The 121,896-nt window shown below is 44.2% G+C and overlaps 8 protein-coding genes and 1 long non-coding RNA gene across 15 annotated transcripts in view; 4 read left to right on the top strand and 5 right to left on the bottom strand.

Annotated features, from left to right (window-relative positions):
• Positions 1 to 7,247: 7,247 nt before the first annotated feature.
• LOC120831515 (nodal homolog 2-A-like) lies at positions 7,248 to 8,896 on the top strand. Its single transcript, XM_040197004.2, has 3 exons — positions 7,248 to 7,570; positions 7,840 to 8,627; positions 8,744 to 8,896. The coding sequence occupies exons 1-3, from the start codon at positions 7,264 to 7,266 to the stop codon at positions 8,894 to 8,896; spliced, it is 1,248 nt and encodes a 415-aa protein (XP_040052938.2). The 5' UTR covers positions 7,248 to 7,263.
• Positions 8,897 to 9,287: 391 nt separating this feature from the next.
• Positions 9,288 to 12,622, bottom strand: eif4ebp1 (eukaryotic translation initiation factor 4E binding protein 1). Its single transcript, XM_040197005.2, has 3 exons — positions 12,188 to 12,622; positions 10,269 to 10,463; positions 9,288 to 10,144 (listed from the first exon to the last, which is right to left on the bottom strand). Exons 1-3 carry the CDS (start codon positions 12,321 to 12,323, stop codon positions 10,119 to 10,121), a joined length of 357 nt encoding a protein of 118 aa, XP_040052939.1. The 5' UTR covers positions 12,324 to 12,622; the 3' UTR covers positions 9,288 to 10,118.
• A 350-nt stretch (positions 12,623 to 12,972) lies between these two features.
• ank1b (ankyrin 1, erythrocytic b) lies at positions 12,973 to 72,886 on the bottom strand. Of its 7 annotated transcripts, XM_078088439.1 has the most exons (44): positions 72,363 to 72,886; positions 48,670 to 48,771; positions 44,154 to 44,252; positions 43,549 to 43,647; positions 43,169 to 43,267; positions 42,806 to 42,991; positions 42,427 to 42,525; positions 42,123 to 42,221; positions 41,842 to 41,940; positions 40,989 to 41,186; positions 40,436 to 40,534; positions 40,211 to 40,309; positions 39,911 to 40,009; positions 39,566 to 39,763; positions 39,208 to 39,306; positions 38,904 to 39,002; positions 38,428 to 38,625; positions 38,221 to 38,319; positions 37,762 to 37,860; positions 37,464 to 37,562; positions 36,137 to 36,229; positions 35,825 to 35,897; positions 35,631 to 35,651; positions 34,227 to 34,350; positions 32,537 to 32,600; positions 32,060 to 32,172; positions 31,114 to 31,338; positions 30,535 to 30,689; positions 30,189 to 30,400; positions 28,927 to 29,131; positions 28,733 to 28,829; positions 28,416 to 28,644; positions 27,733 to 27,861; positions 26,274 to 26,393; positions 25,708 to 25,792; positions 24,510 to 24,584; positions 23,983 to 24,114; positions 23,736 to 23,894; positions 23,047 to 23,118; positions 17,906 to 18,593; positions 17,669 to 17,795; positions 17,276 to 17,347; positions 16,839 to 16,933; positions 16,421 to 16,592 (listed from the first exon to the last, which is right to left on the bottom strand). In XM_078088439.1, the coding sequence occupies exons 1-43, from the start codon at positions 72,486 to 72,488 to the stop codon at positions 16,865 to 16,867; spliced, it is 5,733 nt and encodes a 1,910-aa protein (XP_077944565.1). In that variant the 5' UTR covers positions 72,489 to 72,886; the 3' UTR covers positions 16,421 to 16,592; positions 16,839 to 16,864. The 7 variants fall into 7 exon arrangements, with proteins under 7 accessions (XP_077944570.1, XP_077944571.1, XP_077944565.1 ...); XM_078088444.1 differs by lacking the exon at positions 23,047 to 23,118 and having other exon boundaries at positions 12,973 to 16,592; positions 17,906 to 17,978; XM_078088440.1 differs by lacking the exon at positions 16,839 to 16,933.
• A 21,900-nt stretch (positions 72,887 to 94,786) lies between these two features.
• Positions 94,787 to 99,516, top strand: LOC120831977 (uncharacterized). The gene is made up of 3 exons (XM_040197964.2): positions 94,787 to 96,049; positions 96,702 to 96,826; positions 96,938 to 99,516. Exons 1-3 carry the CDS (start codon positions 94,991 to 94,993, stop codon positions 98,691 to 98,693), a joined length of 2,940 nt encoding a protein of 979 aa, XP_040053898.2. The 5' UTR covers positions 94,787 to 94,990; the 3' UTR covers positions 98,694 to 99,516.
• Positions 99,517 to 101,310: 1,794 nt separating this feature from the next.
• On the bottom strand, positions 101,311 to 102,057 carry LOC144388258 (uncharacterized). Its single transcript, XR_013452578.1, has 2 exons — positions 101,719 to 102,057; positions 101,311 to 101,619 (listed from the first exon to the last, which is right to left on the bottom strand). It is a non-coding gene; the product is annotated as an uncharacterized LOC144388258 (long non-coding RNA).
• Positions 102,058 to 104,271: 2,214 nt separating this feature from the next.
• On the top strand, positions 104,272 to 109,718 carry LOC120832162 (uncharacterized). The gene is made up of 3 exons (XM_040198231.2): positions 104,272 to 105,379; positions 106,168 to 106,292; positions 106,400 to 109,718. Exons 1-3 carry the CDS (start codon positions 104,321 to 104,323, stop codon positions 109,311 to 109,313), a joined length of 4,098 nt encoding a protein of 1,365 aa, XP_040054165.2. The 5' UTR covers positions 104,272 to 104,320; the 3' UTR covers positions 109,314 to 109,718.
• Positions 109,719 to 112,305: 2,587 nt separating this feature from the next.
• nefla (neurofilament light chain a) lies at positions 112,306 to 115,122 on the bottom strand. The gene is made up of 4 exons (XM_040198122.2): positions 113,910 to 115,122; positions 113,653 to 113,777; positions 113,015 to 113,448; positions 112,306 to 112,915 (listed from the first exon to the last, which is right to left on the bottom strand). Exons 1-4 carry the CDS (start codon positions 114,957 to 114,959, stop codon positions 112,563 to 112,565), a joined length of 1,962 nt encoding a protein of 653 aa, XP_040054056.2. The 5' UTR covers positions 114,960 to 115,122; the 3' UTR covers positions 112,306 to 112,562.
• Positions 115,123 to 118,624: 3,502 nt separating this feature from the next.
• pgam2 (phosphoglycerate mutase 2 (muscle)) lies at positions 118,625 to 120,606 on the top strand. Its single transcript, XM_040198109.2, has 3 exons — positions 118,625 to 119,247; positions 119,394 to 119,574; positions 120,121 to 120,606. The coding sequence occupies exons 1-3, from the start codon at positions 118,831 to 118,833 to the stop codon at positions 120,288 to 120,290; spliced, it is 768 nt and encodes a 255-aa protein (XP_040054043.1). The 5' UTR covers positions 118,625 to 118,830; the 3' UTR covers positions 120,291 to 120,606.
• Positions 120,607 to 121,410: 804 nt separating this feature from the next.
• LOC120832077 (syntaxin-2) overlaps positions 121,411 to 121,896 on the bottom strand; it is a 3,595-nt gene continuing 3,109 nt past the window's right edge. The window contains exon 9 of the mRNA XM_040198108.2: positions 121,411 to 121,896. This exon is cut by the window's right edge and continues 238 nt beyond it. The gene's annotated coding sequence lies outside the window, so the exon portion shown is untranslated.

The following is a 121,896-nucleotide window of genomic DNA, read 5'->3' as shown; positions in this document are numbered from 1 at the left end:
GGCACACCGATGTGTGCCGGCACATCACAGAGGGTTCACTACAGAAGGTGGTATTGGGCACTGGAGAGGAAATGCACAAGTGAGTGAGCAAACATTCTCTGAATTAACGCTTCTTGTCACTTATCTATTATTACGAAAATAGAAAAGCCTCATGAAGTCCATTGCCGTTAGCAGTGAATCGATGCACTGCTAAATAATTAAAGGCTGTACGGAAAAATAAATTTCCTGCAAATTGGCTCTGGTGGACAGCTGTAGCACAGACATGAGCCATGATGGCCCCCCCCAACAGTGACAAGACCAAGCACCAAAAAAAAATGTAACCAACCAATATGACACCAAGAATTATCCGCTATATATCAGATGAACGCTATCTGACCTGTTCCGAGGTCCGCGAGTGCAGGGATCACACCGGACACGCGACCCCGTACGGTCACGTCACAGATTTGGCTCCCATCGCGCCGGTTCCACAGAGTAACTACGTTCTCCCAGAGGGACAGCAGGAAGGGCTCAAAGGCGGCGATGACAGAGCCCGAAACGTTCCACCTTCTGCCAGCCTGATGGCTTCTTTCCTGCAGCAAACTCATTGTGGTCAAACCTGCAGAGCGCGGCGACACAAAAAGGACATTCAGAAGGCTCAAAAAAAAAAAAAAAAAAAAAAAAAAAAAGCATGACATCATCCAAACGCCAGCTGGAACGTTTAAAGACCGTTTCAGCCGAAGTGACCCGACTGACCTGCCCTCTCCGAGTTCCAGAGCAGACTGTTCGCCCTGAGGTCGAAGGCGACGTTCCCCCTCACTCCGCCTGCCAGGCGCAGCAGCTCTTTGGCGTCGCCTCCGGTCATGCTCATGGTGAAGACCGCGTCTCCCTCCAGCCAGAGGAGGCCCCCCCTCAGCCAGTCCACGTCCAGGTGGCCGATTTCGTTTGCGGTGCGGTACAGCTCACGTGGGTGCCGATGGTCGGCTGTGGCGGTGCCGATGCTCTTCTGGTCACATGACACCCAATAAATGTCGCCGCTCATCTGGTCTATTTTTATCAGACAGGCTAAAGAGCCGGAAACAAAGAAGTGGTGTAAATATAAAGTGCTCAGAAAGACCAAGTTACCAGTTGGTTCATGGCATTAACTGACCAGCTTTTTACATTCATTAATTAATCGTACAATCCATCTAATTTTGTCAGAACTATTTTAAGGCTTTATTTGCTGCATTATGTTTCCCATGTCTGCACAACCCGAGGAAAGCGGCGCATTAACCTGGGACAGGTGTTGGGACCACCTCAACCTGGGTTGGACCGGTGCGTTGGATGTGGCCAGTTTGGTTAGCCCAGTAAAGCCAGTCTCTGTACCAGTCCAGATCGAAGGAGAGGATGCCGTCGTCCGTGGTGAACAGATGGACTTTGGAGGCGCCTTTACCTCTAAACTCCAGCATGTTGATGCTGCTGGCGGTAGCGTAAATGAACCGTGGATCTGCGGGACAAAAAGGAGTTGCAGATTTTTATGACGCCGTCACTTGGCTATACAATTAAAAAGTTAAGCCCATGATACGATCAATGATGGACCTACATTCACACGTCCCATCCAGCATGAGCACTTTGGAGTTCGGACAAGTGCAGGAAAACCCAGCAGCGTTTCCTTTAGTGAGCTGGCAGAGATGACATGGATTCTTCCTACATGCAGAGGAACCTGTTTGATGAACAACACAAGGGTACCATTAACAGTGAAAACATTTCCCCCCTTAAGCAATGAAATATTACTTTTAAATTGTCTGCATTATATTAAATACTATGTCGTACCTTGAGGCTGCTGTAATTCATGGTAAGCAGACAATATTGGCAGAGTTCCTCTCCAGATGAATTGCTTCTGGTTCGGTTGGTTCTGTGGAACCTGCCACAGTCCCTCGTCATCCACCCAGTAAAAATAACTTTCAAACACTGCCAGGGCGAGAGCGGGTCTCCGGTCGAACATCCCCGGGAAGGAGTAACGGCCCGTCCCGTCCACCTTCACCGTCTCTACGGACTGAGAGGATCAAATGATTAATGTTCACTGTATTCAAGACAGACGACCAGACGTTTACAAGCAGAAAGGACAAAGCTGTGGAAAAAAGGCCTACTATAAATCCTAACCCTTCACATCGAGGATATTACATAAAGCATCTAAATCCTGTTCCATGCGCGCACATCTTCCGTCAACCAACCTCCTTGGAGTCGCTGACCCAGTAGAGCCTCCTGGCGGCCACGTCAGCAGTGAGGCTGTGGGCCGACTGAGCCGTGAGCACGGCCAGCGTGCTCCTCTCCGACGCGTCCATCCACGACTTCTCCAAGGTCACCCGCTCACCGTGGCCGGCACTGATCCAGAACATCAAGCTGCAAGGCAGCGGGGAGGGAAGTTGAATAAACTCATCATCACCTCTTTGGGTTCATCCACAATTGATGGATTCTCTATTTAATTCCAGTGTAAATAAAAAATAGGTTTAGCACTTACTGAGTTCAGGATGATCATTTAAGAATATCAAACACTTTAAAATGTGATCCCAGTAAATCGTGCGTAGCGGCAGACAGAATCAGGGTTGCATACCTCTCCACAGGAATTAGCAGCAACTCTGATGGACTGGTGTTTCTGCTCAGCAGTGTAGTGTAACTTCTCCCATCAGCTGCCTGCATGTAGATTGACGCAGTCTTCTGATTGGCCCAGAAAAGGTGTCCATTCAACCAATCGCAAGCTAGACTGTTGATTCCAGGCTCCCCTAAAAAAATAAAAGGTTTCACAAAATTACATTTGGGATTAAGAAACCGATTGTATAACGGTCACAGCTTGGGGATTTTGTGTAAAGGCCTTCTGCCAAACAGTTTAACTGAAGTGTACTTGGTACTTCCATGAGGTCAGCTTCAGCTGAGAAATGTCATGAAGCATTAGATCAGTTTCCAGAATTGGGTTGAATACGTTCACAATGGCTTGTATTTTTTTGGGAGGGGAGGAACAGTCTAACTAGTGACAACTAGTCCGAAATGTTTCAGAAAACATTGCAAGTGGACCATCAAAAACAAAAAAAGGTACCATAACATCTCTATGCTGCATCTTAAAGGGGATCGGAATGTGTCGTTTGTCATATTTTCAGTCACTTAATAAAACTAAATAGATGACATTACTGTAAATTCTAATCTATGCTGAGACCCAGATCATTTTTAGGACCTGAACTGACCAGTATGGATCGTCGAGCTGTGCCCTCCGTCACTTTTGTAAATGCTGCCATGGCGGTCCGCCCAGAAGTACCAGCCTCGGGCCACGTCGAAAGCCAAGGCCACTGGATCGGTCCCTGGACGGGCGATCACTTCAAACCGCTCAGTCTTCACGGTCAACAAGCCGATGGAGCTCCTCTGCGCGACTAGCAATCTGGTAGCATTACCTGCACACGCGGGGAGACGAAGAGGAACTTTCTCTTCATGGTTGTTCAGCACAAGTACTTCACACATTACTTCCAAGATAAATGCAGCAAAGTTCAAAGATTCACGAGTTTTAGGAAACATTGTATTTCCAGCAGGGGCAAAGTTATGTTAATGTCCCCCACTTGATTGCTTTGAACTCTTCTTTCTAGCTTTTGTCATTAGCATGGAAGTGGCCCGTTAGACAAAAGATTACTGATGTAAAGCGCACTTCATGATGTTTGCTTCTGATCTTTTTGTACAGGGTGAAACTAAACTGAGTCGGTTGACATCAAACACTTAATCGGATTCCCAAATCAGTACTAGATTACTTTGCTGAATTGGTACCAAACATTGCGGTGAGCCTCGACATGTGCACCTTCATTACCTGTAGCTAGACATGTGCCGCTGCCATTCAGTGTGAAGCCATTTCTGCAGTGGCAACGGTAGGACCCGACAGTGTTCGAGCAGTGATGCATACATGGGTCAACGGGTTGGGCACATTCATCCAAATCTGAGGAAAGATTGTGGTGTTTAGAAGAGTCACATTTCATTAGACAGATTACAGGGGGGAGACTGCAGTTGGCAAACACACCTTCGCAGACCGCTCCACCGGGCGACAGCTCGTAGCCGACCGGACAGGCACACCGAGCCCCCCGCGGTTCATCCACACACTCGTGGCTGCAGCCGCCGTTGTCTAGAGAGCAAAGTCGACCTGCCGGAGGAGGCTCAGTGTCACCGCAGTCCTCTTCGTCGGAGTTGTCCAGGCAGTCGTTCAGTCCATTGCAGCGCAGGTCTTCGGGGATACAAATGTGGTTTCGACACGTCCAGTCAGAGTCCAAACACCCCTTTGTGGCAGCGCAGTTCTCCTCATCAGAGCCGGTGGGACACTGGGTTTGTCCGTCACAGCGGGCCGACGCATCGACGCAGCCAACGGAGTCGAGACAAGGAAACTGACCCGGGGGACATTCGTGGGATCCTGGAAGTGCTGCAGGGAAAGAAACCATTTTAAAGCTTTCTCTTCACACCCACAAATTAAATCAACACAACCAAACACTACGGTAACAGGATATTCTGTAACTTAACATGGAACTATTACTTAAATTGGCAGTTAGGGGAAACATTTGTTTCCAGTGCAAAACCATGTTTAACACCAGAAAACAAGCTACATTATTTTACACAGGGAGAGGAATTCTATGTACCAGCGCAATCCATTTCATCCGATCCATCCAGACAGTCTCCATTTCCATCACACCTCTGGACATCAGGAACACAGTTTCCATCATCACACTGCCACTCGCTGCGAGGACATCCAGAAATTTGACCTAAACCCACACACACACACACAATCCCCCCCAAAAAGGTCAAAGGATTAGAAAATAGAAACAGCTTTTCACAAAGGCACCGAGGGCCCCACACAGGAACAATTGTACATTCAGAAACCCCCTTTTGTGATAAGGACTCAACAAGTCCATCCAAAGAAATAAAGCGAACAAACAATTGTTAGTGGACTTAATTTTTTAGACACAAAAGCCACAGAAAAACACATGTAGCCAACTCAATACTAGTTGCAGACCGGCACGATATTCACATGCAGCACATGATCAAATTAAATAGGAAAGGGAAGTTAAGTTGAGTTTCCATTTGGATTCAGCGTGGCGAAGGTCCAAAAGGGGGATCGTGTCGCCCTCCGCTCTTTGAAATGAACGGATTTAATCAAAGATCCGCCGCAGAAACAGAGAACTGATGCACAAATACGACTATGATGGGAAAAAAAGACACGTGTCGAACGCACCGGGCCGACGGATCCACGCCGCGTTGCCTCGAGCCGGTTTACAACAACAATCAGCTGCCGGACGCCATCAAGCGTTAAATTCAATTACACACACTTTTGAAATTAGCCACACAAATGCCTTGAAAACGTGTCGTTATTTAGTTGTTGTTTGTTTTGGTTTTTTTTACCTCGGAAAATGCTGAGACTTGCCAGAAAAACCGTACAAATCCACAGGCGAAAGTCCATCTCGCGCCGCCGGGCTCTTAGAGACAAACAATGTCAGCTGAGAGGAGAAGAAGCTTTTTATCAGCTGCTGCAGCAATTATCGACGCATCGCTCAACTTCCGTTGCCGAATGCGAGTGAAGACTGGATGAAAGCTGGAACCATTGAATTCATTTTTCTTTCTTTATTTTTCTAACAGAAAGATTATGTTTTTTCTTATATATGATGCATGATATACGTGTTTATTTAATCATTCATTTACGTCATTTCCAGGTTTCCAAGCCACGCGTGTTTGAACGTGTGACCACAAAACAAACTTGATTCATTTTAATTGACGTTATTTTTTTATCTAGTAGTAGTTAAAGTTCTTTTGGACACTTTGGAGATAAAACTAAGGGATCTCTTCCAAAATATATGTCTCTCCTCTGCACATCCCATCCAGGTCCACTCTGTGCGGGCTTTTTTTTTACTGGGTTTTGCGCTTGTTGTGAACCAACAACAGTAAAATCCAACATTGATTAAGTTTGTAAAACACTCTCTCCTCTTTCTTTAGATGGAAAGTATATATTAAGGAATAAATAATCCCAATTTTACTCCTCTGTCTTCTATCATAGATTATTGGTGTTTTCTGAAAAAGTCGAGTTTTTACGCACGGATCGAAATATGCTGCTGTTGTCTTTTTTGAACAACAAAGTCGCTTACATCATTCACCATTCTTCTTATGACAAATCCAAACTTTGTTTCATGTTGTTACTATGAAGACCTTTCAAAGAAAAGAGAAGTTTAGTGATAATTGCCCGATATGAAAGCGTTCGCACATCGTACTCTTCAAAAAGACGCACACCTCTGTGGCTGCCATCAGCTCTTTCTTCTTTTTGCTTTAGATGTCAAGTGTGCAGTTTGAGTTATTAATGGGCAACTATTGACTGACATTAACATTAACTCATTAGTGTACCTTTGATGCATTAACATGGCAGATGTTTTACCCTGGATGGCTGAATGGTGTATGGAGTCTTTTTATTGTAGGTATCCAAAATTGTATTTTTAAACAACTCTCTTACTATTCATAAGCATTTAAAGCGTTGCCGTACGCTCTATGAACACAACAATTTCCACATAAATGATAATGACATTTTTCATTTTTTTTCTTGCGTGGTGTAATGTGATGTTTATCTTTTACTGATAAAAGAAAATCTTCATTACGTATTATCTGCTCAGTTCCACATTTTATAATCGTCGTTGAAACATCGACGATGAGGTAATAACCACATTTAGTTTAGACACATATTGTCTGGATTAATTTTTATCTAATTAAAACTAATACAAAAAATACCAAACTGTACATAAGGACCTGCGCAGTGACCTACTAGTTTCTGTGAACCCTAAAAAGAGGCAAAATGGAACATATCACCATTTGGTTTGTTCATTGGAGTCGTGTGAATGAAATCGACTCCGTTAGTTAATCAAAAAGACCAAAGGGATTTAAAAAGTCTTGTGACTTACCCATTAATCAGAGCGCGGGTTTGCAAGCCGTAATCTCCTTAATTTATATTATTATCACCGTCTCTTATCAAAGGGATCTTTAATATACACCACTAAGTGGCGCGCGTATTCACGGTTATCACACCTCTGCAACTACAAAGAGGAACCGGGTTTCGGTACCCAACGACCTCGTCGCATCCGAGTCTTTGAGATGGTCCCCGGATCAAACGCGCCTCTTTGACAGATCTTCTCCAGAGGAGGAGGTCAGGCGAGAGGGGAGTGACTATAAAACCAGAGTCGCAGCATCTCACCTGTACCATTCGCATTCTACCCGAGGAAGGAACTACTACTACACACACATCGCGCAACAATGAAGCGACCAGCAGTGGACTTCTCCTTTGCGCTCTTTCTTCTGGTGGATTTGGTCGCGGTTCTCGCCGCACAGCCCTCCGCTGGGATGCACCCCGCCGCACTGCTGCGGGGGATGGACGCCGGCTCCAGACGCACGACGCACAGGCAGGAAGAAAACAGGTTGCCCCTCTACATGATGCAGCTCTACCGAACCATGCTGAACGAGGGCCGGCATTGGACTCCGGCCGCCAGCGTGAGCCGCGTCAGTGAGGAGGACAACCCCGGTTTGCACGCCTCCGACTCCGTGGTCAGCCTCGTCGGCAAGAGTGAGTTTTCATAAATATGTATTGGTCTTCGGGAGTTTCCCTGCTATAGTTCTTTGTATTCTGTTGAAAACATAAGGAGCACTTTATGATTTCCCTTGGCTAATACCAACCATATTGTGTGTTAATTTATTTCCATCACCTTAATTCCTAATTTGTGATCAGGAATACAAGCTGTTATAAGAATGTGGTCTTGAAAGCCAAATTCCAGGTGTCTGTTATTGTCCAAATTCCCTTTAATAACCAATATCCCTTACTCTCCTTTCTTTCAGGCTGCCATCAGATTGGCAAGAAGTGGTCCGTCACCTTCGACATGTCCTCCATGTCCGCAAGCGACAACATCCAACTGGCCCAACTTCGCATCCGCCTGCCCTCCTTCACCGAGTCTCACAGAGCCTCCGTGGACGTCTACCACTCCCAAGGGGGTCAATGCTCCGGCACGCGCTGCCCAGGGAACAGGCAGTTCGTGGGGCGCCTTGTGGCTCACCCCAGCTCGATGGCGTCCCCCTCCTCGTGGAAGGTGCTCAACATGACGGAGATGCTCCAGCGCTGGCTGCAGCAGGAGCATCCCGCGCAGAGGATGGAGGAGGATGAGGCTGAAGTGAAGGAGCAAGAGGGGCAGGAGGGAATCGGTCACCCGACCGCCGACCGAGTCACCGCGGTGATCTTCTCAAGGCAACACTCAAACAGCCTTCGGGTGCCAACGCTCATCCGCACAGCCGGCCACTCCAAGTACGTCAGCCTGGACCGCAAGAGAGTCACGTCCGGCTCCGGCTCCAGGCCGAGGAGCCGCAGGTCCAGGAGGCAATCGCACGGCCGGCAGCAGCGACAGCGTGTGGCCGGAGCCGCTCCCGCCAGCAGGCCCGCAGAGGAGGAGGAGAAGGAGGAGGAGGAGAAGGGTCATCTCTGCAGGAAGGTGGACATGATGGTGGACTTTGCGAAGCTCGGTTGGAGCGAGTGGATGGTCTATCCCAAGCAGTACAACGCCTATCGCTGTGAAGGGAGCTGTCCCACGCCAGTGGATGAGACCTTCACGCCCACCAACCACGCATACATGCAGGTAAGGCGGAATGAGACAAGACCTTTTGTTTTGTTTGAAGAATATTTATCCGCAAAAGGGACGTATACACATTAATACAATATCAATAATAATAATTTGTCTCTTTCTCCATCCAGAGCCTCCTGAAACTTCACCACCCAGACAAGGTGCCGTGCCTTTCCTGCGTGCCAACGCGCCTGGCACCGGTGTCCATGCTGTACTTCGAGAACGGCAAGATGGTCATGAGGCATCACGAGAACATGGTGGTGGAGGAGTGCGGCTGCCACTAAGCAAAAGACCCGAAAACCTTTTGGTTGAAGGCCAAGAGCGGAGGCACCGACGGGGTTCCTCCTCACAAAGTGGATGGACGTCCACAGGCACTTTATGGACTTTATGTCCGGTTTGACACTGACGGAAACGGAGGCTGTTTGCTGATGTTTAGGACATTGCAGAAAGAGACTGTTGTGCATCCATGGACACTGCTTTTGAATACATTTTGAAATATGGATTCTAAAAAGAGTTCCAAATGTTTTTTTTGTAGAAGATTCATTATGGTTACGGGTTGATCAGTCGTGATGGAACCAGAACATGGTAAATGTTGGTTGCTGACAGAAGCACATTAGAAGATTCACACGGAGGTCTTATGTAAGAACAGTTGAGTGACGACAGATGCAAATGGTATAAGCGCTTTTAACTTTATTGAAATGTTTGGTTCACATTGATCCATCTGTGTATTTGCTATGTACAATATTACAATAAATTATTGTTTTTTTTGACAAAGTGTTTGTTGTTTTTTTTAATACTGTGCTCATAAAAAAACAAACATTGAACATAAATGATGATGCTATTAAGTGCTTAAGACCTTTTTTACAAGCTCATACCTAAAAAGAAAAACTTTAAAGATAAAGAGGTAATAGTTGTTTCCAACAAAACGACAAACAGCAGACTGACGGTTGGTTGGTTGGCATCAAGCTGGTGAACGTATATGAACACGAAGCAGCTAGAGACGGATGTGTTATCAAACTGACCCGATCAACCCAAGATGACATGTTAGTGTGGTGTTTATACGCCCCCAAGTGGCAGCAGAAACAAATCAATGACCAATTTCGCCAAAATAATGACGAAAACTGTAACTTTAAACTGAGGTCCATACTTCAAGTCCTTTATTTGTATAACATTGAATATTTTAGAGATGTGCTTAAAGTCCTCAAATGATTAAATTCACATAAAAGCTTTAATTTCAATAAGACTTTGGCCAACGTGTCAAATATCTCACATACAAAGCATAGCGGATTGAAAATAAACATAATTTCATGCATTGGCTAGAGTCATGTTTTTTTCTTCTCTTTAAACAGATTAAACATCAACAGAAAAGGCCTTCTTGTAGATTATAAAGCTCAATAAAACAAGGCATCTCATCTCAAATGAGTATTATTATTTTTTTCTTCTTATCCCAGTAGTGAAAAAAAAGGATCAGTTGGGAATCACTTATGTTCCTGCTGCTGACCCTCCTCAGATGTCCATCTCAAACTGGGCATCTTCAAGAAACACAAGAAGACATTCGTAGGTGAGCAGAGGAGAGGAGACGATTAAAGACGAACGGGAAGGATTGCATCTCACCTCCCTCGTCCACATTGTAAACGTGCGGACGGGGGCCTTTACCTGCGTGGTCCTCGGCGTGCTGGTTGTGCGCCGCGTTGTTGCTCGCCGTCGGCTCTGGCCGCGCTGTGTCGATGGAGGAGTTGGGTTTGAGCGCCCTGGTGACCCCGGGGATGTCCGGCAGGTTGGGAGGCGTGCGAGCCAGAGGAGACGTGCGGCACTGCAGGAGGAACTTCCTGTCGTAGATGATTCTGGTGCCTGCGGCCATCAGCCAAAGGAAAACCAACGTTTCTTATAGGCAATGCTTTGTCAGTATTTTTTTTTTTTTAGCGGAAAGGTTTATACGAATACCAAGCTATTGATTTTGGCTAGTCGCCCACAGATCCCTTGAAACCGGTTTAAATGGCAGAATAAAATAAAATTCAACAGCTAATACCGACATGAAGTAATTGTAACAGATTTAAATTCAATTATATTAAAACATAAAAAAAAAATCAGTTCGTAATCTCAGTATTATTACTTTCTATAATTATATTTAATTAAATTCGTTAAAAATGTTTAACTTATTTAAAAAAAAAAAAAAAGGGATTATTTTTTTATATAGTGGAACAAAAGAAAATTCACAAGTTGACCTCTACGTAAAACCTGTGTAATAAGTTACATAAAAGGTAAATAAATAAAGACCTATGAACTACCTCCACAGCATTGTGGCGACATACTTTTTCTCTGTGTTTCCTGCTCTGTATAAACGTCCATACATTCCCATGACCGATGACCCAATTCTTTGTTTATCCGTGTAAACCTGCGCCCAGAACACACCATCAGTTAGAATGGACATGTGTGCGCTCACTGGACTTTCTCACAGGTAAAACAGTTTCTATTTTTTTAATTTTCCGGGGTCAATCTTGCAGAGCTTTTCAGAAAATAGCGAGCATAACAACACGGAGCGATTATGAGAGTGAGACGTTTCGCCTGATTTGGTGGGTGTTAATAAAGGCGGTGTTCCCTCGTGGGGCCAACACCTAGTAAACATGTTGCTGCAACTCCACAACAGCCTGCTGTAAAGGCAACACTATAAATAGGATCGGACTGAGTGAGGCGACAGAGTCCTTGATTCATTGAAGACTGTTGTTCATTTGCATTCAAAATAAAACAAGTACTCTTAACAGACCATCTTGAGCGGCCCTTTAAACACACATTCAATGTGATTGAAAATGCAAATCACCGCCCAGACACCGACGTCAATGAAGAAATAAAATCAGCATTAAATCCTGTGGGGAGATGAAAGGAACGCATGGCGTATTGCAGAGATGCAATCACTCCACCGGCCTGTTAATCAGAGACTCAACTTAGTCCGGCCTACTTCCCATTTTCATTGGGCCACTACGCTGAAAGGGCAACTTCCGGGCTGCGTGGTTCGTGATAGCAGAAGACTAATAGGATTTCCTTAAGTCCGTCAACAGGTGGTCTTTAGCCTGCGGGGGAGCATTGAGAGGACGACCTACAGCCTGGCTCTGTAACGCATGTCCTTTCAAATGAAATTACAATTAAAAAATACGTATATTTGCATTGTGTCACAAGTAAAGACATAAAATAAGGTGGAGGTATTTTCACTGACAGGGTTCAACAAACACGCAGAGCTGCTAGAACACAGCGTGACGGCGTGGGAACAACAGGTACTGGGTCATACCATGTCCCCGCTACCTACCTGTCTCCTACCATGTCCCCGCTACCTGTCTCCTACCATGTCCCCGCTACCTACCCGTCTCCTACCATGTCCCCGCTACCTGTCTCCTACCATGTCCCCACACCGATGTGGAATTATTACAAGAAAAACAAGTAGAACTTTTAAAGTGGACTCAAGTATCCCTTTAGCTGTTACCAGATCGTCTCATCGATCCTTTTCAGAACCCTTTTGTTCTCGACCTTCTTTTTTAAAACCGTGTCCGACGTTTGGACCGAGGCCCGAGCCACGTCGTTACCTCCGGGCGTGGTGCTGAACAGTGTCCCCCCCGGGGTGGTGGAGTAGTCCTGGGGCATGTGCGCCGCGTCGTGGATGGTCACCCGCCTGACGGACGGGATGTCCCGGCTCCCGGTGGTCTGACCCCCCGCTGACATCTCTCACGGACACGTAAAGGGCGGCTTGCGGTGGACTCGTTAGGGACCGAGGAGTCGCAGGAAAGCGCGAAGGACGCCGGACGGAGCTGAAGTCAGGAAGCAGCGACGGTACCGCGTGCCTCCACGTGGCGCAGGCACTTCCAAAACAACTCGCGGAAACCTCCTTCGGAAAACGACACGTGGGGCGGAGGGCTGCCATTGGCTGCGAATAGGGGCGTCACGACGTCACCACATGGGGGTTGTAGTTTTTTCCTGTTTTGTCTCATCTTGTCGAACAAAGATGACGCAATAATAATAAGAAGAATACATCTGTGGTGAACAAGCCTGTTCAACTTTTTTTTCATGTTCTTAATTAGAAAGCAGTTAGCCAAATAAATGTTGCATGTATGCACCGCCTATAATAAAAAAATCAGCAAAATCAGAGGACATTTTCCCAGAAAATGACTGTGGAATATACTAATTTCAAAGAAAATTAAATAAACTATCAACAAATATTTGTAAATAATTCCAATATGAAATAATAATGATTTATTAGTATGAAAGATATTTTGGACCCACAAATAAACAAACTTACACCGAATACATGTAGGAGTATTATATATATATAAAAAAACCTAATTTCACTTTTTTGCCAAAACAGGACCCAACATTTATGTCACATCTTTGTTTATTATTTCTTGTAAATGGTTTGAGCTGGTGTACAGGGTAAGATGATCTATACATATTTTCATGTCCGAATGACTGATTGAAAGGCTTGTATACATATTCACGTTTGTTTATCCTCGCTCCCGGACATTACAAAAAGAAAAGAAAACAAGTGTTAATAGCTACAAAGCCTCTACATTCCCCATGATGTGGGCGTTGGCCTACTCTAGATAATGCTTAAAGAACATCCATAACAACTCTATGAGGGTGCATAGCATTCTAATTAAATATATTTTGTCATATATTTATACATATATTTTCATAAAAACATTTTTTTTGTGCATGTGCGCAGTTGCATTCCGTAGGATATAGTAGTATGATATTGCGTTTACATTGTCATGTATCCATTCTAAAGGAGTATAGGTGATCTCTATTCTTTCGCGACAGTTAAAATTTTACAATACTCTTTTGTTTTTTTTAAATACGTCGTCGAAGGTTACGCGTCCTCTCAGGTCACACGTTCTCTCTTCTTCCCCTCTGATCCAACTGGGTTTGGAACACAGCACCATTGCACGCACGCACACACACACTCAAACACACACACACACACACACACTCAACACACACACACACACACACACACACACACACACACACACACACACACACACACACACACACACACACACTGTGGAGTTGAATGGATTATAGAGCACGTTCCAATTGATGAGTTTAAATTGAGTGGAAATCAAATAAATGGTCAAACGCTCAGAGTTATAATCCTTAAGATTTAGTCTTTGTTGTTTTGCCGCCATGAGTTCTATCAACCACCGGGGGGCAGCAAACAAGCTGAATTATTACTTTAATGTCCAATAGTAACTTAATGCGCAAGCCAACAAGCTGTATGGTGAAGGGATTCACCCTAAAGACTAAGGAAGCAGTCAACAGTGTCATCGGACTTGGATCCAATGTGGCCTTGCACTGCAACATGCGCAGGCACCAAACATTTTGTCTTCTGACTCGTGTCTCCATCTCACCTGCGTGTGCAGTTAAGATCCCACGTGGGGGAAAGACGACCCTCTGCCACTGGCAGACAAACAACTGTATATAACTCAGAGAAGTCATTCTCCACGCGAATACCTCGATCCAACCTCTTTCTTGTGCTGATACAGTACAAGATACAGAGGCTAACTAGTCCCTCAACTTGTTTTTCCTCCTTTGCAGAGGGGATAATGCTTCACCAAATACTTTTTGGTACATTCTTCTTCATCGTCACTTTGCATTTCTCGCTTAGCAGCGAGGAGGATCCCTCCAAGCCAGCTTGTACGTACAGGGCCAAGAGCTGAGGGCTCGCTGGAGAACATGCTAGATACTTTGTCTCCTCTTTGGTCTTATTTGAATCAACCGCCACAAACACACACACCCACACATACCACACACACCCACACCCCCAAACGCCCACACACAATCCTTTCCGGCATCATACACTTCCCAACTTTTCCCTTTAGCCCCAACAACCAAAGTCTAATCCAGAAGCACTCGCTGCGTGTCCCACGCTGGTCCTACCGAGGAGGACTCTGAACTCTAAAAAGGAAAAACACTTTGATTCTGACGGAGCAGAACTGAAAACCTGAGTGGAGTAACAGTGGAAAACACGTGACATGTCATAAACATGTGCTATATATCGGATGAGGCTCTGGTGTGCGCGGAGCGGGTAACGGAAAAACGATGTGCGTTTGTGTGTGACGCGTCCACTCATTCGGTGTCTCATTCATTCAGGCTACAGTACGCTTGGTGGTTTCACCCTCACGGCAGGAGCAAGACTCCCGGTTTATGTTTTGCTACGTTAGGTGCTGAAAAACAAACGATCCAAACGATCCCGGATCCACACGCAGAGCAGCTGCCACACTCCGATCTTCATTTTCCAAATCCTTCACGAAGAACCTACAGAACCCTCTGGCCTCCATCGCCGGTGTCCTCGTTAGGTATTATTGCTGTGGCTGACTTGAAAATCAACCCCTCGGACCAGGCTGTAACTATACCGTCGCAATGCGATACGTTTCTGATTTAGTGTTTGTATGTGCACATGAGAGCGTGCAGTGTGCTTTTGTTTGTGTGTCTTCACAGTTCACAAGTCAGGGGTCAGTGTTGATAAGACAATCACAGTGCTACCTGTCTGTCCAAGCTGCACCGTTCTCATCGCGGTACCACGCTACCGTACTGTAGTAGCATAATATTATTTCACCCTTGCTACCATTGAAACTCCGAAATCCTCGAAACTGATCGGATCACTCGCGTTGTTTGCGCTTCCTTCACCCGGCTTAAAATGGATGGACCTACGTTGGGTGACGGTGAGGAGAACGTTGCCAACCGATAAAGAGGGAGCGCCCAAAAAAAGCTGGTAGCATTAGATGGAGGAGCTATTGATGCTGATGAAGAGGCCTGTTCATTTTACTGCATATTGACCGAGGCTACTGATAAAGACTGTGAAATCGAGACGGCGCGCGCTACTGGGACAAAAGGACGGACGAAGGTACAAAAAGGTCACGGGGGGGAGAAGCGTCAATCTTTGTGTTGTAGGGCTGCTGCACAATACAATCAAGCAACCGACCCCCTCTTCCAAAAGACACGAGGGGTGAAAGGAATTCAGTTCCCTTCTGTGACGACACCGAATGAAAACCGAGGCGGGAAAAAAAAAAAAAACACCTTCATCCACGAAGGAAGAGACGACGGCACACGCAGACAGGAACACTAACAAGCGGGGCGGCGCTCATCCCGGCGCTGTGCGGGCCGTGACATCACAGGTCCAAAGAGCCAATCGCTAGGCAGGGGCTCGGCGCCCAGCCGGGGCCAAGAAAAAAACAAAAACATGCTTGCAGAGAAGAATACGCGCACACATACGCACACATACACACACACCGACACATGTCCACGTAGCATAAGAGTGCATATATCACATTGAGAATAATAAGGGGGGAAGGGGTCCAGTGAGAGAAGCAGCGGTGGGCTCAGCAGAAGCTCAGCTGTGTACGGAACCGTCCATGGAGGGACTTCTTTTTTTTGGCTGTAGTGTCATTGGACTCAACTTGATACAAACACCTCCGGTTGGGGGGGTGGGGGGGGAGGGGGTGTGTGGGGGGAGGAATAGGTCCTTGAAATCACAGGTCCGTGAAATCATGGGCCAGCCCCGTACCTTGCACCCCTTCAGTTTTGAGGATAATGACAGTTCAAAAGGTCAAAGGTCATGCACCAGCAGTCATCATGCGATTACAGTTCACAGGAAGCACTTTTTGTTGCTTTTTTTTCTTCTTAATTGTTTTACTGACATTTATGTTTTTTTTTTTTTTGTAAAAAACAAACAAAAAGGAAGAAGAATCATGCCTTATTCTAGTTGATGTTTTCTTTACAAATGTTATAAAACTACAAGTCAAACTCTTTTTTTCCTCTGTCTCTTTTTCTTTTGTGATGTCCCATGGTCACACGCTGAGGATGGCTCGGTGTTTGTCATTTTGTAGTTCGCCCTCCTTTAGTCTTTTTCTTTCTCTTCCTCTCCTTCTTTGCTCATTTCCCCCTGCGGCCTGCTTGTGTTTTTGTGTAGGATGATTTGGCAGTGGCTTTCCGGTCCTGGAAAAACAGAGACAGATAGCATTTACACAAAAAACGAAGGTGTAAAGATTTCCCTTCCAAAAGAGGAAAAAAAAAGAAGGCTCTAAGGGCGCTGAATGCCAAGTCTATGGTTTCTAATTTTAAACATTAATGGAAAAGAACAGCATGTGAGGGATAATTAAGCTCTAGCAGAGTCCAATGTGTTGCCATGCAGGCTTCTATCCAAGCACGGGGATGCACAAGTTCTTGTTGTGTGTCCCGTACCTGGAGGACGGGGCAGTATGTGTATTTCAGTGTTTAACTCTCCGCAGACTGGTGCGCTGCGCTGACTGAGCGCCCTTTCTCACATCCACCCCCACCTGGAGCAAGGAGGTAGGGAGGAGGGAAGGAAACAACACTTGGACCAGTTAACTGCTTGAAGCCTCTACATGTCACCAGAGCCGAACAACCGTTTGTCTGTTTGTGGATTTGATTATGAGGATATTTTTAATTTATGAACGTCAATTCTTCATTTATTTAGATTACGACTCATAATGAAAAAGGATTTATACGGGTTTGTTGTCGTATCTGGGCAGAAAATGCATTTGGCCGGTGGCCCTGTGTCCTCGCCTACGTGACTCATTCACAGTAATCTGTTTTGGTCAACAGTGTTTATGTGTGAATGTGGCTCAGCGTAACTGGTGAAAACAAGACTGGCTCACCCTTCTGGCAAGCACGCGTCCGTGTTCATCCACAAACTGCGCCTCAGCAGCAAAGTCCTCCTTCTCCTCCGTCTGCACAAAAAACACACACATTTGACGAGTAAACAGCAAGTCAACGTCCTCCGATTCTGTGACTTCCCCAAAATAAAACAATCTGATGACTGTTGATTTCTGTTGAGTGAAATTGAATTTATTATTGAATTTTTAAAATATATTTATAAAAATCCTTCTTTTTTTCAAATCAAATGCTTATCTTCCAATCTGAAAATTAAAAAAAATTAAAAAAGAGCAACATGACCTGGCCCCGCCTCCGCTCTCGTTCCCTTGTCAAAATGCAAAGCTTGTCAAAATGCTCATATAACGCGTCATATGAGTGTAACCCAGGTCACATACCGGAGTCAGCAGAGCCTCCTGGGCCACGTGCAAGCCGGGTCCGCCTCCGCCGCGTCCCAATGACAGACAGCCCTGCGGGGAGTCCTTGTCTGGTAGGTAAGGTTGAAATGCTCCTCCTCCCACCACGCTGGAGAGAGAAATAGAGGGAACGATAGAGAGATAGATGGTTGTAGCCATTGTGAGAACAGATGGTGGAAAAGCTCACAAAATGTATTCAGTTTGACATCGTCGACGTACCGGTTATCTCCGTTGTGCTCCAAAGCCCGACTCACTCCTGACATCTCATACCGCTGCGCGTACACCTGCTGGCCTGCAACAACAGAAATCCCTTCCACTGAACCCAACCCTACAACTCCACCTCCCCCTTTTGCTCCTCCTCCTCCTCCTCCTCCTCCTCGTCCTCCTTCTGGTGCAAGGACCTCCCCTCTCCTCCCCTCCAACCTCTGACCTCCCAGCTGGCCATTTAGGTTGACCTTGGGTACGGCACCACTGGCCCTCACCCTGTCCCATTCTGCCAGCGCAGTGGCTGGCTCCTGTGGCGCCTCCTCCTCCTCAACCTCCCCTTCCTCCTCCTCCTCCTCCTCCTCCTCCTCTTCCAGCTCCATGATGGAGCCACTGGCCCCACTGGCACCGCTGCTCGGGCGACCCCAGCTGCAGGGAAGGGAGAGCGTGGCGCCCTCCGAGTCGTCGGCGCGACTGCTGCCCTCTAGCGAGTAGTCCTCCACCGTGACCAACGAGGGGCTGACCCCCGCCGGCCACACCTGAACCTCCGACATCTCCATTAACGTGTCTTCCTCGGTGGTGGCGATGGGGGCGCACTCGAGGCTGGACACTTCCTGCCAGTAGGGCTCTGAGCCCAGCGGGGAGGGCAAGCTGTACTGCATGGAGGCCGGGGACAGCAGCTCCTCCTGCACCAGCCCATAACCTGAGGGAAGACAGGGGCGAGACAAGAGAAAGACTAACACCACGCGGGCACAGCCGTGGGCGGAGGATGGGGAGGTGGTGGAGCGACTGTTTCGCCAAAACATGAGGAAACAGTGGGGGGGCTCAGCTCTGTCCCAATATACCAACAAAGAGTCTTAAAAGCCTCGATAAAGTCAAAAATGTAGGATTGAGAGATCCTTCAATCTCTTTCAATCAGTATGAAAAGAGAATAGTTTATAATCGGGTTGAAAAGGAAGTGCGCAAGAACAACACTCTTGAAATTTGATACCTCAACTAATGGTAATTTGACTGATTGCTGTTCTTGGATTGGATTCAAGCACTTTTAGGTCATTGTCATTGGGACACAGCGATGAGAGTGAAGTGAGGGGCAAAAAACAGGGTTTTGGTGTAACGCCCGCTCTCAGTGAGGTGAATTAGTTTGAGGCTCCAGTGTGCTGCCGTCTAAGACAGTGAATCTGCAGAACCTAAACTGTGCTCCTTGAGGAGTGATGAAAGGGGGTAATTAATTCTAAAGCCAGCATATTGATTTTAGGGTTGGCACTAAATAAATGGATCATTAGTAACAGGCGAGAAAAGGGTTCCAATTGGATTCAAGTATCCTGATTGGAGGCGTTAAGAAGCTGATGAGCAAACTTGCCGTTGCATTTACATACAGCCAATGATGAAATTACAACTGTTAATATCTGACCATCATATTTGATGCGTTTGGGAAAATTACAAAAAGACTGTTTAAATGTTCTTCTCTCGATGTCTGATAGTGTCGACTAGCAGAGCGCGGGTGCGGCACATTTTCAGGAATGGAAACAATTTTCCCGACAGCTGATTAGATTGGGTTGTTTTTCTAAAACATCCCAACGGCTGTGATACACAAAGCAAAGTGATTAATCGTCTGTCTTAGCGTTCCAACCCCGGACAACATGTTTCAGATTGGGATTCAGCAGCAACGTGCTAGTTCTGCAGATGAAACTGCAAGTTGCTCTTGGAATCATCACAGTCATGCATCTGCTGAATGTTTCTGCATCCCAGGCATCCAAATAAAAGGTCATTGCACACGCACATACTCACACATACACACGCATACGTGCACGCACACTAGACAGAACTATTATGCTCGAGGAGAAGTTTTTGTGTACCTGATGGTGCCTGTGAAGGCAGATTAGAGTCTACATTGCACCATGTGCTTCTTTGTGTTATCATGTGGGCACACTGACATTATTTCTTTGTTCTACTTTGGAATATTAAAAATATATTTATAAAAATAACACTTCTAAAATACACACATTATATTTTAATTTAATGTAGTAAAATATAATAATGTGATTCACATTCAGTATAAAAACAGGTTGGTTATCCAAGTTTAAGAATGAAGTATTCTGTTATTTAGTCTGAATATCAATCATTTTTAAGATGCATTTGGTTTTTCGACAGCTGTTTTCATTCATTATTTATTATGTTTAACACGTTTTACATTAAAACATGGTTAATTGCCTAACTATTTTAGTACAGTTTTAGTACATGACCTGTTTGGATTTTGGATTGCCTAATTCCCCGCAGTCAAGTGTTTTTGTGATGAATAAAATGGATGAACTAAGGTGAAATTGAACAATATAGGAGGACTTTACCCAATATCAAGGTTGCGTTCCCACTCTTCTGTTTCAGAGTCCTAAACCATTTTTTAAATCATTCTAAACCAGTTTCTAAATCATCCTAAACCGGTTTCTAAATCATTCTAAACCCTTTGAGAAGCACCAAGTCCTGAGGTCACTCTGTTTATACAGTTGACAGGTAAAAGCCACAACAATTTGTAAAGATAGTAATTATAATACTATAGTAATCAAATAGGATTTGATTATGGTCGTGAAAGGATATGATTAAAACTATTTAATCAATAATGCAAAAAAATGTCTATAATTAGATATATCAGTACATTTATTGTATGAAAACTACTGTAATGGTTAGCTTTGGAAACAAGGGTTTTTCCAAAAAACCAAACAGTGGAATGAACATCAAATATGTCATTAACGTCCAGCTATGAAGAAAAAATGATGAACCAATGTGCTAAATTCTATCTCACCTGGCCTGCCAACACGTGCATATTGTATTCAGAGATTTCAAATGCTTCCAGTTCAAATGAATCCTTGCAGATAAGCTTCACCACTACCTGTTCCCCCTTAGTGACAATCTCACAGCAGGTCCAATTGTTGAAATAGGACTACGTAGCTCAAAACTAATCCATGAAAACTAATCTCTGAGCAGTAAAAACGTCTGTGATAATGAGTGAAATACCTCTTTACTATGCAAGTAATCATGTTTCACAGTTTCTGTTCTGATGGACTAAAATGGTAAAGTAAACATATGTGTGTGTGTGTGTTTGTGTGGTGTCTTTCTGGGATGGAACAGGGCCAGGATGATGAGATGTGTGTCGGAATGAGTTGAACGCGGTGGGTGGGGGGGGGGTTTAGAATGAGAGTTAGAATGAGTTAGATGATACCGGTTTAGCCTTTCCCTTCACTCCTGCCATTTAGAGACAAAGATGCGCACAGGTGTCAAAAGCACGGGATGAAGTGAAGCACAATAAGCTCGTCAAGTCACAAGAAAACAAACCAAAAACAACACACTGCAACACCACGCCTCTTGATTAGCACTGCACACACACAATACTCCAAATAACATATAAATGGGCTCACGAACGTTTCCTTCAGAACCTCAAAATATACACATACACAAACAAACCTCACAGCAACATCCTGCTGGCAGACAACGTTCAGACAATGTTAACAGTGAGGCGTCGTCAGACTTGGGCAAAACAGGACGAGTTGCGAGGGGGAGGATGTTGGAGAGGGATTTCTACTTCTAGTAGAGTTATAGTTCTAGTCTGAGCAGGGTTCTAGTTCGGGTCTTAGCATAGTTCTAGTTTTCTTGGAGTACCACTTAAATTAAAGTTTTTTAAAGTCCTATTTAGCAAATATGTACAGTGTCTTACACTTACAATTTGCCCAGGAATGAAAGACATGTCACAGCAACATTCTAGATTGAACATTGCTTACTGCACAGCTGACCATGTGTTACAGTGTAGCATTAAACATCACACTCTAATTTACAGGTAAAGAGAAAATAATGCATTTGTTTGTAAATATTACATTAAAAAACACATTGAAATACACCCATTGGACAGGGAAAACATTTTTACACTGGGAAGAAAACTTACATCGAAAGCATGCCATGCACACAACGAGGTCAGAATATACAGCAACAAACAGCAAACTTTATTATTTTCAGGAATACTCGAACTCACAAGTCACAGAACACACAAAAAACGTAGACATGGGTAAAAATATATATTATGTAACTAGAACTGAAACAATTGACTTTAATTTTGTTGCCTTTCTTTGACTGCTAACAAATTCAGCTCCTTAAAACACACACACGCACACACACACACACACACACACACACACACACACACACACACACACACACACACACACACACACACACACACACACACACACACACACACACACACTGTAACAGCAAAGCATGCAGCATGCACATGCACAAACTGTGGTTCACACACAGAGCTGGATTGAGAGAGAGGGGGGAGGGTCCCCGCTCGACTGAACGAGGGAGGAGTGCGGGACAACAAGATGATAAGAGAAGGAGGAGGCCCAGAGGTCAACATGAGGTCATTTATGAGGTCAGAGGTCGGACAGGAAGAGCTGTGAGGAAGAAGAGCAAGAAAGGGGAGGAGCAGGAGGAGGAAGAGGGAGGCTGGGCATCAGATATGACATGTCACAGGTAGAAAGACTGAAAGGAGGAGGGAGAGAGATATGCCTGAGCAAAAGACACAATTCTGAGCCTGCTGTCAATCAAGCTCGTCAGAAGTGAAATTCTGTTTTGTTCTCAGGGAAAGAACGAGATAGACAGACAGAAATAGAGAGTGAAGGACAGAAACAAGGTATGATGGCCCAGAGCACCCTAGCATCTGTGTTATAGCACCACCTCTGAGCAGTGCGTCCATCCCATAGACACACTCACACTGGCACACACGTAATTTAAACAATCTCAAATATCCACAATTGATATTCAGAAACTTCCCATGTGTTGTGTGTCGGCTCGTTATGCCTCGAGTTAATGTCTTTTCTAAATATCCGGTCGGTTGGAGCAAAAGGGAGCTATCCTCGTTTCTCATTTTAAGCAGGACGAATAAGTACGGTCGTGTTTAAGAAAAAAATAAAGAGAAATGACTTGTGCCCCAGTGAGGGAAAAGGCACAGAGGCGGTGTTAGTGCATGCTGCAAAAAGCTGCGATCATGGTGGGAGAATGACACCACTGCTCGGATCACCTGAGGTTCATTTTCAATCTCAATCGTCATCATGTACAGTGCACGTCATGAGCAAGCCACCATGCAGCCCGAGTTCCCTTCAACTTACCCCTCCTGAAAAACGGGGGTCTAATAACTTGAGGCTTGTGCATAAGGCGCGGTGGCCTTTTGTCCGTGACCTCTTGTGGAACAACAGAAACAAGGTAAAATGGCTGTTACCCAAACTCAAAAGAAGCAGTACATGAGAACAACAGCTCCCCTTACTGAGCTGGAGAATTCTGTTTTTATTTGCGCTGACTATGATCAATATATTAAAGTACATTAATCCTGGACGCAAAATTATGAATTAAGGATAGAATCAGTTATTTTCAGTCAATATTATATGTGTTTTTCTTGTAATATTCAGTAGTTTTGTCATGAATTCCTATTTCCTATATTCCCTATAAATACTTAATATATTCGTGTGTATGTTACTGCAAATATTACTAAATACTCCAAATAGAGAAAATTCTATTTAAGAAGGAAATTATTTTAAATTCCTTGAATTTCTCAATAATTCAATTCAGCATTGGATAATCAAACAGGCTGAACATCAGTCCCTTCCATGCTAATTTCATTGTATTAACTGTAACTTTATTAACAATAATAACGTTAATTAATAATAATATTGAACCATTTGCTTTTGAGCTGAGCACAATTTTGCAGTTTAAATGTGGTGAGCTAATTCGCTGTTCACACAGTACACCGCTTTGAACATCGTGTCTCTTCTGCGACGTTTGACGCGCTTGTGCCTCTTACCATTGAGGACACTGGGGGACAGCAGGGTGGAGTCGCGGTCGCCGAGTCGACAGGCCCCCTCCTCTAAAAAGCCGGGCGCTGCCTGCGGAACCTGACCCTCCAGAGATGTTACGATGTCCGCTCGGTCGATGTTCTTCAGAGCCGCGTACAGGCTCTCCACTGGGAGGGGAACACACGGACAGATAAAGAAAGCAGGACGTATTGAAGTAGCAGCAAACCTGGAGGTATGCACCGGTGTGGGACTTACTCTTGGCCCTTTTGCCTTCTCTGCTGGCCCACAGGTTGAGTAGGGCCGAGCTCTGCTCCAGCAGGGAGTTTGGGTTCTCCACACGAATCCTGTTGATGTCGTCCACACCGAACTGAAGCTCACGTGCCAACTCTGCAGCAGGAGCCGTTCAAGTAGATAAAAAGGGAATGAGCACAAAAAAACGACCCACGCGGTATATACATATATATATCCATATATATATATGGATATATATATATATATATATATATATATATATATATATATATATATATATATATATATATATATATACATATGTATATATATCCATATATATATGGATGGATGGATCCATATATATATATATATACATATATATACATATATATATATATATACATATATATATATATATATATATATATATATATATATATATATATATATACATACATACATACATATATATGTATGTATATATATATATATACATACATATACATATATATATATAGGAGGCTCCTTTGATCTTATGAAGGACTGACCTGCCCAGCTCAAACCCAGCTGTTCAGATATGATGTTGATCTTGAGCTCGGTCCTCTGCATGGCGTTCACTGTGGCTAAGGTGAAGAAAAGAAACAGCCACAGCAGAAATCAGCTGCCGTGCCAGAGCCAGCAAGGCGAATACATTAACAGAACTCTCCCCGGCAACTGTATCCTCGACATTAATTTAAACACAAGTCACAATTTATTTGGAAAATCCAACTGTTATCTAAAAAACAATATGTACAATTTTGGGCTCAGTAGAAAGATTATATAAATTTTAGATAATCCGAATGTGTTATTAAAAAAATAGCTACTATTTGATTCTTTTTTTCCCTTTCGGTTTGAATACATTTGTACCCTAAAAGACTCGACAATGACTTCAGTTGCTTTCAGAATTTTTAATAGCAATACTTACCTTGACAAAGCATAGCTCTGTTGGAGAAAATAAGCAATACCCTCACCATTGTTTTATGTCCAAATAGCCTTGATCTGGGCTGGGGAAGTTAGAATTTGGGGTTCATTCAGGTGCTCGTCCCACCAAAGAGGCATTCAGTAACTATTACAAAGGGACCGAGGTGCAATGTAGCAGCGCTGTGTGATAGACAGAAAAGGCCTTTCTTCCTCCACCCTCAGCCCGCCCATCAGCAAAGTTTAAACCAACCAGAACAGCCGTCTTAGCTCATTTACCACAGGCCAATCAATTGGAGGGCTCCTCTGTCTAGCTCCACTGCGAGGTCCTTGCCCATTCCCAGTGCTAAGCTACATTGCTAACGCTAACAGTTTCTGCCGACATGCCATTGGAAATCGCAGTGGAGACACTAGCGCCATGCAGACCAATCACAGAAGTCATTCAACCGTTGTCGTAGCTACCAGGACACTCGACACTTAGGAAAGACTATTTGCCATGTGCCATGGTGCCATTTTGGGTGGTTTTGGAGGGGGGGGGGGCTCATCTTTTGAATAGGAATTCTTCTGACTGCACTGCAAGGAACTCTGGGGGCAAACTGTAGGGCAATGCAATGCATCCAAGGCTCGGGCTTTGGGCCATGCGTGCACGCGAGACTGATGGGGAAGAAATAGAGAGGGCAGAGTGGGAAGCGAAGGGTCGTGGGTAAAAGGGGGGGGTGCAACATTCGGTGGCCGTCTCCGTGTTTGCACATCGGGAGACGGCTGGCGGTCAGGCAGTGAAGGACTCACCCACACCCGGCTCGTTCAGGGCACTGTAGCGCTCCCTCAGGGCGAGGGGGGTTAAGGTCCGCCGGCGCTCCTCACTTCCAGCAACCTTAAAAAACAAGGGTAGAGTTATGTTATGCTTATTGTCGGAAGTGACTTTTGAACCTTTTGCCGCCCACTGTTTGGCCTTGAACGATTTGCTGATTAAGTGAAAAGTTACACGAATGAGATCCAATAGACTCAATAGATTGGATTTTCATCACTTTGGTCAATGTGGTTGTTGTGAAACGTAGTTTCAGTGACCACCCCAATGACGGGAGGTGTTAAATGGGAAAGCAGTGCCGCATACTGTTTAGCTGTCAATATCTCTTGATTTGCATTTATACCGGTGAAATGTACTGTATATATGCATAAAAAACGTCCTTTCAGTTCATTCAAAACCATAGATGTATACATGGGAAATGAACTTGCATTAATGTAGCACCTATGCATTCTACTGATGATTTAAAGCTCCCATTCACACACCCATTTCTACACTATACACGGACCCTTAATCCCAAACCCAATCCCATCTGAGGCAAACGCATTACCTTGACACATGGGGGCATGGTAATGTTTAGGTTACACAGGACGTGCTGAGTCTCCTCGTACTTGGTGCACTTCCGCAGAAAGGACAAAAATCCAGCGGCCTCCTTGTTACTGTCCCTGACCTGGCAGAGAGAAATGATCGACAGAGAAGAAAAAAGAGAAAAGAGGGAGGACGTGCACAGAGAAAATGGAGGGAAAAGAGAACATTGTGATGAGGAAATAAGCAAGGAGAGATGGAGCATGAAGGGGAATGAGAGAAAGAGTGAAAGCAGTGGACAAGGGTGAATGGGAGAATGATAGAGATAAAAAGAGAGGAGGAGGAGGACAAAAAAAACAGATCAGAACGGGTATTAGATCCCTCCACAGAGCCCGGAGCAGGTGGCGAAGTAACATGGGACGAGAAGCGGGGGGAAACAGGGATGGAAGCAGTCCACAGGCAGGCGAGAGGGAGAGATTTACCTGCACATTTTACCTGGACGTCTGTCAGACCAGACAGTTACAGAGTGACCGTGAGAGAGAGAAAGAGAGACAGTGAGACAGACACGTACAGACAGGCAAGGCCGCAAGAAAGGAAGGCAAGCAAAGAAAGTGAGGGAGTCACAGGACATGCAAACAATTACCGAAGAGAGTAGACAGGTAGAAAGATAGGTAAGTTGTCTGTTTTTGTTGGCTACACAATAATTTAAAAAAGTATTTATAAAAAGTAGTGGCTGATACTGAACAGCAGTGTGTTAAACGTGGAGACACTGATAGACGAATAGATCAAATGAAAAAAAAAAATCAACACTAAAGAATAACATGAATCTGATAATACACATGAAAAGACAGACATGAAAAAGCACACAGCATGAAAACAGACAAAGTTACCTGTGAAAGAGAGGGGGGTTTATACAACGGCAACAAAACACAGAAGGTAACAAAAAGGAAATAAAGTTGCACAGAAGAAAGACTACTTTTACAGCGAGGCGTCTGAAACCAAACTTAAAAAACAACGTACCGATACATATTAAGGAGGTGTTTATTATACACGTTCCATTGGAATAGAAGAAGGACCACAAAAACCACGAAGATGTGAACTTGTCAGAAAGAATGCCTGAACAATACAACATCCACGAGGAAGAATGAGCTGACTGACAAACACACACAGATCCACAAATATCCCCATATGTTCAAAATTATCAAAAAATCTTCATGTGGCACGTTTATCCTGTGTAATTAAGTTCCCATGTTATCTTAAACTGAAGAGTAGACTAAATAAATAAAAAAACTGCCTGCTTGACAGTAAAAAGCAAAACAGGTTGTTTGGGTGGGTGATCATCAAGAGGGAAACTGACTAACTGGCCGAGAGGCTCCGTGGAACGCTGAATCCAACAGCGGGAAACGAACGAAACCACAGTACCGTGTGAACGCGCAGCGAGTGAGACGAAAAGCAGCCGTGTGAACAGTCAGGAAGAGACAGACCTTGACAGAGACGGGCAGCCGGTTGTCTCTGAAGGCCTGGAAGCTGAAGCTGCGAGGCTGCTGGGTGGCCTTCCTGATGGGCACGAGGTTCCCCGAACACTCGAGGTGCAGCGGCATGCCCTCCATCAGCTGTGGAAACAAAATGTCAAAGGTCAGAAAGGACAGAGACGAAGGGATTGATTGTTTTTGTCATTTTCTGAGAGTAAATCAATTTCCAATATTTTCGGATTCCAGCCTCGAAAATGAGATGACTTCCTGCTGTTCTTTGTCAAACAACCACAATGTGGATTGATATCGGAGGACACAAACTTCTCTTCCTCCAGCACAGGAATCTACTTTCAGGATTTGAGGGAGCAAAGCATTTTTTTTTCATCATGGAAAGACAAATAACTGCTATAGTAAAGTGCCTCTGTCACCATCCTACTTTGTTAGACCTAAATATGCCTACAGGTTTGCATCTAGCTTTAAGCTTTTTGGTGTCTAAAAGATGCCATTCGTGCTGTGAAATATTGAAGTTTGACTAAATTAGGGATTTTTGAATAAACTATGACTTAACCATGAATGAATTCGAATTATTTGCATCGTTAGCACAAATCTATATAAAACACATCATGCTACAGGAACTATGTTTCAGGTTTCCTTTTTTGCACCTTGGCCACGTGTCTTATTGCCACTGTGCTGACCTCAATGTCTCGACTGCGGGCCACTTCGCTGAAGTTTTCATGCAGCTCCAGTGTTTTGTCCATCTTGTCATCCGTCATGCAGTAACAACGCAAGCGTCCCTCTCGTGCTTCATTCATCTTAGCAAAAATAACAAACTTGGCCATGTACGGAACGGCCATCAGCTCCCTGTACAGCAAATTGGCAAAGGTCACGGCCTCCGCCGTGCGCGGGCAGTCTGCAAGCCAGAATCTGGGTGAGGCGGGAGAGGAGGAAGAGGTCAGGGAACGCGAGCTAACCGACAACGCGTTTGCTGTAACTGCTGCCTATTGGGGCTCACCTCGCAGAAACATTGGTGGTAAAGTTGGCGCAGCTGTGGGCGTACATGAGCTTGGTGGTGCCGGTGATGTCCTCCCACTGAGCCGGCGCCGTGCCACCTGAGACGAAAAACAACCCCCCCGCCGTGTCATTCATGCCCCCTTAGCACAGGTAACAGATGCCCACGCGCAGCCTTTTGCAGAAGCGAAATCCTACCGATGACACTGCAGAGGAGGCGCAAGCTGGTGGTGTCCCCCTCGCCGGCGTCCCGGGGGCTCTCCCGCCAGGACGGCGGCAAAGGGATGCGCAGGCCGATTGGCCGGTGGAATTTGCGGCGCCGCGGCTCGATGGTGACCACGGGGCTGAAGGTCGCCTGGTTACCGAGGTGCCGGGTCAGCATTTCATCGGGGATTGGCTGCGCCTGCGGAGGACACGGTGGGGTTAAAAGTTTATTGAAAAGCAGCGTGCCAGAAAAAGGACGGTTTAAAGGATGAGGAGCAGAAGGGGGGGAAGGTGAATAAAGAAAGATCAACTCAAGCACAATGTACCGTCTGCGTTAAGTACACGTGATCCAAACGGATAGGAAATAGGCAGGAGATTTAAATAAGGGGCATAACAAAAAAAACATGTGTGATAGACTGAAACATCAAACTCACAGCCATACTCACACATGCAACCAATTCATATTTCACACCTGACCCAACTCAGATCAGTGCATCAGCTCGCTCAGTGTGGCTCACTATTTAAATCAGGCAACTGAAGAGTGATGAATGGCTGAATGAAAGGAAAACACAAACAGAGCAGCATCAGGCAAAACTCATGCAGCTTCCTTAAAGAACATCAGTGCAGTGACAAATCAGTGCATTGAAATGTAAACAATGCATGCCGAAGTGAGCGAAATAACTGAAATGTAGAGCGAAGAACAAAACCAAGCGGAGGTTTTTGACAAGAAAGGTTCATAATGATATGGCAGGCTGACAAGTCCCTCAGGTCTATTTTCTCATTCCCTGTTCAATAATAAAACGTTGTTTGTTGTTGATCGGGTCATTAAATGAAATGATTGAAACATTTAAGAACAAGATTACGGGGTTTATTCCTAGATATCACCTAAATTTCACAAGAACAAGGTTAATGTTCCACAACATGAAGAACCTTAATGGTGTTTTTAAATATTTTGGTCATCTTCTACAGCTGTGTATATTTTCTAGCACTGTTGACAAGTTCAAGATGTTTTGTAGCAAAAAGAACTTCAACTTCAGCATACAAAATGTGTCAAACCAAACGAAACACACACTAAAACGTCGCAGCTGGCAGCCGATTCCCAATTCAAACATCTGTTCTCAGAGCACCAGATTTTCTTCGCACCACAAGCAAAATAACAAACACCGGCACAATAACGAAGGATGTGAAGGGTCTGTCACGTCTCTGCTCCTCATCGTTCCAGCTCGCGCGGGACCCTCCGCGTTTCCTCTCCTCACCTGCAGCCCCAGTCTCACTCTCTTGGTGACGGCCGTCTCGGGGAAGATGGCCTCGACGCGCGGCACCAGCTGGCTGGTCAAGCGGCCGCCCTCCGGGCCGATCAGCTCGCTCTCCTGCTGGATACGGGAGACCACGGCGAAGTAGAGGGGGAAGTCGGTGGAGATGATCCGACGGATTCTCTTCTTCTCCAGCTCGTCGTGGCTCTCCAAGTCTGACGGGGAGAACGATGAAGGGAAGAGGGCAACAACATGCGGATGAAAAAGGTATCCGCCGTTTCTTCTGTAACACCAGTGTCATACGTCAATATTTAAGGTCTCACCGGCCTTTAATTCCCATCACACTGACCTTCATCCATGCCATTCAGAATCGTTTCCAGCACTTCGTCACCATAGCGATTGCGATGTTCCTTCCAGACGGCACCATTTTCGCTGCGAAGGACCACAAGCTCTCGGTCCCCTCGGCCCAGTGAGGCAAAGTGGGGGATCTCTACTATTACTGGCCTGTGAAATGAGAAGGAAAAAAAACATGCATAACGTCTAGTTTTTAAGTCTCAGGCTTTTCTTTTCAACACAGAATAAAATTCAATACAAATTTGGTTTGTGATGAAACAATTGTATATCTTTTGCAACCTTATGAGAAAAAACAATAATATCCATTTTGTTCTGTTCAACATTTTCTCTATGTTTATACCATCATTTATTATTAACCTTACTTGTAGTTTATGTTTTCAGTTGAAATATTTATTGAATAAATAAAAAATATATTAATTTTTTTAAAATATAATTTACATTTCATTCCTTTCATTGAATTATACCCACAAAAACAAATGCACATATGGGCTGACGCACAAAATTTTGTTCATTAAGGCCGTAAAGATGGCCGGATACAGTGAATATAACATACGTGAGTACAAAGTTAACTTACCCAAGGAACTGCATGCTGGATGGCCCCAGGGAGATGATTCGGCTAGCGAGCCCCTCCCCTTCCACCAGCGGAGGGGGCGTGGTTAGTTTCTGAGGTTTGACCAGGCGGCAGGTGATGCGCGTCGGCGCCGTGCAGGTTCGCGGCGGAATGATGACTCGCAGGCCGTGGTGTCTGCTGCCTCGCATGGAGCCTCCTCGAGCGTCGACCATGAAACTCACCAGGAAGCTGATACGATAACGAAATGGGACGGCTCAGATGATTCAGCTTCATCTTATTTTGATCAGGCCACTATGTGCAGCAAGAATGGCTAAAAGACACTTTGAAAGTGCCCCATTTTGCTTTAAACGGGCGGCTTTGTACAGAGGTGTGTGTATGTGGGGATTTAACTTTTATCTTTCTCCCTTTAACCAACTTCATTTTCTGTTTTATATACTGTGACTTATTGTGCCGTGCATGAATCACAAGTAAGCAGACCTAAATAACAGATGAAATAGTCACGATTAGTTTACAGTATAAATTCTAGCCTCAATTTGATGAACAACAGTGATACATCTGTGATTATGTTGGCATTTGCTTGCACGGCAGGGAAGTGGGTCGGCGGGTGGAGAATCCGTGGTTCAGACTTGGCATTCATTGATGTTTTCATACTGCGTATGTCACAACATCAGCAATGATGAGCGTGAAGCCTTCTCAGTTGGGAGTTTGTGGATACTCCTGTTACAAATCGCTGGTTTGTCAATTCTGTTATTAATTATAATGTAATAAAAACACTTCAGGGTTACCTAATGGGCCAATGGGACCCCTGCCTCTCACATGCAACACAACCAGATTTTAAATTCTGAGTAACCTTATTTTCCCCATTCATGTCATTTTCACTTTCCCTGCATGCATTCTGTACCTTAATATTATTATTATTATTGTTATACAATATGTATTATTGGCTGACCCGGTGTGAATAGGGCTGGCCACGGGGCTGACGTTGTCTGAAGTCTCCGTGGCCGGGCTGCTCGGGATGAGAGAGTCGTCATCGTACTCCTTGGGCAGGGGGACAGGGGTGTGCTGAGGTCAAAGAGGGGGGGCGCACGGGGAGGCAGTGGAAAAGAAAATTGAGAGGCAGTTAAATAACCATGACTGAAAATATTACTGCGGAGAAAAGCTTGAGCGACAGACAGAGAAAAGAGAGAGAGGAGAAGGGGATGGAGACAAATTACAGCACAATGAGGTTCGGGAGAAAACAGAGAGGCTGATGGACAGAAATAGGAAGTGAGGAAACAAGAAAAAGAGACCAAACTAAAGGAAGAGCTATAAATACATGTCAGGATACTTTGGAAGTTTCACAAATAAAAATCCGTCTTCAGTTGGATAAAGAAACAAATCCTGACAAAATGAGATGCATCTTCAAAACATCACAAAATAAGCCTACCTGATCCAGCAGTACAGTCTCCGGGGACACACAAGGGATCCTGGGAATAGCAGGAGAATAAGGCCTGAAGGAGAGGAAATGGCAATAGTTTAAGACAAGAAACCGCTGACTGATAATTTCATCTCCTTCTTGTCTCACACTTGTGTAACAAATTGCTGTAAATTTACGGTGCACGGTATCTTACAGTATGTCATAATAACTGTAACATACAGTTAAATTTCCATCCCTTGCTTGTAAATTAACGGCCAATGTCATGAATAAACAGTTGAAGCTGTCAATTTACAATAATAGCAGAATACCGTAATTCAACTGCATGTTACATATATTTTATGAAGTGGTGGAAATACAAGTGCAGTGAATCACAATCCATCTACATCTGTTGTAGGTTAATGTATGGAAGCCCATGTCAGCCACTGAAAAACAGGTACTGTAAGTCATCATAATGAGATAGTATCTCATGAGATACGATGCCGACTTTGACTTACAGGACATTACTATACATGCAGCTGTCACTTTTATCCAAAACGCCCAATGGTTTGAGATAATTTATGTGGAGTAATTGGAGGTTAGGTGTCTTGCTCAGGGAGACTTCGACTTGGAACAGAGAGCAGCCAGGATTCGAACCGCCGACCTTATGCTGCACAGCACACCCTCCCTATCCCATGAGCCACCTTCGCTGTCATTTCACTAGCCGGAATGTACAGATTATAAATATTTTTTTATTATTCAAAGTGTTCATTGCCTAAAAGTCATTTGAGTGTTAATCGTGACCGACTGCTCCTGAACGTGACGTCAGACGCGTAGTCTCAGTTCATCCAGAACACCTTTGCAGTTCAACATCGGAGGAGTTTCTCATTGCCTCGTCTCTCCAAGTAACGTTGATAAGTGTTATTTACCTAACATGATTAACATTCTTTTTCCTTACATCTTGTTGTCTTCCTCATCTTTGTAATTTTAATATTTTACAAATGACAGTGTTTCTAAATTTTATTTTGGTTTGTTTTATAGAGGCACTGGATTAAGGACGCCAGCCGTTTGCTGCGGTCAATTGAAAGTGTTCCATAGCGTATTGTTGCAGTTAGTTTACCTTCTTCCTAATAATTTTTTTATTATTGTATACATGCGGCATATTTTATGTTTTGTTCTTGGTTACAAATGCCTAACATTTTTGTCTTAAAGGCATCTAATAAACTCCAATCACCATGACCGAAATGAGTTTGGTTGTCTTTCTTTAATTTGTAGGGAATTAAATCCAAAGGAAAAGGTTATAAGTAAACAGTAACACTCTGGTATTTATAACACAAAAACAGTAATACTATGGTAATTCAAAATACGGCAACATACTGTATATTACGGTAGGGCACTGTAAATAAAACAGTAAGCTACTAGCGTCGACTGCCAGTAAATTGCAGTTAATTCACAGTAAAATTGGTTCAAGTTTACGGTAACATACAGTAATCCATTTTACGGTAACATAGTGTAAAAACCATTTACGGTATTACACTGTGAAATAACGGTAAATTCCTGGCTTCCTTGCTGCCTGTAAAATACCGTTAATTTACGGTGAAATTTTTTAGAGTGCAGAGACACTGTGTAGGAACTATGCCGGCCACTCATTGCCATGTTAAGTACCCCCAAAACTTTTCGCAGGGCAACACAAATGCAGAAAAGCGAGTAAACAATGACTCACGTGGTACCCAGGCCTCCCTCAAAGTCTCTAAGGGATTTCTTTGGAGAGAGGAAGTCATCGTCCTGGTCCTTGAAGTCATCCAGCTTCAAATACCGTGCTCCATCCATCCCAAGCAACTCGTCCCCTGTGGACAGAGCGAAGTGGTGAAAGGGAGGGGGGGCATCAGAGAGGGAACAACACAAACGGGCAAACAAGAGGTTGAACATAAAGAATAAATGAGAGAAAAGAACGAGACCGGGGGAATACACTGCAAAATGACTCTGATCTTAGTTCTTCCACTCAGTCATAACATGTCTTAAACCGTGAAAGGAATCGGACAATGGAATTCCCCTTTTTAACTTTAAAAAAACAATTGAATGAGTATCTTGTTACTGTGGTTTGCTTCTCCAAATCAAAATAACGTCACTGGATTTGATTCCCAGTAGGCTTAAGCAGTCGTTGAGGTAGTGGTGGCTGTACCCCCATCCGTCCCATCCTTCACCAGAACCACACAAAAGAACAACCACCAACCTCAAATACCGTCGTCTGAGCAATGGAGTTAAACCAACAACAACCAGAGCAAATGGAAAAACATAAGTGAAATAAGAGGATTGGAAGTGACTTTGAACACAGCTCAACACACTGCACGGACGGCACACTGCAAGGCACCTGGTGAGCTTTTTTTTTAGTGAGCATGCCCATTACAGATGAAATCACATGTGGTGATGGTTGTTTCTGTGTAGGAGAAAAGGCCTCAATTATTAAAAGGATGAATGATATTGAAATAATAGTTATAAGAACAATATGAGACCATAAACCACTTCACAAAACAGAAGTTGTTCACAGACATTTAAACATCAGTACAAGCTTTACAGGTACACAAAAACTGTTAAAACAACAAGGAAACCAACAATAGACTTGAAATGAAACAAATAGCTTGATTCTGAATTTCTTCACAACAGAAAAACGACCTGCATGGGCAGCAAATGTGCGCGTGGAGCGCCACAGCTTGGAGACGCCGTGCGTGTAATTTAGCTTGTTTATCAATTAGCCCGTAAAAGGTGGGAGCGCTCATTTCCATAACGGCTCGAGTGGAAGGGAGCGCTCGTTTTTTGCAGAGATACTGGAGTTCTGTCATTAACGAGTCCACCGACAGATGCGCCTTGAACGCTGGTAAGAAATGTTGTGACTACATGCTGATGACAAACTGACACATTTTCTTTCATAAATCTCTGATCAAGAGGGAGAGGATAAAGATAGAGAAGATAAAGCAGAGCAAACTGGGCTGGAGTTGAGAGCAGAGTCAGAGAAACTGATAAAAAAAAAAGACAATTTGTGAAACAAAGAGAAAATGGGAACTGCAATGAAGGCACAAGTTCACTAGGCACCGGACCGGACAAGCCAGAGACACAGACACAATCCTACCTAAAGTGAGCTGGGTAACCCCTACAAAAGCAGACGGAGAAGTGGGTTACAAACAGTCCACAGACATGTTCAAATTCATGGCGGTACTTTAATGTGGCAGTCAGTCGTCTCCTACCAAACACAGCGAATCAGCGCTGAAAATGAAAAATCAAAGCTGCACTCTGTTGAAGAAGCAATTAAATCGGACGGCCTACCTTCGTCCTCCGAAACATCCAAAATCTCATCCACCGTCTCCGGGAAGCTCATCCGATGCTTCTCTGTGGTGATCTGTGTGGAGAGAGCAGAAGGGAGGTTGTGAGACAGAGAGAGATGTGACAGGGGCCGAGGAGGGAGCGAGATAAGAATAGAAGGACAATTTAGAACTATTTATAAGAGGGTGAGGGAGATAAACCTGATCAAGACAAAGACCACTGTACGATTGAACATCTGAGTCATGGTGTGTGTGTGTGTGTCAGGGATTCCGCTTCTGGCGTAACCATGTAACCCATGCGTGGTTTGCCGCTCACCGCGGAGACGGACTCCTCGGTAACAAGTTTGAGAACGTCGATGACAGAGATGTAACCCAGACGCTTAGCGATACCCAGCGGAGACGTCCCGTTCTGGACAGAGAAAGACGGGGGAACGTTAAGCAAAGTGTTTTCTATACATTTTTAAATGAAGCAAATTTCCTTCTTTAATGGAAAGTCCTTCTGTTAGTTACAGCTGTTATTTCTCACAGATAATTCCATAATGAGCTTAACCTCATAATAGTATAACGTTAAATCAAAATGCTAATAATACAAATTGTAGGCGTTGTGTGGATACATTGTTTATTTTAAAATGTATCTGTCACACATTTGACCAAATGCTAGTTTATTCTCATCTTACCTGCACGTTATCTAACTCTCCTGTCATTTCAGATCCTCTCACATCGTCAGCTCATTACCTTCCCCTGGTTCTCCCCCGCTTGCCCTCCTCACCAACAGCGCATCCCCTCATCAGCCACTCACCATCTAAGCACGTCACATTCTGTTGCTCGCTGCCAGATTGTCTTGTGTGTTTTGCCAAGTTTTTCCAGCGGTTTCCTCAGTCAGCGGTCAGAGTTACGTCTGTTCTGACCTCGCCTGCCTTTCCACCCCGGATTCCCTGCCTGCCCCTCAGGATTTGTTCGCCTGGTGACGGATCTCCCGGTTTTGACTTTGTCTGAACTGTTGATTAAATCTGCCTGTCCTTTCCACTGTTGTCTGAGTCGTGCTTTTGGGTCCCATCGTGCACCGGTACCAGGAATTGTTACAGTATCAACTTTTCTTTGAAGGAAATAATAAACGGATGTCTACAAACAGATGAATAAAAAACTGGTCTTTTATCAACAGGAGAAAATAATACAAATTGGGGATGTAAAGTAAAAGTTTCATCTGCACAAAGGGATAATGAATGATGACAGGTGAGCGTATACTTAAAGCATAAGTGAATCTCTTACCAGATCTTAAACAAAATTTTAACGACCCTACAAAAGGTTATCAACTTGAAGGCACATTTACAATAAATGGATATTTTAGTAAGACTTTCTCCCTTAAGAATATAGAATGTGGTCTTTTTAAGAGGCAAAAGGAAATTCCAACATAAACCAGTGACATGAACATTAACTATCTGTCTTATTGGATTTACCAAATGGTTTCTGTCAACACATCTAAATCATGCTACATATCAGGCTTGCCTTCACCGAGATATTCACTTGTATGTTTTTTACATTATCTACAGAAGGGCACGTTCGCCCAGGCGCATGTCAGTGTGCGGGCGAGAGGGAATGGCCAGCGAGGATATCAGGGGACGGTATTCCTAGTGGCGTCTCACCGAAGTGATCTCATTGGGGTGGGCTCCGTGCTTCAACAACATGGTGACAATATCAGTGTGGCCCTGCTGAGCCGCCTGGTGCAGAGGGGTGTAGCCCATCTGCAGAGAAGAAGGGATGGTCAGACAAAGCAATAAACACAACTCATTCATTTCCGTCCGGATTATAATGTTAACGTCGTACCGACGTCGCCACAAAGCGTTGATAAGGTTTGTAAAACACAAAGTCAGTCGGCAAGCACACATGCGGCACACGTCACATTATATAAACACTTGTACAAGCGAGACAGAAATAATTTACCCTTGTCTTGCTATTCACATGGGCTTGCTGCTGCAGAAGGAACTTCACCATCTTGATGTTGCCATAGTGACAGGCCACATGAAGGGGCGTGTAGCCCATCTGAGACAGAGAGAGAGAGAGAGAGAGAGTGAGACACTATCGTCTATGCTTTTTCTATGAAGGGACCTTATGCAAACACTTGTGAGTTTGCAGACTTGAAGGCTCATCACCTACTAAATTGTCACGCTCTTTTAAGGATGAATGATAGGTTTGATATCGTATTTTATGTTCTTGAACACCAATGCGATGGTGTGACATTGTAACTAAATTATTCATAGGTGTATTTGTTTAGTAAAAAAACTCACATGGCAAACCACCCGTCTCTAAAATGAACAATAGAGGCCACTGTTTTCCATCAGCAAATGAAAATGTACTAATCTTACATGGTGATATTTTGTTTCAAAGGAGACTGTAACAAACCCGTGAAGCGGCATAAACGGAAGCTCCTTGTTTGACCAAAGTGTCGGCGATTCCCACGTGACCTTCTTGAGCCACAAGATGCAGAGGCGTCAACCCGCTCTACACAAACGGAAAGCATATTTTTTCATGTTGAAAAGCTACCTAAATGAACTTTCCCTATTTGGGATTTTTGTGTGCGGTTTTGATCATTTCCCCTTTTTAGCACACCTTGTTCCCCAGGTTAACGTTGGCCTGTTTGGAGATGAGCAGGGCCACCATGTCCGGCCGCCCCTCCTGCGAGGCCAGGTGCAGGGGCGTGATGCCTTGCAGGGACTCTACATTGGGTGTTGCCCCGTTCTGCAGGAGACAACTGGCCACCTCAATCTGATTCTGCTTGGCCGCGATGTGCAGGGAAGTGTAGCCGTTCTGTGAGGAGAAACGAAAAGAAAGTACACACGGTATCACAAAAGCGGGCGTCGCTTTTCTTGGCAATGTCCGCGTCTAAATTTAGATTCACACTTGAATGCTGTCATGATGATCGGAGTGCTTCGGAGTACAGAGGTTGTCATTTAAGTAACTGTATGTTTAAGTATAGCACAGTCAGTTGACCTGTTTTTTGGTATGTGTGTCAGCAATGGGTGGGCATGCCGCGTGTCGGCCTGACTGTGTGAGTACGTGCGCACACACATATGTGAGCATCTTACTCGGGCAGTGCTGTGTGCAGATCCTCCCTTGCTGACCAGGAGTCTAACAACATCCAGGTTGTTGTGATGGACGGCCACATGAAGGGGTGTCAGACCGTTCTGTTAAACACACACACATGTGCACATATATAAACCCACCAACATATACGCACACAAACATGTATATATGAAACACGTACTGCAAAGCTGATATAATCTCCATGGCATCAACCTGTCAGGGCTGGATTGCTCGTCACAGGAGTGTAAGAGTACTTTGCTCGTGTGCGTCAGCGAACTGAACCACCGGAAGCGCGGATTGTCTCACCTTCCCCGCTGCGTTTGGGTTGGCCCCTCTCTCCAGAAGGAGCTCGGCCACGTCCACCTTCCCGTATTTAGAGGCCACGTGTAGGGGAGTGAAGCCTTTCTGCTCAGAAGAAAAACACTTGTCATCGTTATTTCTCGCTCGGTGTCGATGCACAGAAAACACAGACTGACCGGTTTTCAGTTTAGTTCTCATTTCTGAAATATGCATTCATATTGATATCCAGCGTCCATCTTGGAAAGTTCAAAATACTTAAAATGAAGTATTATGTATGTATATATATATAACATGTGTGGATTTACGAGAGCAGTGCCTAATGTAGAACAGTTGACACAGCATTAATGGAGGTGATGTTCTCTACCTTTGTCATCTTGGTCTGCTGTGCCCCAGCATCCAACAAGATTCGAATAGTGTGGATGTGTCCTTCACGTGCAGAGATGTGCAAGGGCGTGTGTCCTGCAGTTGTGGCCGAGTCGGGGCTGGCCTTGTGCTCAAGGAGCATCTTGACGAGCTCCTTGTGGCCCATGCGGGCCGCACAGTGTAGAGGTGTCTGGTCATCCTGGGCACAGGGAGGAAGGGACCAATTTCATGATTTAAACTGGGAAATCTGCAGCATTAACAAGTGGGTGATGATAGCCGGCTTTATTAAATTGCCATTTGCTTGTTTAACGGTGCGCTGAGTAAATGGAGACTGCACGGCTCGTACCTTTGCCCTAGCGTCTGCTTGCGCCGTGTTCTGCAGCAGGAATTGGGCAACTTCACAGTGTCCTGCTCTGGAGGCCATGTGGAGGGGAGTCTCCACTTTCTGGTGTGGACAAATAAAGGTTAACCAGGTTTTATTTCAATTGCATTAAATTATGCCACTTGCATGTATGAAAATGAGATTTATGAGTCAATTACTTCACACTGCTGACCGGAGACAGCTTTAGGGTAAACCGAGTAATAGAGAGAGTTTAAAAAAAGACATTGCAAATGACCAGTGTCAGAGTTGAAAGGGGGTTCTCACCACATTGGAAGCATTAGGCGAAGCCCCCCTCTGGATAAGGTTCTTTACTATGTTCAGATGGCCCATGAATGCTGCTACATGAAGAGGAGTGAGACCAGACTGCACAATGCAAAGCACAAACAGGGAAGGTCATGAAGGCCCATCAATGAACTTTTCTGTACTCTGAAAAAGACTGGCCCGACAGGTCATTTTCAGAGGCGGCCCCTGGTGGTCACATGGTCTCACCTCTGTGACAGCTTCTAGGGAAGCAGAGTGCTTAAGCAGCAGGTCCATGGACCGCATGTGGTTCTTCTTGCAGGCAATATGGAGAGGAGTGAAGCCATTCTGGGAACACACAGAAAATAGTTCAAGTCCCGGAGCGTATTTACTTAGTGCCTTTTGTCTTTTATGTCCTCTCAATATGGAGATAATAAAAGACACACAGCGATACCTATGACCATCTAGATCACATATGTCAAACTCAAGGCCCGCGCCGGAATCAACTTTGGGCCACAGGATAATATCTAAATAGTATTGACTCGCTGGTACATGATAAATAGCTGCTATCCCTAATCAGTCCACCGGGGGTTGCACTGTGTGAGTGAGCACCCCGCCCCCCTCCCACCCTGTTGACTATCGTTTTACTGGCCCGGCCCACTTGAGATCAAACCGGCCAGTATGGGGCCCCTTACCTAAAGGGACACCCCTTATCAATCCATCTAGATTCTAGATTAACTTAACTTCTAACATTAAGTTAACTACTCTAAATAAACAAGAAAACCAGTAAAAAAAAACGTACCAGAGCTCGAGCATTGGCTTTGGCCCCCTTGTCCAGGAGGACTTTGGCCATCCGGTGGTGACCGCAGTGGGCTGCTACATGAAGAGGGGTTAAATGGTCCAGTGTGATGTCATCGATCTCAGCGTTGTACTGCAGTAGCTGCCTGACACAGTCCATGTGATCCCCCTGAGCTGACATGTGTATGGGGGACAGACCGTTCTGCAGGACAGAAAGAAGGAGACACAGACGTGGGCGGGGAAAGTTAGGGAGAGGAAATAGGAGACGAGCACGCATCATGCTGTATGTAGCACAAAGTCTATAAGATCATATTTCTTGTGTTCATAAAGGCTGAGTGTGAGTCCCTTGACATTGGGATATAATTAATACACTGAATGGCTGGCCGATGTATCAATATTATATCGATTTTGTGATATGAGACTAGATATTGTGTTATATTTGGGATATATTGATGTAAAGTGATGTCATCTGAATTTAACAAGTCCTAAACATTCTATGAATTGCCAATTCCCACAGTCATTTAATGCAAATAGTTAACCCTACAATACAGGTCAAAAGATATTGTGATAAATGATTTTCTCGCCGGGCCCTAACACACTGTACTAAAATGACTCACACACAATACAAGTGGCAAGGAAGCTCGTTGCAATAATATCTTTAGGATGCTCACTAAGTAGACAAGTTAGATGACAGAGTGTAGACTACCAGCAAGTTGAGTGACTATGCCAATTTTCTGTTGGCCACGGGAACATCATTTGTAAAAAGATTTAGAATCTCTCTCAGTAATGAGTAGATGTTGAAGAATCAGTTTTGAACACTACACCCTGATGATTATGGATGATTGTACAGCATTTACCTTGGTTTTAGCCTGGATGGGAGCACCATGTTCCAGCAGGATCTCAATGATGCGAGCATGGCCGTTCCTGGCCGCACAGTGGAGAGGAGTCAGCTCATCCTGCAAAGAGAGAGGAGGCCGAGGAGAGAAATTGGAAGCGTGTAAAAACGACATACAGCGAGAGACAGAATTTAGCAAATCAGCAGGGAGGAGGACAGAAGGGGGAAATTGATATTGGGAAGGTGTTGGGCATTCATAAGTGGCAAAATGCCGGAGCAGAGTGGGGCTGAACGGCGCGCTACCTTAGTCACGGCATCAATTTGTGCTCCTCTGTCCAGCAGTAGTCTGACCATCATCACGTTGCCCCTCCTGGAGGCTATGTGGATGGGTGTGATGCCATTCTAGAGAAGTAGCCAGCAATAAGTTAGTTGCATTGATCATCACCTCTAGCAATCGATGCATGACGTTTCCAGAGTCAAAATACCACAAGATAGAAGTACAATGAAAGTTTGTCCGTGTACTCTTAAGATCCTTGTATGCTATTTAATATTTAACATTTCTTTCTTTCAGAGGTCCCTTCTGGTCCTGCAGCTGAGACAAACTGACCTTGGGGGTGAAGTTTACATTGGCTCCTCTGTTTAGAAGCAGCTGGGCAACGCTCATGTTCTCATAGTGGGCTGCAATATGGAGAGGTGTGAAACCAGTCTACAGAGAAAGAACCACAATGGGAGAGTGTAGGAATGAAGTATACAAACATCAAAATCAAGGTTACAACAACGTGCATGACGTAGATTAAAATGAGAATAGAATTTGATTCAATTTAGAGAGAACTGTCGGACAACAGGCCAAAGGAAGATTATGTTTCATGAAAAATAGTGTTTCTCTCTTAATGGTGATTTGCATTAAGAAAGTTGTGGCACCACCGATCTCACTTATATGATTATACTGATTAACCTTTACAGCAGTACACACAGTGAGTAAATACCTTGCTGAGAACATCGGCATTTGGATCGTTCTGCAGCAGCACCGCGGCGGTGCGCGTGTCGTCGTTCCGCGCGGCGATGTGCAGCGCGGGGAGGCGCACCTTGCCCTTGGTGCCATAGTTGATGAGCAGCGCCACGACATTCTCATGGCCCTGCTGGAGGGCCACTGCCAGGGGGGTGAAGCCATCCTGAGAGAGGACGGAGGGGAGGAGGGCGGGGGCGAGAAAGGGGAGTCGTGACGGAAAAAAGTGGGGAGGTCACGCAGGGGCGAGGATGAGAAAAGAATGGAGCGAAATGCAGAATAAAATATCACTGAGCCGAGACGAGACGCGCATATATTTTGTCCTGACTGTGATCTCTCGCACCTCGGTTGGGAGACTCTGATTGGCACCGTTCTCCAGCAGTAACTTTACCACCTCCAAGTGATTCTCCTGCGCTGCCATGTACAGGGGACTGAACCCTTTCTGTAAGGGCACAAGCATTTGATGCGTAGTTACGGATACACAAACAAACAATAACACGGCTCCATATTACAGGCTGCTACACCAGCAAAAAAGAAAATAAATAAAAATACTCAGTTGACCTGAGCAATAAATAATTGAATAAGTTTATCTTTACAAGAACACACAGATTCCATAACACACCATGCATGGAAATATCTGAACAACTCTTTTGCACAGCACAGAAACACGGATGCACGCACACACACTCGGGCCCCTCTTGCCCAAAGCTCGCTGTGACTCACATGCGACTGGGCATTAACGTTGGCACCATAGTTGACGAGCTCAGCCACCACTTTCTCCTGCCCTGCCAGTGCTGCGATATGAAGAGCCGTGTTCCCTTTCTGGAGGTCACGCGCACACAAACACACACAAAACCACACCGAAAGAGAGGGAGGACAATTAGAGTGAACAGAATGGCTTAGATTTCTACACATTGAAGTGAACACTGTACTACATGAGGTGTTTTGTAATCATCTAGTTTACAAGGACGACATTTGACGATGAAAAGAGGCAAAGACCAGACTAGCCTTTTCGCTCCCTTATGACCGTAAACAACAAACTGTTTTTAGTTATGAAATCCAGATCTTTCCAGTTCAGGCGACAAGTACGTGATCTCAAAACACCTGGTCGGATAACCTGGAGTTAGCTACCTAACTCCAATACTCCAATACCTATGCTTCCTTTCCTCTGTCTTTTTTCAGGCTCAACACAAAGCTGTTCTTTTACACATACGCCCTCATGGTGGCATGGAGCTAAATTAGCTTAGAGCTTAGCTTAGAAAAGTGCTATTTCGGTTCAGTTTGAAATGCTACTTTAGATAAGTAAGCGCAGAGGGGGGACAAGGTACCTTGGTGGTGGCTTCCAGCTCAATGCCAGAGTGTAGTAGCTCCAGGACCATTTTGACGTGACCTTCTTTAGAGGCCAGGTGTAACCCGTTGAGGCCATTCTGAGGGCGACGACAAAGATATTAGTCATAACAAACATATACGACACAATACTGTCTGCAAGAGATACCAGCCATTATGAAAAAAAACAAAAACTACTGCGCTTTGGATTAAAGACAGCATTATATTGTATCTTAGAGTTTTAGTAATACAGCAGCATGGTGATCCTGTTTATAATCAGGATTAACTTGATCCCGGTCCTCGTTAATTAAAAAGTGATCTCTCAGCGCAAAGTAATGAGTGAGTCGCGGTCTTCCTCATGACACATGAGAAGCAACGCACACATCTGTGTGAAGATCTCTCCGAAACGGGGATTCCGTGCCCCGTCTTTGGCCTCGTCCTTCCCGTGGCCTTCAGTTCAGTGACGTGAAGGATCTCTAGACCTTTCAGGCCCATTAGTGCAACGGTCCATTAACCTGGAATGTGTTGGATTTATGAACACATTCAAATATTCCACGTTCACGTTCAACCCGTGTTGAATGAAACCTCCCAATGGATGGAAATTAAAGTAGGAGCGGAAAAAGAAACACTGCCCTTCTTCAGTCTTCGACTTCTTTTGGAGATAAACAGAAAACTGTTTTGTCCCAACATTGTGCCGTTGTCTGCACGATTGCCTCTCTGGAAAGCCGCGTACGTGTCTCACTGGTGAAGTCCGACCTGCGGCCTTCCTGCTGTGAGGGATGTGGCCACCAGGAGTCTCCGTTATCCATCACTCTGAGGCTTCACTCGATTCAAATGGGCAACAAAGTCTCTCTGCGAGCATGCGCGCAGCGACGGGTGACACAACGTGTCATCAGTGGCACACATGCACACACTGTTTAAATGCGGTGCGCCGGACCAAAGAGAAGGGACGGTGACTTCCGGCCTGGTGTGCATTTACGTATCGAAGACACCGACAGCAGCACGCCGATGGTCGGTAGTTAGACACCTCAATGACTCAAGATAAGGACAGGAAGAAAGCGGGAGAGAGAGAGAGAGAGAGAGAGAGAGAGAGAGAGAGAGAGAGAAAGAGAGAGATTTGTTTTGAAAAACCTTTATTTTCTTATAAAAAACCAACACAAACAAAAATGTTGCCTGATGACATTAAGGTCCAATCAAGACACACAATGGCTGTGAAGACACGATCTCCTTTCAGTCAGTCCACACCAGTCTCCTCTGCAGCATCGACGCACACCGAGGCCGCCCACTCTGCCGACGAACCGGTAGTCCGTCTGCTCACTTGCTCCTCACCTCCGCCGGTACTCCACTCAGTCCCCAGCAGCCCTCTCGTTGCCATTGTTGATCTTCTGGACGATCTTTCGCAGCCGGAAGACCTCCTGCTGCGTGTATCGGGAACTGCCTCGTTTGCTCGCACCCTCCCGAGCAGTACGACCGAATTTCTCCATATCCGGAAAGTAGTCCTCCAGCTTTATCCCCCTCATGTTCTTGGTGGTCTTCAGGAAGAGTTTCACCCTCCCCACGCTGTCCCAATTGGTGGCCATCCCGCCAGAGGAGACGCTGTCCGCAGAAGACTCCGCTCCTGCTGCCCCTCCTCCCTCTGTCTTTCTGTTCCCTGACCCCTTCTTGGTCTGAGAGCCCCCTCTGCTCTCCGTCTTTCTCTTCAGGCGGGGGACTTTTAACGCCTCTTGCCTCCCTTCACCCCCTTGACCCACCTGCTGGACCCCACCCGCCCCTTCTTCCATCCCTCCACCCCCTTGATCCGCAAGCTGGACCTCGTCTGCTTTCTCATTCACTCTGTCACTCGCCTGCCCACCTGCTGGACCCCACTCACCCCTTCATTCACTCCGTCACTCGCCTCCTCCACCTGCTGGGCCCCACTCACCCCTTCATTCACTCCGTCACTCGCCTGCCCCACCTGCTGGGCCCCACCCGTATCTTCATTTACCCCATCAGTCCCTCTCTCCACCACCTGGACCCTGCATTCCCCGCCCTCACTCACCTCACTCAAGCTCTTCTGGGCTTGACCTGTCCCTGTTTCACCTCCCTGTTGGACCCCAACTGTCCCCTCTTGTCTTTCCTGCCCACCTTGGCTGTGACCAGTAGAGGTCTTCTCTGGACATGCTCTGCTCAGATGTCCCTCTCTGCCACACCGGTAACATTTCGTACTGTCAGAGTTGACAAACACCACATAGTCAAACCCATTCACTCTTAACTTGAACACCACATTCAGATCCTCGTTTTTCTTGTTGAGGATCATGTAGAGCGTCCTCTTGTGAGAGACCACGTGTCTCAGGAGGGGGGATTTGAAACCCGAGGACACCTTATTAATGGGAGACACGACCATCCCGTGTCTCGACAGCTCTCTGGTCAACATCTCGTCCCTGATGAATGGGGGGACGTTAGAGACCGTGACTCGGGTCGCTGGTGTGGCGAGAGGCAGGACGGGCACGAACGTCTCGTTCACCACCATCCCCTTCTCCACCACCATGTTGGCTTTGTTCACGCTGTCCATGAACATCACCACCGCGTTGTTCATGCGGGCGGCGGACTTTACGCTGCCGTGACCGACCATCTCCCCCGCGTCCAGGCTGCAGTCCTCCACCGCGCACGGGCAACCCGCCGGAACTTTAACGCCGTGCTTCCGCGTCAGTCGGGTCAGGTCCATGGAGCAACAACAAGTGCCTGCAGGGCTGTAGGTGTAGCCAGGACAGGCTATTGCTACAGAAACACATAAATCCCATATAAACAACATCCTTCCTTCAGTCCTCTGTAAGCACTCGCATCAATCGACCAATCGAAGGGATACAGAAAAGTTAAAAAGTAAGTAAAAATAGGGCGATGGGAAATGGAGGAAAATCTATTACTGTATTCAGAGAATCAAATTAAGTCTTTTGAAATATAATTGATCGCATTGCGCTATAAGTACACCGTGAATATGGTGGCAAAAAGTTTTGTTCATGTCTATCTGCCGCTTCTCATCGTCTGTCTCCCTCCTGCTGGGGCGTGATACTTTGTCTCAGTCTTGATGCGCAAACTTCCATCTCACTGGCAGCGTTTTGTCTGTGTATAAAAGCTCTTGTCTCATCATTCACTGAACATCCTTCCACTCCCAAATAGTCCCTAAAGCAAGAACTTACTGGTAAGCTGATGGGTATGTCTCTACGTACGTCTAATCCACACATATCCACCTTCACACGTGCAGGGATACGGTATCCATAAAACACACGGGGTATCCCGGACACCCCGTGTGTTTTATGGTGCTGATGCAACGGGGTGTAAGTGTGCAGAGGGAGCAGCTGAAGATTGAGGGGACTTTAATCGAATATACTTAATTATTTAGGGACACCGCTTTACTCAAAGACAGAGAATCAGGAGGTCCAAAGAATGGTGAATTTTTCATCTTCTTTTTGAGTCTTTCATTTGACATAATTTGCTGATGCCGCAGAATCCCTTTCCATTGAGATAATAATGACATAATGCGTTACAATCCAACGTTCCTTTTAAGAGCAAAACAAATTGTGTGCAGTATGTTGCATCTCTAAGGAGTAAAATGAAGTTCCTAAGTAACATCCTCATTTCATAATCATGCCTTGTTACTGTGGGAAAGCGTTTTACTTTCCCACAGTGAGGAGACAAAGACACACTTTGTCCCAGACTTTAAAGAGGCCTTTTCAAACAACCTTTTTAAGAACATCCGTCTCTATATTTGATCAAAATAGGACTGTAACTGATCTCAAACTCTCTAAATGTATTCACAGTACATATTGTACCTACAGAAAACAACAAACCCATGGATGGGTTGTTTATTCTAGAAATGTATTATAGTATTAGGTCTAGAATCTTTCCAAAGAATACGAGGCCTTTTGCTTATTGTGGCCCGAGCAAAAGCTGCGTCTTACTCGTCCAACAACAAGTGTTTCCCACATATATAATGATATCATTTTTAAGGCTCACAACAAAAGCTGGTGAAAAGGCACCAAACAAACCTTTTTGCCCCCATTAGGCTGCGTTGGACATGAATTATTAAACCTTAGGTTGGTTTCAAGGGAAACAGCTTACAAAACGGACCTCTCTGCTGTGGTTTAACAAAAATATTATGCAGACCTACAGCATCTGGGTAATATTTTTGTTAATGGACCAGTATGTAGGTTTTTTTACAGAAAGGATATTTGACTCCTCAGGACAACATGGAGCATCTGGCCTGTGGCTTTTTATGTGATTTGGGATTTAGTGTGACTCCGAATGTAAGCTACCATTTTTGTTCCTAACTTCTGTACAGTACCAGTCAAAGGTTTGGACACATTTTCGCATTCAAATTAATGATTAAGAGTTTCCAGACTTTTGACTGGTACTGTATGTTCTAAATGTTGTAATCTCTTTCGATACAAACCACCACTTAATTCACCATTTGTCTCTGAGACGCGCCACACACGCACAACCAAAAAGGATCTTCTTATGAGTTGAACGAAATGATCTCACTTGATTAGCGATATTGATGCTGATCCCATTCTTCAAGTGATCGTGTGCTTTGTCCAGGTTCCCCGAGCGAGCTGCACGCAGGAAGCTGGTGGATGCATCGGCCTGCAAGGAAGACGAAGAGAAAAAAAAAAGAAGTAAAAAAATAATACAATCAAAAGTGCAGAATCATGCTGAGGGAGTCTCAATGTCGGTCCCAATTAGAGCACCAAAACACGGATCAACTTTCTTTGTCAACATCAACAGGTTTGAAACATAAACAAACACCCGCTCGGGTCACGTTTCTCCATCCACTTCCATCATCACTTGGGCCGAGGCCCGATGCCGCGTTCACCGGCTCCTCCGTCCTCTCTTGGAGGCTAAAAAAATGGCGTTTTGGCAGCCGTCCACAGCCGCCTGCACTCTGCTGTCCGCCAGGCTGATCTCAGAGGGGGAAAAAAAAGCTCCCTCGGCTTGTGTCTCGGTGCGTGTCGGCCCGCCTCTGAATTCATTCATCAGCCGTAGGAGTAATAAGGCCGAGCTGCAGGGTGAGATGCTTCTGATGACCCCCTCCCCAACCCGGGGGAGGGAACACTGCGTGCCGCCCCCGCACTGCTGACCCTCGTATGCATCCGTTCCAAGTGTTATTCTCTGGTGGGTTAATAGAGCTGAAACACTGAAATATGTGCATGCCCTTTTCCCCTCCTTCTGTGTGCATACGAGCCAAGTATTATTTGTTTTGTGCACAAAGCATTAAGCTTTCTAACAAATAAATCTTTTTTATTAGATACTCTGTGAATACCCTGTGAATTTATCTTTCCCGAATCAAGAATCGGTTTTCCTTGCAATTAATTCCCATTATTTTCTCAAAATAAAAAACCTCTGCCTCAAACTCCTTTAAATTCAAATTAGATCACAATGCATATTAAGAGGTTCTTTCATTTGACAACTCAGGCTTTCTGACTGTCTATAAATAAAAAAACCCAAAAGGACAAGGTGAATAAACCCCAGAATATAAAACAATATATTTATAAGAAAATGATGCACAAAAAGCCTCTCTGGAATATTACCTATGGACAGCAACCTGTACAAATTAATATTTTTCAGAGGTGTCCAGCTTCCAAATCCTTTTGTATTTAAAGGGTTTCTTTCTGCAGGCAGTGCAGTTAATAAAATAATAACTACATGTACTGTAAATGAATACGGTTTGAATCCATTGATGTGTTTCTTTCCCTGCGTGCCTCTACTTTCTTCAGTTTCCTGCACCTGGTGAACGTCTGGCTGGTGTGCATTCACCATCTCTTCTCTTTGAACACGAGAGCTACAGACTCGGCCCGAGAGCGCTGAGAGACAGGACTTCAAACGGCCGCTGACGGGATTCTCTCCAGCTCAACACCCCCCAGCCGGGTTTTAGCCGTCTGTCACAATGCGCCACAGATCCTCAGGAATATTCTATAATTAAAGACTCGTCTCGTCTGCTTGAACGTATACGTGTGGCGTTTACGCAACGTTTCCGCCTCTGTCACGTTGCTGGTTTTAAAGCAAGTGTGACGTTCAGCGTCTCACAGTCTCCTCCTTCTCATTCTCCCTTCATCTGCACTGTGACGGTGTTCATGTGGCGTATTACTGTTTGCAGCCCTCACCTGCATCCCCATGACTCCACCCCCCCACTGCTTCGTGAACCAGTTCGCTGCTCGTTTATCATCATGAGATAGTTAATGAGTGTTGGTCAATTTGAGTGTGGTGTGTGTTGTCTGTCTGTGTGTGTGTGTGTGTGTGTGTGTGTGTGTGTGTGTGTGTGTGCTGGCCACAGTTTGCAGAAAATGAAAAATCTTTCCAGACAGACATCCTCCACCAGCTCGTGTCGACGTTTCCGTTGGGCTGGAATCCATTTCGACTCTCTGCTCATTTACCGTCTCTGAAGTTTCAACTCCCCATTTATTCATTTTTACCGTCCCCCCCTCCATTCTTCCTTTCATTCTCGCCTCTATCGCAAAGATTAGGGCTGTACGTGCCGTCCTGGACAACTGACTTAATTTGTAATAATCAATCGGCTTACTGACACACTTCATCCATTACTTTTCCTGTATGTAGATTTCTTTTCTATCACTGACAACACAGAGAGGAGGAGGTGCAGGAGTCTGGTTTTCTCCTAGAACACTTGATGTGCAATAAGATGAAAAGTGTTTATTATTCATGCTGTACTTGTGACCTCCAGATGCATGTATGTACGTACCTCACATTCTAACCAATGATCCACTGCCTCAGGTCATTTATTAATTAACATGTGTTTGATGTGTGTAAGATGAGCGATACACTGATTGTTTGTCGAGCCTTTTCACAGCCGTGCTGTTTCAATTTCACACTCTTGATGGACACAGCTTGGAAACCTGTCTTTATATGAATGTCTTCACACTTCAAATATAGTAATTACCCAAGCGGACCAGATGTGTTATGATAAAGTAGGTAAGTGTATAATTATTAATGATCTGGTGTCAGGCTTTTTAAGCGAGAAGCAGAAATGGGCGAAATATCTGTATTTTTCTAATAAAGTATCACACGTATTCTGAAAAGGCATCGAACTCACATGACTCAATCAGAAACAAAATACCATCAGTAAATATAAATGTTAACGGTAAGCACTTTCCACAAGTCAAAACTACAATACGCCAACGGGAGAGGTCACCACATCCGGGGAAGCACAATTGAACGGGAATAGAAACTTGCCGGCAAAGTCACAACAACACAGAGGTTTTTTTCCTGAACACAACAACCACAAAGACATGAAAAGAAGCAAACAGCAACACACAACTATCACCACAGTCAACCCGAGGGAATTCGAACTGTAATAGTCAAGTTTTAAATCTAGAATTTCATCAGAAAGAAAATCAGCCAGCGGGGTTGGTTAATTTAAATATATAAACTTAAGTATTCAAAAAACGTCCTGCATCTATAATGTTGTCTCAAGCTAAATATCCATCTTCCCAAACCAGTTGATATAATGCATTGATTGTCCAAACACAAGACTTGGAAACGCTGATTTTTTGTGTAGCATGACTTAAGAAGTTAAGAAACCCCACTGCAGCTGGAACAAGCGTCGAGTAAATAATCACAAGGATTTAAACAAACATCATATTTACTCTATAAAGAGACACATTCCTCTGCAACCTCTCAGATCCCGCGATACTGACCTGACGAATAAATCAGCGCTGAACCGAATGAGCCTGGAAGACAACACACACCAGCCAAGACAACAGACTGTTAATGGAAAACATTTAAAGTGGTTGAAATAAGACAAAAGGTTATTTAGCATCACCCAGATATTGTTCTAAACTGTGTTGCAGATGCTAAATCTTAAAGCCCGACGACCGACTACAATATATACTACAAACATATAGCATATATGACAATTGGTTAATAAATGATTAAGGATGATATGCATTCAACACACATATCTAAGTATCTGATCTATGAGCACTCGGCATAATAGATAATATTTAGTTAAACTGGCTCTGTGGAACAGATCCACAGTGAAATGCATTTACTTCTCTTTGTGTTGCCATCCTGTTCTCCTTGTGCCTTCAGGCAACAATCTGAGTGAAAATCCTCACGACTAAACACAGACTTAAATACTTTATGCAGCTAAAAATATCCGTGTTTGAATGGAAAAAAGCGCTCCAGTCTTCAGATAATAACACCAAGGAGTATTTTGAAAGGAAAAAGGTCGAAGCCATTGATTTCTTGTTTGCTATTTAATAACCGGCGTTCATGCACCTTCAATATTCGGCATCTACATTTTGCACACAGGCACACAAAGCATGAAACAGACCCACTGGAGCACACGCGCACACACACGCTGACAAATGACAAGATGACTAACACCTCATGCTCTCATAAAAAAACACACACTGCACGCAGAACATGAGCAGTTATATCAATATATAAGCTGTTAAATAAGCTGTTGTGAGCATGATTTCGTTCTGCATTGGTATGAACGACTTGTGGAATAAGTGTTCAAACGTTAAATATATTTCAATATCGAAGGACCCATTTTTCTGTCCAGGCTGCAGGCGACACGCAGGCAGACACACTATTGTTTCCTGTGAAGAGCAGTCGGGGAGATTTCTGAGCATCACAATCTCTGTCGTGACAGCGTCAGTGGGTCTTCTCCCACCGACGTCAATAGCACAGATACGCGTACTTATTGTAGCGACATGTCACCTGTCACTTCTCATCGGGAAATGAGTCCTCGTATCAATTCAAGTTGAGACTTCTTCTTCCGTTCCACACTCATCTCATCTCCTTCCGACTTGTGACTTTGAAGGTGCTATTAGGATTATTTTCTACTATTAAAACTACTACAACGACTACTACCCTGTAACACCACTGTAGAACTAGAACATGAACTGTAGTGTTCATGTTATTTAGTGTCAAATTTGCAAAAAGAGAAGAGGCTCAGTAGTAACATGTGCTTCAAATAAAGAGAAGCATTATACTGGTTTATGCGTTCTGCTGCCGTAGTGATATTGGTCCATTTTGTCACCACTAACAAAACAAATTCCTGGTGAATTGTGACGAATTCTGGCGGACGGCCAAATTGTAGATAAAAAGAAAATAGTGTCTGTTTCTCATGGTGATTATTAAGACAAAATACCTGTTCATGTGACCCCTAATATGAAGACAAGTCCCCCTTGTACAAACATGCGCACGCACGTGCACGCCGAATCCAAAAATAGCTTCATGGACTCCGCAGCATGTCAGCGTTGGCACTAACAGAGAGGCCGGCGGATCCCAATAAGGAACCCTCGTGGGTTTAAACAAAGACCCGCTTCTACCACCAAGAGAGATATTCTCAAGCCATCGCACACAAACACACATGAAAGAGGGAGCTCGCACACAACCTCACAATGCTGCGTCCCGCAGTGGAGGGTCGATTTTATGCACAAAAGCGCAATGATTTGCAGGCTCTGGCAGCGGGAAGCAGCGTGGTAGAAGCCTCGCAGTGCCCTGCCGTCAGGTTTATCTCACACGACACAAAAACACATGCATCTATATTAACAAACACCCGGGGTTGTATTTTAGGAAAGCTTTGTCTTACGAACCATTTTGCGATTTTTCAGAACCTGCAATGCTAATGTTTTTTTTTTTTGGTTACGTGATGTTCGTGTGTGTTAATGACATCATCCACCACAGATGCACAGATAGAGAGGAACCTCTTGAACCTCTTGAACCTATTGAAACCTTCAGAGTGCAGCAGAAGAACTCATTAAAAGTCGCCAAATCCATCACTTCTGCTTCTACACAGGACATTTCTTCTTTCCCACTTGGTTCCACATCTCTTCAATCCGTTCTCCAATTCCCTGTTTGGCCTGTAACTATAAATCCTTCACTTGGCAGGAATGCCCAGAGTTAATGAAAAAGGGTGTTCAGAATAATCATGATGAAACATCTGATCCGGACCATCGGTGGCGCTCTGCGGAGCTATTTCCACTCACCGCACCTTCAATCCTGAGACCCTGAGGCAAAGAACGGGAAGGATGTCACCCTGCAGAAATAAATCCCACTACAGTCAGAAATAAAACGCCTCATTCTGACCTGTGAACTTCATAACTTCCATCAGACAGAGATCAGCGTTGGCAGGGAAACGATACAGAAAAGAAATGATTGCTTTTTGACAAACAAAGCCAAGGAACATCTTGATTGTTGTACAGCAAAGTCATCAATAAGCAATGCCTGCTTTGTTGGTTTATTGCATTTACCGCCCTCTTGGATATGTAAACCATTTGAGCGTGCAGTACTTAAAGAGATCCACCGCGATGAACGATAGTGGCCTCGGTACACGAATGAGGTGATTTTACATCAAAGTGCAGATCATTTCAAAGTCTGTGCCCGGCAAGATGAAGTCAGAGCCCCGAAGATGAAAAATCAATCGGGTCCAAAAAGCTCCACAAAGTGGCAGTTGATCCGGTACTGATGGATGGATGGATGGCACGCCTGCGCGGGGAAAATAGGTGAAACAGGCGAAACGGCTGAAACAGGTGAAACCACGGACACGCGGCTATGTGCCGAATGAAAACACGTTTGTCACGAGAATTATTTTCTCTTATTTTCATACAAATCTAAACGTCAGACTTCATTAAGGGCGTTAAAGCAGTACGGCTTTTTGAAGCACTCCAGACTGTTCAAAGAAAGACTGTTTGCCTTTGATTCCTGTCTAACAAACAGTGAGACAATGAGCTTAGTCGACTGCACCGGTGCTTTGTGATAGGAGAGGTTCATTACCATGTCATGTGGTGTGATCCAAATCAGCAATAAACTTTACAGCTGTGAACTCGTGGCACTACATAATCATTATCATAATAACACTCCAGAAGGAATCCATAGTCCAGTATGTGCAAACCACCAACAATGAAGATACGTCCACGTCCAGGTTTGTGTGCTTTTTTTACACAATAAGAGCAAATAGCTAATAGCAAACATTGGGAGCTGAGAGTAAAACTAACACGTCGACGATGCCTTCAGATCAATGTCCACCACCTCGTCACGAGCCGATATACGGTGCATCTTAAAAGACTTTAGGACTGAATGGATGATTAAATGATTTTTGGGGATAATTATTTTTCGCAGCCCACTGAAAACTCTCTTCCCTCGTGAAACAATTATGAGACACATCAGAACGAGGATCTTCCTGTTGTCTCCTCCATCCCGGTGCTAAAACAGAGCCTCTGAAATATTTATAGCCCCTGTCAGGCCACTGCATCTGCAACCAATTACAATCAAAGCATACTTATATATATATATATATATGTGTGTGTGTAGAAACAAAGACATGCTCTGATACTTCGGACAATTATATGATGTGCAGGTTTACATTCTATCAAGTTTGACAAACAAATTTAATTCTAGTAACATACACAAGAACCTCTACAAAGGCACTTAAACAACAAAGGCAATATATTTACACACGTTATGCATGTACACGATTGATAAAAATATTAAAAGCGAGTGATTTTTGCTGGATTATGGCCTTTAGGGATAAAACGTGATACACATTATATAATGATTTGACATTGGGAGATTTGTTTGTATCATTATGATGTCATTTTTTCATGTGACAGGAATGACAATAAGTATGAACTTTCAACAATCCTCACCTACCTCTTTTAGCGTGAGCCAGCCCAAAGGAAACACTGTTACATGCTCTAAGATACATAATTCATTTTACTTCCATTTAACTTTCATAATCCACTATCGCTCCAGAATAATCCCCCAGACTGCAGATGTACTGCGCACACATGCGCAGGGAAGGAAATACAGTAGGCCCTGAACTCCTAAATTCACAAGAACTTCTCCATTTGCTCAGCGTCACGTCACGTCCTCTTGTTTCTTGTCATTTCTCTTTCACCCCTTTCCATCGCTCAAAGCACGGTGCTACCCCCCCCACCCCCCTCCCCTCCTCTCCCCCACTCTTCCTGCCTCATCTCCCTCTTTTCATAACCTTCCAACATTTATGAGCACTGCAGAGATACTATTGGCGAGGCGCGATGGGTAGAGCTTTCCCCTCAGAGTCCGTTCCTGACCTCATCTCTGAGCTGACGTTCTGGGCTCCACCTCCGTACAATTAACATTTAGATGTTCGCCATTAACTAGGTTCATTTTACTGATGTCCTGATCCATCCGGCCCTGACACTTCCTTAAGGTCTGCTCGGGCCATCTCCGGTTCTTCTAGGTCACAAGTCGTGGGACCCTAGTGAGTCAAGTTAACATCGACAAACCTCTTCCAAAACAGAAATGTGTGGAAACTGACAAGCCGCCGCTGACACGACCAAAAGTGACGCCACAGGAGCGTCAGGCGTAGGGCCGATGACCAAGCGTCTGTAATTGTGTACATTGAGCGAGGATGTGTGGTTGCATCAACACCAGACCCTGGAAATTGGATCTATCTGTTGGTCTAATTGGATTGTCGTTTGTTTGAAATGTCCCCATGACCTGTGCTTTTTCTGCTGTGACATCTGTGAGTATCTACACGCCGCAATGACAACAAACATTGTATCATTATAAAATGTACGCTTGGAGATACCAATACGAACCTTAGTTGCAGCATCACTCACTCAGCACAACTTCATCTTTTGTTTGGAAACAGCACATTCACATGAACCACAGCACGTAATCTAGAACATTTTTAGTTGAGGAATATTTTTTTCAGGTGCTTTCACGGTTCTCCTTATATCCAGTTCATGTCATAAGAGGCTGACATTCATTTATTTTTCTCGGAGTGGAGCCGTCTGCGATTGCCCAATCAGTGTTAGAAGAAAAGCTATAACTCCAGCGCCACATGATTCTGGAGTGGATCTCTGCTGTATCGGATGCAACTGACCTTATTAAACGTGTGCTGGCTCAAGAAATGTGTGCCTCTCACTTTGAACGGCTCATACGGTGCAAGAGGCCAGATTAGAAGCCTTTCAATGAAATGATGATCACTTATGTTCATTGGTTGCAAACAGCCAAGCTTCTAAACAGCATTCCACAAAGCAACGGGTGACGTCAAGATTTACTACGTCTCCTTCTCACATGCAGCCTCTTGTGCGTCACAAAAAGCCCCATGTTTGTGCAAAGCAAGTGCAACACAGAGATAAAAGGAGAGGAGACAGTAAATGACCTGGTAAAGACTCTCACACTGAGCTTGATTTGAAACTGGAGCATACACTGTTTGTTGCTTGTTTCTATCAGGAGTGGTGGTTGGTTCCGAACAGCAGAGGAACAACTGTGAAATCTCAGCTGAAGTGCTTTTCTTGTTTTGCCCAGTAAATGTGTTCATTTAGAAAATAACGATGTTGCATAGCATCTGAAAATGAGCTATATTGATACATTATTGAATATATTCCTTTAATGGATTGAATGCATTCAAGAAAGTAGAAGATGGGCGCAAACTAGTAGCTCGTACACGGTGCATTAAGACACTTTCTGCAAAGGAGGAAGAAGGGGATGGACACAAAAACAAAAACAGGGAGCCACCATGTCTGAAAGTCATGTGTGCATAACTAATGCAAAGTACTCAGCCATACTTGGTCAATGAATTCTTCCACATGGCCGAATCGACAATCACTATGACAGCAGTCAGCAAAAGGAGGAGCGAAGAAGAGTGATGGACAGAAAGGGGGAGAGAGAGACAGGAAGGGCAGACAGAGGAGACAGACGAGAGGAGCGTCGGGAAAAAAGGACACAGACGGCAACGATATAATGAAAGAGTGAGATTGAAACAAAGGAGCAGTCAAGGACGAGTGCGAAATAAGATTAAAAAAAAGAAAGATAAGAAGAAAAGACGAAGGTCATGTGAACAATGTCTGTAAATGCTGTTTAAACGCCAGAGTTTAAGAGTTTGGCTGTAGGTCGTGTTTGCAAGTCGCCAATTGGCAACGCATAAGGATCCGTTGCTTACCAGACACACCTAAATAGCACAGACACCTGAGATACCATGAGAACACCTGCTGGAGGTGTAAATGAAAATGAAAATGAAAATGGACAGAGGAAAGGGGAAAGCCATCTGCGAGAGAAGCCACGCGAGAGATAAGCGTCTCAGAGCAAATAATCCCGGACCGGGAGATCTCCTGTTTACTTATACTTATACTACTAGGTCATGCTCTGATGCTGGTGGAGATGTGGTGTTTTGAACCAGGGTCAGCAATTTCTGATAAGAGGAGACGAAGGGACGTTTGCATGGTCTGGTTTAAAGTCAACGGGTCGGCACATTATTGCCAACTGATCAAATCTGTCAAAGCAGTGATTCAGCCTTTAAATGTAGCTGGTTCCTCTTCCTCTGGTTCTTACTTTTTCCACTATCGACCAAATATAAATTGCAAGCACTCTTCCTCTTCCACACAACTTTACATTATTTTGAATTTGAAAGAGATTAATGTTTGATACCTCACAGCTCTGCTTTTTGCACGATTTAAAGAAAAAGATACACAGGTGATGAACACACAGAAAATCCAACCTGGCTGAGATAACAGCCTGTTAATAACAGACAAATGTACGCTGACCTTTCACATTAGGATACACATATTAAGAACGGTCATAACAATACAGACAGCTTTGTGTGGCTAAAAGTTCTACTAGCTAAAACTACTTACCAGCCCCAATAAAACATCCTAGTATTGACTGTTTGGATTGGGATTTAGGAACCATGGCATTAATAATGAAATCAGCTAATTCTTTCTTGGCTGACAAACTGATGTCTCTTTCTCTCTCCCTCTCTCACTCACTCACACACAATTAAAATCACTCTCATCCTCTGCACTACTGTCTCAGTGGACAACGTTTGTAACACGTTTCAGTACTGTCAGTTTATCACTCCACCCTCCCCCATCCAGCTGTCATCTGTTCATTTTGAGGCGATCTCAGACCAAGACCGAGGTCGTTGTCATCACACTTGTGCCAAATGATTGTAACTGGATATACTCTGTATAAGACAAATAATTATATATAATTATAACACAATGAGAGAGACTAACAGTTTGAACAGCATACGGTTACGTTTACAAAGTTCCATGACGACCACAGGTGTGCAATTTCTTATACAATATTTCTTATTTATATTCCTCCATCATTGTAAGAACTATCAGGCTGTGAAAAGTGTTGTCAAGCGCCACATCTGTAAACTTGATGTGAAACCCTTGACGCCTAAATGAGTCTGAAGAGTTGCACTCAGCACTCAACAGATAGGCCGTGGATATGAGCCTTACTCAATGTCTGGCAAGTAAAATAGATTACTCTGGTTATTTATACACATGCTTAATGTTCACCCTCTCTGCCTGCTAATTGCTAATGAGTCAGAACGAAAGGTTATTTGCTGTCATGCAATTAAACATTTGATTTGAGAAATGCATAATTTGGCAAGTACTTATAGAAAATATGTCACCTCAAATTAAATAAAGTATACGGACAAACAAAGCAACAACAACTCAAACAAATCCCACAACCTTCTTAAATACCAACAAGTTAGTCAACCACAAAACTCAGCGGGGAAGTCAACGTAAGGTCACCGCGGTGTGACTCAGCAGTCCACAGTTGGACGTTAGATGTCAAAGCATCTGTGATGGTCGGCCGGGTGGAGGAGGAGGAAGAGATGGGAGGGAGGCGGGAGGCTGCTGCCCCATCGTCACGCCGACTGACTGACTGACTACCAAATCACCCGTGTCATGAATCAGGACTGCAGAGAGCTCTGGACCTGACACACACTAACTCACAAGCGCACGCTGACACGCCCAAGACAACACACGCAGCGCTCGCTCCCTTGTATCCCCCAAAAATAGAAGCAGAATTTTGAAAGATTTCCCCATTTTTTTAATACACAAACACGCCGACCCCGCGCGCTCAAGTCAACACGCAGGCGTGGACGCCTGTGCTGCAAACAGGCGGTTTGCAGAAGAACGACATATGCTCCTCACTGCAGGATGTGAAGACTCCAGCAAACACGAGGATGCAGCTCAGTGACGGCGGCAACAGACCAGAATCAGGCCACCGGGCCTCTGCGCCAACGCGGTTTGTTAAAACGGACGTTCGTGGAAACGAGTTTGTCCTTCCCCTGTCGTTCACGCTCTTTCTCAGGCACAGATCCGGGGAGACGGGGGGGGGACAGATTGACACGACGACAGGAGACCGGAGGACTTCAAACCGGAGTGCCTGCCTGCTTGTCGAGCACCAGTTGGAGTTAACACGCGCGGTACGGATTCGCTGTGTTCACTGCATATCCATGCGTTTGCATATCTGTGCAAACAAGTGGCAGCTGCATTTTGTGCACACGGGCCGCTGGGCATGTGTGTGTCAGTGCCAGCGGGTCACCACTAATCACCCAGTGGGTGCAGAGTCACAGCAGTACGCCTCACGCTGCGAGAGGGATGGGTGCGCATGAGGTGCTGCTGGTGGATGAAGGGGGATTAAGTAAGAGCATAAATGTGTGATGAAGTAGAAGACAAGATCGCAGGGGGGCCGTGTGGGTGCCCGACCTCCTCTATGACTACTGCTGGTAAACATGTCAATGACACAGCAGTAGCATTAACAAAAGCAGTGTCATGCGCTGCTCTTTATATTCTTAATGCGCTGGACTCAAAGGTTCATTTTTTCTGTTTTCAAACACACAGTACAGTTTGGCAAATCCTCTCAACCTGCCACCGTAAGAGGAAATAGTATTATCCTCAGCCACAAATTCCTGTTGCCGCTCTGATGGGTTCCACGGGAGGGTGACCACGCCCCGAGGTCGGTCGATAAAGCCAACTCCTTATGATTCAGCCCTACAAAAGGGGGGCGTTTTAGCCCACCAGGAGCTATTCATCAAGGGGACAAGCTCCTGATAGCAGAGTCAGGCCTGAAGGTCCAGCAGGGTTTAACACATTCCAAGCTGCAGGCAGAAGCCTTGCCTATTGTCTAGATTAGAGAAGCAAGAGAGAGAGAGAGAGAGAGAGAGAGAGAGAGAGAGAGAGGATGAGTGAAGCCGAATCCGAACTCATTAACATTAAAAAAGGGCCCGTGGCCCGAAGCAGTCACTTGAACCATCACAGTGACACTGAAACACCAAAAATGTGAGATTTTTGAATCAACAAGAGCGCCTGGAAGAATCCATACCCCCCAAAAATGCCAACAAGACCACAAAACCAGCTTTTCATTCTCACCAATGCAACAATCCTAATACACCCAAATGAGAACATACTGTTTCCTCAGTGTACGGTGCAATACATTCACTAAAATGCATCATTGGGCTTCGTCAGAAACCCAAGCTGCGGAACAAGGATGCAGAGTTGGTAGCAGCACGTACAACACATGATGTCACAAAGAGAAGCCACTGAGCTCTCTCCGCAGCTCGCGCTATAATAAAACCCACGATGCACGAGGGAGAGCTAAAAATATGGGCTAGACAAGCTGACACACTGCATTTGCAAAGGAAGGCTGCGCTTCCTTCAGAGCACCGTCAATCATTTTCATCAGCTGTGACAGTGTGCGGCTGGTATTGTTTTCACCTTCCAAGTGTCTGCTCATGTGTGTGTGTGTGTGTGTGTGTGTGTGGCGGAAATCACAGGGATGCTGCACCTTGCCAGCTGTTTATTCATCGGACTGGTTTTGGACACATTTCGCTATCGCGTGCAACGTGAAAGATGCAGTCACGAAACAATACGGGCGTTCATTTAACTCTGAAGGGTTAGAAAGTGGGGAAGCGGCCTTTTAGCTACATCTCTTTAGCCTCCTGCCTGATTTGGTGTGCGATCCCACTGCAAGCTGTCTTCATTATTTGGTTCACTGCTTTTCTGCTGCACGACTTTCGTGGCTTCAGCGTCGGAGCAAACACAGACCACATAATTACCTCGCTTTGAGGACAATCTATGCACAAGGCATTCGCTTTCTACTTAATATTTCATGTCAGAGTAAAGAGGCTCCTACAATCATGTTTTAAGCACGAGATGTCGGACAGACTGGAGGAATGCTACAGCCGCATCATGCATCAACTCTGACTGATATTGCTTCAAATCTACACACACACTATAAACATCTACACTTAGCAGAGGCATTACCTGCTGTTTCTGTTCAGCAGTGGAGGAAGTACTGTCAACCCATTCCCATTGAGCCATTACAATGCCTGTATTACCACATTTACATGTCATTCTTACACGGGAGAGATTATTGTACTTTTTATGGCACAAGGCGCACACTTTGTGCCAGATGGGGAATACACAGCAACTACACACAGATAAAGATAACGCGCTGTGTTTACAATGCCACCTCATTTACCGAGAGCGGTTTCCTCTCTGTTTCCTGCGGGCGATGGCATTGATAGTGCAATCAATCACCTTGGACGTGTGCCGTGTGTCGAGGAGCTCGGTGACCTGAATTCTGATGAAGAAGAGCAAACCTCGACTGGCTGAGCTGTGGGATTGAGGGGATGTGTTTAACGTGTATGCATAAGTGCATAATAGACAGTGGGTGATTTGTCCCCTCACCTTGAACCCCCCCACTCCCGCCACACACACCTTAGAACAGCTGAGTCAGACTCTCCCTCCGCCGTTACAATCGGGCCACGATTTTTTGGGCTATTTTTTATTTTTGTCTCTGGCTTCCTTGTTTGGATGGTGCAGTTTGTGCTGGTAAAGGTGGATTTTGTGTGATGCTGCGATGGTCCTGCTGCCGTGTGATATGTAACAGCAAGCAAGCAAGAAGTAAATAGAGGAGAGGATGTCAGGACAGGGATAATTATCCAGGGAAGACACAAAACTCTTTATTATCCCCTTTTTACTGGTGCGTCATTAAGTCCCTCTTCGGTTCAGCGATTCTTTTACGAAAACATCCACCTTCCCTACTCTGTGCCTCCAGACGGCTGTAATGTTTCCATCTGTTCCTGTGTTCCCGCTAACCGAATACTGTCAAAATGCCAGAAAACATTTCATGACTCACAGGCTCGTGCTAAAATGTATTTACAATACCCATCCTATCTGCGTCTAGACTTCTAATGGATGGTTTGTTTACTGGATTTGTTGTATCACAGCAAACGAATATCGCTCGTGCATGAGAACGGGAGCATAAGAGAAAATCACTATGATCTGATCTGTGTTGTGGAATGTTTATACCCCCTTAGTTTCTCAAATAGCCCGTATCATCGTTGGATCAATTAGCTGCGGTCAGTAGCATCACGGCATTAGGGAAGTGAGGGGAGGTGGAAGGATAGAGGACAGCGAGGGGGGGGGGGGGGGGGGTTTCAGCGAGAGAAATCTCCGTTAATGAGGCTCAATCTGCGTGCCGAGCAGCACGTTGCCATCTGGTCTGGTGTGGAGGACCAGCATCACTGAGCAGTGCATGACGGCACCGCGGACAAAGCACACACTGCCGCATATTACAGACACACACTGGTAAAAGGACACTGACTGCTGTAGCATTAGAGATATTTTATTGGGCATTTTAGACTTTTCTATACACACTTTTAGGTGACATGTCGGTTAGCATCTGACAGAGAAACCACAGCGCTTCAATGCTGTCGGCGTCGTGTTGTCATATAAAGTGAGGCGGAGATTGCAGAGACAAAGCTTTTGAAATGGTTTTGGAGCAATGGTTTAGAGAAAGGCTACAGGCGGTGCATGGAGTCTTTTCTATTCATTTTCTGGGCTCCTTCTTTGCAGTCATGCACACTTTTTGAGGAGATGCTTGGACATTTACTGGAACTTTCAAACTACATGTCCTGGCTTTCATCAGCAGATTAGGTTTTCTCAGTACTCAGCATGCAGCATGTCGAACACCCTCCTATCCAACAGGAAACTTTCCAAATTTGAATGGCTCTAAATAGGATATGATGATGAGCAATGGAAATATAACAGAGTAGAAACCCAGTGGGCCGCACTGTGATCACTTGTACTGACGGCAGACGTTCAGGGCCAAACAGTATAATATATCACAAAGTGTGTAGAACATTCATTTTTTCATAATTTCTTGTAATTGTTATTCCCCCACATTTAATTGTTGCATTGATGTATTGCAGTGAATATGCACTGGCCTCATGATCCAATTCAGCTGTAAACCGTTTTGTTTCTCAATGAATCTCGGTGATTTTGGGTGTATCACATCCTCAGTTTTCTAAATAAATGCACGTGACTGATGTTTTTTGTCAATGCATTCTAAAAAATCTAAACACCCTTTTCATTTTTTGAATTACTATCAGGAATCAGACTTAAATACACCTTTAAATGACTGTGACTAACCTCAGTACATATGTTTTTAAATAATCTACCAAAAAAACAGCTCTCAGGCACTTCCCGAACCCCCCATGGCATAAAGTACCTCGCGGCTAGCAGACATCTCCCAAACTAATCTCCCAAATAAGCTGAAATGAAACCAAAACCCTGATTATGATTGATCTTCCAGAGAACAGTACAGTATTCTTTTCATACCACAGCTTTCTTTGAATCTTGGACAGCCTGCAGCACCGTATTGAAACACAGTAGACTTGCAACCAACAGCAATATTTGGATACCTAGTTTAAGAAGAAAAGGAGTTCAAGCTGTTCAAGATAGCCCCTGATTATGATTGATCTTCCAGAGAACACCATAACCAAGTAATATAATTACCCAAACACAACAGTGTTAGCCAGCTTTAACTGCAAGCAGTTATGTTGTCAGAGAAGTTACTGTAGGAAAATAACGTCAGTAAAGATCTCATGGATTCTGTAGATTAATACACGTAATCCAGGCAACAGTATGTTTCTTTCAAAATGTACAGCATTTTCTGTTGCTTATTGTTGGTAAATAGACAACATTTTTTATCAGAGCTGTGAAGAGTTTTACTTGACACACTGAGGCTTTTCCAGAAATGATGTGCTCCTTGCCTGCTCGTTAATGAGACGGGATCAATGTACGGTAAAGAAAGATGGAGGGGAAAAAAAGGAGCGGAAGCAATAATGGCCCGATTCAGAGACATATATCAGCAACAAGCAAAGAAATAGAGCGATTACTAGCAGGGAAAAGTGCTGAGGGCGTTGATGAGAGAACAGCGGCTTCCCTTTCCCTCCGACCACCGAGAGTTTAAAATTGAATCAGCAATGAACTATTTATACAAGTGCAAAGAGCATTTTCCAAGTCGATGCGTCTGTACAGTTCACAGCAGACACGGTGCAGCGGGACAGCAGCCCCCTTTGATTTCTCTCTTCTAATTTTTTTTTACATGTCAAGAACATAATGGCAAATTCAGGGCCAGTAAGCACGGATCACACCCGCTGGGGGAGGGAGTGTGAGGAAGTTTCAAGTGATATCAGCGAATGAATGGCAGCCGGTCCGGACTGGACTGTTTATTTTAAACAATTGTGACATTTTCAGAAGTTACACGACTTGCAAACCAAATGTTCACAAACATATTCCTCTTTTACACAATGATGTTATATATATGTGCGTGTGTGTGTGTGTGTGTGTGTGTGTGTGAGTGTGAGACCTGTCCACCAGCATGGATCGGTTACTGAGTGATGAGCCTGAAGAGACAGGAGCTGTTGAATCTGCCATCAAGCGACGATCCCAGTGATGCATGACACCCTTTCCCATTGTACAGCCACACACACGCACACATGCATTCAGACACACACAAAAGCAATTAAACCATCTACACACATGCAGTGTCTCAGTCGGTGAAACAAAGGGCACTGTACCTGTCAAAGAGCACTTACTTCCATTGCGTCAATTAATTCGCATTTTTCAATCATAGCTTTTCGGTCCCCAAGCGTCATATTTTCTGCTGCATGAGGACGTCATGAATACCTGAATGTAAGTTATAATAAAAAAATGATGCTGCTTGATTTTTATTAATAAGCATACCTCCACACATTTCTGAATTGCGGGTTCTCACAGCCTTTGTAAAAAAAAGAAGCTAATAATCCAACAACAAAATAATGAATTGAACCCAACCCAAATTGAACAATAAAAGGATCACATAATTATTGTATGGGTGTGCCAATGCAAACTTAGTGTTCATCAACAATTTGTTCTCTGCCGAAAATCCCTACATTTTTAAACACTTCAAAGATTATACAATCTTAACTGAAGTGAAGTTAAGAGTGAAACATCCTTTCACCTGGCATAAACTAAAACATTCAAGTCATTCAAAATCATTTTACTTCAATAGATACATTTTATATCCTTAGTATCCTATTTGATAAATCGTCGATTTTTGATCATGTATCGTTACCATTATCCAGCACAAATATTGCCATTTGTTTTTAGGCTAGCAGAGACCAGTGATGGAATGAGGGTGTGCCTGATAGCGGCTGCTTTTAGTGGGTTCCTGGGGGCCACATGATCCATGTAGACCTTGAGGAGCACTAATTTCATTACATAAAGCCCAGCTCCTTCTCTATGTGTGTGTGCTCTCCTTGCAGGCGTATCAGTGTGTGTGCCAGTCCGTATCACTTTCACCCTCCCTCTAATTATTCTGAGGAATTAACGGCCCCTAGATACTGATTTAGCTAATCACCTGTGAAAAGTCCACTCAGTGCCAGGTATATGCTGTATGCACATGCAGGTCAGTGGTCGGGATGTAAAGGTTTCTGTGTTCATGCTGAACTGTCCTCGTGTGAAGGGGTCCTGGTTCAGCGCATCAAGACAAATCTCAGGAGGAAAAAAAGCACGGAACACAATCACTGTGGTTTTTTTTTACCTTCAGAGGCACTGCGATTTGAAAGAAAACTCAGCATCAACATAAATATGCCAACCTGCACAGCACACTCAGGCTGTGGCTAAAAGGACACGCTTTTTTTTTTCCTCACTTCAGCATTTCCCCTCAATCCCGTCTAGCAGGTTTGCTCTCGCGACGGCCACCGAGACATACTTCATCACCCCACCGCGGCGACGATCAGTCACTTCAGATCACCTGCTTGCTGACCCCAGGGTCACAATAACCTTCTCCAAAAGATTTACAGGTGTTACTCCTGCCTGTGTGCGTGCCAGAGCTCCGCGATGGTTGGCCTTGCTACCAGTGGTGATGGATTCTCTGACTAATACGTACAGGCTGGTAGATGAGCTGGTAGATGAGCTGTGACGCTTGAGGAACCTAATGACTGCGCATTGACCCAAACGGACACGTCGGCACAGCGACTCTGACTTTGATTTTAGCCTCATATCTGCATCATGGTTTGAGTTTAAAAAGGGTGCAGTTTATGTCCCAAGCTTGGAAAGATATATAAATTAACCGTGTATGCTCGTGGAATTAACCTATTCATTTAAATAACTTTCAAGTCAGGATTCAACGAGATAAGATTAGATTTCTTTGTACATACACAATGACCACAAATGTACCAGATCTGCAAGTAGAAGCAGCCAGAAAACCAAAAAACGACTTGTATATCTATCAAAGGTCCAGGATCTAAAACTACTTTGATCTCCAGATCAAAATGTGTGTCAGAGTCGAGTCCTAGATAAGCCCTCAGAGAGGCCTGATAAATATCGGCCACCGTGCTTCTATTCTGGAATCTTCCCGCGTTGTTTGAGCAGGTACGGCTCCGGGGAGACATCGGATACAGTATGAGCAGGTGCTCAGCGAGTGCACAGCAGTGGTGTGCACATAGACGGGTAACTCCTATAGACAGCGTAATCCTTATGGGCTGGCAGGTAAATATAGTCTGCGTGTGAGTGCTGCTCTTCTCTGCTTGACCTTGGCTCAACCTCCCCCTGCTTTTTCCTCCGAGGGGATGGAGATGGACTTGCCCCAAACTATTATGTTACCTAATGCTGTTGTCTGCCCCCAAAAAACATGTGTAGAGTGTATTCTATTGACCGGGACATTTATAAAGAGAATGAATGAGTACACAAAAACAGACTCATGCACGTCTACACGCACGAAAACACACGCACAGGAGGGCCGTCTTCCAAAAAGACCGACATATCTGACACATTAGGCTCTTGGATTCTAGGACACGTCCTTAAGAACCCTCACTCTCGTGGGAGCGAATAAAGATACTTCAATTCTTCTCCCTAACCACTGAAAAAGGGAATCAAAGTATTCTTTTCATACCACAGCTTTCTTTGAATCTTGGACAGCCTACAGCACCGTATTGAAACACAGTAGACTTGCAACCAACAGCAATATTTGGATACCTAGTTTAAGAAGAAAAGGAGTTCAAGCTGTTAAAGATAGCCGCTGAGCAGAAGGTGATACAAGTATTTTACTGCCGTGGTCCTGTGGTACCAAAAAGCACATAAACCGATGGCAATAACACAAACTATCTAGATGTTCTTTTACTTTGCACCCAAAGATTTAATAACAGAAGATTGTTTTCCCCTTGTCTCCAACATATTTGGAATCATATATGCATGCAGGTGATACCTGTTATTTAATAAGTTTGGCATTAATCAAAATGCTTGCCCTCTTGTCCCATGTGTTGTGTTGTGTGGGGACAAAAGTTGCCAGAGAAGCAAAGAAGAAAGAGTAAGACAGTGGAGGGTTTCGGCTAATTAGGGTTTGGGATCCATGAGGTTACATAAAAGTGGAATAAGATACCCTGAAGCCAAGCAATTGCACTCATACAAACCGCATGTGCACGCACAAAAACACGTGTTGTGACCACAAGCACGATCACAAAAAGCACACACTGTCCATTAGCAGATCTTTGGATCCATTGTAATAAGTGCAGGCCTGCAGGAAACAGCAAAATGCACGGAGCAAAGGAGCCTCATTCTGAGGCACTTCAATACAAGGTTTCATGTCCCAGATCAGTCTATCCCATCGGCTACAGAGAACAAGGAGTGAACGCAAACAATGACACGTGAAACTTGGAGGATGACCGAGCCTTTTCCTGTATGTCGTTCACATTATTCCATTCCATTAGATGTTATCAATAGTTTTATTCACAGACCACAGACCTGTAAAAAGCATTGCAGCATGCAAATCACATTTACAAGCCCGTTGCTGCGATTCGTAAGAGCAAATTTTCACCAGCATTTATGAAGGGCAAACTTTAAATGAAGGTTAATTCGTAGTAGATGAAACATTAAAGGAATCACCTTCTCCCTTTTATAAGGAGTTGGACATCACTTTCACCATTTAAAATGACGAATGCTGCCTGCGGTAGATTCTATCAGCTACCACTTATTAATGAGTGACTTGATAACAGGGATAACAGGGTCTGGTTAAAGTGCTCGGGGTCCGTGTTCAGCCAGATATCATTTGTGAGGAGAGAAGCTTCACATCGTTCCACCCAGTTGCATCTTTCTGCAGTCACAACCACTATGAGAGTCATACTTCTTCTCTCTGGCCGACAGGTGGCATTCTGCAGTCCATCTCATATTAATCGTCTGTGGATGAATTAACTTGTACTTTTGTACGTCACATCGCCCCCGCTGCCAGCAGATACCCAACGGCAATACATAGAACGATAAATCAGCGGCATTCATTGGACTGATGTTACTAGTGACTAGTAAACGTACACTAGTGATCAATAATGTGTAGTCAGAAAGTGACCTATAGTGGTCGCGCTGCAGCCAGTGACACCTACCGTCAAACGCCACAGTTTGACGGATTCCACACATGGCACAATGCATTACGAAGGCCTTGATTCGGTAATGAGCAAATCATACTTTTTTTTTGTTCTGATAAGGAAATGAGGTTTAGGTTACGTTTAGGTAAGTATTATATTTTCGCACAAATGTACCCACCATTAGGAAGATAAAGTAGATGACAAAGGTGGTTGATCGGCTCCAAACCTTAACCGGCGGTGTTAGCAGATTGCCACTGCCCTTTCTTTTCAGTTCCCCTAACTGCATTACACAGTCCATCCAAAGATATGATGGGATCTCTGTTGGCACTTCACTGAATGACCTTTGTGCCAAGGGAGGAGAACCGGGAAAGAGCGATGCCATGCTGCCGAGTGTGATTTACATCGAATAGAGACAATTAACGTTCCCAGAACATTAAGACCTGCCTGGGCCTCATCTCTGCCTCTCCACCTCTGTAACTCACTTCCTCACACGTTTCTGGGAGCACAGCAACAATCAACTTTTCCGAATTCTGAGAGTGATACGCAGAGAACGGAGGCATAAAGTGGAAAGGTTGATGATTGGGGTGAGAGCGAGGGAGATGGGCCGCTAAGGCAGAAGCAGTGAAGCAAAGATGGGTCTGTTTTTCCAACAAACTCTTCCTCATCTGTGCCTTAAGCTGTGGAATCAAAAGATAAAAAAATACAGCCATTTAACACCGAGAGTCTACATAATACATAATATTAATAATGACACAGACGGATGCATGTTTTTACTGATTTATGCTTGAAAGTCAAATGAGAACCGTACAGTACTGCATGTAGCGGGAGCTAATTTGTTTGGGCCACGTACACGCACCAAAGGGCACAGGGGAAGCTGTTGCTATACAGGTGCATATTTTACACTAAAGTAAGGCCAAGGAAAAATAAGCCATTTGAGATGGTGAGTTGTTAAGAATGAAATCACCATTAACGAAACTGTGATTGACTTTTGGACGGTAAAATGAACCTTGGGAGGAACATTAACAGCGTAAAGATCAGTGAAGCAAACAAGCTGCGTGCAGTAACAAAGCCGCCTTGAAATGAATATCGATCAGTTGGTATAACTGAAGATGAAAATAGCATTAATATTTGTAACCCTGATCCGTCCGGTCACCATCTTGCTTGCTAGCCTCAATGGGTGAATACAACCAACAATTAAAAAAGCAATATAGTACAGCAGCACATCTCTCTGCTCAACACAGCATCTCCATGGCAACCGCCCATGATGTCGTCATTTGCGAAGACCATATCTCAGGAATTGATAGTAAATCATGCCATCCGTCCATTCCTCATGATAAGGCAATTTTAACATTAAGTTCACAAGACTAGAGCCGAGCTTCCTTGATTTAAATATAGCACTGTTCCCCCGATTCCTGGTCGGTGCACCGCGGCCCCCAACACCACTCGGGGTTCACAAACCTGTGCTAACAAAATAAAAAACTATTACTTAACAATGATACAAAACAGACAGAAAAATGACAATTTCAATTCATGTTCATCTAAAAAAAAAAGACAATACCAATACAAGTATGCTAAGAGGGATACCAATATCAACAAAGTAATCCGTGGAGTTTCGTCTTTTCTTTTTTCCACTTTGTTTGATAGCAATTAAACATTCAGTAAAATAAAGCCACCACCTTCTTCACTTTAACAGGTGCCACAGTAGAGTATCATTGCCATACTTCCAAACACAAAGTATACGAAATCCATGACCCTCCAAGCTCTGTCTCCAGATTTCATGAAGAAAATATATTTTCTTTCAGACATTTACTTTCAAAAGATACCATTCTCTTCATTTTTCATCTAACGAGTACCATAAAATAATGATAATTTCAGGGACGCCAAGCATGGGCGCCAAAGCCCCAATAAGACCGACACCTAAAGGCACAACCCGAGTGGGAGAGCGCGGGGCAGAAGTGAGATGGAAGCGTGGATGAGAAAGAAATCCCACAGGATGATTTTGTGACAATACATTTAAATGTTAATCCTCCACACAACAAATATTAGGAGCCACAAATAGGAAATCATTAGCTTGGGATTATTAATGGGAGACAATAGATGAAGAATGTGCCACCCAAAAAAAGATGGGTTGAAATTGTTGTCTATTATTAGAGTGTACCTCCATCTTCCCCCTCCATTTTACATCTTCCCCAATGAAAAAAACAAACCTGTGGTATAAGGGGTGGGGGTGGGAGGGGGGGCACCGAATCTAAGACCAACACAGACTCGTCGAAGAAGAGCGCACGCAGAGACTGTTCACGGTGATGGGACTGCATACAAATGCATGTCAGTGCAGTGCATTGAACTTGCATCGCATTAATATGAATGCGCTGCACCCATGTAAGAATCCCCACCCCAAAAAAATGCTTGTGAAAAGAAAACTGACATTGACACTACCTGCAATTTATCCAACAGCCTCTACTGCTGCCGACCACTATCAACCTTCCCCCGAGGCTACACACACTGGTTAGCCTACACACACAGATACCAGCTGATGCTGCAACACCGACTGGGTAATTACACATGTGTATCTGCATCCTCACCAATCTTGAACAATAGATGAAGAGAGAGACAGAGAGAGAGAGAGAGAGAGAGAGAGAGAGAGAGAGATCGAGAAAGGCAGGCACAGGGGGGAAGATGGATGTAAGATCACCGTCACCTCCCCTGTCTCCTGAGACAACACGCCGTGTACCTTGCGCCTGCGATCCCTGGAGCGGTTCCTCTTCTTGATCTTCTCCTCCTCCTTCTCCCTCTGCTCCTGGGCGGCGGCCTCTGCGAGGTCCTTGGTCTTACGGAGCTGCTTGGCGGCTTGCGCCATGGTGCCGCCGCTGCTGCTGCTGCCGCTGCCGCTTCTGCTGTTGCTCTAGTCGGCGTTTCTCCAGCCCGGATCCCCCTCCCCTCCTCCCCTCCCTCCTCTTCCCTTTTGCACAGCCACCGGTGTTTTCTCTGCTCGCGTCCCTAGGTCCCCCGAGCCCCGTCACTTACTACCTCCTCTCTGGTGGCCGCCACGACATGTGTGCGTATGAGGCAGTCAGCGGAGACGTCTGCGTCCCGGTATCTGTGTGTGTGTGTGTGTGATGCTGATGCCAAGGCGGCCACAGAGAACAGCCTCCAGCAGCCACAAAAAGGAAGGATGCTACAGCTAGTGGTGCTGATGCTGCTGCCTGTGCCGCGGCTGCTACTCATCCAGTCAGCTTGCACTGCGCTGAATTGCCTCCCCTCCCCCCTTATTTCTCTCCCACCTATCTCCCCTCTCTCCTCTCTCCTCCCTCTGCCATCACAGACCAGTCACGCAGTCCTGTGTTCAGCGCGGTGGGGATCCTGCTGCAGAGCTCCCCCTTTTTATCCGTCAAATGTCGCAACATGGTGCCATACATTAGCCCACTCCCCTCTTATTTTAGAGTGAGGAGCAGACGGGGAAAACCATCAACAACATGAACGCTTCATAAAAACTGCATGTACTCTCCCTCCCCCTTTCATTCCACCACTCTCCCTCTTTCCATCTCATCAGGAGGTCATGCAGCAGACACCGTGAGCAGACAGCATTATTTCAAGGTTGATAGTCAAAAGGCAGAATTATGCGATCGGTTCATGTCAGGTATTTCTTCAAAACCTGTAACTTTTAATAAGAGCGCTGATTAATCCTTGAAGGGATATACTGTGTCTATTGCCGGAGGGATTATTATTATCTCCGCCAGGCGTAATCCTGGGGAGAAGTTTTGTGTTTTGGTCGCATGTGTTCCTGCGTGCCGACTGAGTCAGAGTGCACAGCTACATCTCGCTTCTGCTGCAGCTCCTCACTCACTCCTCACTCACCGCGGCCCTCAGTTTGGATAGTGTCATCATAGTTTCTGGTACCACAATCGTTATTACAAGAATCACCACAGATACAGCTGTGGTCATTGCATACAGATTGTATGTGCAATAATGTCTTTGCATTTGTATTACTCCTTTGAAGACTGTATCAACGAATGAATGTAATTTTGAACAAATGTGAGAAAAACTGTCTGAAAATCAAATCACACCGATCAGACAATCATTATGAAAGTGCATGACTCACCTCTTCATTTTAACAGTTACATTTTTATTCCAGTCACGTGATACTACATTTACCCAGTGAAGCACACTTCTCCACATTTTCCGAGAGAAAATACACCGACAACTTTCCCTCTCATTTATTCATAATAAACATAATCTTTGTGCAGCATGTTGTTGTAATGTAACGTACAATAAAGCCTTCAACAGGAGACCATGTGACAAGACTAGGAAGTGCATGTACGTCTCGTTAGTCCATCATGTCTCTTCCTATCTGTCTGTCTGTGTTACACCTGATTGCACTCCTCCTACTCACCTGCATCCAGTTACCTCATCACCCCACTCATACGTCCTCCTGTGTTCCCCACTCCAGATTGTCCCTTCCCCTCGTGCGTGGTGTGTCTCCCGTGCCAATTCCTAGTGTTTCTTGAATAATGTTTTTTGTTGTTGTTTTTGTTGACTTTAGGTTGCTCTCCATTGGAGTCGCTTTTTTATTGATTCATTTTGGTGACCAGTAAAGAACCATGTTGAGTCCCAACCCAGCCTGAAACTACGCTGGCGAAATGTGTATATAAAAGTGTTTTTTCCCACAACAGTTAAAGTATTGGAGACTTTTTATTTTCTTTGCCTAGTAGTGCAACCTCTAACTCTCAAATGTAGAGTACCGGTCAAAAGTTTGGACACACCTTCTCATTCAATGATTTTTATTTTTTTTTTACATTGGAGATTAATATTGAAGACATCCAAACTATGAAAGAACACATATGGGATTATGAGCTAAACAAAGAAATGCTCCACACACCAGGATATGTTTTATAGGTTAGATTCTTCAAAGTAGCCACCTTTTCCTTTTGATAACAGATGTTTACACTCTTGGCAGTCCTTAAATCACCTTCATGAGGTCGTCACCTGGAATGCTTTTCCAACAGTCTTGAAGGAGTTCCCTGAGGTGCTGAGCAGCTTTGCCTTCAGTCTGCGGTCCAACTCGTCTCCGACCCCCTCATTCTGGATTAGGTTGGGTGAATGCTGAGGCCAGGTCATGTGACGCAGCTCTGTTTCTTGGCTAAATAGCCTTTACGTAGCCTGGAGGCGCGCTTGGGGTCATTGTCCTGTTGACATACAAATGCCGGCCCCCGTTAAGTGCAAACCAGATGGCATGTCGCTGCATAATGCTGAGGTAGCCACGATGCTCTAATCGTTTGATGGATTTTGCTGCTGCCCTTAGGGATACATTTAAACTTCTTTTTCCTGAATGACTCATTTTCTTGTCTTAAAGTGAAGATGGATTAGTGATTCTTTCCACAATATGGACCCTTATAACTGAACATTGACTGTTTATGCTGTTCCCTGAAAAAAGACAATATACTATATGTTATTTTACTGTTGCTCTGAGAGTGCCTGTTATATTGTTCTGATAACATTACTTCCAACTCATGCAGTTAATCACTGTAAAATCCTGTAAAAAGTTTGGACCCACTTTATCATTTGAATTGAATGAAAATATGTGTATTTATGTAAATGTATATGTTAAATAAATAATAACTTGGAGCAGATGGTCCTGGGATCTATAATTGATGAAAACGTTGATACTGCTTCTGGCTGCCTAACGGTGACCTGATTAACGTGGAAAATGATTCAGCAAATATCTTCAGTTTTCTCTTACCTGAGGCAAAATCAATCGAATGGGTTGTAGTGAAATAGGGAATTATATGTATTTTAATTTTTTTATGGACATAACATGTTTTATAAGCAAAATAGATACAGGGACATCCAATTTCCTCCATAGCACTTTTGGGAATATTAAGCTTGCTGTGCAGAATGTCCAGGGATGTTGTATGGCAACAACTAAATAATTAATATTGAAAAATACAATCTAAATGAAACTGAGCAGTTATTATTTCTAAAATCTTTATTTTTGCAGTAAAGTCTTGGTTCATCACTGATACACAGTGGCATGAGAGTAATATTTACTGCCAGAAGGTAACTCTCTACATTCCTCCGTAGATTAAACTGTTACTTTTGGACGGTGATTCAAGATTCTGCAAAGCTGAGATTTACTCCACTTCCATTTAAAGCCTCAAACTGCACCTCAGCTTTGACGATGTCCGCTGTGTTACACCACCATCGGGTGGTGGTTTGTTGTCAATACTACAGAACATTTCCCCTGTTGCCTTTTTTGAAAACTTGGATCCTTTACAAATGTGGAAGGCAAAGAGACAGCTGCAAGATGCTCACATACGATAATGTTCACCGCACGTTTATCTGTTTTTCAAGATTATTTCTCAAATTCAAAATGTTTTTGGTCTGATTGTATCCAAATAAAAAACGATGAATGTGTGTGTGGATAAAGTGGGGATTCAATGGCCAACATGTTTGCCTTTTTTTTTTTTTACAAATACAGTACGTCTTATTTGGTTAACTGTTGTTTCTGGCCTTTGCACAAATATTAATACAGGAATATATTAACATTCTTCAAATGTCCCTGAAATGCCCTTCCATTTTGCAGTGTCTTTCTAGTTGTGTCACATGCCATCTGGCCCAACTCCAGAGCAGACCTGGTATCCACCGGTCTTTGCCCTTGATGATGACTTGCACTTCCCTTTAGCAAAAAAAATAAAAATCCTTTCTGGGAGCCAGTATCCTGCTGTGTCCAACCTGCAACAAATAGCCATCTATGAAATATTAAGGGAGGTGTTGTAACAAAGGACACGTCTTTCTCTTCCCCGTGATGTGATGTTTTCCTTACTGATTGATGACCTTGACTGGCTCCATGTTTCAGCTTATTGATGAACTGATTCATTTGATGTTCTTCTGTGTGATAGTTGTTGTGGAATATTTATTGGTAAGTAGCTCGAGAGAAGAGGATGATTTGTTTCGATGTTTATCTGATAAAAACAGTCTTGTTGTGATCAAAGTTGTAAAAGTCAATGTATTGCTTGCAAGCAGGAGGTCAAATACACTCGCACGTATTACAGTGCTCTGTGGAGAAGGCGTCTCCGTGCAGTCAAAACGCCGAGCTTGTATACACACATAATAAGGTCATCCTCAGTTGTAGGAGGCCCGCAGCGGCGCCGAATCCTAAACCACTAGCCCATATAGGGAGATGGCAGATATAAAACTTGCGAACCAGGTGAGATAAGAAACTAGGTTATGAAACTTGCATCAATACATATTGAGCCAGGTTATGACCCTTACAAAGCAGGTGAGACACCTCGAGTGAAAGTTGAAGACTGGGTAACAGTTTCCCTTTACCGAGGCTTTGTGTGAAAGCAAGTTGACTCGCTCTCCTTTGTTTCTTCAGACACAACTGCAAATGAAAACTTCACACCTTTCTGCTTTCCACATGATGAACTTCAGTACAGACACGTATCACTCGTTTAGCATAAGACTATGTTATAACATATTTTACCATTATATGTGTAAGTGTACTGTAGAGTGGTGGATACATTTAATTAAACCTTATCTGGGACCTAGATAAAAACGTTAAATATGGAGTGAAAAGTCTATATTTTAACCTTCATGATATCACCTTTTTCCTGTGATGCTATTTCATAAAAGGTAGATTATCTACTCTCTGTTTCTCTACTACTTTTACAATTACCAAAGCAATTAATTCATACTCTATTATCACCATCACTACAAGTAAATGCACTTCCAGCCTTGAAGCTGTGGGTGTCAGCAAAGTTTCAACATATGCATCCTGCATGCTGGCCGATTTGGGTGGAGTGTTAAGTTGATATAGGAGGACACACTTAAATATATTGTAGTCGGGACCGAAACATAAGGACCTCGACATTATGTATTTTGTTTTTCCAAATTTACTGTACCTAGTTTATGTATTAAACTTTTTTAACTTTTATCTGCTATTCTGTGTTTTTTATTGGTTGACCCTCTTAAAATGCCAATGTAAATATGCAGTTTGTGCAGCAAAAAATATAATAAAGCAACCTCAGAAAAACAATAAGCGTATGTATAAACCTTTTAAAGAACTGTACTGCTGACTCTGCTGAATATAAATAAGATATTATTAAGTAGGGACAGAAACTGTGAAACAAGGCGTTTGCTCAGCATTTCAGCTACTGCACCAGTGGACAATAGGAAGCTTTCCATATACAATTACTAGCGTGGTGAATCAAGGCAAAGGGAAAGAACGCTCATAAATAAAAACAAATGGATTATGGAGGACCTAAAAATATTTGGTGACGCTGACGCTGGTGACCCTACTGCTCACATATAAATCACTACATGGTTTAGGGCCAAAGTATATCACTGATATGCTTCCACTACATAAGCCTTCAAGATCACTATCTATCACGATCTTCTGACACCAATCAGTGATTCCCAGAGTAAATACAAATCATGGTAAAGCATCATTTAGTTACTACGCAACAAACAGCTGGAATAAACTTCCTGAAGATTTAAGACTTGCCCCAACTCTGACCACGTTTAAAACTTTTATGTTCAGCTTCGCCTTCTGCTAAATTTTACCTATATTGCACTTTTAACCTCTGCCTTTAATTAAACAATTTAAATAAGATTTTAATTTATAATTGTATTTGTTGTTTTTAATTGTCTTTTAATTCCTGCATTTTATTTCACTTTATTGTATGAAATGTTATAATGTGAAGCACTTTGAGTCTGCCTTGTGTATGAAAAGTGCTATACAAATAAAATTGCCTTGCCTTGCCTTGAAAGGGAGGGGTGAGGTAAACCCTTTCTGGTATCAGCAAGTCAGCTCCAACTCTTTTTCTAATGTGAATAGAACAAAAGTACTTTTGAAGAAGACTTCAGCGTTCTTACATCTTCCTCTTTTTGATAAGCTGATCACCTCCTGGATATATACAGTAGCTTCATGTTAAACACGCACAAGCACATTTCCAAAATATCAAAATATTCCTTTGAAGACGAAAGTACTTGCTGAACTTAAACATTTCAACGCATTCTTGCGATGACTCCTGCATGTTTGCAGAGATTGTTACAATTAGATTGAAGCAATTGATTTATGCTGTCACAAAGCCAAAGGCTCAGAATCTATTTTTTCCTCTTTGAATCTCATGCTGTGCATGACCGCTCCTCCATTAGCGGCCATTGATCCCTCGAGTTGGAGTATAAAGTGCTTAGGGGATGGGGGAGGAGGGAGGAGGGGGGAGAGGGGGGAGCTCTTGGCAGATGCCCAGAAATTTTCTCAGAGTCACCCCTGTGGAAGCCAAGACGCCACAATACTGCAGATCAACTTCCTGTCGAGGAGAAGAGTAATGCTGTAACTTTTTCTGTTTCCGTCCAACACGCTGAGTTCTCCATCGCTTATAATACAGCCTCCTTTTAAATGATTAAAACCCTTGCTGGAAGCAGCCGATAATGGTGATGCTGGCATGTTTGCCGTATTTAAAGCACAGTTTTTGAATTTCTTTTAACTTCTGCTGGCAGCATCCACATTTCTGTTAGTTTCTTAAAAATCAGTGTCGAATACAGCGCCAGGTTTCCTCGTCTCTCTCTTCCCTGCAGCTGCAGACTGGCCTCCCTAATCCTGCCGGGAAATCCTGCGACCTCTGAGGATTGGGTTACCTGGCAGGGCCTGAGAGAGCAGCTCAAGAGCACTCGAGAACGAGACTCACGCCGCTCCAGATCAATACTCATTGACTGCGCCCTTTCTTTTTTTTACGAGTGTTACATTACAGTAAATGTGTTTGCATTGCAGTGCTTCCGCAAACTGCAACTGCGAATACCTTGTTCCATAGATTAGGAGGTGCAGCTGAGATGTGGAGGTCTGACGCTCCTCAAACGGCTGGCCGGACTGTATGACTAAGCAAACTGCGCCATCTTTATCGCCGCTGTGTTCTACGGCTCACGTCATGCGGTGCGACGGGGCAGGACGGGGTTCAACGAAGACATGGTAGCACAGGACATGTGGTATGTTGTGATCTAACAGGAGGTCACATGACAAGACCGCATCACCAAACCCCACCAAACTGCAGAATCAATGGGGTCTCTGCAGATCCGGTGAAGCACATTCAGAGTGGTTTAGTTCATAGAAAAGCAAAATACTTTTGGATTGTGGACACTATATCTGATCATGACCCACGTGCCCAAGACGTCCCAAGATGCAGGCAGGTAGGTAGGCAGGAAGCATCAATAATAAACGGTTCCATCGTATTTACTGACTCCGAAGTCACAGGTCTCAATCACTGACGCAACTGCCCCGTACGAGGAGAGCAATCCTTTCGGACCTGGTTTCAAAATGGGCGGCCTACTCGCTCTCCTCAGCTCGGCCGCAAGTTCCTCGCCACAGTCATTAAATGTTGGCCACTACGGCTCGATTCTCGATTGAACAACTTAATTAGGGTCATTTGCTTTCCCTCAGAGTTGGTTTTAAATTGTTCATCGCTGCGTGTGTGTCGTTTGCTACCGCTGGAGTCGGCCGCTGTGCGCTCTGCCGACGCCTGTCAGCGGCTGACTGACTTGGTGACTCAAGGGAATAAAAAGCCTGACTCACTTCAGAGACCGATATAAAATAATCACACCTCCCTTCTCCAGTAGCCAAACAAAATGTTCTGCGTGTGACTTATTGCAGTGCTGTGTCTTCAGCCGCACCCGATGCATGCACTCTAGTGGTGAGTCATTAAAGTTATTAAAGTCATTAAACTCTTGGAGAAGAAGAAATGAAGACTTTTGGATTATCTGCATGAGTCTGTTCGGGGGTCATCAGGTTTTCCTGACGGTGGCGAGAAGGGAGACGGGGGTGAGATATAGATTTGTGTCTGCTGCAGTGAATCTTTAGGAGATTAACAAACCGCTGGCCTTTTTTTCATCATCTTGCATTTCATGAATACTTATTGGATATAGTGATAAATACCAGCAACAGCAGAGGGCGGGTTAGGAGGGATCCTGCAAGATACTAGTGACTGAACGCTCTTTTTACTGTTTTTAGGGTACTTCTGAGCTGGCGAGTGCTTGAGAGCTGGAGTCAGCGTCCCGTTCCCCTCCATCTCTCTGCAGTGAGGCAGGCAGCAAGCCACAGAGAGGCGAGGGCGTTCAAAACGGGTGAGGGAGGAGGAAGAGGTTTTTTTTTTTTCAGAAATGGGGGAGTGAGCTGCACTGCAGTAACTGGGCGTTGGCTCGGCCAAGCAGAGGAGGCAGAAGAAAAGGCAGAGGAGGGAAACAGATTGAGCGGTCTGGAGGAAGTCCGCTGAAGGGGCTGTCTGGAGAATAATATACGCTTAACACGTTGACAGAATGATTGAGTGAATTCTGGGTTTGGGTTGACGCTGTGCTTTAGAGATAAGGTTATATTTGGGGTTATTATTTCAATAGAAAGTAATTATTTGGAGGTTATTGATCTACATGCAGATTTGAGAGCTGAAATAGCTGCTTTTAAGTAAGTAAGTGATTTATTGGTCCAGCATTTAACACATACTTTCATCATTTATTTTGAATATTCAAAGATGAAGTTAGTCAGACTTCAATTCCTGCACTGCCGCGTCATTGTTTTTCCACTTTGACCTGTTGCAGCATCTCATCTGTATGTGCTTTAGCTTGTTCGTAAATGACATTACCGGACAGCCCTTTTTTTTTTACAATAACACTCATCACATTATACAGTATCTTCAACAACGCCTGCTGAAGGTCCTTTCCTATTGCACACTGTGCACACGAGGGTATTGAGTTTTGGAGCACACACACACACACACAGTTCATTTCACTTCTGCTGCCACCAATGTTAATCTGGCTATAATTTGCAGGCAGCGGCCAACCGGCCTTAACAACCAATGTGATGTTTATTGCAGTAAGCACTTTCCTTTTTTTTTTAATCCCTCATCTTTTCAATCTCTCAATCTTCCTTCATCCATTCCTCCTCTTTTCTTTCTCCCCTTCCCTCCCCCGCGCTCTTGGCCAGGAAAAAGCGCTGTGTCTGCAGACAGGTTGTTTGGTGCAGGGGACGAGGAGTAATTGATAACATTGCTTCCTTTCTGCTAACAGGAGAGCTGTGTTTGCTTTTTAAAGGGGCGAGGGAGGGACAGAAACACAGGGAATTGTAAGTGAGGGGGATAAAGACATGGCAAGTGCAGTGACATATGATTTACTTTCTTTGGAGTCATATCTACTGTTATTGCCAATCCACTGACTAGCATGGAATAAGCAGTTTAACGAAATATATCAAAATTTGTATTTATTTGTGCAACATCTTTTATTTGAAAATAACTTGTCTCAACCTCTCTTTTTTCAGAAAAACAAAACTGCAAGGAACCACCTACGCTGAAGCAAAAAAATATTCAACTAAAATGTGGAATCAGTCGATTACAATTGACAGTTTCCAGCGCAGAGCGACTGAGTCAGACCGGCTTCACCACTGAATGCTTCTTAAATATTAATGAGGTGTCTAGTGCTGAAACCCGGCTGTATAACTGCACTGAAAATAGATGACCCACCGAGGTGTATAGGCAGCTTATATAGAATAGCACAGCATACTCTGTTATAGGTGCATCAGGGTTTGTTATTCATACTTGTGCACCCGTCCTGACGCATGTGCTCTCACTCCAACAACCGTAAGCATTATAGTGACCAGCATTCTTTTCCTGCAGACTCAAACATATTTAGTCATGTTCAGATTTCTACATCTTTCTTCTATGTACGACTTGTTATGATGTGTTTGATTTTAGTTCAAACTTCTCTGTGACTTTGAAGAACTCATTCTGAAAAAAAAAAACAAGTTCACTGGGACCAAAATAACAGAGCTGCAGCACAGAAGAAGGAGTTTTGAGTCACATCATTAGCCACACCCAAAACACCAAACACAACCACCCCCTCACTCCCCAGAGGTATCCTGACCAAGCCAGCAGCCCTCTGCTGAGGAATGAGAGTTTTGACGCTTCTGAGGCGTCAGAGTGAGTCGGATAACCGGCGGGTGGGGGGGGGCTGTGTTATTTCATCTCTCTTTTAAACTGTACTTGGTTCTCTCTTCCTCATAAAGTACATTCTCAAAAAAACCTGTCTCTGTTCTGTTCCACCAACTCTGGTGTATCTGATACTACATCCTGGAGTTTGTTGAGCCAATGTTGATTTATATTTGTGTTTGTTTGGAATGCTCAAGTTTCTAGTGTTTTTAATAAGTGACAAAACCTTTTGAATTCTTTTCGTGTGAGTGTGTTCGAATCAAACTGCCTCCAAGCGGTGGAAATGACTGCTGTCTGCAGCACTGACCCTTGAGCCAAAGAATTCAAAGATTTAGAAAAAGAAATGGCCAATAAATGGACAGACAAAGAATATCTAACCCCACAGAAGTAGATTGAACAATTTGCAAGCATGATGCAAAATGAAACATCTTCTTCTTCTTCTTATCTCACTCAAACATTTTATTTATTTGTTCAGTAAAGCGCTTACTAAGAGCCGTATCGCGAACAAGTTTTATTGAAAGCTTGAGATCTAATCTGTAAGAAAATGTTTTTGTCTTCCCCGTAAAATCCCCCCAGCTCAGTGTGCAGCTGTTTTTTTGCAGCCTACTCCAGTTTCATGAAATATGCAGCGTAACGCTAAGTCATTGGCATTCACCAGTCGGCGGGTGGCGTGACTTTGAGTTTCGTGACCCAAACCAAAGAGACGGCTTACTCACCCATGAGATACTCTCCCTCTGCTCAGCCTGACTGCCTCACGGCACAGTTTGTAAAATGTTTTACCTGTGAAGGACTCCCTCCATCTGTTATAAGCTCAACTACGCCCATTAACCTACTGTCTGTGAACTCGTGGTTAAAGTTCATTTTATATATTAATATCAATTGTACATTTTTAATGTGTATGTATTGGATCAAACAAGAAATTAAAGTGACATGTCTTTATAGTCTAATTTTAGGGAACACAAGTGAGAACAAGGTGAGATCAGTGGAAACAAGGTATCGTCATACCATATGATACAATCCTCATATCAAGCGCATTTTATCAGCTCTGTTTCAAATTTACAAGTAATAATAATTAGGACGCAGTGTCTATAATCCTGTTCTAGACATTTGTTCTCCCTGAAGAAAAGTCTTGCTAATAACAAAGCACAATACAAATTCTCATAAAAATGTAGTTTCTAAGAGCCATTTAAATTTACAAATCTCATTGGAAAGAGGAGTGCTTGTGTGATGGTGCAAAGTCTGACCAAAAAATGATCTAAAACAGAAAAGACAACCAGGCTTTCCCTGGTCATTGATCACCATCAAATTTATCAGGTTACTTGTGTGTGATTTGTGTCAGTTAATCTTGTTTTTAATGTTACTTACTGTTATTAATCCAGTATTTGTTCGTGCATCTGTGTATCTATTGTATGTACAGTACTTTTAAATGTGCTGTACAAATAAATTTGAATTTTCCTTGTTACGTTCCAGCTCCCAAAAGGGAGGGGAACATGACAACCCACTGCTCCGGCCCACCGCTGCCAGCAAAAGGGGTATGGAGTCGCAGTGCGAGAGAAGGGCAAACACCAAATACAGTATAACGCTTTTATCTAACAAAATAAATACACATAAATAAACAATAACTTTCTGGGAAAAGGGGAGGGCTGGCCGGACCAAAACAAAGAAATAAACAAAAAGGTCCCCACCCCTAACCTGTACTAACCCCCAATTGAAAACACTCTACCTGGCACACGGTCAAGTCGCCCTAACCAAACTTACAGGTGGTGGTCCGCTCAGGTCTAAACTGGTGTTTCTAGACAGAGAAATAAACCTACGGGTGATGTATACCGCAGGGTAGCTCTAAATCTACTCCCCACTCCTTGTGAACAAAAGAGAAAACAAATAATTAGTCAAATGACCCAAACAAACAATTTCTCCCTCCTGCTGCTACACGTCCCAAAAGGAACACAGGTTATTTAACACTAATCACAATTGAATATCTCCTCACACAGGGAACAAACCAAAGGCAACATGTGTGAATATGCAGCGAGCATGCAGCACCCCGAACTGGTTCAAAACTGGGCTTTTTAAAGAGCCCAGCCAGCTGCAACCACTGACGAGGGGGGTGGAGCTCCGGTCCCAATCCTACCTGAAAAACACACACACACACACACACACACACACGCAACTACAAGTAATCCCCGAATCAGAATCATTATACGAACCCAGATTTCTGGGGACGTAACATCCTAAATAGCAGTTTCTCAGCTTTTAGGTGATGATATTAAAAACAACAGATAGTTACATCATGAGTTTAATAGTCAGGATGCCCACAACACACACACACACACACACACACAAATACACAGCAACCAACAACCGCCTTTCTTGTACTCAAAGCCTCCGTTCTCACTCCTTTTTTTCCTTCTCTCTCAAACCCCCGTCTTTGTCTCTCCGCCCCCCCCCCCCCCCCCCCCACCTCCTTCCTCGCCTCTCTCCCTCCCTCATTCAGCTGTATCATGATTATGCAGCTCAACCTCTGCAGCATGACTCCACTTTCCTCTCTGCGCCTCAGTCTGCCGCTCCAGCAGCTCACCGACAGGCTCCACAAGAGAATACTGGACCGAGACAGACCTTTGGCGTAGTGTGTAGCATCGTGTGTTTCACCACGCACAAAAATAAAACACATGATGTTGTTCATTGCTGCAGCCATATGAGTTTAGATGCATTGACTCATGAGGAAGCAATATTTGTCCCACAGCAACGTACAGACAAGACACCTCGGCAGTCGCCCTCAAATTCTTACCTTCTTCTTTCTGTGTGCTCCATAATGAAGCAGCCTGTCACGACTCAAAGGAAAAGGTGGAGAAGTAAGAAAAAAACAGAGTTCCACTGATGGAGGATGAAAAGACGTCATGAAAGGCAAAAAACACACAGGTTTTTTAATAAGGAGAAATTTTCCTTTAACATCTTAAATTGAAATGTCCACAATTCCGTGTTCATGACCAGACACAGCATTCCCATCCCATGAGTTAAAGGTGCGAAATATGTCTTAATAAAGGGTTAAAGAAGCTACTCTGACTGTGATATCAGCATTGCTTTTGGCCCCATTAGAAAAATAACAAGGCAGGAAGTCTACAGCCATGAACAGCAGCTCTGTGAGGCGGCTCTTCAGCCGGCTTTCAGCTAAAGGCTAATGTCACCTTGCTAACATGCTCACCATTATCATATAAAAACGTTGATATTAACGTAGCATAATGTGAACCATATTCACTGTCTCAGATTAGCGCGTCAGCATGCAAGTTTGGCTAATTAGCATTAAAAAGGAAATAGAAATAGGAGTGCCAGTAGCTGTGCAGGTAGAAAAAAATTGGTGATTAAATAATTCAGAGAATAACTGTACATGTACATGAATGTCCAAACTATGTTTCATGGCAATCCATCCAATAGTGGTCAAAACCTTTTCCCGAAAACCCACAAAATGTGAACCTCATGGCGGAGCTGGACAGAACGTCAGGGTGTCTCTGTTTCATTAGCTTCAACGGTCCTGGAAGTGATACATGTTTGTAACAAAGTTTGTGCCAATCCATCTGGATTGATGAGTGTCACAAATATGAACTGCTGACTGTCGTAGATGAAAATCTGGAGTCAAAAAAACTCAATTCCATGGCGTTGTCTTAATAGTTGTTGGAATATTCCAGTACGGAATCCAAAAGGAAACCAGAGACATTGTCACCCCTCGAACTGCCCTGTAAGCATGTAGTTCATAGCACCACATGGAGCCCTTCTTACAAGGGATTAATATTTCATGTTTTACTTTCAGTGCTGGTTATCCCCTAAAACCCCACCGGTGAAATATCAACACAGGAAGGGCTTCCACCATTCTTTTTTTTTCTCGTCTAAAGTGTGTTGCACTTATAGTAAAAAACACGGGTATTGTACAATGACTGCTGACTACCAGTAAGATTCTGCTGAGTCATCCAAGTCAACCTGAGTCGTGTGAACAATTCCTTTCAACCTCACAATGATATCAACTCAATAATATTAATAACGTGTTTTTTCAATGTGATGATGTCAGTTTTGTAGAAATAAATGCTATTAGTTTACTACAGGTGATGTAGAATGTGATTCAATACTCATTTAAGGTTGTCTATGTTTTTTTCTGGTTCTTTGCACTTTGTGTGGTGCATCAGAAAATATACATTGACGTCATTTTATGAAGAACCGCTACCTTACAGGGCGTTAAAATGTCTAAAGAATGATGGAGGAGGATGGAGACAACAAGAGAGACACTGTGTAGGTGGAGACAGCAGAGGAGGGAGGAGGGTTGCAGCAAAGGAGGATGATGAGACACGCTGCAGATTAAAAACACAATGTCAGACCACTGAAGACGATCCAGGATAATGCAGGTAGACAGGCCAAGAGTATTTCTTTAAATTGGTAACTGAAATACACAATACGATAATAAAAATGAGCTACTTAAAACCATGTTTTAGTGAAGCCTCGGATTAAACTACGTGGTGCAAGAGTTTTAAAACTGATATTTCAATACATGCTGTTGTCAAACACAGCTCTTATTTTCTCATCGAGACATCGAGTATTTTGACTTCTTTGTTAGCAGAAAAACAATATTTCCTCAAGAACCCATGGGAACATCGGCATACAAATGCTGATTGTGTGGGTGAAGTATTCATTTGAGGCCGACCCACCTGATGACTGAATCACTGAAAAAAATAACCTGTGTTTTCAACAGAAAGGGAACATGAATGAAGTCACAGCTTAACCCTCTCACAGAGCTTACCACCCTGATCTCTCTTCTGCTGATGCTTCACTTTCTTCCCCAGACTGGAAAAGCTGACTTCAGCTTTAAACACGTTAAGGCTCATCGTGAAGCAAGATATTGTCAGCATGTGTGTGTGTGTGCGAGTAAAATACACTGAATGAGTACTGTTTGTGTTTATGACAGCGTTTGCACGTTCAATATGCAACTCGATCCTTCTCTTTGTTCTGAGTGACCCTGAAGAACTGCATCCACAACAACGTCCTACAGCACAATGCAGGAGCTTGACCCCACAGGTGGCTTTATAGTACAGAACGTGTAAACATATTTGTTCGCCTTGACATTGGCGCAAAGATAATTTATCCACGCGGTCTATGCTGACACGTGTGGTTCAGGGAGAACAGTAGCGTGGAGGAGGACGCTCCATCATCACCCAGGACCTCAAGTGGGAGCTGAACATCAGCTCCATCACCAGGAAGCCTCAGCAGAGGTTGTTCTTCCTGAGGCAGCTGAAGAAATTCAACCTGCCAAAGACGACGATGATCCACTTCTACACGGCCATCATGGAGTCCATCCTCTGCTCCTCCATCACCGTCTGGTACGCTGCAGCCACAGCCAAGGACAAGGGCAGGCTGCAGCATGTCATCCGCTCTGCAGAGAGGGTGATCGGCTGCAATCTGCCGTCCCTGCAGGACTTGTTCGCTTCCAGGTCTCTGAAGCGAGCTAAAAAGATCGTGACCAATTCCTCTCACCCCGGACAAAACCTGTTTGTGCCCCTTCCATCTGGCCGGAGGCTGAGGTCCATCAGGACTAAGACCTCCCGCCATACCAACAGTTTCTTCCCGTCGGCAGTCGGGCTCATCAACAGAGCCCGGTCCCCCACTGACTGACTATAACACTCCACCGGTCACTCCCCTTCATACTGCACATGTCACTTTAACTGTAATTTCTCACTCGTCACTTTGTCGTCACTCGTCACTTTGTCAGTTGTTTGATAGTGCACTTTATTTTTAATATTTTTTAACTTTTTTAACGTTAACTTTATTCTCTTATTTTATACTAACCCATAGCATTAGCATTTCATTTTAATTTATTTTATTACTTGTGCACTGCTGTCTTGTTGTCTATTGTCTGTTTTGTGTCTACTGTCACGCACCAACCGCCAAGACAAATTCCTTGTATGTTTGACATATTTTGGCAATAAATGTTTCCTGATTCCTGATTCCTGATGCTGCAGGTGGCAGAAGGTGCTTTGCAAACAAAGTACACGGTTAACATACGCTCCAGTGATATAGCAAAGCATTGTCGCTATAATTAAAGTGCATTGCTGATATATTCTTTATATAGTTTATGTAGTTCTAGTTTTGTCTGCATGTGGGAGCCAAGGAGGAGACCGTCGGGAAAGGGACGACACACTCCACCTATCCTGCCTATCCCGTGTGTTGGGAGGCGTATGTAGCACAATACAGAGCCAAAGGTGTGTGCGTGACTCATCTACACACAACTGTCTCGTGGCAATAACTTGCAGGTTGATGATGGATGGAAGTTATGATGTTATTGGTTAGTTGTTTGCGTGAGTTTGAGTAAGCACATTTCTGTCCTGGATTGAGATCTTAAATAGAAAATAGGGGTTTTAATTTGATCTCCACTAGGAATACTCGCAAAATGACACCCTCAAAAAGTGCAATAATACTGGCAAAGGATGTTAGAGAGACAGCATTAGGAAAAAAGCTAGTAATCAGGTCTATGTACTTAGATGGTATTTTGGTACTCACAGATTAAAATCAAGGCCATGGTAACTGTACTGCCAGCTGCTGTGAGACCGTAGAGAACATTAGCATGTGCAGAGCTCTCAGAGTGACTGATGGCCATTTGACAAGGTGAGAGTAAACATTAGCATTAGACATGAATAAGCACTTTGACCATGAGGCTGTACTCTAACTAATTCATCCAATATATATATATATATATATATATATATATATATATTCGTTAATTATATATATATATATATAATATATGCTATTCATCCTTCGCACCAAATGCTGAATTAACGAATATATACATATATATATATTCATATATATAGTGTGGAACTTCATTAAAAGGGGAGATTGAAGCTGACGTTGATATTTCATCGAGTACTCAACGCCTCTCCAGATGAAGAAGTACCTTCTCAAAGTAAAAATATATCTCCTTCAGGTTTACTTTCAAAACAGAGGAGCGATTCAAGGAGTGATTTCAAAGCAGGTCTGGTTTCTCCATGGCGAGTGTTGCTATTACTGTGCACATGAGTTATATGTGAGGGTATAAATGACTAACTCCTAGCCTGCTGGGCTCCACAGAGGTCTAATCTGACAGGTTCCTTGTGAGTGTGTGTGTATGTGACCTAACTATAGCTTGTTTTTTTTGCCATCCATATTCCCTCTGCGAGGAGAATGTGGAACAGTATTATTTCTGAGGCTACTTATCCATTCACAGAGAATCCCCTCTGAGAGTCGACGGTGCATCTGAACCTGATCTTCACACACTGAGGGAAAGCTACTGATGCATTGCAGATAAACTGCAGATCCTATAGTCTAACCCCTCCCTTTCTCTTCTTACACACTCGCATATTCGTGTTTCTCTTTTTTGGCCTGCCCATATTCATGACATCACCACAGCCTCCCACTTTATCCATTAACATCACCCCATGCACGTCATATCCCGCCTACTGGGTGCCTCTCCATCTGACCCTGTTCTCCTTACACCTCTCACCTATTCTTATCTGGCGCCAACAAAGCTTTGCCAATTGGGAAACAGGATCTATGTATTTTTTGTTGATGATTTACGCAAAGCTCCCTCGATAAAAGTGTCACGCTGTCATATTAATTATATTATTGAATTGATGAGTGATATTTAGTCATAGTGGGGTGATCATGTTGTGCATTTACACGTTGTTAATCTGCAAAAGTAAGAAACTAAACTCGTTTTTAGGGGAGTTAAAAAATATATAGATTTCTGAAAAACTGTGGAGTAAAATATTAATTTTGAAAAAGTACAAGTATTGTACCTAAGCATTGCAATTAGTGAGTATAGATACATTTATTTAATTACCCAAAAATACTGAGGAAAGATTAAATTGATTCTGTCGATGTAATTCACTGCCCTGACTATTTACTTCTGTATAAAACAACTCTTCTAAAACTAGTGCCCTGTTGTTTTACGCAATTACTTTCCCATTGATGGTTTCAGTACTTTCACTGCATATAAAATAGCACCAAACTCCATTGCATGTTTTCATTGTGTTAAAAGTCTGCGTACCATTATACACTATTGCCACACAAAGAAGTAATCTTTAGTTTCTGCAAGGCAGTGTCATGGGTTTAACTAAATACATTCCTCTGAACGTAAAAAGACAACCCGCACATAGATTTCCTCAGCCAACCTGTCCATGAGCAGAGCAGTGAAGACCTCAGGGGAAAAAAATGTTCATCAATACCCAACAAACCTCAAGGGAGCTGAACATGCAAACATGTAACATGAGGCGCACACACGTTCATAATGACGCAACTGGGAAACAGTATTTTATGTAGTAAATCCTTTCAAACACGTCTCATCAGCACAGGTTTACAAAGTTAGTATCAATGTAATTGAATTGATGCTCCTTATATGAGTAACTAGTAGCACACAGTGCCTTGGGTGTATTGGTGCGTCAGGGCATTGTAATCACCTTGGTGCCTTACTTTTTTATGTACTGCATCCCGTCAAGGGCGTCTCCATGACAACTGCTTATGATTAACTGAGGGTATGTGATGTCATGTGCAGAGGACGGATGCTAAGGGTTGTAAGGGGGGGTGAGCAATAATGTTGTTACAGTGACAAACGAACGTTGAGCCAGACAGAGATGCACGGAGACACGAAGCAGAGGCAAGAAGAAGACAGAGGGACAAAGGAAGTCAGAGGACAGCTCATCACAGAATGGGACAAAAAAGATACACACATAGTAGAAAGAAAGAAATGAAAAAAAAAATGAGTAAACAACCATGAGTGAAAAGCAATCAGGGGGAAAAGGGGGATGCTGAAAAAGAAGAGAAGATCAGCCGTGTTGAAGAGAAAGACAACCCAACAGATAGCTACAGATAAAGAGGGAAACGTAGACACTGTTGAAACCGGTGTCCCGAGCACATTAGTACTTATGGCTGCAAATGTGTCAAGTCATTCAGTCTAGCCACCAGCATTCGCCCCCAAACTGCCCTTTACATCTTACTGAAGCTGTGCTGTCACACACACACACACACACACACACACACACACACACACACACACACACACACACACACACACACACACACACACACACACACACAGAGAGAAGGGTCTTTAAAGAGAGCTAACAGATAATGTACAGCTAGCTAAAGTGAGGAAACATGTTAGTAAATACTGCATGTCTTTTATTCATATAACCACACAAACATAAAACTGTGCACACACATAAAGAAGTTGAGGATCAATGTGGTGTAGCCCACTTGCTCAAGGTGTAGCCCAAAGTTCAAGTGACAAGGCAAGCATGGGAAAGTCTTCACGGTCCGTAAACTTTGTCTCAGTAGTACTCAGACTGTGGTCGTTCAGGTTCATGCATTTTTCGTTCACTTCAATGATCTGTAAAAAGAAAAAAAGGGAAAAGAAAAAATTCAAAGAAAAGCTGCTGTCATTTCATAAGTGGACATTTTTCAGCCAGTCGCTGTCTGTGGTGCTGAAACGAAGGAACTAATTCAGCAAGGACTGTCGTGTCACGTCTATTTAAATCAGACACCCACCTGCCTGCGGCCCACATGGCGACAAGGCCCCTTTGCACAAAGTAAGGTTCATTAGGAAATGGTTTTCCCTCATCCAACCCTTTTGAGATGAACCGGAACAATCCTTAAGTCTGCATAACACGGTACTTTATTGCAAATACAAGTTCTGTGTTCCAAACTTTATATAAGCAAATATATGCTTGGTAAGAAGAAACATCAATGAGTAAGTTTACTGACTTTACTTTGCGTTTATATATATATATATATATATATATATATATATATATATATATATAGAATAACCATTATGTTGTTATCACTTGCACTGCCACAAGGTAAGGCTCACTTTGAACAGGAGGAAATGCTATTTAGTGCCATAGCTGCCGCTAAGGACTCAGAGGTAATTTACTCCATACTTGCTGTCTGGGAGCTAAGTATGCCTGTCATTTTCAACCCGAATTTGCCAAAAATGTAATATTACTGCCACTTAAATGTCACCACTCAGCTCAAAGAATGTCACTCCATGTATTCTATGTATCAGAATATGCACCAACATGTCCCTGTCCCATGTCACCTAAATACCCCCCTTCCTTCATCCCAAGGGGATGTACTCTCGGCGGACTGGTCTCTGAAGGCTTGCAGCTGGGACAGACTGGGGCGGACCGAGATGGGCTTGTCTGCTCTTGCTGTAGTCTGATTCTGCTGCAGTGCCATTTGAAAACACTCCAGCCCTTCTGCAGTGCGGTGGAGCGCAGCACTGATATTGGATGACTCCCCTGTTTTTGCTCAACCCACACACCCCTCACGCCCCTGTGTACATCATACCACCATCACCGCCGTCCCTCGAAGGGCATCCAAAAGCACCGCAAAATACTTAACGAATGGCCTGGCATTTAAAATATATGCGTACAAGAACCCTGCAAAAATCAGGAGGGCCTGCAGAGAGAAACCCACTGAGCAGTGATAAAGGACACTGTCGCGTCAGCACGCCAGGAGATTGTGGGTGGGGCTACTGGTGTATAAGCATTTACGATACACAAGGAAGAGAGAGTAATTGTGACCGCCTCTCACTTCCCTCCCTGTCTAGCTCTCATTCTATTTTTCTCTCTCTCCGCCTTTCTGTGTCGGTTCAAATCTAAAATTGGCCATGCTTGATGCATTAGTTCTGCTTAACTCAATCTTGCAGTGAAAAGGCTATGGATGGGACAAGAAAATTAGAAGATTGATGGCCAATGTCTGATCAGTGCTGAAAAGCATAAAAGGATCGATTCAAACGCTACTTCCATAATAAGCAGCATTTTAAAAAGGTACCATAGTTTTCTTCCGTGGGTATTTAAATTACATGAAGTGGACGAATTATGTGAAAAATCACTAGAATGTCAATGACGGTTTGCGAAACGTATACTGCACCTGTGGAGGAGGGATTATGTTAAACCCATGGACACTCAGAAACCACTAATGCAGCTGTTTTTTGCTGCATCCCTTCACCAATTAGTAATCTTTTATTCACAGTGACCGCTGTGACCCGAGATAAGAGTGAAGGGTCCAGATGGACAGGAGATCAATAGCCTGTTGGGCAGACCAACTGACGCTGTGCAGTTCAGAGGGGCAATGGCTCAGCAAATGGATGGAATGTTGCACATGGCCTTTTTCCACCTCTGATAGTTAAGACCCCACAGATGGCTGGAGGAAAAGTGTGGGTAACAAATGCAAAAACACTACACAGTAAAGCTGAGGGAATGTAAGCAAAGGTGATGTGTTCCCCCGTACAAAAAAAACACCTAGAACACATCCCAGTACAACATTGTCCTGCATAAAAAGAAAATCCAATTCCATTCAAAGTTTCGATTATTTTTTTCATTTTCTTGTTTCACTCAGGGTCAACCACAATAACACAATTCCAATTAGTTTTAGACATTAGCAGTCTAAGATATGAATCAATAAATTAATCTTAATTGGTTGAATTGTATAATAATAAGAATAATTATATTGGACACATTCAACATGAACGTTTTAAATTATCTGTATATTACCAGTCAGCGATTGGAATAATAACCTCCCTGTCAGCTTCGGGTTAAATGCTGAATCACAAATGAGGAAACATTAATAAGAATCTCTGCAATTCATATTATGCAAACCCTTGCCCCCACAATCCTGGTTGTGAGAAGAAGAGGTGTCAAGTCTTCCCAGTCCTTAAACTTAATACGAAACAAGTTATTATGCAGTTCTTCGAGTTAATGTCATCATAGTTCACTTCATCGATCTGTAAGAAAATACTGCTTTCATTTTATCGGGGAAGTGTTTCAGCCGAGGAAAACAGCCGACTGACGTTTTGTTGATCGCTGTCCGTGGTGCTGAATCGAGGATCGTTCATGAATCCGTCACGCTATTTCAAAGTGGATAAACTTTTTCAAACTGTTCAGATGTATGTACTGCTTCTTTGAATGAAGCTATAGTAACGATGAACATCTATCTGTCTTACTATACTGCTATGCACTTGTATATCTTTCTCAATCGGACTCCCACGTAGCGTTTACAGCCCACGTGGTTCAGACGGAGCGGGACTCCATACCAATAGCAGACAGCCAGTGGGTGGTGCTCAGCCCCCTCCCTCCCATCTGTGGGCCAAACAGATTTGCCTGGGCTTGCCTTCTTGGCCACGGAGCATCACATATATAAGGCACCGGCGTTGGAGGTCTCATTCGCCGAGAGAGCCATACACCACTCACCAGCACACATACACAACACACATAACACGCACACACGCACACACGCACACAAGCACATACCCACCCACATAAACTCGTCAAACACCGTCCCTCACTGTATTCCGTCTCACATCATTAACTTTGATCGGATGAGCTACACTGTGGACACAGTCGGGAGCCCGTTCAGGAGAACTATGGATAACAGGACGACCGGCTACGGCTACAGCCGCTCCAGCGGTATCCCGCCCAGCGGCTTTCGCTCCCAGTCTCGGTCCCGAGCAAGCCCCGGCGCCACCGTGACCTCGTCCTACAAGAGAAGCGTGAACATGCCGGTGTCCAGAATGTACAGCTCAACGGTGCACAGCTCCGGCGACAGCGTTGATTATGGTCAAACCTCCATGCTGAACGGAGACTACAGGCGCGCTAACGAGAAAGAGCAACTTCAGGGGCTCAACGACCGGTTTGTCGTTTACATCGACAAGGTGCACTACCTGGAGCAGCAGAACAAGCAGATCGAGGAGGAGATCCACGCACTGCGGCAAAAGCAGGTGTCGCGCTCCGAGCTGGGCAACCACTATGACCAGGAGCTGCAGGAGCTGCGCTCCATGCTGGAGCAGATCCACCACGACAAGGTGCAGATCCAGCTTGACACCGACCACATCGAGGAGGACATTCAGCGGCTCAGGGACCGCTTTGAAGAAGAGGCTCGCATCAGGGAGGAGACGGAGGCCATAATCCGCGTCCTGAAGAAGGACACGGGCGACTCAGAGTTGGTGAAGTCTGAGTTGGATAAGAAAGTTCAGTCGCTGCAGGACGAGATCGCCTTCATCCGCAACAACCACGAGGAAGAGGTTAGTGACCTCATCGCCCAGATCCAGGCGTCTCAGGTGACCGTGGAGAGGAAAGACCTCCAGAAGACGGACATCACCGAGGCTCTGCGGGAGATCCGCTGCGAGCTCGAGGGCCACTCTAACCAGAACCTGCAGCAGGTGGAAAACTGGTTCATGTGCCGATTCTCCAAGCTCACCGAGGCTGCAGACCAGAACAAGGACGCCATCAAGTCCGCTCGCGATGAGATAACCGACTACCGCCGCCAACTGCAGTCCAAGACGGTGGAGTTGGAGTCCATCCGCGGGACAAGAGACTCGCTGGAGAGGCAGCTCAATGACATCGAGGACCGCCACAACAGCGATCTGTCCAGCCTGCAGGTAGGCAAAAAGCAACGGACCCGTGCGTAAAAAGCTGAAAACCTTTTCTACAACTGTTGATATGAAACTTCTTTTATGATTCTGTTTAAAACTGCCTTAATCTGGGTTGAGTTGGTATGAGCGACGTATAGATTTTTAATACAAAGATTTAGATCTTTAGATCTAAGGGACTTAAAAACAGCATACCTGACTTAATAAAAGCGAAACTGATGATGTTTTGTGTACTAAATCACAGTTACGTTCCTGTGTTGACACATTACCTGCTGCGCAATGATCGCATCTTTACTAGCGCTGACTTTCTTTACAAATCACTCTCCAATTGTCAGTAAAGGGTTAAAGGGAAACACTGCAGCAGCAGACACCCCCTCCCCCCTTATTGCTGAGTCAGAGGCATGGGTGATGCTGTGTTGTTACATTACGCCATTGAGATTTGTGGGTGGGTGCCTGCATTGAGCTGTCCTTGAGAGAGAGGCTGTCAACATTAATGACTATTGTTTTGCTCAGATTATTGCGTTAAGGCAAAATAAATGATGGCTACATTTGTTAAACAGTATAAGAGGACAAAATTTGTATAATAGTTTTTTTTTATCTGCTCTGGAAGTTCATCATATTGGACTTAACTAAACCTTATATGTTGCTCCTTTTTTCTCAGGAGACAATCCACCAACTGGACAATGAGCTCAAAAGCACCAAATGGGAGATGGCTCGTCACCTGCGCGAGTACCAGGACCTGCTCAATGTCAAGATGGCCTTGGACATTGAGATCGCTGCATACAGGTAGCCTATATACTGACATGCAATTGGCATTTTTTTAGTGGAAAAAAATAAGATTTGCACTTATTTCCTGAAAACCGTACCCTTCATTATGTTTACATCTGCTGTCCTCAGGAAACTCCTTGAGGGTGAGGAAACCCACTTCAGCACATTCCCTTATCGTCACCCGACCGCTACCAAAGTCTCTAAGCCTAAATCAGACCCTCCCAAGCTGAAGGTGCATCACAAGTTTGTGGAGGAGATCATCGAAGAGACGAAGATTGAAGATGAGAAGTCAGACATCGACGAGGCCCTGGCGGAAATAGCACAGGAGCTGTCTGCCACACTCGGGGGTGGGGAAGATGAGGGGGAGGAAGAAGAGGGGGAAGAGGAAGTCGACGGTCAGGGTGAGGAGGAAGAGGGCGAGGGCGTGGAGGAGGAAATTGTAGCCGCCACCAGGGCCAAAGTTAGCTCCAGCAAATCCACTCAGGAGGAAGAGGATGGACAAGGTGACGATGAAGAGGAAGAGGAAGAAGGAGAAGATGAGACTGAAGATGGGGAGGGAGGTGATGGAGAAGAGGGAGAGGAAGAGGAGGAAGTTGAGGAGACAGTCTTATGTTCTAAAGCTCCAGAGTCAAAAGCCTCGCCTGACAAAGAGAAGGCCGGAGACAAAGACAGCATCGAAGGTGAGGAGGAAGCTTGTGCTGAAGAGGAAGATGGTGATCAGGATCAAGATGCAGCTGGGGACGAAGAATCCAAAAGCGGAGATGAGAAAGAGGAAAAAGAGGATACGGACAAAGCCAAAGAAAGCGAAAAAGGAGACAAGGAGCTAAGGGATGAGAAAGAAGAAGAAGCTGTAGCCAAGATAGAAGTTCCAAAGACAGAAGCTGCAAAGCCAGAACCTCCAAAGTCAGAAGCTGCAAAGTCTGAAGCTGCAAAGCCAGAAGCTGCAAAGTCTGAAGCTCCAAAGTCAGAAATTGCAAAGACAGAGGCCAAGAAGGAAGAAGCTGCCAAGATGGAGGAATCAAAACCAGATTCTCCAAAGGCTGAATCCCCTAAGTCTGAATCACCAAGACCTGCATCTCCTAAGTCTGAATCACCTAGACCTGTATCTCCTAAGTCTGAATCACCTAGACCTGTATCTCCTAAGTCTGAATCACCTAGACCTGTATCTCCTAAGTCTGAATCACCGAGACCTGGATCTCCTAAGTCTGAATCACCTAGACCTGGATCCCCTAAATCTGAATCACCTAGACCTGGATCTCCTAAATCTGAATCACCTAGACCTGAGTCCCCTAAATCTGAAATACCTCGACCCGATTCCCTTAAATCAGATTCTCCCAAGCCTGCCTCTCCTAAATCTGAGTCCCCCAAAGAAGGCTCACCAAAGCCTGGATCCCCAAAACCCAGCTCCCCAAAAACCGAGTCCACCAAGTCAGACTCCTCAAAACCCGAATCTCCAAAAGCTGAATCCCCAAAGACCACCAAGTCTGAGGCCCCAAAAGCTACTGAAGAGAAGTCTGAGGAAAAGAGTGACCCAATAAATGACAAGGACATGGAAAAGAAAGATGGTGCCAAGACCGTTGACGGAGACAAGAGCAGCCCAGAAGAGAAAGAGAAGAAGGACGAGGGAAAAGAAGACGGCGTGATCGCTAACGGGGTGGACGAAAGTCCCGTCAAGGAAGACGCCAACCAGAAAGTGGTGGTTACCAAGACTGTGGAAACGATTACCACCGGAGAAGATGGGTCCAAGCACGTCACAAAATCTGTCACTGTGACCGAGACGATGAAGGAAGAAGTGGAAGAGGTGGTGCAGGAGAAGCTGGTATCCACCAAGAAGACGGAGAAGCTCTCCACCCAGTCCATCAAGCAGGTGACAGAGGGAGAATAAGCAGACTACGGGTCAGAGGAGAAGAAGCAGAGATCATGTCAGAACATTACAAAAGAAAAAACATCATACAGCTAGAGCGATGTAATAAAGATAACCACTCGCAAACATACAAATGACTCATAGAGAGAAGCCAAAAGTTAAACGCTATAAATTTCCCAAATGCATGTTGAGTGACAGCTTTAAACGGCGGTGAGGAACTAGTGAGACATTTTATCCTCTTTTTCTTTCTTTCTGCAGTTCACGGTGAGCTCATGCGGGAGGGGTGGGGGGTGGGGGGGTTATCTCTGCATGCTAGCTAAGGACACGGGAGAACTTTCCTCACAACTGTATGTATGGTAGAAACACACTGTAAAAAGAGTAAATATGTAAAAGTAATAAATACATTGTGTGGGGAGGGGTGAGAGGGGAGAGGGATGAGGGGGGGGGGGGTGTAGGTGGGACAAGCAAGTGTGGAGGTTCCTCTACACAGACAATTGCTGTACTGATGAAGCCTTACTTGACATGTGATGGTAACAACTGAGCCAAAAAATGAGCAGCAATATGATAAAAAGATGAACATATAGATCTAGTTAAAGCTTAAGAATCCTGAAGAGCCTTAAACATGCTTTTCATCAGTGTCTATGTTATGTTCACCTGACTGCAACTGAAAAATAAATAAACCATAAACTAATTAGATTTGTGCATTCTTATATGCATAGGATGGACTTGAATTTAAATACAGAAATGAATGAGGTGCTACTTTTCGCAATCCCATGACTTTACTCATCATGAACTATTTCCCAGCAGCATTTGCTCAATAAATGTCATAATGAAGTAAAAAACAGAGATGGTTTCTTGTCTTTTTTTTTAACACATCAATATGTTTTCTTTGTGTACTTTACGTACCAAATCAGAAACGTAAATAATAAGTAATTAAGTTCTAGATGCCACATGAATTTATTCATTTAATAAGATTTAGGATTTATTATCCAAACAAAATCATTTTATTTACAAAAGCAGCTGTGACATGTTTATCACAAAATTGAGTTTGATGAATGAAGTACATTTTTTGCTCATTATTGTTTAAAGAAATGTATTCAGCTTTGTGTTATTTACATTTTGTTGACAGTCAAATATGCAATTGCTAGTCAATCAGCTTTTTAAACCCAGCACCAGGCTGTTTGCATCATACCTGATGCAGAGAGTTTGCTCCTGCAGGATCTCTAAACTCAACATCTCCACCAGAGGGAGTAAAATAGAGCAGCTGCTGCGGGACGCCAGGTGTCAGAGGATAATGTGCTTCAGTGGGTGTTTGTTTGGACTCTCATCACATTAGAGAAGATTATCGATGTATTTATGAAACAGATTGCAAACTTTGTGTGTTTGTGTAAACGCAGGAATTTAATATTAGTGGGCAAAAACAAGCCTCCAGGTTATATTGTATCAACACCTGACCAGTTTCAATAAGTGTCTGTTATGTAAATAGAGTTATAAAAAAGAGCAGACTGACACATCAGAGTAATCATTATAATCATAATGAATCTTTGTTTGTCTGCCAAAAGCATACAATTACTGTAAATAATCACATACCTTTAACTACTCTGTGCAGCAATCATTCACTTTTTCACATTTAAACCAGGACTGCAAACTATGCAGATTTTCCTGAAGAACAGTCCCTTTGGTCCTTTGTTGACATCAAAGTATAATAATGCATGCCATTTGTCTACACTTTCTCTCCCCCCATCGATATAGCTTCTGTAAATACATGACCATCAGTGGAAATAGTTCACGAGGTATGGCAGGTACTTAATTTGGTCATTTTTGATGAAAGCTAATTATTCAATAATTACAGACCGACTCATTTATGTGTTTTTAGGACATCTCTTACTCTACCCATACTGAAAATCTGACATTTTTACTGTTTTGAGAAGATATGGGCTAATGAACTTTGCAAGGGATGTGGCGCTTCATCTGGCACGACACATGATTTACAAATAAGTTGACCTGCCCTCACCAAATTTGTAACATATTTAAAAGTCGACCCCTGAACACACCCGCATTTTTTACTCGGGGGCGCTGCAGTTAATTGTTAGAAATCTGTCCTTTTAGCCTATTTTCATTGGGTTTTTTGTCGTAAAAGACCGAACACTTCCCAGAGATTAAACCTGATTGAATTTGGGCAGTGTGATCTTTTCTAAAACTAAAAAAATATATAAAAACTATGTGAGCAGACCATCAGCCAAAAAACACCATTTGCCGTGAAAATCGAAGTTGTTTTACCTCGACCATACTATATAATCTGCTGCATATTTCTCATATGTCATGAGCTCCTTACCCCGTTGACACCTATATCATAAATTTTAACCTTAGTCATAGCCTATGGCTGGTCATAACCTGGTGGCAACAGGAAGTTGAATGTTTTCTACTTTGCTCTTGAATTTGTTTGTCTGTCACTGACAGTGTTTTCTAATTGTCTGAGTGACTTGGTAATGAGGAATTAGTGAAGGACATGCTCACATTTCCCACCAAACACTGGAGGTGAGGTAAATACACAACATTTACAAAAGCTAGTGACGTTAAGAGTGGCATAAGGACTTGTTTGTAGTTCACTAAGCAAAACACCTATGAAACACATGGCTTTAAGAAGTGTTTATTAAACCACCAAAATCTCACACTTCCTTTTGCACTCAGCAATTACACATTTTACACTCATCAGGAGCTATGCAAACAGGCCTTTGTGTACTGCTCTTAATATTGGCAAGCAGTTAACCTTGATTTGTGGTAATTGCTGTTTGATTGGATCCATTAAAGTCGAGCATCTAATGCCTCGACTGGTTATCGAGCCAGGCAGTCATGGTTGAAGTCCTTCCTCTTTCACCTCAGACTCCTCTCCTTTTCCTGTGTCTTCTTTCTCCTTGTCATCTTTGGCAGCGTCTGTCATCTTTTCCTGTATCAATGAATGATGAACTAAGTATATTGTGTAGTCCAGGCTTTAATAATATATTTTGAATGAAGAAATTACAGAACATAAAATCAATACACTAACCCTCTTCTCCATCCTTGGCCTCCTCATCTCCTCCCTCAGCCTCCTCATCTCCCTTAGCTTCTTCTTCATCTGCTTGATCTGGTTCTCCTTCCTCCCCGTCCCCTCCGTCATCCTCCTCCTTCTCCTCTTCCTGCTTGGTGTCCTCTGTTTCTTCTCCTCCCTATCCCTCCTTCTCCTCTTCCTCCTTTACATCCTCCTCCTCTTCTCCAGGTGGGCTGGCTGGTGCTTGCTAGGCGTGACTGGCAGAGATGAGCCCCTCAGTGTTGCTGAAGCCGGAGCTGAAGAGGAGTGATGTCATCAGGTAGGAGGGGCCAGAGCTCAAGCCGGAGAGGAAGGGTCGGGCGAGGTGAAACGAGACTCCTCCCCTTCCAGCAGCTTCCTGTGGAGCTTGGTGAAAATAAAGGCGATGAGCGCTGCATGCAATGGGAAGTGAGTGGCCACTTATTAAACTACTACAACATCTACATAAATTCTACATGTATTAAGACCAGAGACATCTTTGTGCATAGAAATAAACACGAGGGGGGGCCTCGACATACCAACGTCCTGACGGCGAGGCGGAGTAGAAGTGGTCATATCCGATGCTACTCATGGCTGAGGGGTACAGCTGCTCTCCCTCTCCTCTTGTGTATGTGTGTGAGTGTGCGTGAGTGTGCGTGTACGTGTGGAGGTGTACATTGGGCCCAGACTGCAGGAGCCTGAGCTTTAATAGCAGGAACGTGAGCTTTCCCCAAACTCTGCAAATGGCGGCTCGATAGACTTTCACTGCAACAGCAAGAAATGAGATGGACAAGATCTGGAGGGATGAGTGTTGTCGTCTTCTTTCTCTTTTTCTCTCTGTCTGCCTTTCTGTCTCGGGTCGATCTAAAATGGGCCACCCTTGATGCATTAGTTGTGCTTGACTAAAACTTACAACTGAAATCCAATGAATGGGACAAGGAAACAAGGAGATGGATGGCCAGTGTCTAATTCAGTGTTGAGAAACACAAAAGGTTATCTATTCACATGCTAAATCCATTACAAGGAGCATTTTTAAAAACTACCATAGTTATTTTTCCCAGGTATTTCATTTAAGAAGTGGACAAAGTACGCATGAAAAAGGAAATGCAACATACGGACATCAATCCCGGTTTGCAGAACTCATGGTCGGCTGCCACCGTGGGGGAGGGATCATTTTGGCAGGATTACCGATGTCATGAACCCATCGACTCTTAGAAAGCACAAATGCAGCTGTTTTTGCTGTATCCCTCCACCAATTAGCAATCATTATCACATTGGCCACAGTGATCCAATATAAGAGTGAAGCGTCAAGATGGATGGGAGATCAATAGCCTGTCGTTGAGGCGGAGCAACCAGCTGGGCAGCCCCACCTTTGCTTTGCAGTTCAGAGAGGGGCAATGGCTCAGCAAATGGATGGCAACTTGCCTCTGATAGTTAAGATCCCAAGATAGCTGGAGAAAAAGTGTGTGCATGGGTCTAACAAATGCAGAAACACTACACAGTAAAGTTAACAGAATGTAAGACAAGATCATGTGTTTCCCCATACAACAGAAAATGTCCCAGGACGACATTTCCCTGCATAAAATGAAAATCCACATGTTGGTGGTACAAATGATTCTATTCAAGTTTGGATGAACATTTTAACTTTTTTTTGTTTAACTCAAGGTGAGTCAGAATGACTAAATTCCATTTAGTTTCTTTCTATATAATCAAATAATCTAATTATGTAATGAATATTATGTTGGACACATTCAACATTACATTTTAAATTATCTATATATTACCAGTCAGAGATTGGCATAATATTCTCCATGCCAGCATCACACGTATGCTCTTGTTAAATGTTAAATCATAAATGAGTAATACGTACATTAATAGGTAACACTACAATTAATTTAACATTATGCAAACTCCTGCACCCACAATCACAGGATCACTTGGTCCTCCTCCTGGTTGTTTGGACTTCAAGTGACAAGGCAAAGTCCTGCCTAAACCTGATACAGAACAAAAGTTAACATATGGTAATTGATCTTTGTGTATTCATAGTTCACTTCATTGATCTGTACGAAAATACTGCTTTCGTTTTATCAGGGGAATTGTGTAAGCCGAGGAAAACCGCTGACCGACGTTTGGCTGATCGCTGTAAGTGGTGCTGAAACGGCGAAACCAATTAAGCGAGGATTGTTTCATTAGGTGGGTGGCAGAAAAGATAGATAAATGGAGAAACCCGTTCAAACTGTTCTAGGGTATACGCTGCTTCTTTGTTCAAATACAGTAATGATAAATAACTATCAATCCATTCATCTAGATAGATATCTTTCTGAACTCCCATGTAGTGCTTGCAGCTCAAATAGTCCAGACGGAGCGGGACCGTGGACCAATAGGGTGGTGCTCAGCCCCCTCCCTCCCATCTTTGGGCCAAACAGAACTGCTTAGACTTGGCTTTTCAGAAACAGAGCCTCACATATATAAGGCACCGCCGTTGGAGGTCTCATTTACGAGAGAGCCACACCACTCACCAGCACACATACACACACATAACACACACATCCTATTCAGCATATACCCCTTTATTCAGCGTCGGATCATTAACTTTGATCGGATGAGCTACGCTATGGACACAGTCGGGAGCCCCTTCAGGAGAAATATGGATACCAGGACGACCGGCTACGGCTACAGCCGCTCCGACAGTATCCCGCCCAGCGGTTTTCGCTCCCAGTCTCGGTCCCGAGCAAGCCCCGGCGCCACCGTGACCTCGTCCTACAAGAGGAGCATGAACATGCCGGTGTCCAGAATGTACAGCTCAACGGTGCACAGCTCCGGCGACAGCGTTGATTATGGTCAAACCTCCATGCTGAACGGACACTACAGGCGCGCTAACGAGAAAGAGCAACTTCAGGGGCTCAACGACCGGTTTGTCGTTTACATCGACAAGGTGCACTACCTGGAGCAGCAGAACAAGCAGATCGAGGAGGAAATCCACGCACTGCGGCAGAAGCAGGTGTCGCGCTCCGAGCTGGGCAACGACTACGACCAGGAGCTGCAGGAGCTGCGCTCCATGCTGGAGCAGATCCACCACGACAAGGTGCAGATCCAGCTTGACACCGACCACATCGAGGAGGACATTCAGCGGCTCAGGGACCGCTTTGAAGAAGAGGCTCGCATCAGGGAGGAGACGGAGGCCTTAATTCGCGTGCTGATGAAGGACACGGGCGACTCAGAGTTGGTGAAGTCTGAGTTGGATAAGAAAGTTCAGTCGCTGCAGGACGAGATCGCCTTCATCCGCAACAACCACGAGGAAGAGGTTAGTGACCTCATCGCCCAGATCCAGGCGTCTCAGGTGACCGTGGAGAGGAAAGACCTCCAGAAGACGGACATCACCGAGGCTCTGCGGGAGATCCGCTACGAGCTCGAGGGCCACTCTAACCAGAACCTGCAGCAGGTGGAAAACTGGTTCATGTGCCGATTCTCCAAGCTCACCGAGGCTGCAGAACAGAACAAGGACGCCATCAAGTCCACCCGCGATGAGATAACCGACTACCGCCGCCAACTGCAGTCCAAGACGGTGGAGTTGGAGTCCATCCGCTGGACAAGAGACTCGCTGGAGAGGCAGCTCAATGACATCGAGGACCGCCACAACAGCGATCTGTCCAGCCTGCAGGTAGGCAAAAAGCAACGGACCCGTGCGTAAAGAGCTGAAAACCTTTTCTACAACTGTTGATATGATACTTCTTTGATGATTTTGTTTTAAAATGCGTTAATCTGGGTTTGTATTGTTGTGAGCGATGTATATATGTCATGGGGCGGCACGGTGGCGTGGTGGTTAGCACTGTCGCCTCACAGCAAGAAGGTCCTGTGTTTGACTCCGCCCAGTGGCCTTTCTGTGTGGAGTCTGCATGTTCTCCCCGTGTCTGCGTGGGTTCTCTCCGGGTACTCTGGCTTCCTCCCACAGTCCAAAGAGATGCTCTGGGGATCAGTTTAATTGGGGACTTTAAATTGCCCGTAGATGTGTGAATGTGAGCGTGAATGGTTGTATGTCTCTGTGTGGCCCTGCAATTGGCTGGCGACCAATCCAGGATGTACCCTGTCTATTGCCCGAAGTTGGTTGGGATAGTCTCCAGCCCCCCCGCGACCCTGTGTGCAGGATAAGCGGTTTGACAATAGATGGATGGAATATGTCATTTTCCATATATTGTTTTTATCTAAGGAACTTAAAAACAAAACTGCTCAGGTTTTCTTTAGTAAATCACAGTTACGTTCCTGTGTTGACACATTTTCAGCTACGTCATGATTGCATCGTTACAAGCGCCGGCTTCTTTTACAAATCACTCTCCAGTTGTATGGAAATGGTTATAAATGGTTAAAAAAAAGTTTGAAAGCTCTTTGCACAAGTCTTGCTAATTCACCACTTAATCCACCTTGTTTTTGTAATGCTTCTTTTTTTCTCAGGAGACAATTCACCAGCTGGACAATGAGCTCAAAAGCACCAAATGGGAGATGGCTCGTCACCTGCGCGAGTATCAGGACCTGCTCAATGTCAAGATGGCCTTGCACATTGAGATCGCTGCATACAGGTAGCCTATATACTGACATGCAATTGGCATTTTCGTGGCAGAAATAACATTTGTAGTCATTTCATGAAAACGGTACCCCTCATTACATATACATCTGCTGTCCTCAGGAAACTCCTTGATGGTGAGGAAACCCATTTAAGCACTTTCCCTTATCGTCATGCAATCGCCTCTACAATCTCTAAGCCTAAATCAGACCCTCCCAAGCTGAAGGTGCATTACAAGTTTGTGGAGGAGATCATCGAAGAGACAAAGGTAGAGGATAAGAAGTCAGATATCGACGAGGCCCTGGCAGAAATGGCACAGGAGCTGTCTGGCACACTTGGAGGTGGGGAAGATGAGGGGGATGAACAAGGAGAAAATGAGACTACTGATGGGGAAGATGGGGAGGGAAGTGATGAAGGAGACAGCAATGAGAGAGAGGGAGAGGGGGAAGTTGAGGAGACAGTCTTATGTTCTAAAGCTCCAGAGTCTAAAGCCTCGCTTGACAAGGAGAGGGCCGGAGACATTGAAGGAGAGGAAGAAGCTGATGCTGAAAAGGAAAATGGTGATAAGGACAAAGATGCAGGTGAGGATGAAGCAATCCAAAGCAGGGGTGAGAAAGATGATGAAGAGAACGCGGACAAAGAAAGTGAAAAGTATGTGAAGAAGTTAAGAGATGAGAAAGCAAAAGAAGTTGTAGAAGTAGGAGTTCCAAAGACAAAAGCTGCAATGGAAGCTCCTAAGCCAGAAGTTGAAAATTCAGATGCTGCAAAGCCAGAAGCTGTAAATCCAGAAGCTGTAAAGCCAGAAGCTGTAAATCCAGAAGCTGTAAAGCCAGAAGTTGAAAAGCCAGAAGTTGCGATGCCAGAAGTTGAAAAATCAGAAGTTGCAAAGACAGAAGTTGAAAAGACAGAAGTTGCAAAGCCAGACGTTGCAAAGTCAGAAACTGCAAAGCAAGAAGGTGCAAAGATAGAAGTTGCAAAGTCAGAAACTGCAAAGCAAGAAGGTGCAAAGATAGAAGTCACAAAGTCAGAATCTGCCAAGCCAGAAGCTGCAAAGCCAGACGTTGCCAAGACAGACATTGCCAAGCCAGAGGTTAAAATATCAGAGGTTCCAAAGCCAGAAGTAGCAAAGCAAGTAGCTGTAAAGCCAGAAGTTGAAAAGCCCGAAGTTGAAAAGCCAGAATTTGCCAAGCCAGAAGTTGAAAAGCCAGAAGTTGCCAAGCCAGAAGTTGAAAAGCCTGAAGTTGCAAAGTTAGAAGCTGCAAAGCCAAAAGCTGAAATGCCAGAAGTTGAAAAGCCAGAAGTTGCAAAGTTTGAAGCTGCAAAGCCAAAAGCTGAAACGCCAGGAGTCACAAAGTCAAAATCTGCCAAGCCAGACATTGTCAAGCCAGAGACTGAAAAATCAGAAGTTGCAAAGCAAGAAGCTGTAAAGCCAGAAGTTGCCACGCTAGAAGTTGAAAAGCCAGAAGTTGCAAAGCCAGAAATTGCAAAGTTAGAAGTTGCAAAGCCAGAAGTTGAAAAGACAGAAGTTGCAAAGCCAGACGTTGCAAAGTCAGAAACTGCAAAGCAAGAAGGTGCAAAAATAGAAGTCACAAAGTCAGAATCTGTCAAGCCAGAAGTTGCCAAGCCAGAAGTTGTAAAGTCAGAAACTGCAAAGCCAAAAGCTGCAAAGCCAGACGTTGCCAAGACAGACATTGCCAAGCCAGAGGTTAAAATATCAGAGGTTCCAAAGCCAGAAGTAGCAAAGCAAGAAGCTGTAAAGCCAGAAGTTGAAAAGCCCGAAGTTGAAAAGCCAGAATTTGCCAAGCCAGAAGTTGAAAAGCCAGAAGTTGCCAAGCCAGAAGTTGAAAAGCCAGAAGTTGCAAAGTTAGAAGCTGCAAAGCCAAAAGCTGAAATGCCAGAAGTTGCAAAGTCAGAATCTGCAAAGCCCGAAGTTGAAAAGCCAGAATTTGCCAAGCCAGAAGTTGAAAAGCCAGAAGTTGCAAAGTTAGAAGCTGCAAAGCCAAAAGCTGAAACGCCAGGAGTCACAAAGTCAGAATCTGCCAAGCCAGACATTGTCAAGCCAGAGGTTGAAAAATCAGAAGTTGCAAAGCCAGAAGTTGCAAATCAAGAAGCTGTAAAGCCAGAAGTTGCCACGCCAGAAGTTGAAAAGCCAGAAGTTGTAAAGTCAGAAACTGCAAAGTCAGAAGCTGCAGAGTCTGAAGCTGCCAAAACGGAGGAATCTAAAGCAGATTATAAACCAGATTCTTCAAAGCCAGAGGCCGAGAAGGAAGAAGCTGCCAAAACGGAGGAATCTAAACCAGATTATTCAAAGCCAGAGGCCAAGAAGGAAGAAGCTGCCAAAATGGAGGAATCTAAGCCAGATTCTCCAAAGTCTGAATCCCCTAAATCTGAATCACCTAGACCTGGATCCCCTAAATCTGAATCACCTAACCCTGAGTCCCCTAAATCTGAAATACCTCGGCCCGATTCCCTTAGATCTGATTCTCCCAAGCCTGCCTCTCCTAAATCTGAGTCCCCCAAAGAATGCTCACCAAAGCCTGGATCCCCAGTACCCAGCTCCATAAAAACCGAGACCACCAAGTCACACTCCTCAAAACCCGAATTTCCAAAAGCTGAATCCCCAAAGACCGCCAAGTCCGAAGCCCCAAAAGCTGCTGAAGAGAAATCTGAGGACAAGAGTGACCCAATAAATGACAAAGACATGGAAAAGAAAGGTGATGCCAAGAACGTTGACGTAGACAAGAGCAGCCCAGAAGAGAAAGAGAAGAAGCACGAGGGAAAAGAAGATGGCATGATCGCTAACGGGGTGGACGAAAGTCCCGTCAAACAAGACGCCGACCACAAAGTGGTGGTCACCAAAACTGTGGAGTCGATTACCACCGGAGAAGACGGGTCCAAGCACGTCACCAAATCTGTCACTGTGACCAAGAGGATGAAGGAAGAGGTGGAAGAAGTGGTGCAGGAGAAGCTGGTATCCACCAAGAAGACGGAGAAGCTCTCCACCCAGTCCATCGAGCAAGTGAAAGAGGGAGAATGAGCAGACTACGGGTCAGAGGAGGAGAAGCAGAGAGCTAAGAACTAATATTACAAAAGAAAAAACATCATACAGCTAGAGCGATGTAATAACCACTTGAAAACATACAAATGAATTATAGAGACAAGCCAAAAGTTCAACTTTAAGCTATACATTTCAAAAATGCAGCTTTAAACAGGTACTGCTCCTGCGGTGAGGAGCTAGCGAGACATGCTTTCTATCACTGTCTGTCTGTCTGTCATTTGACTGCAACTGAGTTTAAAAAATAATTAATTTGTGCATTCTTATATGCATAGGATGGAGTTGAATTTAAATACAGAAATTAATGAGGGTTTTTGTAATCCTGTGACTTAACTACAATTTATAATTCTACAGCAGCATTTGCTCAATAAATTCAACAATGATATAAAAACAGATATTGTTTCTTGTCATGTGTATCAATGTATTATTGTTTTCTTTGTTTACATAATGTATCAGAATAGTTAATAAGTAGTTTTGAATGTTTGAAATTATAACTTTTAAAGGATTATTAAATTATGAAGTGAATGGCTTTTTTTCCAACTTCATTTTTTGTCATTCTACAACAGACACAGATATTTTTTTTTCTCTGACCCTTTCCTTATTTACACCTTCATGGAGTCCATACTTAACCATATGACGTTCTAGAGGCCACATGAATTTGTCTATTGTGGAATTAAGATTTATGATTAACAATAAGACCAAAATACTTGGGCTGTTAATAGATTTTAAAAAATGTACTAATTAATCGCACATTCATTAGTCTTGATTAATGGCAATTGATGAATGTTGTTGTTGTTACAATGTTGGTTTAATGAATTTTGTTTTTCTTCTAAAGATTAATCTTAAAAGTAATGAGTAGGCTAACACTGTTGTTTAATTGTTAATGTTACTTTATACATAAAACTACACACATTTGATCAACTTGGAACAATATACATGAATTCTAATGTGTGTGGGTAAAAAAACCTGCAGAAAAAACAATGGTAATTGTCACCACCTTTAAATTAAGTCTTTGAAGCACCCATAATAATTTGGTGCTTGCAAATACAAAGTTTATTGTTGTACATTAGGTTGCAACAGTAGCTCTGTTTAAAAAATATATAAAAAAATAAACTATATTTGTTACATTTTGCATTTTAAACATTCAAATGTATAACTTTTTTTCAGAAAATCTTTTTTTAATTATACAATTAAAATATATATTTTTTAGTAAAACAGTAGTCGAAGATGTTCTGAACACATATATATTAGTCATTGTTTGGAATTACAGAGAAAACGTTTAATAGTACCTAAAATATTTTCGAATGTACAAATGTAGGCTATATAATTTGGAAAATTATCTTAATTGGTACAGTAAAAAGGTCAGATTCTTAGTATGGGTGGTCAGAGATGTCCTGAACCCACATACATGAGTGATTGTCTGAAATAGCTTTTATCATACTTATGAATTACCCTTTTCTCTGTACAAATACAATCATTTAGAACATCTACAAATTGGTACGGTAAAAATTTAAACTTTTCTGTATGAATTAATTCAAAAGATACCCTGAACACAAATAAATGAGTCATTGTTTGTTTATTTAATTATTGAGTAAAACTGAAGACACTTATTACAACTGATTGTGTCTTGATTCAAAATAACCTGGAGGCTTGTTTTTACCCACTTACGTTAAATTACTGCTTATACAAACAGTTTACAATCTGTTTCATAAGTACGTCTATATCTTCTATAATGTGATGAGAGATCGTCCCAATAAACACCCACTGAAGCACATTATCCTCTGACACCTGGCATCACCTAGTACCTGCTCTATTTTACTCCCTCAGGTAGATATTGAGTTTATAGATTCTGCAGCAGCAAGCTCTCTGCATCAGGTATGATGCAAACAGCGTGGTGTTCGGTTTAAAAAGCTGATGCAGTGTATTTCTTTACACTTATCAATAGCATTGTTGTATATTTTACTGTTGACAAAATGTAAATAGCCCAAAGCGGAATAAATATCTTTCAGCAATACCCATTAGCTAAAAAAAGATGTCAGACCTGCTTTTGATGATGACAGTATTTTGTAGGGCTGTCAACACAAACACGTTAATCTATGTGATTAATGTGGCCGAGATTAATGCAACAAAATATTTTAAATAGTTAACGGATGTTTGTTTACTTCCGCTTTATATTCAGTCCCTGAAGTAAAGCGGAAGTTGACCGCGGAACGAAACGGCCGCTAGCTATAGTCAGTTACATAAAGATGGAGAGAGCTTTTTGTATTGGACGTAAGACATAAAGCGGAGAACTGTGCAGAGGAGTTACTCCACTTGTCCAACAGAAGGGAGTGAGTGGCAAACGAACCACTTAAAGCACTTCTATGCTAAGCTCGCTGCTATGCTAAGCTAGCTGCTAGGCTAAGCTGGCTGCTATGCTTCTCAACATCTAACATTACCCTGCGCAGCAGACAGTCTGCAGAGGACCAGCACCATGGTTTGAAAACGTCCTGGCTAAAGGTGGGGAGATTGTTGGCACGTCAAACACAGCCGTTAAATTATGGAGAGTTGTGAGCAAAGTGCACGAGAATAGGAGTTTAACATGGAATTCTGCCTCCAAGATGATCAAATATGTGTCTAAAAATACAAGTTTTCTAAAGTGATTACTCATTACTTTTAAGATATAGTCTTTAGAAGAAAAACAAAATTCATTAAAAACAGTATTGTAACAATATTCGTTAATCGCCATTAATCGAAAAAAAAAAATGTTACTGACAGTGTTTGTAATTGTCTGCGTGACTTCAAAATGAGGAATTAGTGAAGGACATGCTCACATTTCTCACCAAACACTGCTGGTGAGGTGATTACACAAGGTTTACACTGTGACGTTAAGAGTTGCATCAGGACTTCTTAATACGCTAATTGATAACTATCTAATTAATTAGTAATTATAAGTTAATAATTACTAGTTTAATAAGCAGACGACACACAATCCTTTTAAGAGGTGTTTATTAAATCACCAAAATCTCACACTCCCTTTTGCACTCAGCAATAATAGATATTACACTCATCAGGAGCTATGCAAACAGGTACTACTATTGATCTTGGTAAGCAGTTAAACTTGATTTGTTGCTGCAAAATGCGATTGCACTGTTATATCGAGCACCATTGACAATTGAAGAGGATAGCATATAATGCCACGGGCATTGAGTCAATGGACAGTCGTGGTTGAAGTTTTCTGAAGATGCTGTCTCACTTTTTACCCTTTGTGCTTGTTTCTTCTGCGGGTTCCGGTTTGGCTACTTTTTCTTCCTCGTTCTCCTTTTTGGCTTCAGGTTTGACATCCGTTTTCAGAATAACTTTTTCATCTTTGTCGTCTGTCTTGGCATCAGCTTTATCTTCTTTATTTTCACTTTTTTTTGCCTCATCCTTCTCCGTCTTTTCTTCTTCTTTCGCATCCCCATCTTTGCCTTCGGCTGTTTCAGTTGTTACCTCCTGTTGGGCTTCCTCTTTCACCTCAGACTCCTCTCCTTTTCCTGTGTCTTCTTTCTCCTCTTCATCTTTGGCAGCGTCTGTCATCTTTTCCTTTTGCTCCTCCTCATCACCTGTATCAATGAATGATGAATTAATTATATTGTGTAGTCCAGGCTTTAATAATTTATTTTGAATTAAGAAATTACAGAACATAAAATCAATACACTAACCCTCTTCTCCCTCCTTGGCCTCCTCATCTCCTCCCTCAGCCTCCTCATCTCCCTTAGCTTCTTCATCAACTTGATCTGGTTCTCCTTCCTCCTCGTTCCCTCCGTCATCATCCTCCTTCTCCTCTTCCTCCTTGGTGTCCTCTGTTTCTTCCCCTCCCTGTTCCTCCTTCTCCTCTTCCTCCTTTACATCCTCCTCCTCTTCTCCAGGTGGGCTGGCCTCTGCTTGCTGGGCGTGACTGGCAGAGATGAGCCCCTCAGTGTTGCTGAAGCCGGAGCTGAAGAGGAGTGATGTCATCAGGTAGGAGGGGCCAGAGCTCAGGCCGGAGAGGAAGGGCCGGGCGATGGGGGGCGCTGAGAAGCTGTGGCTGTAGAGAGAGGACACACTCGCAGGCCCTCCTACGCTGAAACGAGACTCCTCCCCTTCCAGCAGCTTCCTGCGGAGGTTGTCGAAAATAAAGGTGATGAGCGCTGCATGCAATGGAAAGTGAGTGTCCACTTATTAAACTTCTACAACATCTACATAAATTCTACATGTAGTAAGACGGTAAACAAAAGAGATCTTTGTGCATAGGAATAAACTTTGTAATCGATACTCCACCTTCATTTCAACATATATGTTCACTATTGCTGCTTCTCACCTGTATGCGGCAATCTCAATGTCCAGTGCCATCTTGACATTCAAAAGGTCCTGGTATTCTTTCAGATAGCGCGCCATTTCCTGTTTGGTGCCCCTCAGCTCACTCTCCAACTCTGCAATGGTGTCCTAAATAGAAGCCAAGACAAAAGGCCACACCACATTAAATGAAACAAAGACCATAAGTAATACCCCCAAAAGTGAAAAGATCTGGACAGTACACAGCAGATTGAACACATCACATTAGAATACATTACTGACATGCATAGCATCCATCTCAGCGTCCTGCTTGTCCTCCATCTCGTGCAGCTGCTTCTCCAGGGATTCATTGAGGCCTCGGCATGCATCAATCTCCAGCAGGCGGGCCTGGAGCTGCCGTCGGTACTCTCCTGCTTCATCCTTGGAGTTTCTCACGGCATCACTGTGCTGAGCCACAGTTTCGGTCATGGAGCCCACCTTCCCCCTGAACCACTCTTCGGCAGCGTGCATGTTTTGCGCCGCCAGCCTTTCATACTGGGACCGGATGTCCCTGAGTGCTCCAGAGAGGTCCGGAGCTGCGGCCTCAGACTCCACTCTCACCTGCACAGCCATCTGGACCTGGGCCTGGAGCTCAACCACCTCACCTTCATGAACCCTCTTGAGGAAGGCCAGCTCCTGTAGCAGAGCTTCGACGCTCTTCTCCCGCTGAGCCTTAGCCAGGGCAGCCTCGTCTGCCTCGTGGCGGGTGTCCATCAGCCGGCCCTCGGCCTCCTCACGAGCCAGTCCTTCCTGTTCATATCGACCCTGCAAGGCGCTCAGGGTTTGCTCCAGCTGCTCCCTCTGTCCCAGGACAGCCTGTTGTTCTGCCCTGGCCTCATCCACAGCGGCTCTCAGGGCCCGGGCCTCCTGCTCATACAACGCTCTCAAACGGGACGGCTCCGTGTACTTCTGTCTCAGCAGCAGCAGCTCTGACTCCAAAGCGCGGTTCTGCTGCTCCAGCTCACGCACCCTCTCGATGAAGCCGGCGAAGCGGTCGTTGAGGTCCTGCAGCTGGCCCCGCTCTTGGGTGCGCACGGTGCGGAATTCGGAGCTGATCTGGGCGGCCTGGCTGAGCTCCAGCTCCAGGGAGGCGGCTTGAGAGGAGGAGGAGGAGGAGAGCCTCACCCGGCCAGGAGAGGAGTACTGCAGACGGGAGGAGGACAGCGGGGAGGCATGGGAGGAGTAGACGGAGTGGGTCCTCCCTCTGGTCACGGCGACACGAGGGGGGGCCTCGACATACCAGCGTCTGGACGGCGAGGCGGAGTAGAAGTGGTCATATCCGATGCTACTCATGGCTACAGCTGCTCTCCTTCTCCTCTTTGTGTATGAGTGTGTGCGTGTGTGCGTGTGCGTGTATGGCTGGAGGTGTACAGCGGGCTCAGGCTTAAGCCTCGACTGCTCGCTGCTGCAGCAGCCTGAGCTTTTATAGCAGGACAGTGAGCTCTGACGCAAGCACTTTCCCCAAACTCTCCCCAAAGGCTTTCAAAGGATTTCACTGCAACGGCAGACAGACAGGGAAAAGAGTTAAAGACAGACAGGAGGGCAGGTCACAAAAATACATGTTACGTGAATAATACTTTTGCCGGTCTCTTCAATATGTTTCTAAAAAGTAATATCTGTATGCTTATGTGGACTTGTACTGCAAAAAACTGTTCTATTCTTAGAATAAAAACAAAAAACATGGTTAAACCTACTTCTCCCGTCCTCACTGCAGCAGAGAGGGGAGGGGGGTGTCTTGGTTCAACTGCAGTGACACAGCATCTCTCCGTCTGCTGTAGAGCAGAACAACAGCCGTAGCCTAAAAAGACTTGCAATGATACAACCTCATCCAAACTGGTCTAAAACAAGGGAAGAGGCTACAAATAGAAGTTTTGTTTGAATGTTTGTTTAATAAACTTGTCTCTAGGAGATTAATTCATTTGTATTGTACAGATGATATCAGTTTTTTCCTTGATATTTATAATAATCTAGCTAACAAACTAACAAAAGGTCCGAGTTCCCCAAAAACAACATTAAAGTTAATCATTTTTGTGCAAATGTCACAAGAGATTTACAGCATGAATTAGGTATAAAATGTCCTTGAGAATGCAACGTTATCATCACCATCAAAATGGACACAATAGAGATAGAGATAGATAGCAATGTTTTCAATCATTGAAAGAAAAGTCTTTTTTCCTTTTTTTTTTCTTTTCATTTTATAAAAGAACAGTCCCTCTCATCTGCAGGACAGATACCCTGGCAGGTCAATTACACCGAGCTGCTGACATGCATTTTCTTTTTCTGGTGTTTTAGAGGGTGTGAGAGAGTGTGTGTGAGTGTGTGTGTGCAGGTATGCAATGGCTCAATAAAAGTATATGTTGGGAGATTTGCAGTGCATTTTCACCAATAACTTTGTGTTCGTGTCTGCATATTCCGTAGTGTGTGGATGCTCCAATGATTTGCAGCAGAGGTCCCTCCCAGTACTCACAGAACAGAAGCGAGGCAGGCAGTGAGACGCCTGGGACTCCAGTGGGAGCTGCGTGGACTCTGCTGCAGGCTGAGTCATCGTAACAGTTGTGATCACACAAACTCCCCTGTGTACACTCATTTTCAGCCTAACAGCAGTTTAACAATCTGCGTTAGGGCAAATCTTTTTTGGCCGACAACGTACTTGCAGCAAATGAACGAGACAAAGTAGACCAATAACGTCTCTTCACAAAAACATTTCTGTTGTTGTTTTGTCGGTGAATCTGATTAAGATAAAAGCACAGACGTAGTTTCTGTTTGAATTTATTGCATTTAAAAATCCCAGTAGCTCTAGGCATCGACATGATGATGGCATTAGATAATTCAGCTGTTAAGTAACATGCTGGTGGTTACAGGCAGGTTGAGGGCTACTGATTCAAGGCAATAGTGGAGCAATAGTGTTTATTCACACTCCAGAGGCAGATTATTATCCCTTTTTGGCCACTTGGGGCACTTTTTTTTCTAACGAGTTAAGGGATATACACACACCATCACCAATAATACTGCCTATTGGCCAAATTTGCTTAATTCAATTTCTTGGGGTTTTAGATTTCTTGCATCAAAAGGTGGACAGCGTTCACACACACACACAAACACACACACACACACCACAAAACACAACGATCAGCCATGTGCAGCACGAACATTGCTGACCTCTAGTGTAGGACACATCACACAATATGAATAAGCAGCTGCAGTGCAATCCGGTCGCATGTCGTTTGCTGCTTAGCCTTGTACATATCTTAGAGAGATCAGCTTGATATATTTCCCACGAATCCAGCGTAGCGTATAGGCTTGGCCTGGAAACTCAAACTCTTGTTTAACACTCTATCTGGTCTCCAATAAGACTTAGAGAACATGTAGGGATACCATACTGATAGGTGTTTGACAGCAGTAAGTTCAACAGCCAAAGTGTATCTACCAGCAGCTTGTTTGGCAGGTGGCCTACAACTGGTTTATCAGCTCCTTGTTGCTGCAAAACTATTGCTACGGGGCAACAGTAACTATGCAAAAGAACCAAAGCCTTGCAGCAGAGGTTGATGTTTGTTCTCTTCATTCCCACATTGAAAACTATGTTTTAATATCCATTCTATTCATGTTAATTCGTCGTAGAACCAGCGTGACCGAGCTGCAAAAAGGAGCATCCAGTGTTAATTCCTGCAGCGTCCTTGTTAGTTCCTACTTTGTGTAATACAATAACACTAAATCCTTATCACACTCACATCGGGCAGTCTGGCATCAGGCCTGGAACTCCATTAATGTCATAATTTTGGAAGATTGTATTTCTCATTTTTCCCCGGCCAATTGAATTATGATCTACACACACACACATATATATATATATATATATATATATATATATATATATATATATATATATAATTTAATTGGCCGTGTCCAAGGCATTGACATTGTCTGACTTGTGGCTTCGTTAGCAAGCTTCATCAGCACTGCCGATCCTCATCCTGGAAGTCTGAGTGTTTCCCAGCATTCACATTAATGAAGGATTCCTACGGAATATTTGGTATCGATAGTTTGTCCCGGTGGTGTATAACGTTTCCCGCAAGACGCAACGTTAGACGTTTCTCAACTGCAGATTTTGAATATACCAAAAATGTGTTGTATGGATGTTGAGACAGGGCAGCACTTCATATCTTGCTTTGCGGTCATGAATACTGCTGCGGAATTTATGTACATCTAATAGAGTTTTACTAAAATGTAACTTTAACCCTATTCAAATAAAAAAATGAGAGATGGAATGAGATGTTGCAATATGAAGCTGATAATAGAGCAACCCCTAGAGGTCGTTGACAGTAATATAACTTTATAAATCCCTCTGCGTGTTTTAAATATAAGAGTATTGTAATTAAATAGACAAATATGACTCCTCCGGTGGGACCAGGTCGAGGACTTAGAGATGAGTCAAGCTTTAACTCACGATCTTTGAGGAGCCTTTTCTCTTTTAACTGGAACACTTTTGAACACTTATAATGACTTTTGCAGTTTCTGCATCTTCTGCCTGTTCTTGATTTGTACGTCAATGGCAAAAGCAATGATCAGTATTCTTTAAGAATAGTGAAGAACAGTTGGTGGTCAGTTCACTTGTTGCGTAAGACGAAGCACATGCGGGCACACTGCTTTCCCTCTTCTAACTCAGCGGTGTATTGTTTTGCTCATTGATTTCCCCTCAACACAGCCTGTTTTGCCCTGTGAACAAATTCAATATTTACTAAACATATGAAATTCTCAAAGTTGAATGAGCTGCAGTTTCTCTCTCGGTTTTCAAACTGTTTCAGAATGAGCAACCCTCCGCAGCAGAGTCTGATCTTTACACTTTACTTACACGGATCTCAGTTTAAAAGTCATGTTGCTATTTTGGCTAAACATCTGACCTCTGGCCTTCCTAGCCACCGCATGTCCCACCAGCCCGGCAGAGGTCAGGTTCCATTGGCCGGCCGCGTGTGTCCGTCAGAGCGCCAAGGCCCCTCACAGGCTGAAAGTGAAGGAGGCCTTTCTGCAACTCGCCGCCGCCACCCGGGCTGCTATAAAAAGAACGTGGAATGCCGGCTTGGGCTCACTGTTGGTCGGACATTGTGTTTGTGCACCAGTTGGAAGGGCTGAGGGAACTGAGTCGACCTCAGGAGAACACGCAGTAAACATGGCCGCCGCCCACCGTTTGGTTATTGTCCGCCACGGCGAAAGCGCCTGGAACCAGGAGAACCGCTTCTGCGGCTGGTTCGACGCCGACCTCAGCGAGAAGGGGGTGGAGGAGGCCAAGCGGGGAGCCCTGGCCATCAGGGATGCGGGCCTTAAGTTTGACGTGTGCTACACCTCCGTGCTGAAACGCGCCGTCAAGACCCTGTGGACCATCATGGAGGGAACGGACCAGATGTGGCTCCCCGTGATTCGCACCTGGCGCCTCAACGAGCGTCACTACGGGGGCCTCACCGGCCTCAACAAGGCCGAGACGGCAGAAAAGCACGGCGAGGAGCAGGTGAAGATCTGGCGCCGCTCCTTCGACATCCCGCCTCCACCCATGGAAAAGGATCACCCTTACAACAAAGTAATCAGCGAGGTGAGACAACTGAGACTAAGGCGGTCGGCTAATTTGGAATCCGCAATCTATTAGTAGTTTTTTTCTACTCAGGCACGACCATGTTTGTCTTGTCGGTTTAAGTTTATTTAAGTAAGCTGCCTTTCCACTGCTCTTGCCACCTCCAGTCCCGGCGCTACAAGAATTTGAAGCCTGGTGAGCTCCCCACATGCGAGTCCCTGAAGGACACTATCGCCCGCGCCCTGCCTTTCTGGAACGACGTCATCGCGCCAGAAATCAAGTCGGGGAAGAACGTTATCATCGCTGCCCACGGCAACAGCCTCCGCGGCATCGTCAAGCACTTGGAAGGTGAGTACTGCAGTTTGGAGCAGGTGAAAAGCTTTTTTAAAACATTCCGTCCTTAAAAGCAGAAATGAATGTTGACATTATAAGATCCAACCAAATTGCAAACAAACAAGTTATTTTAGCTTTCTTTGTAAAGGCCAAGCAAAGTGATCACAGACACTTGTCCATGCAAACACACATACGCATAAAAATAGCATGCAGGGACTCCGCTCAGAGACAGGGCAGAGGGTCATGAGCTCGGTTCCCATTACAGTCATGACCTTTACGCATAAAGGTTGTACTCTTTCAAGGAGCAGTCAGACACAGATAAGGGAGTCAGACAGCCACGGGGCCTAAATGCCAGATGGGAATGGTTCGGTATGTGTGAAGAATGAGAGAAAATGATTTCTTTGATTAGAAGTAACAGATTGCTGTGACTAAAATGACTTAAAATACCCCCAAAAATTGTTAAGAAAACCAGCGAGGCTGATTCATTTCAATATGCAAGACTAAGTCCCCATTCCCTCTCTGTTCTGTGTGCTGATCTGCTCCATCTGCCCGTCTCTGCAGGTATGTCCGACGCAGCCATCATGGAGCTGAACCTGCCCACAGGAATCCCAATTGTGTACGAGCTGGACGCAAACCTCAAGCCCATTAAGCCCATGGCTTTCCTTGGCGATGAGGAAACCGTGAAGAAGGCCATGGAGGCCGTGGCCGCCCAGGGCAAAGCCAAGAAGTAAGCCTGCGCTGGAGACGCCGTGAGGAGGCAGAAAAAGAAAGAAAAGAAACTGTTCCCCCTTCATGCTCCAGCCTGTCTCCCCCCCCGAGCATTTGTCCATCTTTGTAGTCCATTCCAGCCGGGGTAACGCTTTTGGGGACGGCTCATTTTCAGCCAATTAGCCCTGTTTGTTTAAATGTCAGACATGAGCGATGACCTGTCAATCAAAGCAGACAGCCCAGCCTCACAATCACTCAGCCCTTTTGAATTGTGGTCAAGCTCCATGTCAAGACCTCACCACTCTGGCACAGCCAATAAAGAAGTCCTGTTTTTACATATTCCTGGGTCTGTTTGACTTCCCTCCTGATCTTATCGCGTCGCTCGCTCTTTTTTTCTGTCTTCAAATTACATTGTCAACCTTATCGATTACTCCTTTTCAGTTCCCCCTTTGGAAATCAGTGGTTTCAGCAAAGAGCAAAGTTGCTGTGAAATGTTATCTAGGACGTAGGGAGGAGGAGGAGGAGGAGGAGGAGGAGGGGGAGAGAGAATCGCTGTGAGACAAGTCGATGGGTTCGTCCTGGCAGCGTTCCCAGGATGCAGCTCGACTGAGAGTTCTTGCATATCCTCCCTTACGGTCAGAACCCACAGGGCCGAATGATACCTGGAAGCAATCATCCATTGTACAAAAAACTATAGACCGATGATAAATTACAATATAATATATTCTTTAATGGTGACTAGTGCAGGACACAGGACCACTGAATGATGAATGAAAAGGGTGTAAATCAAATGCTATGACAAATGCAGTCACCAGCTTAAACCCAAATTTACTTTTTGGCCCAATGTTGCAGAGCACTCTGCCACCGTCACCAAAGACTGAATGAGTAAATATCCATTGAATGATTTTCAAAACTGCTGACGTGATATATACAGTAAAAGCCATTTAGAACTTACGCGGCTCTTTTGCTTTGTAAAACTTGAACAATTACTGTTGGGTTGTGCGTTCACTTGTTTTTCATCCGTGTGGGTTAACGGTTTATTTTAGACCAAGTATAGTTTCTTTACATCCCACATTCTCATTTTGTTTCCCCATGTAATCAAAGTATTACTTCTCCCTCTTTCACAAAGCACCAGTAAGACACTTTACGCAGTGTAGCGTTCACCTTTATTTTAGCATCGGAACGGCATCAGATGAAGACGTTTCGTTTGGAATATGCAACACGACGACATTGGTTAAACACAGAGGTTAGGCAGGACTGCAGCGAGGAGGGAAGTTGACTGACCCTGGTTCAGTTATATCGGATGTTGTCCTGCCACCTGCTGGCCACTAAGCAGAACACCGGCTGACCGCGAGTGGACTGATGAATAAATCCATCCAGGAGGTTTTGTAAGTCTAAAACTTAGGGTTGAGTTTGCGTAACGATTAAGAGTCTCCAACCATTGTTAAAAAGGTCAACTCAGATATTTCACGGTACACAGCGCTCAGCGACTTGTCACCTTCAAGTTGACACACACACACACACCATTATTTTAACAGTTCAAGTTCAGACAGGCACAGTAACGACAATCCGATGAAAGGCGTGTTCCATCGAGCAGAGACTTGTATGTGGATCAGGAAACGTTTGGTG

This window comes from Gasterosteus aculeatus, chromosome 14 (genome assembly GCF_964276395.1).
Source record: "Gasterosteus aculeatus chromosome 14, fGasAcu3.hap1.1, whole genome shotgun sequence".
NCBI lineage: Eukaryota > Metazoa > Chordata > Actinopteri > Perciformes > Gasterosteidae > Gasterosteus > Gasterosteus aculeatus.
This window is presented reverse-complemented; position numbering and strand designations above follow the sequence as displayed.

Bases quoted from the DNA above. Each gene is read 5' to 3' on its own strand.
- LOC120831515 (XM_040197004.2), top strand. From the start codon at position 7,264: ATGAAGCGACCAGCAGTGGACTTCTCCTTTGCGCTCTTTCTTCTGGTG. The intron at 7,571-7,839 runs GTGAGTTTTCAT...CCTTTCTTTCAG, and splicing joins GGTCAGCCTCGTCGGCAAGA to GCTGCCATCAGATTGGCAAG. The intron at 8,628-8,743 runs GTAAGGCGGAAT...TTCTCCATCCAG, and splicing joins CCAACCACGCATACATGCAG to AGCCTCCTGAAACTTCACCA.
- eif4ebp1 (XM_040197005.2), bottom strand. From the start codon at position 12,323: ATGTCAGCGGGGGGTCAGACCACCGGGAGCCGGGACATCCCGTCCGTC. The intron at 10,464-12,187 runs GTAACGACGTGG...TGATGGCCGCAG, and splicing joins GTTCAGCACCACGCCCGGAG to GCACCAGAATCATCTACGAC. The intron at 10,145-10,268 runs GTAAAGGCCCCC...TGTTTCTTGAAG, and splicing joins GCACGCCGAGGACCACGCAG to ATGCCCAGTTTGAGATGGAC.
- ank1b (XM_078088439.1), bottom strand. From the start codon at position 72,488: ATGGCGCAAGCCGCCAAGCAGCTCCGTAAGACCAAGGACCTCGCAGAG. The intron at 38,626-38,903 runs GTAAGATGCTCA...TTCTCCTCACAG, and splicing joins CTGCACACAGCACTGCCCGA to AACGGCTACACTTCCCTGCA. The intron at 35,652-35,824 runs GTAGGCCGTCCG...CTGCTTTTGTAG, and splicing joins GGATGTTTCGGAGGACGAAG to GGGTTACCCAGCTCACTTTA.
- LOC120831977 (XM_040197964.2), top strand. From the start codon at position 94,991: ATGAGCTACACTGTGGACACAGTCGGGAGCCCGTTCAGGAGAACTATG. The intron at 96,050-96,701 runs GTAGGCAAAAAG...CTTTTTTCTCAG, and splicing joins GCGATCTGTCCAGCCTGCAG to GAGACAATCCACCAACTGGA. The intron at 96,827-96,937 runs GTAGCCTATATA...TGCTGTCCTCAG, and splicing joins ATTGAGATCGCTGCATACAG to GAAACTCCTTGAGGGTGAGG.
- LOC120832162 (XM_040198231.2), top strand. From the start codon at position 104,321: ATGAGCTACGCTATGGACACAGTCGGGAGCCCCTTCAGGAGAAATATG. The intron at 105,380-106,167 runs GTAGGCAAAAAG...TTTTTTTCTCAG, and splicing joins GCGATCTGTCCAGCCTGCAG to GAGACAATTCACCAGCTGGA. The intron at 106,293-106,399 runs GTAGCCTATATA...TGCTGTCCTCAG, and splicing joins ATTGAGATCGCTGCATACAG to GAAACTCCTTGATGGTGAGG.
- nefla (XM_040198122.2), bottom strand. From the start codon at position 114,959: ATGAGTAGCATCGGATATGACCACTTCTACTCCGCCTCGCCGTCCAGA. The intron at 113,778-113,909 runs GTCAGTAATGTA...GCTTCTATTTAG, and splicing joins CTGAGATGGATGCTATGCAT to GACACCATTGCAGAGTTGGA. The intron at 113,449-113,652 runs GTGAGAAGCAGC...CAACCTCCGCAG, and splicing joins ATTGAGATTGCCGCATACAG to GAAGCTGCTGGAAGGGGAGG.
- pgam2 (XM_040198109.2), top strand. From the start codon at position 118,831: ATGGCCGCCGCCCACCGTTTGGTTATTGTCCGCCACGGCGAAAGCGCC. The intron at 119,248-119,393 runs GTGAGACAACTG...TGCCACCTCCAG, and splicing joins ACAACAAAGTAATCAGCGAG to TCCCGGCGCTACAAGAATTT. The intron at 119,575-120,120 runs GTGAGTACTGCA...CCGTCTCTGCAG, and splicing joins CATCGTCAAGCACTTGGAAG to GTATGTCCGACGCAGCCATC.